Source organism: Crassostrea angulata, chromosome 1 (assembly GCF_025612915.1).
Source record: "Crassostrea angulata isolate pt1a10 chromosome 1, ASM2561291v2, whole genome shotgun sequence".
In the NCBI taxonomy this organism is placed as follows: Eukaryota; Metazoa; Mollusca; class Bivalvia; order Ostreida; family Ostreidae; genus Magallana; species Magallana angulata.
In genome coordinates, this window is record NC_069111.1 from 54430559 (window position 1) to 54553115 (window position 122557).

The 122557-nt window shown below is 33.9% G+C and overlaps 8 protein-coding genes and 1 pseudogene across 10 annotated transcripts; 4 read left to right on the forward strand and 5 right to left on the reverse strand.

Annotated features, from left to right (window-relative positions):
* The first annotated feature begins 4624 nt into the window (after positions 1–4624).
* On the forward strand, positions 4625–23174 carry LOC128168376 (uncharacterized). 2 transcript variants are annotated; one of them, XM_052834643.1, is made up of 9 exons: positions 4625–4992; positions 6967–7106; positions 14653–14777; positions 14989–15419; positions 16384–16437; positions 18671–18809; positions 19900–20015; positions 21234–21306; positions 21428–23174. In XM_052834643.1, exons 1-9 carry the CDS (start codon positions 4930–4932, stop codon positions 23071–23073), a joined length of 2787 nt encoding a protein of 928 aa, XP_052690603.1. In that variant the 5' UTR covers positions 4625–4929; the 3' UTR covers positions 23074–23174. The 2 variants fall into 2 exon arrangements, with proteins under 2 accessions (XP_052690603.1, XP_052690612.1); XM_052834652.1 differs by lacking the exons at positions 4625–4992; positions 6967–7106 and adding an exon at positions 12603–12727.
* A 4009-nt stretch (positions 23175–27183) lies between these two features.
* LOC128163028 (uncharacterized) lies at positions 27184–28752 on the reverse strand. Its single transcript, XM_052826489.1, has 2 exons — positions 28643–28752; positions 27184–28437 (listed from the first exon to the last, which is right to left on the reverse strand). The coding sequence occupies exons 1-2, from the start codon at positions 28695–28697 to the stop codon at positions 27848–27850; spliced, it is 645 nt and encodes a 214-aa protein (XP_052682449.1). The 5' UTR covers positions 28698–28752; the 3' UTR covers positions 27184–27847.
* A 10581-nt stretch (positions 28753–39333) lies between these two features.
* LOC128159717 (uncharacterized) lies at positions 39334–40453 on the reverse strand (annotated as a pseudogene).
* A 6896-nt stretch (positions 40454–47349) lies between these two features.
* On the reverse strand, positions 47350–48156 carry LOC128189765 (rRNA 2'-O-methyltransferase fibrillarin-like). Its single transcript, XM_052861515.1, has 2 exons — positions 48027–48156; positions 47350–47835 (listed from the first exon to the last, which is right to left on the reverse strand). Exons 1-2 carry the CDS (start codon positions 48079–48081, stop codon positions 47486–47488), a joined length of 405 nt encoding a protein of 134 aa, XP_052717475.1. The 5' UTR covers positions 48082–48156; the 3' UTR covers positions 47350–47485.
* A 2788-nt stretch (positions 48157–50944) lies between these two features.
* On the reverse strand, positions 50945–52110 carry LOC128189755 (uncharacterized). The gene is made up of 2 exons (XM_052861506.1): positions 51967–52110; positions 50945–51817 (listed from the first exon to the last, which is right to left on the reverse strand). Exons 1-2 carry the CDS (start codon positions 52019–52021, stop codon positions 51030–51032), a joined length of 843 nt encoding a protein of 280 aa, XP_052717466.1. The 5' UTR covers positions 52022–52110; the 3' UTR covers positions 50945–51029.
* A 602-nt stretch (positions 52111–52712) lies between these two features.
* On the forward strand, positions 52713–53551 carry LOC128175479 (uncharacterized). The gene is made up of 2 exons (XM_052841112.1): positions 52713–52869; positions 53114–53551. Exons 1-2 carry the CDS (start codon positions 52812–52814, stop codon positions 53374–53376), a joined length of 321 nt encoding a protein of 106 aa, XP_052697072.1. The 5' UTR covers positions 52713–52811; the 3' UTR covers positions 53377–53551.
* Positions 53552–53632: 81 nt separating this feature from the next.
* Positions 53633–54729, forward strand: LOC128175484 (serine protease inhibitor Cvsi-2-like). Its single transcript, XM_052841124.1, has 3 exons — positions 53633–53790; positions 54224–54334; positions 54568–54729. The coding sequence occupies exons 1-3, from the start codon at positions 53751–53753 to the stop codon at positions 54654–54656; spliced, it is 240 nt and encodes a 79-aa protein (XP_052697084.1). The 5' UTR covers positions 53633–53750; the 3' UTR covers positions 54657–54729.
* A 714-nt stretch (positions 54730–55443) lies between these two features.
* LOC128175461 (uncharacterized) lies at positions 55444–59148 on the reverse strand. 2 transcript variants are annotated; one of them, XM_052841101.1, is made up of 5 exons: positions 59085–59148; positions 57457–57646; positions 56973–57115; positions 56728–56881; positions 55444–56502 (listed from the first exon to the last, which is right to left on the reverse strand). In XM_052841101.1, exons 1-5 carry the CDS (start codon positions 59101–59103, stop codon positions 55854–55856), a joined length of 1155 nt encoding a protein of 384 aa, XP_052697061.1. In that variant the 5' UTR covers positions 59104–59148; the 3' UTR covers positions 55444–55853. The 2 variants fall into 2 exon arrangements, with proteins under 2 accessions (XP_052697061.1, XP_052697054.1); XM_052841094.1 differs by having other exon boundaries at positions 57457–57746; positions 59085–59124.
* Positions 59149–65736: 6588 nt separating this feature from the next.
* LOC128175502 (uncharacterized) lies at positions 65737–100504 on the forward strand. The gene is made up of 34 exons (XM_052841149.1): positions 65737–65854; positions 66084–66257; positions 69549–69630; positions 69821–69915; positions 70393–70578; positions 70660–70905; positions 71214–71327; positions 79174–79395; positions 81257–81378; positions 81487–81637; positions 81739–81809; positions 81916–82069; positions 82184–82353; positions 82430–82538; positions 82865–83060; positions 83159–83222; positions 83631–83845; positions 84047–84194; positions 84451–84543; positions 92115–92259; positions 93676–93849; positions 94453–94590; positions 94829–95023; positions 95715–95836; positions 96010–96163; positions 96260–96330; positions 96698–96851; positions 97065–97234; positions 97377–97485; positions 98055–98250; positions 98367–98430; positions 98590–98810; positions 99200–99344; positions 99456–100504. Exons 1-34 carry the CDS (start codon positions 65830–65832, stop codon positions 99684–99686), a joined length of 4926 nt encoding a protein of 1641 aa, XP_052697109.1. The 5' UTR covers positions 65737–65829; the 3' UTR covers positions 99687–100504.
* The last annotated feature ends 22053 nt before the right edge of the window (positions 100505–122557 follow it).

The following is a 122557-nucleotide window of genomic DNA, read 5'->3' on the forward strand; positions in this document are numbered from 1 at the left end:
TCTTTACTCCTGTTGTGTTATTTTTTTTTTATTTGTAAGTGTTGATGCGCCTTATTGTTTATTATAATGGCTGTAAATATTTCATTCATTTTAGGTTGCAATCCTGTTCAACTTAAAGTACTAAAATGAATACCAATTATGCTTTTAGTGAATAACAGTAAAAATCATTTAAAGGACTATTTTATGATGCGGATTCAATTATCTATAGTGCAGAAGTCCACATCATTTCCGGTACGAGTGATTCAGTGATTCCATAGAGAAATTCATTTAAATATCAACTCCCAAAATCACGATGTGAGACATAAATTCTTTGCAATTGTAAATTTACAAGTCGCAATTGTAAATTGTATCAACGTGTCTGGGAATTGTAAATTTTTAATATGCTATTGTAAATATTTAAAGTGTAGGGATTGGGGAATTGGGAAATCTCTCTCTCTCTCTCTCTCTCTCTCTCTCTCTCTCTCTCTCTCTCTCTCTCTCTCTCTCTCTGAGAGAGAAATATTTTCATACATGGAACCTATGCAAGTCCACGCGTTATTTCTTATTTCGTGATAGATACAAAAAAAAGTAATCGAACACTCTACTTTCAGTACGCACAATGCATTCTGTAGTAATTGTTCCTGAGATAGCGTTGTCTAAGCAAGGACTCACTGCTCAGATGTGAGTCTGAAGAGACGTCATCTTCACATACCTGCGTCATTCCAAGGACGACACCACCAGTACATGTTGATATACAAACCATTTGTTTTATAAACCTCATCACAGACGTGACTTGATAACTCGTTAATAACTGTATCAAATCAGTCCGCTGTGAAACAAAACAGGAGTGCAAAGCTATCAAGTATATAATGGCCGTATTGGCGGCCGATGCTGTTTTAAATGTAGCGTTTTTCCGTGATTGGATTTGTCCATTACATGCTGTTCCCTGGACGGTAATTGTGTCGATGAAATCCTGCAGAAAAAACAGAAAAGCGCCATCTGATTGGGTAATTTGATTCCCACAGTCGACAGAATTAATCGCACGAAGCCAGAGAGACTTTGATATCTTCGGGGCAGAATAGCTCACAGGAATTAAAAATCAAAAATCAAAACCAACTTTTCATGGAAATCATAAAACGCAAAATTCCCTAAACATTTGACCTGCTCTTAAATTCATAAATTATATTCTCAAGCAGGTCTTGCAAGAGTTAGTGCTTTATGATCAATTTTATCTGAAATTGCGTATCTATGACAGTATTTTTTGTATTTACGAATATACATGTCTACTGAACTGAGACACTGCTAGTGCTCCACTGTTGGTATTATTCACTATGTCACGTCATCCCTGGTATGGTACCGTGACATATAGAAAACATCGAAAGTTGACGCAAAGATTGTATACACATTCTCTAGTTTATATACTTGTATGCCCCCATGGCCCAAAATTGGAAATAAAAACTATTATTGGTCTATACTCCCAGTTTGACTTCATTTTATAGTAACTATATATTATTACATATGTTTAGAAAAGCATCTAGTTTCTCTCATATCATTCTATCGTTTTAAGAGGAAAACTGAATTAACTGAAAACTATGATATATATACTGGTCAGCAGCCATTAGTCAGCAGTCACATGGTTCCATCACCATGGTTCTGGGGAGCTAGAAATAATGTTTAGCTTACATACATGAACATAGTTTTCATTTGATTTATAAGACAGCAGCCCCAAACTCCCTTGATGATACTGCAATTTAGATACACAAACCCCTAAAACAGCACCAATAAAGGACGAAAGCATGTCAAAGTAAAAGAACATCATTATAAGACCAAACCCTGTTGAGGTGACGTTTTGGCCAAACCTCGGTCCAGGCTAATACGTCTTTCTTTGTGTATATAGTTTGACCTTGCAACTAGTGTGAGAATAAATTGAATTGGTCAGATTTGTATCATCGATGTTTAATCGTCGTGCACTTTACATAGCTTTGGCAAAAACAAATTGAATTGTTACATCCACACATTGGAGCGCCCTGGTGCCATTTCCTACATATTGAAATCTCATTAACAGTTTTCAGCATTTGTTTGCGTTTGAACGTATTTGGATTTCTTGAAGCATGACCTGTTAAAATACACAGGAATGTTGTTTCCAATAATGTCTGATCCACCACAGGTGTTCGTGCTATGACAACACCGTACTGGTGAACCCAGAGTTAGTATGCTCCGCCAATCCTTCTTTATTTAATTAAACATTCATCACAGATTTCAACCCCTAATTATAAACAATTCTACAAAACCGGAATTTCTGTGATATTTCATATTTAACGGGGCTTGAAGAAATGCTACTTATCAGCTGGAATTTAACATTTATTTTTCCAAAAATCCTTGTTTTGTCAGAATTTGGTAGGTGCAAAGTACGAGATGTGTAGAGTTGAACTAAGTCAACTCTTAAACCAATGTAAGATTGTACAGCAGCACTGATACAGCATATTATTGTGATGAATGACTTCCTACACTTTCACAAGTTCATTAGCACTAGCTAACGAAAACTGTTGCTCGAGAACGTCCACGCGAACACACGTATATACTGATGGAATTTTATTTTATTGTTGATTCAACAGAATATGATACAATATTTGTTGTTTTGAATTTCTGTTCATTGTCACTAATGCGACGAATCAATGAATGATTAATTAACTATCTCAGAAAGACTAGATACTAGTAAATAGGGCGAGAGAAGGACGGAATTGGTTTGTGTAATTAAAAGCTACAGCCGCACAAAACGGCTGATGATGGAAATGTCCAAATACATGACCTGGTATAAAGAAAGCGTCAGGTTTCGCTTCTCAGATTTGGGATATTATAGTAATTAAGGACAATGTTCGCAAAAATATTCACCTATAATTTATGTCATACGGAACGAGTATTGCCCGAAAAAACGGATACACCTAACCTGGTTAAAGTTCTCCTGGCGCAGCATACAACCCTAGCTAGAACCGGGTGACCTCAGGGGTTAGGGGGTGATGACAAGCGATTCCCTCTCCTCTTATTATCAACACTCCCACGAGTTTTAGAGGAATTTTATGTCTACACAACACCATATCATCGACAGAGGTACAGGTGCAACAGAGAGTACATCAACTGCGAGAAGATAAAGAGCGATAGCATACGTTTTGGTTTTTAATGTTAAAGTGCATTTTTCGATTCACTTTTGACACCCTGGTGATAATTTGTAAAATATAGTGAGCAAAACCAGCCAGACCATATTTATCATCTTTTTGTTTAAATTCAATTACTGAAATTGAAAACGATTGAATGAAATGGAGCACAAGGTTATGAATGAGTTGGTAACCGTTTGGGTGCACTTACAAGTACATGTATATGATATTTATGAAGATTGAGTAATGTTAATAGCATCGACGAGCCTTCTTCATATTTTGTATATACGTGTATAGTATGAAGTCATTCAGGAGTACAAAACCATGTACATGTATAGCCATGGAAATTCAGGTTTAGCAACCGATGAACGATAAATTTCCAGGTCGCCCCTCCTACGTTGTTTGACTGGAGGTCTACAATAAGTCGTAAAGTTCTTCTTTATATAAAGAACCACTATATCTTAAAGGGGCATGGTCACGATTTTGGTCAATTTTTCCAATTTTATTGTCAACAATGCTTTAGTAAGGCATTTTAATAAGCAACCAAAATTTGAGTGTCATTGGTTGAGTTATAAGCAAGTTACACATGTAAGCTACACAGCTTGCAATTCTTTGCAATGTAAACAAAGCTTTTGTTTATATTTTGAACGTTGGAGTGAAATTTCCAGTTTTAGACCTCAAATGAATGTGTTAAACATAAGGAACAGTTACTGTTTGTTTATGCTTTAAATGAAAAGAGAGATAGATAAATTAGCTTGAAAACGATTTTCACGGGTATATTGAACACATGCAAACAAAAACAGGGCCCGAGCCTTGTTTACATGACAAAGAATTTTTGGCCCTGTATCTTGCTTATACCATTACAATTGACTCTTACATGTCGGTTGGTCATTACAAAATTTATGCATTCTTAAAGCATTGTAAGTTATATATATAAAAAAAAAAAAACCCCATAAAATTTGACCAAAATCGTGACCATGCCCATTTAATCATGGTAAGAAAAAATGTCGAAAATCCCAGAATATGGTATAACAAAAACCAAAACTTCTTCAGAATGAATGGTGTTACAGAGAATAACGTTTGATGCAAAAACAACCCGTTGTCCGTTTATGCATATTTATATTCTATATGTAGATAAATCAATTCAAATTGTTTTATTTTTGCAAACAATATGAATTGCAAATAAAATGAAACTAATGATGATGATAGAAAACGTATAGAAGACAATAATCCCCTAAAGAAAACACCTTCCTAGGTGAACGACCATTCGATCACTTACAAAGGTGTGTGAAATATAGAATTCTTCCTGTAAAGTTTCCCGGAGAGAATATGATTTATATGTGCCAAAGACTCTCACGAGGTTTAAGAGTTTCGGATCACTTCTCAAACTTCAGCAGTTTCATCATCAATAGCGCGACCCTGTCCCGGTGCCTTAATTCTATCGATCTGGCGAACTCCTGTCAGAGAAATCATTCACTACTATTGGACAAACAGACAAGACAGAAATTCGTACTCAGCGCGTGCACGTGTGCCTTATCACAACTTGATTTTTGAGATAAGTCCGCTAAAACGGCTTATCCATCTAACCCTGTTTTTCTTTATTTCGAGGCTAACCGTCACAGTATTATACTTTTCCTTTAATATATAAACAAAAGCGGCGAAGATGGCCAAACATTGGGGGGTGATGGTAATTACTTGAGAGGATTACTGACAGTGTTGTGGAGGGGCGCCGATTCAGTCCCAATAAACTCACTGACTGTTCAATTGGAATAATTATTAACTAAGAAAATCACAAAAAATGAGCAAACGGTGGATTTCTATGGGCCGAGGAAAAGCAAGAGAGGAGGGGAGCAGCCTAAAGGTAAAAAAAATTCTCTTTTTTTTCTCACCACGGTGTGAACAGATTTTTCTTTTCTTTTTTCAATGTTTCGACAAAAAATTTAAATAAAAATTAATATAAAAATTAAACTTGTACATAGATATTATTGCAAGAAAAAATTATCCTATCTATACCGATGTTTTAATTATATAAAATGTGTGTGTTTCTATAAAAGTTTCTTCTCGAGAAGTTCTTACAAAAAAGAGGAGTTATCAGATGATAATTTATGAATAATTAGATACTTAAGTGAAAAAAAGAAGAAATTGATGTGGTGAGTGCGTTTCTGAAAATCATTGATAAGCTTCCAGCGGAAATTTGAAATTAGCTTCTACAGAACGGTGGAACGCGACAGATGTTGGCGTGTTAATTCCCGGATAGAACTTGTTGATACCAATAATCGATTCCTCAATTATTCTATGTTACCCCCACCCCCGGTCCATTTCTCGATGGAAGAAACGGGTTTAGAAGGGCAACTGTAAAATCAATTTTTGTTTTGGAAGATCGATATTTTTTTAGTACATTTGTGTTTACTTAATTTTCGAATTTAAGCATTGATTTATTTAAAATATCATTGACCAAGAAAGCCATTGCTATTACATATATATATTTTTCTTCAAGACAAGGTGTTCAAGATTTTGAGTATTTGTAATTGTTAACTCTATCTTTGTTCATAAACACTTATTATAATGTTCTAAGTAGTTGTTTATGTTGATAAGTTCCACACTTTTATTACTAGTAACTCACACTCTAACAAACTATACATTATAAAATAACAGAAATATAATTAAACGGTTTTTAACAGGAGATTGCTATTTTTCGATCTCAGTTAAAAATCTAGAATTTACAACAGTTGCCTGAAAACAGACACTTAAAAACACGTGCATTTCTCTCTCTAAAAAGTCTCGGCAGATTTTAATATAAACATTTGTAAATGTATCTAGTGTTGTCCTATTTTTTAGGTTATACGCTATTCGTTTTCATTTTTTTTTACGTGGAAGTCTCTAGAAAAAGAAAATTTATATTTGCTTGTTTATTAAACAAAAAAACCAAAAAGAAAAAAAAACCGGTGCTACAATCTGGAGCATACACCTATTGTAATGTATTTCGTATTCAAAAATTGTACACGTCGAGGCTAAATTGTATTTTATCTGGATAACCAAGCATCTGTACGCGAGTTAACGGTGAATGCAAACCAATGACGTGACGTCATTGGGTTGGATTTGCTGGTTTTGCTAAGTGGTATATTAATGGGCTGCAGTCATTTATGTCCTAGGCCTTCGTCCCGTCATTGCGCAGCTGATATTGGCTGCATTTCTTTGCCTTCTACATCCGCAGAAAGAAAGAACACTAGAGGGAAGGTCTCAATAAAATTAAGAGTCTCTAGACCCCGCTGATTAAACCTTAATGCTGTTTCCAATCCGATTAATACATCGGCTAACGAGTCACTGACAGGTCACAGTTTTGGCGCCAAGAGGGAGCTCGTGTGCAACTTCCGGTCAAGGCGCCATCTTTGACACTTAAAGAGACTAGATAAGGAAACGGGACAGTCACGTCTTCTCAAAGACAACGTGCGTTTCGAAAGCTGTACAAACAAACATTATTGTTTGTCAAAATTATAAGTAATTAATATTTAATCACCATGGTCCCAGTACCCTCGGTTTGTTTTTATAAAGTTTTCTATTTGGGTTTCTTTTCTTAGTTTCTATGTTCTTGTGGTACATGTATCTTTAAGATCTTATGTCGTTTCTTTTTCTTTTCTTTTATTAAATGGGGTGCTAGTTTCAAAGGTGATGGGTAGGGGTATTTTGGTATTTGTTTTGTGTATTTTATCAAAGTTGGCAAGGAGTGCTTCCATACACATGTTTCAGCAACAACATAGATACACGAGTTTACATCAAATTTCAAACTTGTGACGGAGTGTCACCATAGTGATGATTTTTATTTTAATGTTTTAAGAAACTGGCTGCTGGTTCCCTGACTTTTGTAAAGGCGTACTCCAGTGGTCAAGCCAGCTCCGCCATCGACGGATTGGAGGACGAACTCGAGGCTGAGATACAGCGGGAAAAACAAACTGTCGCAACTGCAGGATTCGCCAGGTGAGAGAGAGAGAGAGAGAGAGAGAGAGAGAGAGAGAGAGAGAGAGAGAGAGAGAGAGAGAGAATGGGGTCAATAAATCATGCTATGAAAGGGTTTTGCAAATTCATTTTGTCATCTTGACAACTTTGATAATTGTAGAATAGTTGGTATTTGAATATCATTAAATCGATACGTGGTGTGACAATGTATTGAAGGATCCCGTCCCTGTAGACTTAGATCTCACCCTTCTACAAGTCCGTGTAGATTATCCATACGTCATTGGCTGAGCGCCTAATAAGTAGGACACCCTATTCCAGAGTTACCATACTTGTGTAATGTTCGAGTAACATCATCATTTCTATCATACTTCAGATAGCAATTCAAACTGATTTTCACGATAGATGACAGATTTTTGCCACATTTTTGATTCACGTTGCAGTTGTATAATCAACAAATGAATAGATTATATCTGTGCTTATTTTTTTAATTTCATCTTATCGAAGAAAGAGAACAATTTGAGTTAGATTAGGGGGTCAGATATTTGTCATTTGATTTCAGAAAAAATTCAAACCCAATCATCTGATCCATAAAATAATGTTTATGGTTAACGCTTTGCCCATTTGGTGAAAGATTTTGTTCAATTAGTCAAGGAACAATTCTTAAGATTTTCTTTACCTAAACATTTTAAACAACCATCATATGTGTGTTTTAAAATCTAAAGAAAATGTTAAACTATTCATTCATATCGTAGAAAAGCACACCAAGTGTAAATATACCAATTGTAATCGTTTTACATATTAAATAAAACCTGTTTATTGGTTCCAAATCTAACAAAAAAAAACTTTTTAACAAAAACAAGGAAATTTCTGTAAAGAAATTGTATTCATCAAATAATCGTATTTCTTTTTTCGTGTTAATACAATACTTTATCGATAAAATCAGAGAAGAAAATGCATTAACTGATATTCTTTAAATACATAAAGATAACAAAATGGCGTAATAATGTAGTTTCTTCGACTTTTCGTAACATATAAATCGCACTCAAATAAATTATTCCAAACCGTTATTAAATGGGTTTAGTAGTCGATAATTTGCTCATACAATCCCAAAAATCGTGATCCTTTTATATTAGTTTTCAATAGATAGGATAATTGAAGCACACAAGATCAATTACTGGAATTTCGTGGTAATTACGAATGTTTTAAGCGTAATTGTACGCCCTTTATCATGTACCTTTTCTCGACACCTCTGTACTTCACTATCCTATGGCAGCGCCTATCTCTCCAACACGCGACCAACGCTGCACAAAAGAGAACACAGTTAGCAAAAGCAGCTTCTACGATTACCACCAGGAATGTGTTTATTTATCGAATTGGAATCTGATTTTGTACCCTCCTGTAGATTTTGATGCCAATCAGAGGTATCAGGTAGAATACGTGTCGATACGTATCGACGAGCTCCTAGCACGAACTTGTAATTGCAACAACCTGTGTATAAATATCTGTAATTAACTCCTCAGGTAAACGAATTTCGTGTAAATAAACCAAAAATGAGCTAATCTTTTTGCACCCAATCGTGAACTATTTTGTACGTAGGTATTACTGAACGTAAAGTCCAATTATGAATTAGCTATAGAAGGACTACCAACTAATACTTATACATTGTATTGACGTTGATAAAAATGCAAGACGCAAAAACAAAAAAATATAAAATAAAATACGAATTTTTCCTTTTGTCAGAGGTAAAAATGAAAAAAATAACAACCACAACAAATTATTGAATAAACCGAATTGAATAAAGTACTTATTTATAGCGAGGGATGAAAATAGAAACAGCATAGACTTATGAGGTCATGAGTATTATAAAAAGATCTCAGAACAAAACTTCTTCAATCGATCTCTCATTTTCCACTAATCTAAATTAACCCCTTCTCAGCATGATATGCGTTTCATCTAAACTGGCTCGATGAACTTAATTCATCTCAATGTCTACCAATATTCTCCAGGGACTTGTTTTTCTTCATTACAAATACAAACGTTTTATTCTCTTTCACACTCTCTTTGAAATAACAAATTTCTTTACAACCGTTGAATTGGGTTTCGCTCAAGCTTAATGATGATCGAATGCAAATTTAAGAGTGGTTCTAAAATAACCATATCAGTAGATCTACTCTTGTAAGAATCACCGCAAAAACATACAAAAAGGAGTTCTTATTCCAATGTGCCGAAATCTAAGGTATAGCCGAAAATACTTCACTAAAATGATGTATAGAAGATTCCAATTCATTCTCTCGTGTTAGTGTAGGGGAGATTTAAGACAAGAATTACTGTAAAAGTCCCATTGTATTCAAGCCAGCGAATCTACTTCGGTAGACAATTCTACAGCATAGGGGTAATGTACATAGCAAATATATACGACGTTTTCAATTAAATAGGCTATTATGTACGTTACCAAAAAATCAAATTCTATATTTCCATGTTCGTAAACATGTCATAATATACTGCCATGCATCGCAAAAAAAAAAAACAAACAAAAAACAAAAACAAAAAACAAAACATCCCCCCCAAAAAAACCCAACAGTTTGCCTAAAATAGGATCTGACTAAGATTTAAGTATATAAAAATCTTTGCAATCCGAAGACCGGTGTCCACATCCATTAACTGATAACCATGGTCGTTAGGGTGGTTAAGACGATGTTTTGTGTGGATGTTTGAGCCGTGGACCACTTGTTTTAAGAATGCCGACAGATGCTGGCAGAGGCCGACCGTGCCTGTCTGATATATGCGGAATTCTCCGTCTTATCACGTCAAAGGTTTTTCTGTTTGTTCTGCAGAAATTACCCGGATTCATGACAAACGCATATATCATCATCTGAATGGAACTTGTTGAGAATTGGGATCAATTTTACATAAGAGAATCAAAGTCTCTAAGCGATTGCAAATGCTTTGAGTATGATTCGTCAGAATCACTGCAAAACATACAGAAAATAGACTCTAGGTTATTTCACGGTGATCTTATCTTTGCGATCACTTTCACATACAAAATTAAGACACTTCGCAGAAATTATATTAGGTGTTGTTTGCTATTTCAAAGCTTTTTATCCGCAAAAACGCTAATAAAAAAGTTACATGTTAACACTATTTTCGAAAATTTCGTGAGACTCGAAAAACAAACAAATACAGTATGTCCTATATAAATACAGTACATAGATTGTATCTTTTAAAAAGAGACGCAAAGCATGTTCATATCGACTTAATTCAATTTTTATTTGGAAAAAATTTTTCGATATAAAAGGAGATTCAAAATTTATAGTAAATTTTGAATCTCCTTTTATATCGAAAGATTTTATATACATGTAGTTGATGGATCCTGAAAAATCAGATCCTGTATCTGATGTACATGAAGCAGAATTTTATCTCCAAGACTTCCAATTAGAAGCTAGTGTGGTCTGTAACAGAAAAGCAGATTTCAGGGAGTTTTTTTTAATGAACCTTGATTGACTTTTATTTTAGTTTTGTAGCCATTTTGGCATTTGACACCATGACACAGCCTCGTTATAAATATTTAAACCTCTTGAGATGAAAGTAAATAAAATCTATTGTCATTATAAAACGATGCCCAAGTTTATTTTACATTCTTAGAATCATGTTTTTAAATCTTCAAAGTATGTAATAAACTGATATTAAAATTTTCGCTATTCTAATGCATGCCTTGCCAAATCTACCGATCATCAATTGTAGCTGATTATCTGATTGGTTGTAAAAATAAAAATGCTGAAACTAATTGATCAAAATGTGATTAAAAGACCTTGTCTCGTATGTCAGATAGAAATATTGAAATGTTTTTAAAGACAAATCATAATTTTTACGATTTAATAAACAGACAATAAAAAAATTGAATGATTATATAAATAATCCTGACATATCAGTAGAAGTCAATAATGTATTATTTGGCTACTGTTGTCTATCCCTTGAAGAAAATATGTTGTGTGTTTGTTTGTTTTGTTTTTTTTTTACCAAATTCATCACTTTATTAAAAAAAAACACCAAAAGATTTCATATTGTACATTGTATTATATAACAATGTGCTTGTATGTAACCCAAACTTACATGTTAACGTAATAATATAGCTGAGCCTATTTACATTTTCCCCTTTTCTCTCCATTTTTCCATTATTTCCTTTTTTATTTTCTATCTGTAACTTGTTATTTTCATTCATTTTTTTTAATTAACACTTTTACATCTATATGAATTTATAATAATAATTTATAAAATTTTATTCTGTTAAGTCGTAAAAGATTAGTTTAAAATGTTTTTGTAAAAATACAAACACATACTATTGCTACATCGATACCTTTATCTCTAAAGGAAATATAGGCTACTTTGTCTGCTGTTTTTTCATGTTCACTGTACAGATGTATGTAATTATGTATATATTATGCACAAAATATTTCTTAAACTAATACATTTAACGTGAATGTAGAAAAAACATATAAAAAAAATTTCTGCCTCTTTCTGGCTAATGAGAGAATATTATCTGTATTTAAAAATACTAGTAGTGAACGCATTGCGGAGGAAATATATTTTATGCGTATTATTCTTGTAATTTTTTTTACCGATTGAAAGTTTATTATGTAATACATGTTATGTTTTGGCATTGAATTATTTACTTTGTTCAACGTATAAAAAAGTAAATGTTCTGGTCCCGCGTCTGGTAGTGCACGCGCAGCTATTACATAATTTTCGCGCAGGCTACAAAACTGGTCACTCCCGTAATTGATTGTAACTCTGTACCCTAAATATCTAATCTTCTTCATCTGTTTTGTTTATCCTCTATAACGGTGTTTACACGAGAAGCAATTGTTATTAAATAAACAAACTCCAAGAAAGTTTCTGTACAGTAACGTCAGCATCACGCGGCCCTCGATCGTAGACCATTCCTCGTCATTGAATTCTTTCTTGTTTTGATGTTGCGAAAACTGTAATCTAATAATTGACAGATAATTCTTATAATTGTTTTCATGCCACTCGTCTTGATTTTGAGTTTCTTTATGGTGGTGGGGGTTCTTTGTCTCAACTCTTTTGTTTTCAGTTGTTGGTGGATTCCATTTCTATTCTGATAAAAACAAATAAATGATGTTGTTAGTTTCAGCTATTTATTTGCCATGGGTTTAAAAATGAGTATGAAGTATTTCAATGGATTGAAAATAAAAGATTTCCAGTTTTATAATTATTAAATGTGGTTTTGAATTACTTTATTACAGTTTTCTTTTAATGTCGAAATCTTGGGAAATTTATTTCCTGTTTACGACTTGTTGTTTGCCCTGATAAACCACTGATGGTGAGATTTTACAAAGTAGCTCACTTCAGATTTCCCGATTTACACATTACCAGTGTGAAAACAGTTCCATTTTGCTGTTTATGTGCATGCCCAGCACGTGGTCACTATAAGAAGTGTAAACAATCGTTAATTGACTGTAAAGCATGTACAATCATTTAAAGTAAACAGACGTGAAAACAAGCTCCTGTCTACAACAAAACAATCTGGGAGAGGTATCTCCAGCTAACATTTACCTCGGCTTGAAGTATACCGCCACAGCAGAATTAATGTATTCGCCATTGATGGACAAACTGTGTATATTGTATGTATTCGCCATTGATAGACAAACTGTGTATATTGTATGACCAACGGTTGTTTTGTCTAATAGATTTTTATTTAGAAATTTTGAAAAATTGAGTTTCTCAAGCTGGATCAGTTCTCTAGAGGTCTTTGTTCTAACATTAGTTATTTGCAGTATCTACTAGTCGCTTTCTTTTTCCCTGTCGACAATATTTCAACAAATGGGAGCATTTTGAGGTGAATTCCTGATTGATGTTAGTTAATCTTCGGTTATCAGTTGATTTGAGATTAAGTGTCTAGGACACGCACTTGGTCGTGAGAAACTCGTTATTAATTGACCAAATGTCTAGACATTCATAGCCATTAGGAGAGAGAGAGAGAGAGAGAGAGAGAGAGAGAGAGAGAGAGAGAGAGAGAGAGAGAGAGAGAGAGAGAGAGAGAGAGACTTTAATATATATCTGAGTTAAACAAAGAAAAGCTGCCCTTTAATAGCAATGACAACCAAACAATATCGTCAGCCCATTTGGCCGCTGTTCGCTGCAGCTTTAATAAATATCATCCCTGTCCATTATCTTCAGACCCGCGGCCTGTCAGCCTCGGTCCCCGACTGGAGCGGTCCAAGTATGCGAGAGTTGATTGAATATGACGAAGAATCGGGCGCTAAGCCGGTTAAAAAGACCTAAAACAAATTAAGTGTACCGGCAGTCATATACTGTATGAGAGTTATTTGTCAGTTGTCTCTGCCGATCGATGACAAACGATTTGTCCCATTAATGTCACTTACTGGGTCCTCATATCAGGAGCACGGAACGACTAAGCATACGTCTTGATGGTAAAGTTCTTTTTCATTGGAAATATCGGGAACATTATGTTACTTCCAAATTAAATGAATCCATTAACACATCTTGAAAGTGTTTTTTTTTTTAATTAAAAACTTAATTCCTATTAAACTTGTAATGTCATAATAAAAATGATTCTGCAGAAATTGTTTAATTCAGTGACTGGTTTCTAAAGTCATTTGGATCAACGTTATTGCGTTGCAATGACAGAGAACTAATCGATGATTATAAGACGCTTACATACCCGGGGCTTGATAGTTCAGTGACTCCAATACAAAGTGACGACTAATCGTCTCGGGTTTTATAATTGAATGTCATCCCCCTATCTTTAAGGTCAAGTTCGGTGAAATGACCTCATGAAGTACAAGAAAATGAATGCCAAGGACATTTAGAGGTTGATGAAGAGAAATCGTCTCGGGTCTTACTAAATGTTACCCTTTGAGAGCCAATGCATATTTAATGATGTTACCACCAGTTACAAACCTCTATTATCTATAAAATTGTCATATCTTATATGCATTAAATTCATATGTGTATGTACTTATAAACAACTCAAAAAGTGTGTCCTGTTTCTAAGTCTGTCATCAGGCATGGTACTATATTCGCCTACACCTATCTTTTAGCTGTACTTTTTTTTCTTGAGACACGTTTAAGCTTCGAGATATCGTAGGGAAAATATCCGGCACATCCCTTCAAAAATACGAGTACACCTTCTAATAAGTGCCGAATTGTAGCTCCACATGAAAATTCGAGTTGAAAGACATGCATCTACACTTCTGCAACGAACCTTTTGATAACAAATGCATGGTGTTCATCGCTCCCAGTAGCATAATCAGTGTGCATGCAATTTAAAAACAGTACTCTATAGTTTTCCAAAGTGAAGAGAAATATTTAATCCATGCACTGAAAAGTACATTCGTTCTCATTCAATGGATTTTAGACAGAAGTGCATGAAAAACAAAGTCAGATTACTGGTTTCATTTTCCGGCTAAGTGATCTTTGCTGCTGCATCTTATTCATGTAATATGTGTTACTCGTTCTGACAATAATGGCTGAAAGATTTACAGACGAGGGTGTTCGATGTTAACTCTCCATTCATCTTTTACAGGTGGCGGTACAGAGGCAGCAAAGTGCTCCGTAGTAAATACGTCCTGCTGATGATTGTTCTGTTAAACATCGTGGATTGTGCCCTTGTTCTCGGTGAACTCGTCCTTGACCTTAATCACGTCAAAAGTAGGTCAACTGTCAGACATAAATAAAGTACAAACAGTGAAATGATTTCAATGAGTGCGTTAAGATATAACGGTTTGAATTCATAATAACGCACTAAAAGCATAACAAACGGCTTTGTTAAAACAAACAGCTAACCAAATATAATGTAATATCAAAATGGAAAAAGATGATATAGCCCTGTTTCAACGCAATTCACGTGTTTTACTTCTAGATATAATAACAGACACAGAGACCATGTCCCTTACATTCCAACAGAACCTGTCCTACAGGTATCCAGAGAGGTTCCGAGTAGAGGACTCCAGACTCGGTCTGCAGAGGGCCTACAACACGGTCCTCCAGGGAAAACTCACGTGGTATGCCAAGAATAACAACACCAACACCAACAACAAGACTAAGCACAGAGACGCTTCCACCCAGACCACCTCCGGGGTCCAGGGAACGGACCTATCAGACAGTAAGCCAAACCGCACGCGGGAGAGTTTGGGGAGCGTCCAAACCAAGGGCAGGACCCGAAGGTCAATTGGTGATGACCCGGGGTCAGTGGTTCCGAAAATTCAGGTCCCGGAGAACAGTCTGGAGGAGAGCCTGGCCAGCGCCTTCCACGGCCTCAGTCTATTTATAGTCGTTGTCCTACTTACTGAGGTAATGACGTCATTTGTATTGTAAGGAAAAATCTAAATCTGTTATTTCAGGAATTGAAAATGAAAAGTTAGAAAACCATACAACATATATGTATATCACAGTAAGGTTAACAACCAAATTCAGAACCTGGAATATTTATACTGTGTTACAATCTAGCATCTGTTTCAACTTAAATATCGCCTTTACAGTGAAAAGGGGAAATAAATCAAAATAGAAATGTCCAAATAAATCAGTGTTAGAAAAAATCCATAATAAAAAAGATTTATTGCAGACATAGCATATTGGCTGTGTTATTTGTTGGATACTTAGAACTTGATTGGTTATCCTGTATGCCCTGTCCGCAGAAAATGAGACTGTCAATATTGGATTTCATTAGAACAACACAGGAAAACAAGGAAAAAAACAATACACATTATTGTTATGAATCCTTATGATGTCTCTGTTGTGATCATTAGATCCAGGATTCAATCAGAATATTAGTTATAACAACCACTGAGATTTATGAAATATTCAGCATAAACTACAGTCACATATGGGAATTAACGGGCATGTCAAAATAACCACTACTCCAAATGGATTTGCGGATTTGTCATGAATAAAGTAAAAACCAATATGGTAAAATCTTTCCATTAAAGGTTGATCAAAACTGATAATACATAAAGCAGAGATGACGTGGCGACGCAGTGCTCAGAAACACACGACACTTCCTGTACAATGTTAACACTTCCGCTACTGTTTAATGGTCACTAAATGCGTTGTTTTGCAACCTTTTTGTGTAAAACCATTGAAACTGTTTACATTATGGATAAAGGTTTTCATCACAAGATGATACCGTGGCTCGATAAAGAAGCCCTACATCATCGCCTTTTACATTTGTGCACTTTTCTTTCCCATCCTTTCAGTAGCTACATTCAGCGTTGAAGTATGCTGATTTTTTTTATTCGATTTCCTTCATTCATTTCAGACGTCTCTGAAGGTCGTCTGCTTTGGCAAACATTTCTTCAACCAGAAGCTGGAGGTGAGAGAATGTCAGGATTTATTCCTGCATTTACAATGTATCTGTAATACTGTCATTATATAAAAAAATCAAAATTTGCAAGATTCCTCTGTTTACTGTTTGTTATATGGTACTAATGTTGTAAAATGTCTTCCCATTCACTGACTTTTACACGCTCTAAATCAAAGGTTAATATAGATTTATCTCATACGTGTGGTGTATCTTACCCGTGTGATAAACATTTTGCTATATCAAACGGGTGATGCTTTATCAAATACTTCCGGTCCGAACTATTTTTGACACAGCCCCTCGCTTCAACGCTTCAGTGACCTATTTTCGAAGATTTGCTAGTACTTTCAAAATAACTATATCTACTACAAAAATTGATATTAAATGGATTTTGTCAAAAATTTAGATTCAAATATGAAGGAAAACACATAACTGCGTAGCACAGGCGTCGGAACCGGGGAGGGGGGGGGCTTAGCACCCTCCCTCCCCCCCCTCCCCCACTTCTTTGCAAAGTTCAGGCACGTAGCACCAGGGGGGGGGGGGGGGGGGGGGGCCAGGTGGGGGGGGGGGGGGGGGGGGCTTTTTCTCGCAGCAACTAATTTTTTAAAATTTACATATAAAAAATTGATGTATCATGTAGTTGCCCCCCCCCCCCCCACTTTTTTTGGAGGATGTAAAAATTTGAAATGAAAATAAGGGAATTAGGATTGAAATTTGAAATTGAAGTTATATACTACGCCAGCGGCCCCCCCCCTTCCGGATTAGGATTTTTGAAGATTTTTGGAAAGTCTTATTTCCTTTTTTTTTTTTTTTTTTTTTTTTCTTTTTTTTTTTGTCAAGATGTTTTGGATGAGTCTGGCCCTCCCCCCCCCCCCCCCCCCCACTTTCAAAAACGATGCTACGTGCCTGAAGTTATACATATAGGCCGTAACCAAAAGACCCTTTTTTTCTTGTTTGTCAAGATTTTATTTATAAGTTTAGCCCATTTCCAATAATCAATTTGCTTTGTGTAGTTTATAAAACTGCAAATTACGTTAACTATCAAGGAGTTCATCTGGACGACGCGATCGCGATGAAGGTTGTGTTCATATACAAGAACTTACCGAAATAATGCGTATTAGACTTTTATTCCACAACCAGTAAGCATCCTTATTCACTATTTTCAATTTCGAATCTTTAGGCTAGGCCTAGTGTTTGTTTTATAAAACATCAACAACTGTTCCTCGTTCGAGTCAATTCAAACTAACGAGCATTCCCAACTTTGTGTATGTCAACAAACTTGATTATTCAATTCTTCTGATCAGTATTTCTATTTAATCAAGTAAATAAGCTCTAAGAAAAATTATTTAGAGCTAAAAAATTATTTCAAGGTTTATATCATCAAAACAGTTAGATTTATATCAGAAATGACGTACTAAATTGTATTGCGCAAGGTCACAATAACTGCATAACACAACGTTGCATCATCGTCTTCGATCTTTGAAAAATCAATTCGGGTCATTTAAGGGACTGTCTCAAAAGCCTCATAATATAATCAAATTGTATGAGATAAATAGAACATCTATAATTGTGTGATTTTATATTTGCTTTATCCAACTCGTTGAAATGGTTATATTCGCTCGGCAAGCCTCGCGAATATATACACCATTTCAACTCGTTGGATAAAGCAAATATAAATTCACACAATATAGATATCCTCTATTGACTATATATCCCTTACCAGCATCAATTAATATATGTAATTTGCAAACGGATTGCTAATGTTATTTACAGCCTTTGTACGTTCTCTCTGCATGCATAAACGATTTACTACACTAGAAAAACCAACATGTACTCCTCAAATGTTTTCCACAGCAAATAAAATTTGAGTCCAGAAAAAAATTCAATAAATCGTAAAATGCCCATTTACCATAAACTGGGCAGTTAAAGAGATAATAAAAATCTATCTGCATGATAAATCGCTTTAAGTACATGTATAAGACATATTTTAATTATCCAGCTGGGGCCAGATATAATATAGCGAGGTCCTTATGAAGATCGTTCATACCCTACCATTCAACCTTCCTCTTTAGATGTGCGATTCTCTGAAAAAGAATATATATACTGAAATAATACATGCAATAAACCACATCTTTGCTAACCTATTCCCGTTCTACCAGACGCTTATACGTTTTAAATCTAAAGCTATGATTCCCTTTAGCTGCTCCGCAATTTAAATGTAAGTCTCACGTTTTACATTTTGCAGGTTTTTGACGCGTGTATTGTGCTTGCCTCTTTCACCGTAGACTTTGTCTTTGTGAACGGAATGGCAGCCGATGATATTCAAGATTTTGTTTTCATCCTGGCATTTATGTTACCATGGGGAGTTATTCGAGTGGTTAATAGTAAGTATTTTGATCACGTGTCCTACTTACTCACTGATTGTTAACCAGTACAGGGTATCAGAAATTTACACCTAACTTCAAAGACTCCAATGACGTAATGTGATATCCACCACGTGACCCAGAAGTGCCTTATCAATCAAGGAGATCAAAATATCACAAAAACACGTCATCATCTGTAATACAAAGAACCGAAGACGCAAAATCGAACGACCGGAAAATTTAATCGGCAAATGTTATGTCATCGAGGCATGTGCTGAGATAATATTGATTATGATAAAAAGTATCTTAAGTGATATTTCATGCTCGCTAATATCAACCAGAATCTGAAGACATTATTTTTACTGAGGTGTTTTTATTAGATCTTATATCAATTTATACTCAGATAAATTCATCAATATAAACTAATATATTAACATATTTGTGTACTAATCAATATCAATCAAATCTTTAAAAACGTATGATTGCAAAATATTTGTTCCACACGCTTGCCAATATTTCTACTGTAATAAACGAAATTCAAAATGCATTTTTAAAATAGTTAGCTGAACCAAAAGTTCAGACCATGATCACTGGGGTCAGAGAAAGACAATTGTAAATGTAGAAATTTTGGATATATTTATGATTTCTTGTACATACATGTAGTTGCATACAAACACGTAGTTTATGGTTAGATTAGGTACTCTAAAAGTAATACTTGTTTTAATTTCTTCAGATGTTTAAGATTATTTTAGGTTTCTTTGAGAGGTGGGCTAGTAAGATATTGGTAGCGGGGTAATTGTAGGAAATGGGTCTTTATGGCCATTAAAACCGAGAAATTGTATACAGATGTCAGGATATCGGATGTAACAAGATTGAGATATGATAAATGATTATCAAAAGAGGCATCAGCACTCAAAAGAAATGTGCAATAACGGTTTTTATTCGGTTTTGTAATGATTCTTATGTAAGAAAGATGTTAGCTGCCAATTGGACATTCCAAGCACTATAAGGCTTTTCCTATCCTATCTTCCAGGACATATATGAACTTAATGTTGAATGATATTTCTTGTAATTTAACAATGTCCATAATTGTTTGATTTTTTATTCTAAGGTTTGGTGGTTGCTGTGAGGGACCATGAACACTTCCGGTTAAAACTTCTGTACACACAGAAAAAAAAAGTAGAACAAGAAAACAAACAGTTTCGTCAAGATAAAGACAAGTATTCAGTAAGTTTCACAATATGACGTGACCTTAATCACATTTTTCAAAAACAACAACATACATGTTCTATCGCTGATGAAAGCAACATAATGGTTGTTGTTTTCGCTACAACTAGTGCATAACAAAAAGTTAGAGATCTCCGTAATTATGTCGCTTTTTCTCGGTTTGCTACGTACATTGCTGTCCCTATGGTCATGTCCTAAATCCATGGCCATTGTTGTATCATTGTCGGGCCGCCCTGACAATTCCTGCTGTTTACACCCCAATCAGATCGATCATTGGAGATCAATGTTTCACACACTATGTCAGAGCTATAGGTACATTTGTGATATTCAAAGCATCACCTTGATGGCCTAGAATAACGAAAGCTCCCTTTTTCACCGTGACCTTAGGGACTCGGTATCGAAAACAATTCAGATTCACCAGCTTACTCAGTAACTGTACTGATTCTACGCTTGTTTACAATAATAAACGCGTAATCAATATTTGGAGTCTTCACTGTATATTAGTACATACAATTTGATGGGCAAAAATATGGTTAATTTGTATTTTCATTTTTCATCAAACGAAGAGATACCGGTATATTTTGCGGAAACCCCATGTTTCATCCTTGCCGCCATTGACTTGTTTTGACCCAGCTAACCCTAACTAAAAGATAACTGATGCTGTTTACCAAACCACAACATCCAACCAGAATACATTTGCCAGATTTCAGTTTATCTGAAATGTGACAGTTTTCGCGCGCCGATTGTTCCATTGACAGGCGGCTTGCACTATCGACACCGTCCATATTGTCTTGATACCAAGGAAATTGATTTCGCTTCAAACATTCTCACGATATCAAGGAAATTGATTTGACTTAAAGTCTTCTGGCCCCCCACAAAACATCCCTGGAACTTTGGTTTTTGAATATTGTTTACCTATCAATTAATTAATGCTATTAAGTGCTTTAGATATTTATTTGCTGCTTACAAGAAAGAACACTTAGGGGGGCAGCCGAGCAGTGCGCGCGGCGCCTGGGAAACCGTAGCTTCAGATCCAAGATCAGACAACCCAAGCATTACAGATAGCACTGATCTATAACTACAAATATTCACATCAATTTATACTAGGTATCAACTCAGACAGATAATAATGACTCAAACATGGCAAAAAAAGTTAATTCGAAGTTGCCGATATTAAAAATCTTTTTTCTAACAAATTGATGATTTTTTGATTACTAGGAGCAATTGGATTCAATGCGAAGGCTTTGTTTGGCGGAAGGAATAGAAGACTGGAAGATCCAACAAACCATAGGTGAGTGTGTTCCTGAAAATGAACATTCTTCATTTGTAATTTTGTTAGAAATTACTTCAGACGATTTGACTTGAAGTTTACATACATCTGTCAAATAAATTATTATAATGTTTGCTTGTAGCTCGACAGCCAATAAAATCAGGAAAAGGAATAATGGGTTCCTTTGCTAGCCTCGCTTTGGGAGCGTTAGGAGGACACAAGTCAAACGGGTCTAGTTTCTGGAATCTACTGGCGACCCCAAAATTACGACGAGGTAAATCAGAGGAATGGGAAGGAAAGACCGGGGTCCAAACCAAGGAGGATACAAGATCACTGAGGTACACGGACAGGGTCTGGACCGTGGCTGGGACCTCCGACCTTCACAAGAAAAACAAAAAAGCAAGGTCACTCTCACACCAAAGTACTGTGGACAGTGATCCGGGAACACCGACCATTATCAAGGGGAGATTGAAGGCTATCAAACGATTTCTGCGGCGTCAGGACCCGATAGACAATGCGTCATTTTCTTCCATAGACACCGCTGAGAAAGACTCCAAGTGCTCGTTGAATAACATCACACCGTCAGAAAACTCGTCCCCGCCCATCAGTTTTGAATTCGATAGCATGGACGATATTGATCATCACGTGTCATGTTCCCCAGCATGCGAGATCATAAACGAGGTTTCACGAGAAGTGAGTTACACTGACAGCCATTCTTATTGTGATCGAAGAGAAAGCACGAAGTCGTGCTCAGAGCCGAATGAAGAAGAGAGTGCGTACATGCGCAGAAACAGTAGTAAAAAGTCAATTCGAGAACCGCGCCGGGCGAGCTCGAAGAGACGTAGAGAAGGACTGAGTATGCGCCGCTGTGAGTCTAATCCAGAAGAGGACTCTGGAACCACAGTGGAGAGGATTATATATGACATTCCTGATGAATCAAAGGAAGAAACGCCAGAAACCAGTAGAAAAGTTTTATTTTATAACAATAGCGATGACCTACTGGAAAACAGAAGCACTGAAACAATCATCGCGCATTCAGACATTGAAAGTGAAACTAACAATCGGGATACTTCCGCAACACACGCATGCCCACTCAAACAAGTCAGTCATTCTGTGAGCGAAAATGTAACAAAACCAAATGAAACAGCAATTACTGATCATCATAAAAATGAAAATGCAGACGATAAAACAGAAGAGAACAAAACTGACTCTAAAGAAAAAAAGTTGTTTGAATCAAACTTTGAGAAAGTCCCGCATGTAAGCGAGACAAGCTATAAGCCAAAGTTTGACAGGAGACTTATTCCAAATGTTCCCAGAACTTTAAGCATCAAACCGTATTCAGCACTGAGAACTCCACACTCAGTGTTTTCCAAAATCAAAAGGAATGAAAACAATGCAATGTGCAATGGTCACGTACCGTCAATTAAACAATCACAGATTGTGAACAATAACAACCAAGTTATCTGTGATACCGACATTCAGACAGTCGTGAAACACAAGCTGCAACGGGGGAGGAGTGTCAATGAAGAAAACACACTTAATAAGGAGTCCTCTGAGCATAGTTTATGCAGGGTGTGTGGGAAGTGCAAAGAACCGGAAGCTCGTGGATACGACGCCACGTGTACATGTACCCAGGATATCGTGCTTCATTCCGACAGTGTTCTGTGCAAAGAAACCGGAGGTGAAATAAATCTCACCGGTGACTGCAGTTCAAAAACCGGAAATAGTTGTGACGATGTTGACGTGTGCGATAATGATGACGTTTTGCATCCTTTGTTACAACAGTAACACCACATTTGAATCGATAATGAATGTTGTTTAATGCATAATCATTTATATATATATGCAATGCATACAGGTCATTTCAAATACACTATATTAAAACTTGATTGTGTTTATGTCATGTGAACACATATGAAAAACAAAGCTCACATGCCAACAGTCAACAAATCCATACTTACAAATAAAGTTATTTTGGCAAATAAACTACAAAATGCCTGCACCAAAGTAACTGCTTACACCTTTGGTATTTCAACACGTGTTAGATGAAGTCCGTAAGCTATAATTGAATTTTAACTGATAAGTAATTAATGTAAAATTAATCAAAAACATTCTTTCATTTTCGATAAACAAGCCCGAAATAGCAAAAATGAGAGTAAGGTGGTGGACACGCTTTGGCGGATCCAAGTCAGCGTTTGTTTGCATCAAAATATATACTTGCAATGGAATGAAATTGAATGAATATGTAAAGAACGAATATATTTATTGGTAACTTATTTAGAGTATACATAGAAGTTAAGATTTGACAAATGTTGAACAAATAAAATGAGCCAATTCGTTTCTTAAATGCGCGATTTTAGTTTTAATGGATGGAACGCTTGCGAAGCACGACCTCTGGTGAGAGAGTGGGATAGAACTTTCCAGAACGGGTAACTAATTAACGTCATGGCGAAAAGTGTAAGACGAATGTATCATGCATCGCGGGCAGATACCTTGGATGGGACACCTGTAATTAATACAAAAATGTTAATGAATAAAATGAAATAATTTAAAGCGATTTTTAGTTTTGATGGAAAAGAACTTTTCAAAACCATGAAAATGGGGTGCTTCAGGAACGCGGGTTGACTAACTAACGTCATGGCGGAAAGTTAAGGGCGATTAACCATAGGGTAGATACTTTGGATCTGACGACTTTGGTTTAAAATATGCAAATAAATTTGCCTACACTGGCGGTTTTATTATTTCATACATTTTATATAATGACAGATTGGAAGTGAACCTTAGACATTAATTTGTAAACAATGACCAGATTTGTTATGCATAAAACGGGGAAGTTGATTGGGATGGGACCTCTCTCCATATTTTAAAAAAAACATTTTTTATCTGAAATTCTTATTTTGAGCAGTGATAAAAATTATAATGTAATGTGACCTAGAGAATAAAATTTAGAGATACAACGCAATAAAATAAAAAGGTTTTTTTTTCAATCCTGCAATAAAAAGAATTAAAGCCACGTATATAACATCAATATCAGTTGAGATTTTCATCCCTGTCCGCTCCTCTGAATATCCAGGCATGCAGTTAGTTTTTTATTTTTAATTCTAAAGAAAAGATTTTTTAAAAATTGGACACAATACATACAGCAAAGAACAAAAAAATATGGTTCAACATATTAACATTGTATTGTATTAATGTGTTAGTTCCCGCACTTGCGTGGGATATCACCTACTTTTAATAAAAGATACTATTCGCTATCTTTTCGAAAAAAAAAGGTAACAAATATGTCGGGCACCTATTTCATACGCTTTATGGTTATATTTAAAAAGCTGAATATGCGATTGAATGATAATCATTAAAATCAATTTAAAACAAAAATATGCCACATTTGAAAGAGAATATCTCCCATTTGCCCTTCTCCAGCGCTTTTTTCTGTTGAATGGGTACTGAAATCTTTCTTCAATGATCGGGGAAACCATGATTCATAAGCTTTTGAAAGATTTTTTTAACTAAAACACCCAAGGGTAAGAAAGAAATGATTTTATCTAAGGAGGTGAGTTTGGAAGAGGTCTAGTTGTAGGACTTATATACTGTATACGGCAAATACTAATGCATTGAAAACATTTGCAACCACGACTGACACTTCTTTTAATTAACCAATGTCCAGAATATGGCACGCCAAATTCACAAAAATGAGCTAAACATAGTTTCACAGTCGATGAACTAGGTTTATCGCATGTAAACTATAGTTTTGCGGATCGTAAACTATAGTTACCGACGTAATCTATATTTCACATCTGTAAACTATAGTTAACGCGATAATCTATGTTTCACATCTGTAAACTATAGTTAACACTGAAAACAATCATTTGCGGTTGTTTAACAAAGTTTATCTGATAAATAGGGTTTTATAATCAGTAAATTACGGTTTACAAATCTAAAGCACGCCAAATTCACATAAATTAGCAAAACATAGTTTCACAGTCAATAAACTATGTTTATCGGCTGTTTACTATAGTTTACGGATCCTAAATTATAGTTACCGACGTTAATCTATATTTCACATCTGTAAACTATGGTTTACGAATGCAAATCTATGTTTTTCTGTCTATAAATATGGTTTCACGATTTGTGAAACTATAATTAACAACTCTTAACTATAGTTTACGATTGTAAATTATAATTAACAATTGTGAAACTATATTTATCAGCAAAATCTATTGTTAACGTTTTTTACAGATAGATAAACTATGATTATCATTCGTAAATTATAGTTTACATTCGTGAAATATAGTTTCACAGATGTAAACTATAGTTAACGAATCGTTAACTATAGTTTAGGATCCGTAAACTATAGCTAACAGCTGATCAACCTAGTTTATCGACTGTGAAACTATGTTTAGCTCATTTTTGTGAATTTGGCGTGCCATACCGGAATTGTGCAAACATCGGGAAAAAATTAAATACCAGGTATAGTAAAAAGATACAGTCACTGAAAATTGTGTACTCAGTAAAACTGTATTATACATATCAAAAGTTTGGTCATAGCTAGCAAAATCATAGAAAATAAGGAGTGCAGTAGCACCCCCCTTTTTTTTAGTCAAATAACTTTCCATCAAGTTTTTGGACATATTTATATTTTTTCCTCTACCTTTGAAAAATATGAGCAATATATTTGTACTGAAGTCACTATACTTGTACAATACTTTAAATCAAGTATATGTCATCTAAAATGATCATTGATGTTGAGCAAAACATTAACCGGACATTGATTACGTCGTCTAAAAAAAGAACCGGACAAGAACACTGTGGTGATTTCCAGTGGTCTCTCTTAACTTTTTTAACATCTCGTGTGATTTCCAATTCAGTTGTCTCTCTTTGCACTGCACATTTTGCTAACAGAGAGTGCAGAACATCAATAATATGGATTTAGGGGTTTTTTAACTTACACTTTTTAATAATGGAGAACTTTTCAATAATTACTACCTGCAAAATTCAGTTTCAGATTTTTAAGTTTTAATTAGTCTACCTTCGTGGTCAAATTTCTATATCAGTATTCTGTTTATCACAACCAACGTTATTTTTAACTGCATTTTTTGCTCAAATGTCATTTTATAAGTAGCTAATTGCTTAGCATAACCAAACGTCTTAAAGTAAATAAGCAAAAATTATGAAAGTATCATATTAATTACTTCTATCATTTCGAATACAAAGAATAAACTCTGTACCTAATGTGACCGAGTGAATAATAAAGGCAAGGTTCTTTGTTCAGGATGTTTAATATGTACAAAAAGGTGATTTGTGCAAGGTGTTGGTGTACAAAATCTCCGGACCCACAGTGAAAGAAAATCAAAAGTTACCGGGTTTTATAATAATAGAAATGATCTGATTCGATAATACTAGCCAATGAGAACAACGGCCAATGGAAAAGTAAAGAAAGTGTTCACCAACTCAGTCCACCTGCGCACAAGAACTAGCGTAACTTAATTCATAATTAGATATTGTAAATTTGAAACTATATGCATATATAAATGTTGTTCTATAATAAATAATTGATTAATTTTAAATCAGCCCACACTAAAGTTCTCGTAGAAAGACTGGGAATTTTTTTTCTCACTCTGAAGTAACATTCTCACTCACTGTTATAGTGACACCACCTTTGACCTATTTACACTCTTACTTTTTCATCTATTCAGCAAATGTTCTGCAGATATTATTGCCGGCATTGAATATTGTTAAACAAGGCAGACAACTCACCTACAGTAGGATGGATAAGAAAGTGAAAATCCAGATTATCAATAACTTTATCTATATCAATAATTATATCTATAACATTAATTCTAATTCCAATATTTCCAATATTTGAGATAACCAATATCATACACAACACAATGGTCGATGTCTGAAACATGCCATATCAATAATTATATCTATAATATTAATTCTAATTTCAATATTTCCAATACTTGAGATAACCAATATCATACACAACATAATGGTCGATATTTGAAACATGCCAATACTGACATGTACATGGATATGATAATAGTCCAATGGCGTCCTTCATTAAAACACTTGTGCTGGTTGTTTTATAAAGGGGATATTTGTAGGGGTGAATCCAATTGACAATTACGATAATAAGTTATATTTTTCAACCTGTTTTAATCAGCACAACTGAAAATACATTGTAGTTGGCAAATATAGTTTCGCTATATCGTGTTATCAAAAACATGAAATCTTTCTCTATTAAGTAACACTAAATCAACATCTGTTTACACTGATTAAATATTTTGAATAATTTTGAAAGAGTCCATGATTTAGTCTTCAAGATTCGATGTAAAGCTCAACGGTTATAACTATAATATTTCAAAATGCAAATATCTTTTTATTACAAATAGGATTTCATATATAAGTATTATCCTAATAACAAACATACAGGAATATCACAGTAAAATTTCGGCAAATGAGACCGCCCTCCTAGGAGTACACAAAAGTCTGACAATGAATTATCCACACTCCAACATTGTGCTGTTCCGAGAGGGGTGAAAGTTCTACCATCAGTTAATTAGGGTCCAAATCGTCCGCCATTTTGAATACCGAACTGATCTATGTCACCGAGACCTGCACTGAAACCACCCTGTCCAAATCGCCCGCCGAACTGTTGATCTGTGAACAGTCCTCCGTTAATTTGAGAATCGATTCCACCAGGAACTAAAGGAATGGCTGAGCCAAATCTTCCTCTAGGTCCAAAAGGTCCCTTGGGTCCGAGGTCATCGCCCCAAACGCCTCCACCCCCGGGGGTCAATAGTCCACCTCCTACACAGATGTCGATGTCACAGTCTGGACATTGGATTCCATTGTATGTGAAGAACTGTGGTCTTCTGCATTCTTGTGGGATAAACTGTTGTGTCTGTAGGCAGTGTCTGGGGGGACACATTACTGGCCTTTCTGGATTCAGTCCTTTTCCTCCCGGATATACATTGTCTGTCTTGATAATTGGCTTTTTCAGTCCTTTCTTGGATCCTCCAAGGAAACCCCTCTCATGAAATCCGTCCAAAAATCCTAACTTCTTTTTTCTTATGATTCCACCGCCAAGCTTAGGCTCGTACACAATTTCTTTCTTTATCGGAATTCTTTTCTCGCCGTATCGCCTACCTAAAAAGACGAATCATTACAGAATATTTATGAAAGATTAATGTCAAAACGGTCCATAGTCTCAGACAATACCTTGCTCATTACATTTTTTCAGAAATAGCACTTTCCAGCAGTCAATGAGTACACAACCAAAACTAATACTTTGCAAATATAGCACAACTTTATTAGAGTCTTTGTCTCATTTAAGCATGACTATGAACCATACCTTCCGTGGCAGCAATGGCGACGATTAGAGCAGCAGCTAGGAGAAAACACTTCATAGTGGACAGGTAGTGTAGTAGTGTGAAGAATCCTAGTCGGACTCCAAGAATAAATACCCAATCCACGTGACGTAATCATTTCAGAAATCAAATGCATGGTCATTTCTACTGGTTCAAATCCTTATACGTAAATAGAACGACTCTTCCATATTAATACAGGTTTATTGCCTGAAACGTGCATGCACGGTAGCCGTTGTGACGTCAGCTGTTGACAGTTAAGGAGGAATTCCCTATCTTAAGATAGTGTTCGTCTTGTGAGCAAAAACTGCAACGAAGGAAGTTTTACTATAGTAATGTGTACTTTTTGGTATTGCTTTGAAGTTTTTTAATAAATTAATCATAAAACCTTTTGAGACAAAGTTCACTGCGCATTGATTATTAAATTTGCGTAAAAAATAATTGTTTAAACGTTCAACACACGCTCAGTGATCATCATATCAACAAAATTATTGATATCGAGATGAGTTAAGATTTTACCTTGAGATATAATTTACAAAATAAAGCACCTTCAACCATCAATTTTCAACTGAAACAGCCATATGAAATATCGTAAAATTTATAAACAAGTGAAAAGCTGTCAATGTGACAACAAACCGGGTTTTCTTTTATGTAAACTGTATCCATAATCTATGTCAACCCTGAATTGATAAACACTACCTACCGTATCCAGTGAAATGTAGTTCCCTATATGAAATATTTGGCAAAAAAATGACTAAGTTCAAAAGCTGGGTTTTTTAAAAAATAAATTATCAAAAATCAAAATCCTAGCAATATACACACCTCTGATATATGTACAATTGATCTGCAAAAGAACAACTTCCTATCTTAAAAACTGTAGGAGGAGTTATCTGTGCAAGAAGGGTACCCTTTTGGCAGCCGCCTGCCCGCCCGCCATTTTCACCATTTTAATAACCGGATTTTTCCGTTAGAAAAACCCGGTTAAAAATGAAGAAAATATACAATATGTGGTTTTATATACAGTAGCATTGGTGATAATTTTCATAATATTTTGGAATGTCCGTATTTTGCTAACAAAAAAGTCTTTGTACAAGAAATACAGTGAACTTTTAAATAAGCTGATCAAGTAGATGAATATATAATGTAGAAAAACTCAATTTAAAACTGATATAGAAGTTATAAGGAGGTTTTCTCTTTCTCGAACCTTTACAATATACTTTTATAATGAACTTGTGATACTTGCCTGTTTGTTGTTTATTTACAGATATATTTTAATATGTACCTTCATATATCAGTGGCCTGGTTTTGATTGAATAAAAATAAAGATGCATTTCCGTCAGTGGTAACCCAATAACTCAGTTCTTATATATACATGTACATCTATTTATGTTTAATGACGTTAAGATAGTTGGGTCAGTGTATCGGTCAGTGACGTAATGACCTTAGTTACAATGTAAGAGTAGTATTGTCATATTGGTGACAGCTCAAACACTGGTAATAATGATACGACAGGTAACTGTTCCAATATGCTTTAGAATCAATTACACCAAAGCTGATTGGTGCGGTTGTATTAATATTTCATGGAACATGTAAAAAAAAAAACAACCTTTAACTTCCCATATGTTATAAAATATTTTTTCTCGATATTTGAATAAAAGAAACATAATTATATGAAACACGTCTTTACTTAACTGAGAAGAGTACATGAATATTTAGAAAAAAACGTGTTATTTAGTCCTTTATGATAATTTGTTCTAATAAGCCATTAATGTATATAAAAAATGCTGGATTTGCCGTAAGAAAATTACATGTATTTCCATATGCCAAAATGCTTTAGATAATGAAAATAAAATGTTATTGTCTCAAAACTGCAACAGCGCGTGGATACAAATTGAATAATAGCGCCTTATGAAAATTTGTTTGCACACACCGTTGCAATTATGAGACCCATCTTTCAAATAATAATTGTTCATTGCTTTTATTTAAGGTTTTTAAAATTTATTCACTTTCCGCAGTTATGGCTAATTTTTAAAAATCTCTGCCTTATTCAACGAGTAACACGCAATTAACGAAAGAGCCACTGGAAGAGCCGAATTATGCCGACAAAAGTAGTGCACAACATTTTAAATTCTCATAACACAATTCTATTTCCCATTCTGTAATTTGATGAATTTGCTTTTGGTATACAAAAAAGTTAGATATTTAGATTCATTTAACTGTTGAAAAATATTATATCGATGAAATATTAATCAGTATATGTATAAGTTAGTCATGTTCTTCGAGAAATATTGAAGGAAGATTGAATGCATTTATACGCACCAGATTTGGTGATTGGGTCTTATAAGTTATGCGTTAATATCACTCAAATGAATGCAATTTAATAGGGGAAAAGAAAGAGATTGTAAATATTCATTTTTAAAATGTTTTCAATCAGCTATCGTTCACTAACCATTCATTTTCACTAAATTTTAAAATCTAATAAAGTATATTTGTATATCTCTCCTGGTGTTCAAAACGGGAGTTTGCATTGTGTTAGGAGAAACAAAGGGAAGTGTGTTATCAGTGTTTCTCAAGACCCCCATCATATCCGGTTTCTGGTGTTTCAGGAGAGGTAAATTTCATAAAAATGTTGAATTATGGCTCAAATCGTTTCCATTTTAAATACCGAATTGATTGAAGCCATTCATATCTCCATTGATACCACACTGACCGAATCGCGCGCGCAGTTGTAGATCAGGAACCAACCCTCCGTTTTCCTGGAATCGATTCCATTTGGGAACAAAATAAACATCTGAACCAAACCTTCCTTTTCAATCCAGACTCCAGGATGGTTCTTTGTGGTCCGAATGAACCCTTAGGTCCCAGACTTCTCCATCCCGGGGGTCAATGGTCCCCCTCCCACACATAGGTTAATGTCACAGTCCGGTCTCCTTTACGATACCCAATACCCTACCGTAGAAAAGCGGTTTAACAATTAATTGAATCCTAATTTGTGTAAATTTATATCTTATTTTTAGTATGTACCTCTCTCTGATCCCACTCTCCCAATATATCGTTTGACAGTTTGGTTCATATATAATATATACCGATACTTAAGGTGTATGAAAAGAGTTTTAGAATTGTCACCCTCTTCAAGAACGTCAGCGCTTTTTTAAAGATGATAATTCCAGGATTTCAGTCAAATAAAAAACTTTTGACTAAAAGTATATTATTCGGCGTGTTTGAAAAATGTTTCCATTTATAACAGTTAACAAACTTATTTTGCTTTTTTACGATGTTGTAAAGCAAATAATTACATGTAAAAAGTGTAATAAAATCATGAAATGGTTATTAAAACCAAATCAGCTAAACAAAAAGAAATTAAAAGGTATAAATATTGGAGAAGAATTGAAATTGTGAATGAATCCATGACTTCGTCCTCAAGTTTAGACATTTAGGAAATGTAAAGCTCATCGGATATAATAAACAAAATCAAAATCAAATATTAATCCAATTATATTTTATTACAAATAGGAATTCACATACATTAGTATAAACTTTATAAAACAACAAAAATATCACTGTTTGTAAAGTTACATAAATACAATATTTCCAGGAAATCTCCAAATCTCGAACATTCCAGTGTTCTGAAGGGGGGGGGGGGGGTTCTTGTTCGTTCTTGTAGAAAGACTGGAATTTTTTTCCTATTCTGAAGTAACATTCTCACTAACTGTTATGGTGACACCACCTTTAAACTATTTACACTCTTACTTTTTCATCTATTCAGTCAATGTTCTACAAATATTATTGCCGGTGTAATGAAGAATAATGACCCCCGTAGAATAATGACCGGGGGTCATTTTTCGACGTAGAATAATGACCCCCCTAGCTGAAGAATAATTAGATTTTTCTGAAGAAAAAAGACCCAGGGGTTATTTTTCTTCATGTTAAACATGAAGAAAAATGACCCCCATAGAAAAATGCCCCCCCCCCCTCCCCTCCCCCGTAAACATGAGTAGAAATTGGTTACACCGTATCCAAGATATGACTTTGAAATTACTTAATGTTTCACTCTGTTCAACTGATTTTGAAGTTATAACACCGAATTTGTAAATAAATCGCTGTATATAGTTTTTCATATCCGTAGCAGGCACACACAAAACACTTGTAGACATTGCCACAAATTGAATGTAAACAGTTACGTCATTTCTCTCATCGACATACGGCGGGAAATGACGCAAATAAAAAAAGATTCATACACAATGAGGATATTGTGTTATAATTAACAAACAATAATCATGAAAGAATAATTGTTGTAATAATATTAGCAATATTCATTGGTGAATGAATTGTCAATCTTAGAATGATACATGTATATATCTTTATGGAAAAAGACTAAGGGGACAGGTAACGTAGGAATATGACTTCTTCTTATTTACATTTCTTGAGGAAAGTGATTTTTAAAAATTCATTTTGCGTGAGTTTTGTTTTCTTCTACGTAATACATGAACATCAATATTCTAAACATTTGTTGTAATGTTGTGTTTCTGATCAAGAATATACTTTATTCTTTTAGAGCAAATGTGTGAAGAGTACCTGACTATAGTAGATCTTAATAGATAATAAACACTGATCGATTATAATAAGAAAAGATTGCTTCTAAAAGCGTTGATAAGAGGTTAGGGCTCATGTTAGAGGTTTATATCCCCCTTGATTTTGATCACACGATCTTTATTGTATCCAAAGTTACCAATGCTCATACAAAATACTAGTATTGATGCATTAATCATCTTGATATTAACTAAGCTTACTAAAGTATGCCGACGATAAAGTAAAATAAATTTTCTGTACGAGTACTTTCAGTACTTTGACGATTTTCCTTATTGGCCGTTAACCTCTACTAGCGTAATGGCTGCTGTCGTTGCCTACTAACTTCAGCTTGGTTATAATGCCTAACAGTGGAGTAAACTTTTCATAATTTTGGTTTCATCATTAATTCCGCGTAATGCACTTGCATACCCAGCAGTTTGTAATAGTGGAAATCCCCAATGCAAGTACATGTATAATTCATGAACAATATGAAGAATATAAACGATGCGACGGCGAAGCGCGAAGATGCGAAGACGAAAGTGCTAAGTTGCGAAGGCGAAGAAGTGATAGTACTATCGCTTCTTTGCCTTTGCAACTTCGCACTCTCGCCTTCGAATCTTCGCGGTTTCGCCTTTTTAGCTCAACGAGACGAAGTCAAGGGGAGCTTATGCTATACTCCCGGCGTCGGCGTCCGGAGTTGGTTTAAATTTTTGGTGCAGGTCCTGTATCTAAGCTTTTACTTATCCTATCTTCACCAAACTTGCTAACTTCACCTAACCTAAATGGATGGTGAGTCTTATGATACAGATGCACCTGACAGGCATGGAAGCTGAATCAGAGCCATAGGTTGGGGATGCTTGAGGTGGTAAAGGTTTTAATTGCTGTTGCCCTCTGATGATGATATCTTAGTTATTACTGGTCTTTACTTGTCCTATCTTCACCAAACTTGCTAACTTCACCTAACCTGAATGGATGGTGAGTCTTATGATACAGATGCACCTGACAGGCATGGATGCTGAATCAGAGCCATAGGTTGGGGATGCTTGAGGAGGTAATTTTTTAAATTGCTGTTGCCCTCTGATGATGATATCTTAGTTATTACTGGTCCTAACTTCACCAAACGTGCATAGATGGTGCGTCTTATGATACTGATGCACCTGACAGGCTTGAATGCTGAATCTGAGCCATAGGTTTTTGATGCTTGATGAGATTTAGTTTTTCGGAACAGGTCACATGCTTTGTAGATGATAGCTTGCATAGTTGATTTAACTATATTATAAATGAAACGCAGAGGTTGCTTTAGATGCAGAGCCTGATCTCCATTATCAAGGATGCTAAAGAAATCTCCTACCTCACTCAAACCTGCTTGATAGATAGATGTGGTTGTTGGTAAATGATATAACATGATTCCTATGATATAGTATTGTATGAAATGAAACACTATTGTTTAATAGGATACAATATAAAACCATTTGTTATATTGTAAATCGTTATATGATTCGCTATAATATTGTTTCATTTTTTAAAATATTTTATGATATGATATATCATGATATTGTTCTGTATAGTATTGTATATTATGATACAATATTATATTGCTTGATTAATTAATTATTTTATCACATGATACTATTACATATGATATTGCAATTACAATATTGCACCCTATGATATAATATTGTATATTCTATGATATTGTATCATACAGTATTGTATAATATTATATTGGTTTCTGTAATATAGAATTATATCAAATGAAATTGTATATATGATATTGTAATAATATTAAATATCGTATCGTACGATATTGTATGATATGATATTGGTTTATATGATATATTATCATATCACATGAAATTGTATTTTATGGTGTTGTAATATATATTATTGTATCATATGATTCAATATGTATAACATAATTGTAATATAAAATATTTTATTTTATCCCATGATATTGTATCATTTGATATTATACAATGTTGTATCAAATTATATTGTTTTTATATAATACAATATCATATTACTTATCAAATATGATACAAAGAGAATAATACATACCCTTTTCCATATCACAGCTTGTATCAGCCCGAGATTCCAATATCAGCCCGAGGGCCGAAGGCCCGAGGGATGATATTGGGCGAGGGCTGATACAAGCTGTGATATGGAAAAGGGTATCTATTATTATATTTATTACATACTTAGTAATAAATTTAAAAAAAAAACCATCAATTTTTTTTTGAATTGATTATTCATATTATTTGAAAAAAAGTCTGCACGTGTACATGTATTTAATAAAAATATGAGTTCTTCTTGTTTTAACATGAAGCTACAGAACGGAATTTCATCAGATTTTAAAAGTTGACTGCTTTAAAACATTTGCTAGCATTTGAAGTTTTCAACTGCACTTAAAAATGTCGACTGTAACTGAAAATATTTTATTTTTCGTCTGTAAACATGCAAAAATGCCGAAGCGAAAAAAGGCAGAGGAGTTCCGAAAGGGGTGTGATACGGATCCGTATCAGCCCTGGAGGGCTGATAACCTATATCAGCCCCGGAGGCCGATACGGATTTTGTGATGTCATCTGTATCACATATGCCAAAAACCTGTATTTATTACTAAGTATGTAATAAAGTATCATACAATACAATATCATACTATATTATACAATATAATAACACATGTTTTAATGTTATGATGTATTATTGCAATATGATATTGTTTCATATAATACTATATTGTATTATGTTTTATGATATTGTATTATTTGATCAAATACAATAATGTATAACACAATACAATGTCATATCATACGTTACAATATCATATCTCACAATTTTTGTACGGTATTTTATGGAATTATATATATATATATATTGTAAGTTTGATAGGATGCAATTTTTATTTTTATATTATTGTATTGATTAACATATGATCATATGATTATCATACACACTTTTAACAGATGATATACGATAATGTGTCAAAACAGAATTCATGAATATCCAAGATCATAAAGGATGGTTTTCATATAATATGATAAAGGTGGTCTCATAAAGGTGATGCCTTATAAAGGTGATGCCTCGTCTTGGTGAGTTTCGTAATCTGTGATTACCTATGTTTTATAATTGCGGAGCTCTCTATCGTTTAAGTGTTCCAAGGCATATTTTGGAAATTTTATTTTTATAAAATTAATAAAATTAAATTATCCAGGGGGATAGGGTCCGGACTCCCTCTCCCTTTTACTGCTTGAAATTAATAACATTGAATTTTCCTGAGGGACGGACCCCCTCTCCCCCCTCTAGATCCATGCATGTGCAAGAAGTGTCGCATTATGAAAATAAAATGTTACTGTGTTTGGGCCACGGTAAACAGACGGCTGGTAAGTGACAGAAGTCTGGAAGTGCATATGTACACATTATAGTGGACATTAAAGTTTGTGTGGAGTATATAATGATTAGGCATAGCCAGCACTGGTAATATATATGTCACATGTACACATTTATATATTTATAAACATTCATAGTAAGCGCGATGGCCTAGCGCATGCGTACCAATAATAGCCTGGATTAATCGAAAAACCTTGGCGAGTACGGTGCCTGCATTAAATTCTATGTAATCGACCGAGACTTGCTGAATGCAATCAGAAAAAGCGAAGGCGAAAGTGCGAAGATGCGAAGGCCAGAGTGCGAAGTTGGGAAGGAGCGATAGTAGTATCGCTCCTTAGCCTTCGCACCTTCGCACTTTAGGCATCACATCTTCGCACTTCGTCGTCGCATCTTCGCACTTTTGCTCCTTCGCCTTCGCACTATCGCCTTTGCAACTTCGCATCTTCGCTGTAAGGTCGGAGTGGCCCTATCGGAACACTATAGATATATGTAAATGTAATTGTCAATTAAAGGGGCATGGTCACGATTTTGGACAAATTCTATTTTTCTGTTTTCATTATTTACAATGCTTAAGGAAAGCATTTCTACTGATCAAATGAAATTTGAGGGTCAGTTGCAAAGTTATAAGCAAGATACAGGGCTCACAATTCTTTGTCATTTAAACAAGTCTCGTGCCCTGTTGTTTACATATGTTCAATATATCAGTAAAAAATCTTTTTCAAGCTGATTTGTCTATCTTCTTATTCATTTTAAGCATAAATAAACAGTTCCTTACGTTTAAGACCTTCATTATGTCTAAAATTAGAATTTTCACTTCAACATTCAAAATGTAAACAAAGGCTTTGTTTACATAGCAAAGAACTGCAAGCTCTTTAACTTGCTTATAACTCAACGAATGACACTCAAATTTTGGTTGCCTATTAAAAATGCCTTACTAAAGCATTGTGAACATTAAGATCGGAATTTTATTTTGACTAAAATCGTGACCATGCCCCTTTAAGATGACAACCATACTCCGATGCAATACGTCAATGTCTTGTTATAACGGAAGGATTTTTATTTTCTAAGCTATACCCCTTCTTTCACTTTAAGTTTATTTGAATATGAATTATAATTTCTGTTACTTTCTGTAAACTGCAGCAGTAAAAATTACAATAGTGTAAAGACTATTTCACAAATACTAAAAAATATACTGAAAAACTTTAATCTACAAGGGGGTCATTATTCTACAGGGGTCACTTTTCTATATGTGGAGTGTGCTCATTTTTATGAAAATGACACTTGTTCTTCAGGCAAAGGGGTCATTTTTCTACGTAGAATAATGACCGGGGGGTCATTTTTCTGCGAAGAATAATGACCGGGGGGTCATTATTCTACGTAGAAAAATGACCCCCGGTCATTATTCTACGGGGGTCATTATTCTTCATTACACCGGCATTGAACATTGTTAAACAAAGCCGACAACACACCCATAGTAGGATGGATAAGAAAGTGAAAATCGAGATTATCGATAACTATATCTGTATCAACAATTATATCTATAATATTAATTCTAATTTCAACATTTCCAACTCTTGAGATAACCAATATTTTACACGGCATAGTGGTCAATATTTAAAATATGCCAATATTGACATGTACATGGGTGTCATGATAATCTGGAATGGCGTCCTCCATTAAATCACTTGTGCTGGTTGTTTTATAAAGGGGATATTTGTAGGGGTGAGTCCAATTGACAATTACGATAAGAAGTAATATTTTTTCAACCTGTTTTAAACAGCCCAACTGAAAATACATTGTAGTTGGCAAATATAGTTTCACTATATCGTGTGATCAAAAACATTAAATCTTTCTCTATAAAGTATCAATAAATCAACATCTGTTTACACTGGTTAAGATTTTTAAAGAAGATGGGTGAACAAGGCGTGTTAAATGCAATTTTTTCAATAATAATTAAAAACAGTGTATATGTAATGTAACATCGGTTTGTAACCCTTAAATATTTTAAATACATTTAATAGGTTGATTTAAACTGGCGTGTACGTGTCAAAATCTCCAAATAGTGTTATTTTTATAACTTCAATGCCTTTTCTTTTATAGAATGGGTCGGAGCTCCATATGTGTGTCATAGTCTAAATGCGGTTTGATGGAATTTAAACAGATTTCCATCAACAAAAAATGTGGAGAGATGACACACTATAGTTTTAAAATGTCATTTTGTAGCCCAACAATTGAACGTTTTGGTGAAATAACCAAAGTCCGTAAATCCGTAGTCAATGTCTCATATACCATTTAAACAACGCACTTTGTTGTGTATGAAATGGCTCAGTGGTTAGAGCACCAGACAAAATAAAAGATAAAAAAAAAAAGAGCACCAGACATTAGGTAAAATAGAACTTGGGTTTTTAGGTTGTGGGTTCGATACCACCAAAACGTAAGGATTTATTTTATTTTTCTTATTTTTTTTTTAAATATTTCAAAGTAAATATATTAAAAAATTACCCTTTTGTAAACTTATATTATAACATTTCAAATATATTTAAATGAAAAAAAATGATAAATTTGAAATTGTATTTTATGACTAAACCAGATGGGCAATTGCGCCATCTTATTCCCCCATATTCTTATTGTGAAAGAGTCCATAATTTAGTCTTCAAGATTGGTTGTAAAGCTCAACGGTTATAACTATTACATTTCATAATGCAAAACAAATATAATTTCAAATATTTTTTATTACAAATAGGATTTCATATATAAGTATTATCCTAATAACAAACATACAGGAATATCACAGTAAAATTTTGGCAAATGAGACCGCCCTCCTAGGAGTACAGAAAAGTCAGACAATGAATTATCCAACATTGTGCTGTTCCGAGAGGGGTGAAAGTTCTACCATCAGTTAATTAGGGTCCAAATCGTCCGCCATTTTGAATACAACTGATCTATGTCACCAAGACCTCCAATGAAACCACCCTGTCCAAATCGCCCGCCGAACTGTTGATCTGTGAACAGTCCTCCGTTAATTTGAGAATCGATTCCACCAGGAACCAAAGGAATGTCTGAGCCAAATCTTCCTCTAGGTCCAAAAGGTCCCCTGGGTCCGAGGTCATCGCCCCAAACGCCTCCAACCCCGGGGGTTAATGGTCCACCTCCTACACAGATGTCGATGACACAGTCTGGACATTGGATTCCATTGTATGTGAAGAACTGTGGTCTTCTGCATTCTTGTGGGATGAAATGTTGTGTTTGTAGGCAGTGTCTTGGAGGACACATTACCGGCTTTTCTGGAAGCAGTCCTTTTCCTCCAGGATATACATTGTCTGTCTTGATAATTGGCTTTTTCAGTCCTTTCTTTGATCCACCAATGAATCCCCTGTTATGAAATCCGTCCAAAAATCCTGACTTCTTTTTACCTATGATTCCACCGCCAAGCTTAGGCCCATACACAATTTCTTTCTTTATCGGAATTCTTTTCTCGCCGTATCGCCTACCTAAATGGTCAAAAGACGAATCATTACAGAATATTTATGAAAAATTATTGTCAAAACGGTTCATAGATTCATACAATACCTTGCTCATTACATTTTTTCAGAAATAGAACTTTCAAACAGTCAATGAGTACACCACCAAAACCAATACTTTGCAAACATAGCACAACTTTATTAGAGACTTTGCCTCATTTAAGCATTAATATTAACATACCTTCAGTGGCAGCAATGGCGATGATTAGAGCAGCAGCTAGGAGAAAACACTTCATAGTGGACAGGTAGTGTAGTGGTGTGAAGAATCCTAGTCGAACTCCATGTTTAAATACACAATCAATGTGACGTAATCATTTCAGAAATCAAATGCATGGTCATTTCTATTGGTTCAAATCCTTATACGTAAATAGAGCGACTCTTCCATATCAGTACAGGTTTATTGCCTGAAACGTGCATGCACGGTAGCCGTTGTGACGTCAGCTGTTAACAGTTAAGGGGGATTTCCCTATCTTAAGAGAGTGTTCGTCTTGTGAGCAAAAACTGCAACGAAAGAAGTATTACTATAGTAATGTATACTTTTTGGCAGTGCTTTGAAGTTTTTTTTAATGAATTAATCATAAAACAAATTGAGACAAAGTTCACTGCGCATTGATTATTAAATTTGCGTAAAAAATAATTGTTTAAACGTTCAACACACGCTCAGTGATCATCATATCAATAAAATTATTGATATGGAGATGAGTTAAGATTTACCTTGAGATATAATTTACAAAACAAAGCACCTTCAACCATCAATTTTCAACTGAAACAGTCATATGAAATATCGCAAAATTTACAAACAAGTGAAAAGCTGTCAATGTGACAGCAAACCGGGTTTTCTTTTTATGTGAACTGTATCCATAATCCAAGTCAACCCTGATTTGATAAACACTACCTAACGTATCCAGTGAAATGAAGTACCCTATATGCAATATTTGGCCAAAAAATGACTAAGTTCAAAAGCTGGGTTTTAAAAAAAATATCAGAAATCAAAATCCTAGCAATATACACACCTCTGATATATGTACAATTGATCTGCAAAAGAACAACTTCCTATCTTAAAAACTGTATGAGGAGTTATCAGTACAATGAGGGTACCCTTGTGGCAGCCGCCTGCCCGCCCGCCATTTTCACCATTTTAATAACCGGATTTTTCCGTTAGAAAAACCCGGTTAAAAATGAAGAAAAAACACATTGTGTGATTTTATATACAGTAGCATTGGTGATGAATTTCATAATATTTTGGAATGTCTGTATTTTGCTAACACAAAAGATTTTTGTACAAGAAATACCGTGAACTTTAAATAAGCTGATCGAGTAGATAAATATATAATGTAAAAAAAAACTCAAATTAAAACTGATATAGAAATCATAAGGAGGTTTTCTCCTCCTCAAACCTTTACAATATACTTTTATAATGAACTTGTGATTCTTGCCTTTTTGTTTTTTTTTTTACAGATATATTTTAATATGTACCTTCATATATCAGTGGCGTGGTTTTGAGTAAATAAAAATAAAGAGTGGTAACCCAATAACTCAGTTTTTATATATACATGTACATCTATTTATGTTCAATGCCGTTAAGATACTTGGGACAGTGTATTCAATAGGAAACAAGGACAAGGTGTCTCGGTCAGTGACTTAATGACCTTAGTTACAATGAAAGAGTAGTAGTGTCATACTGCTGACAGCTCAGACACTGGTAATAATGATACGACAGGTAACTGTTACAATATGCTTTAGAATCAATTACATCAGAGCTGATTGGTGCGGTTGTATTAATATTTCATGGAACATGTAAAACAATGCTTTAATTTCCCATATGTAATGACATATTTTTTCTTGATATTTGAATAAAAGAAACATATTAGACACGTTTTTACAATACAACTTTACTGAGAACACATGAATATTTAGAAAAAAAAGTGTGATTTAGTCCTTTCTGATAATTTGTTTCAATAAAGTATTTAAAAAATGCTGGATTTGCCATAAGAAAATTACACGTATTTCCAAAAATGATTTACTAGATAATAAAAATAAAATATTATTGAAAAACATTTCTTCGAAATTTGTATGTTAAATTAAGCATTGAATCATTATTTTTTTTAAAGTTGAGGTCTCATAACTGCAACGGTGCGTGCATACAAATTGAATAACGCGTGACAGTGCCTTATGAAAATGTGTTTGCACACACCTTTGCATTTATGAGTCCCATCTTTCAAAAAAAATAATTCAATGCTGTTATTTACGATTTTTCAGATTGTTCTCTTTCCGCAATTATGACTAATTTTCAAAAATCTCTGCATTACTCAATGAGTAATGTGCAATTAACGGAAGAGTCATTGGAAGAGCCGAATTATGCTGACAAAAGTACTGCACAACACTTTAAATTCTAATAACACAATTCTATTTCCCATTCTGTAATTTGATGAATTTGCTTTTGTTATACGAAAAAAATAGTAAATTTAATTCATTTAACTGTTGAAAAATATTAACATCAATGAAATATTAATCAGTATATGTATAAGTCAGTCACGTTCTTCGAGAAATACTGAAGGAAGATTGAATGTATTTATACGCACAAGATTTTGTGATTTGGTCTTCTAAGTTATACGTTAATATCACTCAAATGAATGAAATTTAATAGGGGAAAAGAAAGTGATTGTAAATATTGAATTTTAAATTGTTTTCAATCAGCTATCGTTCACTGTAACCATTCATTTTGACGAAAGTTTAAAATCCAATAAAGTATACATGTAAATCTCTCCTGGTGTTCAAAGAGGGAGTTTCCATTATGTTAGGAGAAACAAAGGAAAGTGTGTTATCAATGTTTCTCAAGACCTTCATCATATCCGGTGTCCAGTGTTTCAGGAGAGGTAAATGTTATAAAATTGTTGAATTATGGCTCAAATTATTTCCATTTTAAATACCAAATTGATCAAAGCCACCCATATCTCCATTTATACCACACTGACCGAATCGCCCTCTCACTTATAGATCAGGAACCAATCCTCCGTTTTCCTGGAATCGATTCCATTGGGAACTAAATAAACATCTGAACCAAACCTTCCTTTTCAATCCAGACCCCAGGATGGTTCTTCGTGGTGCAAATGACCCCTTTCGGGGATCAATGGTCCACCTCCCACACATAGGTCAATGTCACAGTCCGGTCTCCTTTACGATATATACCCTATACCATACCGCTGAAAAGCGGTTTTACAATTAATTGAATCCTAATTGGTGTAAATTTATCTCTTTGTTTTCAAGTATGTACCTCTCTCTGACCCCACTCTCCCAGTATGTCGTTTGACAGTTTGGTTCATATATAATATATACTGATTCTTAAGGTGTCTGAAAAGAATTTTAAATTGTCACCCTCTTCGAGAACGTCAGCGCTTTTTTAAAAGATGATATTTCAAGGATTTCAGTCAAACAGAAAACTTTTGACTAAAAGTATATTATTCGGCGTGTTTGAAAAACGTTTCCATTTATAACAGTTAACAAATTTATTTTGCTTTTTTTACGATGTTGTAAAGCATATAATTACACGTAAAAAGTGTAATAAAATCATGAAATGGTTATTATAACCAAATCAGCTAAGCAAAAAGAAATTAAAAGGTATCAATATTGGAGAAGACTTGAAATTGTGAATGAATCCATGATTTCGTCGTCAAGTTTTGACATTTAGGAAATGTTAAGCTCATCGGATATAATAAACAAAATCAAAAACAAATATTAATCCAATCATATTTTATTACAAATAGGAATTCACATACATTAGTATAAACTTTTTAAAACAACAAAAATATCACTGTTTGTAAAGTTACATAAATACAATATTTCCAGGAAATCTCCAAATCTCCAACATTCCAGTGTTTTAAAGGGGGGGGGGGGTGTCAAAGTTTATTTAACTGTTAACCTTTGGTCTAAATCGTCCGAATCTAAATCGTCCCATTTGCCCTTCTACAGCGCTTTTTTCAGTTGAATGGGTATCGAAATCTTTCTTTAATGATAGGGGAAACCATGATTCGTTAGCTTTTGTAAGACTTTTTAACTATAACTCCCAAGGGTAGGAAAGATATGATTTTATTTAAAGAGGTGAGTTTGGAAGAGGTCTAGTTGTAGGACTTATATACCGTATACGACAAATACATTTGCAAACACGGCAGACACCTCTTTGAATTAACCAATGTCCAGAATTGTGCAAACATCAGGAAAAAATTAAATGTACCAAAAAGATACAATCCAACAGTCACTGGAAATTATGTCCTCGATTAAACTGAATTATACATATAAAAAGTTTGGTCATAGCTGGCAAAATCATAGAAATTTAGGAGTGCAGTAGCACCCCCCCCCCCTCCTTTGTTTTTAGTCAAGTAACTTTCCATCAAGTTTTTAGACATATTTATACATTTTCCTCTACCTTTGAAAAATATGAGCAATATATTTGTACTGTAGCCACTATACTTGTACAATACTTTAAATCAAAAATATGTCATCTAAAATGATCATTGATGTGCGCAAAACTATAACCGGACATTGATTACGTCGTCTAAAAAAAGAACCGGACAACAACGGACAAGAGCACACGAGTTATCTTAAATTAACTTGTTTAACATCTAGGGTGATTTCCAGTGGTCTCTCTTTACACTTAAATTAACTTTTTTAACATCTTGCGTGATTTTCAATTCAGTTGTCTCTCTTTGCACTGCACAGTTTGCTAACAGAGAGTGCAGAACATCAGTAATATGGATTTAGGGTTTTTTTAAACATACACTGTTTAATAATGGAGAAACTTCCAATAACCACTACCTGTTTCAGATTTTAAAGTTTTAAAGTTTTGTGGTAAAATTTCTGTTTATCACAACCAACGTTATTTTTAACTGCATTTTTTGTTCTATTGTCATTTTAAAAGTAGGTAATTGCTTAGCATAACTAAGCGTCCTAAAGTAAATAAACAAAAATTATGAAAGTATCATATTAATTACTTCTATTATTTCGAATACAAAGAATAAGCTCTGTAACTAATGTTCTTGTAGAGAGACAGGATTTTTTCTCCCACTCAGAAGTAGCATTCTAACTAACTGTTATAGTGACACCACCCTTAACCTATTTACACTCTTACTTTTTCATCTATTCAGCAAATGTTCTACAGATATTATTTCCGGCATTGAACATTGTTAAACAAGGCAGACAACTCACCCATAGTAGGATGGATAAGAAAGTGCAAAATCATAGAAATTTAGGAGTGCAGTAGCACTCCCTTTTTTTTAAGTCAAGTAACTTTCCATCAAGTTTTTGGACATATTGATATTTTTTCCTCTAGCTTTGAAAAATATGAGCTATATATTTGTACTGAGCCACTATACTTGTATAATACCTTAAATCAAATATATGTCATAAAAAATGATCATTGATGTTGCGCAAAACTATAACCAGACATTGATTACGTCGTCTAAAAAATGAACCGGACAACAACGGACTGTGGTGATTTCCAGTGGTCTCTCTTTGCACTTAAATTAACTTTTTTAACATCTCGCGTGATTTCCAAATCAGTTATCTCTCTTTGCGCTGCACATTTTGCTAACAGAGAGTGCAGAACATCAATAATATGGATTTAGGGGTTTTTTAACTTACACTTTTTAATAATGGAGAAACTTTCAATAATCACTACCTGCCAAATTCAGTTTCAGATTTTTAAGTTTTAATTAGTCTACCTTTGTGGTAAAATTTCTATATCAGTATTCTGTTTTTCACAACCAACGTTATTTTTAACTGCATTTTTTGCTCTTAGGTCATTTTAAAAGTAGCCAATTGCTTAGCATAACCAAACGTCTTAAAGTAAACAAAAATTATGAAAGTATCATAATAATTACTTCTATCATTTCGAATACAAAGAATAAACTCTGTGCCTAATGTTACCGAGTAAATAATAAAGGTAAGATTCTTTGTTCAGGATGTTTAATATGTACAAAAAGGTGATTCTTGTGCGAGGTGTTGGTGTACGAAATCGCCAGACCCACAGTGAAATCAAAATCAAAAGTTACCGGGTTTTACAATAATAGAAAATGATCTGATTCGATAATACTAGCCAATGAGAACAACGGCCAATGGAAAAGTAAAGAAAGTGTTCACCAACTCAATCCACCTGCGCACAAGAACTAGCGTAACTAAATTCATAATCAGATATTGTAAATTTGAAACTATATGATATGCATTTTAAAGTAACAAATTTTGTTCTATAATAAATAATTGATTAATTTTAAAATCTGCCTGTAGAAAGACTGGATTTTTTTTTCCCACACTCAGAAGTAACTTTCTCACTAACTGTTAGTGACACCACCTTTAACCTATTTACACTCTTACTTATTCATCTATTCAGCAAATGATCTGCAGATATTATTGCCGGCATTGAACATTGTTAAAGAAGGCAGACAACTCACCCACAGTAGGATGGATAAGAAAGTGAAAATCGAGATTATCAATAAATATATCTATATCAACAATTATATCTATAACATTAATTATAATTTCAACATTTTCAACGCTTCAGATAACCAATATTATACACGGCATAATGGTCAATATTTGAAAAATGCCAATATTGACATATACATAGATATGATAATAGTCCAATGGCGTCCTCCATTAAAACACTTGTGCTGGTTGTTTTATAAAGAGGGTGTGTGTAGGGGAGAGTCCAATTGACAATTACGATAATAAGTAATATTTTTCAACCAGTTTAAAACAGCCCAACTGAAAATACATACAGGCAAATAAAGTTTCGCTGTATCGTGTTATCAAAAACATGAAATCTTTCAATATTAAGTATCAATAAATCAATGGCCGTTTACACTGATTAAGAATTTTAAATAATTTTGAAAGATATTTCAAGGAATTCAGTCAAATAAAGAACTTTTGACTAAAATATATTATTCGGCGTGCTTGAAAAATGTTTCCATTTATAACAGTTCACAAACTTATATTGCGTTTTACGATGTTGTAAAGCATATAATTACACGTAAAAAGTGTATTAAAATCATGAAATGGTTATTATAACCAAATCAGCTATGCAAAAAGAAATTAAGAGGTATAAATATTGGAGAAGAATTGAAATTGTGAATGAATCCATGACTTCGTCGTCATGTTTTGACATTTAGGAAATGTTAAAGCTCATCGGAAATAATAAACAAAATCCTAAACAAATATTAATCCAATCATATTTTATTACAAATAGGATTTCACATACATTAGTTTAAATTTTATAAAACAACAAAGATATCACAGTTTGCAAAGTTATATAAATACAATATATCAAAATGCAAAACAAATATTATTTCTTTGACTGTTAACCTATGGTCCAAATCGTCCGCCATTTTGAAGACCAAACTGATCGAAGCCACCCAGACCTCCACTGAAACCACCCTGACCAAACCGCCCACCAAACTGTGGATCAGGAAACAGCCCTCCGTTGATCGGAGTGTTGATTCCACCAGAAACTAATGGAATGTTTGAGCCAAATCTTCCTCCGGGCCCAAAACGTCCCCTGGGTCCGAGTCCTTTATTTGATCCACCAATGAATCTCCTGTTTTGAAATCCGTCTAAGAATCCTGATTTCTTTTTACCTATGATTCCACTGCCAAGCTTAGGTCCATATACGATTTCTTTCTTTATTGGAATTCTTTTCTCGCCGTATCGTCTGCCTGGAAGGTCGAAAGAGCAGAACTTATAGAAAGTTTGTCGAAGGCAAATAATCATACATATAGATCAACGACAACATTTTAAGAGTATCATACCACAATATTCTTACCAGCATTACATTTTTCATCAATTGCGCTTTTTTGTACCTTGATTTTGTAAATTCAGTAATATGAACCATGACAATGAACCGTACCTTCAGTGGCAGCAATGGCGATTATTAGAGCAGCGGCTAGGAGAAAACACTTCATAGTGGACAGCTTGTGTGATGGTCTGAGGAATCTAAGTCTGACCCCATGTATAAATACACAGTCGACATGACGTAATCATTTCAGAAATTAAATGTACGGCATTTCTGTTGGTTAAAATCTTACTATTCCCATCTCAGAATAGTTCATGACCTGAAACGTGCATGCACGGTAGCCGCCGTGACGTCAACTGTTGACATTTTGAGGATTTTTTATAATTTTGTGTGTTATGTTAAGCAAAGCTAAGGAGCATTTCATTTATAAAACAAGACAAAGATTATTGTAACATGAGACCGAAATGACTGGATCCTTAATATATATCGATATAATTAATGGTTAATTTAACTTGTGTTGCGGGTTTAGTTAATGCTCAGGGTTTTTTTTCCATGTCAACATCATTACCTTTTATTTAGTTGTGATTTTTAATTTTGATATTGGAAATAATTTCAAAAAGTAAAAAGAATGCTTTCTTTTGATAAAAGTAAAAAGAATGCTTTCTTTTACAAAATATCTATTTATATTTTTATTAATGACGTTAAGACAATGTGGGTCATCGTATTCAGTGGTGACCAGCCAAGGACAAGGTGTCTCGGTCAGTGACTTTATGACCATTGTCACGATAAATGTGTAAATGTTGTAACATCCAATGCCTAAGAAATATTTAACTGACAATGCTAAATGACAACGTTAAAAATTAATTTTTGGAACAAAGTTATAAATCAACTATTCGCACACCGTTTGTAATTTCAAAGGAATACTCTCTATAGAAATAATCGGTTTATAATTTTATAGGAATACTCTCTTTAAAAAGACTCGGTTTAAAATTTTAAAGGAATACTCTCTTTCAAAAGACTCGGTTTATAATTTTAAAGGAATACTCTCTTTAGAAAGACACGGTTAATAATTTCAAAGGAATACTCTCTTTAGAATACTCTCTTTAGAGAGACACGGTTTATAATTTCAAAGGAATACTCTCTTAAGAATACTCTCTTTAGAGAGACACGGTTTATAATTTCAAAGGAATACTCTCTTTAAAAAGACTCGGTTTATAATTTTAATGGAATAATCTCTTTAGAAAGACACAGTTTATAATTTTATAGGAATACTCTCTTTAAAAAGACTCGGTTTAAAATTTTAAAGGAATACTCTCTTTCAAAAGACTCGGTTTATAATTTTAAAGGAATACTCTCTTTAGAAAGACACGGTTTATAATTTCAAAGGAATACTCTCTTAAGAATACTCTCTTTAGAGAGACACGGTTTATAATTTCAAAGGAATACTCTCTTTAGAAAGACACGGTTTATAATTTTATAGGAATAATCTCTTTAGAAAGACACGGTTTATAATTTTGAAGGAATAATCTCTTTAAAAAGACTCGGTTTAAAATTTTAAAGGAATACTCTCTTTAGAAAGACTCGGTTTATAATTTTAAAGGAATACTCTCTATTGAATCGTTTGCTGGTCTCCTGTATTGTGTTGTTTATTGGTCAACAGCTGAACAGCTCATAGACATATACAAGACAATTGAGATACACATGATAAATAAATACACATATAAACGGATCTTTGTATCGGTATCGCTGAATTTGGCGATTACTGGTCTGGGTGCGCCCCTACCCCCTACCCTACCTGGAACTCGATGGATGGCTAAAATATCGGCTGTTGATAGGTCGACGATCACCATCTCTTTTGTGATGCGGCACAGTATTAAAACTCTCATTACAATATTTCCTCAGAGCATTCATACATTGTAATGACAATTGTTTTTGAGTAACATGAAATTTGCCATTGTAATTCAACAGAAGTCTGAGATAATAAAAACTGTTCCCTACTTGAGTCTGTTCGCATTTATAAAACCATACATCGTCTTTCGTAAAATTACCAAATTTCTGCAAACCATTATTTTTGTTTTCTTTACATTAACCGTTAACGACTATTTCTCTGTATAATTTTCTAATGCATTCAACATTGACTTTAAGTCATAAACAGACAAAGAATGAATAACCATGTCGTTTGCGTAAAAATAAGGAGAGCTCTTATAATTCAATTGGTGAATCGCCATTACTGAAAAATTCCATTTCACAAACATTGTCACAGAGAGGAAAAAAGAAATTCGTCATTCGAGCATTACACGTATCAGTTTTATCATTATTGGTACAGTACGTGGTGAGTTATAGAAGGATTTTTGATGTAACAATTTTATTGCTGTTAGATATTACGCATTGAGTAATTTTTATTTACAAACACCAGGTATATCATAGTTTAATTTGGGGTATTCCAAATCACCTTTTATAACTTGGTTGCAAAAAAGTAAAACACAAGTTATAGGGAACAGATCTTTGTCGTAAAATATTTCTATCTTTGAAGGAGGGATTCCTATGACACCATCATTTTAATGTATAGCGGGTCTCTTCCGGGTATTTTGAACCATTAGCTGACTTAAAATATTCCGACAAAATAATAATTTAACGAATTAGTTCATCTTTTGTTTATTTTCATTAAAATCAGTTTTTAGTGGTAAAAAGTATTAAATTGTTTCGTTGTTAGTATCAATATGATTTGTATTGTATACATATTTCTATTGTTGTTTACCAACCAGTATAGTTTATATATCAAATGTCAAAAAAAGTTAAATATAAATCAAAATCATCCGTTGACTTAAAAGCAACTAACAAAAAATGTTACAGTAGATTTTCATCAATGAACTGAACTGAATCGGCGTTCCAAATAGCATCCCATCTTTTTGTTTTATAACCAACGTGTTGTTATATTAAAAACAATACCTACGCTTTATGTAACGTTTATGTTTTATTGATGTATACACTATAATGTCATACACTATAAGATCACAAGTTTAAAGCAGTAATTAGATCATCAATATTTTATTATAAAGGGATTTCATGTGCATTTTATACAAACAAGCAAATATAAATATCACAGTTTTCAATAAGTTAGACAAAACTAGACCGCCTGTTTAGAGGTAGAGTATTGTCATTCCAAGAATTCCCGAAATCCCCAACATTTCCTGTGTTCCAAGAGGGGTCAAAGTCTCCGAAACCTGCATTGAGACGATTAACAAGTCCATTTCTACCATTGTTAAATGAGGGTCCGAACTGTCCGCCATTTTGAATACCGAACTGATCGAATCCGCCCAAATCTCCATTTAAACCTCCCTGACCAAACCGCCCACCCTGACCGAACCGCCCACCGAACTGTTGATCTGGGAACAGTCCTCCGTTGATCTGAGAATCAATTCCACCGGGAACCAAAGGAATATCTGAACCAAATCTTCCCTGCCAGCCGAGATCTCCAGGGATGGTTCCTCTGGGTCCGAAAGGTCCCCTGGGTCCGAGACCATCGCCCCAGACTCCTCCACCCCCGGGGGTTAATGGTCCACCTCCCACACAGATGTCGATGTCACAGTCCGGGCATTGGATTCCATTGTGTGTGAAGAACTGTGGTCTTCTGCATTCTTGTGGAATGAATTGTTGTGTCTGTAGGCAGTGTCTGGGGGGACACACTAACGGCTTTTCCGGAAGCAGGCCCTTTTCTCCTGGTATTATTTTGCTTTCTTTGATAATTGGCTTTTCAAGTCCTTTCTTTGATCCGCCAAGGAATCCTCTTTCACGAAATCCGTCCAAAAAACCTGACTTCTTTTTTGTTATGATTCCACCGCCAATCTTAGGCCCGTGAACGATTTCTTTCTTTATAGGAATTCTTTTCTCGCCGTATCGCCTACCTAAAAAGTTGAAGGGAAAAAAATAATAGAGAATATATCGAATGCAAACCTGAATGCACATCAGTCAATATGCACAATTACGAAAACGAAAACGTCTTGATTCTTTATTGCTTTGACTTTGGTATAAGCAGCATGACTATGTAACATACCTTCAGTGGCAGCAATGGCGATGATTAGAGAGGCAGCGAAGAGAAAACACTTCATAGTGGACAGCTGGTGTACTGGTGTGAAGAATCCTAGTCGGACTCCATGTATAAATACACAATCAATGTGACGTAATCAGTGCAGGAATTAAATGCATGGTCATTTCTATTGGCTGAATATTTTTCGACGTCAAATAGAGCGAAGTCTTCTTTCTCGAAATAGGTTAATGGCCTGCACGGTAGCCACTGTGACGTCAGCAGTTGACAGTTTTGGGGAAATCCCAAACGTTGATATTCTCTGTGCTGACCACAACCTGCAAAGCAGAAACAATAGTTTGGACATGTTCTAGATGTTGATCAAAGTTTTAGATCATTGGTGATTAGAAGACCAACAGTGTGACACAATACTTTGTGTTGATCACTGGGACCGGGCATTCAACTTTTATAAACAAATAATTCATTAATCACGTGTTTCAAGATCAGCGCATGCTCTGAATTTGTCTTGTTAAAAACTTTATTTTTACTTATTTAGGTGTGTTTATTTTTGCTATAAATTTGAAAGATTTTTCCTAATATGCAATATTAAACATCTTTTTAACGTTCGGACAATTGGAAACTATATTCAATAGTTGCAAGCGAAGGACGAATTGTCTCGGTCTGTGACTTTACGACCTTGGTCTGCAGGAAATTAATTTGTCTTGTGACGTCACGTTGGCCATCATTTCTATTTATGACATTTTTTATTTTTGGCTGCGGTGTCAATGTTTTTTCAGTAATACGTAGGATAACATAAAACGTGTTGAGTTGTCCCGTATTTTTATTTCCTGCTGCATAGAATAGATCTATTGATTATGAATTACGGAGTTATTTTGATTGTCTTGACTTTAGTGTCCACAAATTTAGTACATGGTAAGTAAACGAGGTTTTTTTGGAACATGTGTTATTGTTTTATTCATTTGATCAATATTCTTCGTTACAGCAGCAACATTACATTGTTGTTTTTCACATTTAAAAAAAAAAAGTTATTGGTTTTTTTAAAAATTCGAAAAATGCTACTCTTATTTGCACAAAAACCTTCTTTTAAACTATATGAAATCGTAAATTTATGATTCAGTCAATCAAATTCTGATCCTTTACGCGGTGACATTTCTAGGTCAGAGTTACCGACCCAATGGTTACGCTGGGAGTAACTACGCCGGGGGCAGACCCAGTGGGCGCTACACTCAGGGCGGCAGGTGCCCGGCCCAGGCCTGCACCCTCCAACTGATCCCCCCGGAGTGTCGCCAGAGGCAGTTCTTTGCTTATAACGGCAGGATGTGTCCCGGATGTGACGTCGATATCTGTACCGGAGTCAACACCGGAGTGGGCGCCCAATTCAACAACTTTCCCTCAAACTCTCTACCGCTCGGATTCTAAATCACTGCCTGCTTTGCATTGCTATGACTAAACCACAGAATTCGTCAATTTCGAATCGTAATTGTAAATTTTTCGATTTCAAAAAAATACGTCTGAGTATTTAATTTCTTGATTTTCGTGTATATGTAGTTCACGACAATATCTTTTCGCGGAAATGAATAAACAGTTGACGATCTCTCTATCTTTTCCTGTTTTCTTTTTAAAAGATTAAATCGTGATGATATTCCATTTAGAGTGTATTTGGTTGTGTGTTTACGTGTGTATGTGTATCGACACATACATTATCTACACTTTGTCCAGCACACAGATAAGAACTGGGGACAACCAGTGCTCTGTTTGTACCTACACACACCGACGTATCCCGAGCAAGAAAAATGAAGACAATCTGGATTCTGGCTATTTGTTTTGCCACAGGTAATATAACTAATGTCTGATAATCAACAAAATACTTCTGATTTTTTTTAAATTCAAATTTCCTAAGATCGGATTAATTTCAAAGCCTACATTTCAAATAAATTTATAGTAATTCAGTATTATGCGGCCTGTTGTTTTTATTGCAGTATTATGCGGCCTGTTGTTTTTATTGCAGTATTATGCCGCTATCGTTTAGTCTACAGTTTACCGTATATACAAAGATTTAATTTAATGTTAAATTATGGTAATTCTGTTACAGAAACTGTAGATCTACAGTAAATTTAAAGTTTAGATGACGGTCAGCTGAATAGGTTTTAAGTTTTTAACTTGAATATCTGCCCCCCCCCCCCCCCCCGCCCCAAATGTAATTACGTACAGTGATATTTTGTAATTACGTACAGTAATATTTGATGTTTAGTCTGATTCGTTACAGTGTACAGTGAATCGTGTCAGCATGACGATGATTGTCAACTGGTTCACTGCTCAACTGGTTCCGTCAACTGTATCCACCATATATGTACCTGTACCGAAAACACCGGTCAAAGTAAGACATTTAACAAATCATTCCAAGGCTTATAAAAGACATTTAATACGTTATTTTGAATTATAGCAAAAGTTGGCATGACGTCTTTTAGTTAGTGCTTTATCGGTATAAAAAAGAATGTTGATCAGACCCCATATTTTTTGGTCCAATTAAAGACATTCGTATTCCAACATTCCGAGACTGGCTGTTTGTTGCTATTTCAGTATGTTGAATTTTCTATTTGTATTTTTCAGCGTGTACTGGGAAGGACGACTGCAGCTTCCACTGTATCCACGGTAAACCTCATTGCGTGGACGGTCTCTGTCACTGCTACGGAGATTAGAGGCAGCGTCACAACTGATAAAATCCTATAGTTGATCACAATCACATTAAATCAAAGAAATTTGTACATTAAATGTGTCCTCCTTTTACCGTTAAGAAAGGTCTAGAGGCTAAACTTGGCCGAAACTAAAGGTTACGTTGATAGATATGCGCTCTCTCTCTCTCTCTCTCTCTCTCTCTCTCTCTCTCTCTCTCTCTCTCCAAAAACCAGCGTTATGGTACTTCGGTGATACTTCAAGATTCAAGATTAATTTTAAAGGTCAATATTAATTTTATTGTTAAACTACGCAAAGGATTCTCGACATAATACGTATTTTTTTGGGCTTATGTTCTATTGTTTTTATTTTGTAAACATGTTTCTGAATTGTAAGCCGTTAATTTTATAGTTAATAGATGATACAACATGTGTACAACATATTTTTGATGAGAAGCAATATATCCGGCTTTTAAAAAGGCTCACAAAGTTTATTTTTCTATGTCTTCTTTATCAGAACTTGTCAGAAGTTGATTGTCATCAGTGATTTTTATCGTATTGGAGCTACCACGAATCTGTTTCATACAAATAAAGAACATTCCAGAGAGCCCAGTCCACCATGATTAATGTCGCAGTGATCTCGTCATTTGTTTTACCGTCATTTTCTATAACGTTCCCATTAATTAACAAGCTGATAGACCCAACAAAACATACGTATTCAGGTAATATCATACCCATACTAGTGTAGCGAAAACCATATGTATCAATACGCATATGAATTAGAAACGGTTTGTAGGAACAAAAACAATACATATTTCCCTTAGGAGGCATAACATTATTTAATTCAGACTTTAAAAAACGAAAAGAGAATATATTCAATACGTATACAAATATACATCATATTTATTGGATGGATTTCTCATGTTTACAATCTTATATATTAACTGTATGAGTCGATTTATATGACTCAGACAGGTTTAAAACCCTGTGATACAATGAGGGCGCAGACTCAAATCTCACTAAACTCCTAAAAATCAGTTCTTCCCTAACTCAAAAATCCACTACATCAGCAATACAATCCTACTCTAGTTTTATCTTCCCCCAGAGCAAATATGTGGTGGATGGGTAGAGTAGTTGAGAGTAACCAACGGGTTTTCCAAGAGGTATGGTCTAATTTCAAAATCACAGTCATTTAGACGCCATGCTAGATGAAAAATAAACTTCTTAGTACCCAAAAAGAACTACAGAAACCGTTATAATAGATAATAGTGCGATATGCTGGGCAGTGATCATTTCTCCTCCACTGGATCCATCACGTGATGCAACATTGTCTATGGAGCCACCAAACCCTGTGGGCGTGTCCCCAGAGTCCCCGGAATCTGTAGTACTTGGACCTTGTACAGAAACCTGCGCAGTAGACGTCTGAAACAAATCACGGCCTTTGGAGTCAAAAATAAATCTGGAGGTAGATTTGGTGCCCATAAATACGCTAGCGGTAGTCTGGGTATGTTTAACACTGGCCCGGGTTATTCCAAGGTCTGTGAAAATGAAACCGGGGGTTGTAAGGGCTGTTGGTGTACTAGGAATGTCTGTTACCTCCGATATAATGTCACCCCTTCTACTTTCGTTACGTTGATATATTTTCAGCTTGTTTCCTTCATTGACCAAATTTTGAATTGTGGTCATCCATTCTTGGTCCAAGGACTGCGGGGTCAGTGCATCGTCCGTCGTAGTCTCGTTTTTATCACGTGATCGGAGGAATGCAATACATTTCCCGCCAAATATTAAGTTATACGCGCCGATGTAGTCCCTGAGGTATGCCCTGCATGAAGAGACCTTTTCTCTAAAGCACGTAGCCGTGGCGGCTGAAATCCTATTAATAAAATCAAAATAAAAAGGTAGGCATAATATTTTAATGCATAAATATCTTTGTATACATTTATTCAGGCAAAGTGTAATTACATCAAATACAAATATATTGGTCCCCATGCAAGACCTTTTCAGGGATATTTTACTACTACTATATATGTTGATTTAATAACACGCTTAACTTTACTTGTATATGAATTCTATCGAGCAAGAGGAGCTTCACACTTACAGACACGATGCCTTTTGCGCGAGGTCCACCATGGACATGTTGGTGAGGTATATCTTCATCAGGGCCTTCTTAATCGGCTTGGTCAGAGAATCCACACACCTCAGGGCCCGCAACTCCTGGGCCTTCCCCATGCAGCGCAACTTCCTCCCAAACTCTGAAAAAACCAAATGGGTAGCACGGTCAAAACAATGTAACACTAAACGAATCCAAATTGTTTTTACATTTTGATCTGGCGTGGCACTTACTGCTAAGTTTCTGGCATATAGTAGAGGACGTGTGATTTGCTATGGAGGAATTGAAAATCAGAGAGAAGAACCAGTCAGAGGGGCTCCGAAGAGGATTAGATTTGGCGGAACTCTCAGCACAGGGCAGCACGGCTTCATAGACACTGAAAGCACATGGGTCACAGTTCATAAATGTATTAATTTATTATTTCTGTCAAAGGTTTATTATTAAATTAAGTAAACGGTTCTCTGAAAAAAATATCTGCGCGAATTCATGAATGAATTCATTAATTGTTGGATTGCATCTCTTCGTAGACTTTTTTCTTTAAATTCTTGAAGGAATTCCTAAAATTTACAATGTTCAGATATAAAAAAAAACAAAAAAACCGTTGTTTTTATTGATATAAAGTATTTTCTTTTTTTTATTCTTTTTTTTTTTTTGGAGAGTGGCTGATGATTTTAATGAGAGGATTCGGACCCCTGATGATGTGAGTACCCTGCCTACCTGCACCACCTGTGGACCGCTTTGGCGAAGTCGTTGTTGTAGTGGGCGGGCGAGTCTGAGACGTTGTAATAGCCCGCGTGGACCAGACAGTCCCTCAGGTTGGGGTTTGGGGAGGAGGGTGTAGACCCTGGCATCAGCACTGACCCCACAGGGACGGTAGAACGACCCCCGGCCAACAGCAAGAGGACGACTGAAACCAAGAAGTGTAAAGGCATCGACGGTGTCTCATTTCGAAGAGGGTACACAAACTTAATTTAACTCAGTTGCATAACACCTCTCGTGTTGTACTTCTAAATTAAATAGAAAAAAATATTTTCTTAAAAGCTGAAATATAAATTTAATGTTTTAGCATGTGAACATTATTGGACATAAAGCGGACGTGTTTAAAATTCTTTTTTACTATTACTGCGCATTTTAGTCAAATTGATTCACGTGTTTTGCACAATGAGATGTGTTATGTCAATTTGTACATTTTAACTATTTTACGCTTTAAAATTTTGTTTTGTTCTTTTTGTAGTATGGATGTCAGAAATGGAGATTATTTGTCGCCTGTCAGCCGTACGCTCATTCGCTAATCGTTCATTAACCCAGTGTCAGGTGGAGTGTTTTATTAATTAACAACAGGGGACAGCCATGTTTACAGAACTTTTATAATTAATTGTAATCATTATTACTTCAGCCATAAAACATTCGTAAAAATGTTCACTTCAAACACACGGTGTTGAACTGTAATAATGACTTCACTCAAAGCTTTTCTTCAGATCTTTCCAGAACATTGTCTCAAATTTATAAAGTACATGTAAAAGAAATAAAACAATACCGGATGCAATTAATTATAGATTTTAGTTATCGAGCTTTAATATGTATAATTTAAATAACATAGAATAAAAACTCCATCTATCTGTCTCTATCTCATTTTTGATCCATTATTTATAACTTTCCTTATGTCTATATTAAAAAAAAATGTGAAGTCAAAATTTGTCCTTAATCCTTAAAATATATATATATATATATATATATATATATATATATATATATATATATATATATATCTATCTATCTATCTATCTATCTATCTATCTATCTATCTATCTATCTATCTATCTATCTATCTATCTATCTATCTATCTCACAGTATGAATGATTTTTCAAATTTACTCATGAATGAGTCTTAAAACGCTCATAGACTTCTAACGCATCTACAAAGTAAGAACAAAAAGAAAGGCCCTCTGGTCACTTGTCATAATTGACCTTGAATCAAAGATGGTGGACCGGGATGAGTGATGGAGACCCCCAGGAAGGTGGTCAGTCACGGACAACGCTACACATCGCTTTATTATCCATTGTATGAATAGAATTTATGAAAAGGAATGTGTTCTTTAGAATTTAGGATTTTCACGAAAATTGTCTAATCTCATATAAAATAAGGATTATATCAGGCACAAGAATCAAAACAAAATTTGTAATAAAACTTATGTAATATGATATTAAATGAAGCTTTCCGTTATAATTTTAAAAAAGCATTGAAAATATTTTACAGAAAAAAATTCTAAAATTAAAACAATTGCACATCTAGTGCACGTGCATTGTGAAGACAGGTAACGGGAGAAAAATGACAAAAGTCTTACCTGTGATTAAGTTGTGCATTTTATGATCCAGTAGTTAACTCTGTGGCGGTCCGCCAGGTGTCGCTGTGTGTGTGTCAGTGACGCCGGGTCCCGGGTCCTGTCACCCCTCCCGCCCCTCCTCCATCTTGTTCCTTCACATCCGCTCACCTTTCCATGGGTCACGTGGTATCATTAACATTGTGAAGTTTTTTTTCTTTTTTATATCAATTACTTTTAAAACTTTCAATACTCTACAAGGATTTTGTTTGTCAAACTTAAGAGAATATTTATCTTATATGCTTATATGTGTTATTCAAAGTAATGATTTCTAAGTGGATATCATATTTAACATTTTATTTAAAGCAGATATGCAAGCAATCTTTTAAACAGGATTAGGGATCTAGCGCTGTCTGAAGTAAAAATAAAAAAATAAACAAGTTTATAAAATGTTGGCGTTTTAATAATTACAAATCTGATGTAGGTCTGTCACTAACTGATTGGTTGTTAAAGTCCATAGATGGCAAGGCGAAAGGTCAGTTTAACAAAACATTGCTCCTGTACGATACGCTATCTCGAGTACATATGGTACCGTAGAGGATCGATTTTGCAAGTTTGATTTTAATTAGATTGTGCGAAAATAAATGCCGATTATCTTCTTACTTTGGAACGAGCGTATTGTCTGTATTTGAATATATAAATGATAAAGAAACAAAAAAACAAAAAATAAGTTTCCTGTTAACTTTTATAGCCAATTAAATATATAGCTGGCAATGGCAACTTTTAAGCCTTTCGACAGAAAAACATTATTTTCTGGGCTCTGTTGAGGATTCCCGAAAAAAAATTTTAGTCCGATGCAAAACGTTTGTTTGCCGAGATTTAAATGAATATAAGGTATTTCCACGAAATTTACAAAGGACTGGGCAATGCTTGTCTTATAAGCACAAATGACAAACATAAACATTGGCTAGGAAAAGATTGCACCTTTTCCGTAATTCTGAGCATGCGTATTGGTTTCCAGAAGCCAACGTATGTCCTTGGTAGATGAAACAATAAACATTACAGCCTGAGTTTTCAGCATCATTGAGTATAATATGTTATTTTTTAGGTATGCGTTTGTTTTAAATACCTTGTGTGATTTGTGATGCTTCTTATGAAAAGAGTTTAGCTACAATGTACTCTCAATCGGGGGTTGTCTTTATTATATTGTCTCTGTGTTCTATATAAAAGGAAACGAAGGGATAGAACACTTCCACACTGTGACACGTGATGTAATTATCATTTAATATTTATTCGTTTGATGAGATATCGGCGCTTCTGATTGGTCGAAAAATTTCTTTGATACCTGCATCAATAAAATTTTCGCCGGATCTACTTTTCTCAACTGTTCTGATCTAACACTATTTATAGAACGGGAATTTCCAAAATAAACACTGTCAACAAAGTGTAAAGTTGTGTCTGTTTTATTGTCAGCAAACAAAACACAACTTTATAAACATAAAAACTTGAAAGTCTAACCTTCAAAAATAAACAAAACACAATATCTTATTCACGAAATAGAAAATTAAGCGTCTTCTCACGATTTCGTCTGCTTCAGATCAATCAACATTACTGCGAGGCTGGCTGTTCCTTTTCCAGAATAATCATAACGAACATATAGGCCCATACACTTTCACGGTAACACTGCTGTTCAAACTTGGTAACGATGATTTTTAAACTTACACAGTACCCTACATGATCGGTCATCAGAAATTCAGAATAAGCATCGTTTTGAGTACAATGCATCAACACCTTCGGCGAATTCCAAGCGGCAGATACTATAGTATACCATTTAAATACATCACTGGCTATATAGTTACCACAATGTTTACAAAAGTCGCTTATACATACTATTCTTTGTCGACATATCAACTATTTTCGTCCACGATCGCCTCTCCCTGGATGGTTACGTCCAGTTGCATTTTCCATCGATCTCACATGAAAACTAGTGTTATTACGAATTTTTCTGCACAGTGAATAATATCACAAGCTATCGCATGTATTTTCCTTTCGATTTCAATTCAGCCGGTTCAGATTTTAACTCACTATTTGTGTTTAATCCATTAAATTCAGTTCAATAGCTCTGCATCAGCTGAAGGCGCATCCATTTTGAATATTGTTGCTGTTGTTATTTTGTATTCATACGCGCCGCTTCATTTACATTATTTACATTTTTGATCAATGATACTTCACATTTTTTGATTTGAAAATGTTTTATTAAATGATAAGAAATGAAGATAATAATTTTTCTATTGATCGACGTATCAAAGAAAAAATTGACCGGAAAACTTTTTCATCAATGCGCTACGCGCATTGATGAAGTTTTCCGGTCAATTTTTTCTTTGATACGTCGATCAATAGAAAAATCATTATCTTCATTTCTTAATTCATAATAAAAAACTGCAACAATATCATTAACCCTTCGTCTTTTATCTTCTAGGGGTATTTTAAAAACCGTGTTGTCTTACAGTTAATTAGGTTCAGATGTATAGTGATCTGTGACATGTTGCGATTTTACAGCTCTTGTTTTTAAAATAATATTATAGTTAAATACCGTTAGTATATTTAAATTCTTAAAGTATTTAAACGATTTTTTTACTTTGAATAGGATGAACTTTTACTTCTGTTAATATTTCAAATTGTTCTATTCTACTCATCTTGACCATCCAAAACTGGTTTAGGTTCTCTCTGTCTGTTTCTCGTACCATATACACTTACTGGGTACCTTACACTGAGGGACAGTTATAATCGATTAAAGAAACAAGAGGCCCATGGGCCACATCGCTCACCTGAGGAACAATAGGTATGATAAAGTCAGCTTAATGGAGTCATGGACAATGTACATTAATACATGTAGATCCTGTATAAATAAAATCCATTTTTCCCCCTTGGAACTCGGATAGCCCTGATTGCTGAAAATATTTAAAAGAGCAGACTTTAATCACCGCTCCTGCACATATATAGGGACTCAACGTTATGCAGGCAGGGATGACCGCACACCTACGCAACTCAACAGGTACCAACGTTAATGCAAGCAGAGATAACGCAAGCAGGGATGACCTCACACTTGCGCCAACAGCTCAACCTAACGCAGGGAGTGCCACACACTTGCACTAGAAAGGCCAGAACACCAGCAGAGATGACCATACACTAGTGCTCCGCCGCAACCACCACCAATACAAGCAGGTATGACGGCACACTTGTATCAATGCGATACAGGGCAGAAATGACCGCACATTCTGTATCGTTGGTTAGAAAAACACAAAGACTAGAAAGAGCAGGGATGTCAACACCCTCAATTTCTCCGTATCTGTTCAAGTTTAACCCCAAACAGTCACTCGTTACAATGCAATAGACACTGTCCCTATATATGTGCCAGCCTAAAATAATTCATAGTATCTAAAAATTGGAAATCAAAAATAAACAAACTAATCCAGCCTAACCCAAAACTACTTATGCAGAACAACTTATATACATTGAATATTTATTATTGTATAAAAATAATAATCACATTAATTGGTTAACAGTGGATGCATTAATTAAAATAATCAAGAATCAATAAATCAAGGGCAGTAACCCAAAACAGTAATACAAAAAGATTCTAATGAAAAATAGCTGCCTGCTTCAATTTTATAGTCATATCACATGTTGAGTATTGCAGTTCTCAAAAAGATCCTTTACAATTGTTTATATATGGGATATTTAGCTACATCAAACTCTGAACCTTCTTGTGAGGCCGAAGAATTGTCCTGGAGCCAAAGTCTTAACAATTAAAAAGAATCATCTTGCTGATTAGTTTCTGAGAAGAAGATTTTTAAAGATTTACTCTTTATTCCAATGTAAAACTTTAACACCCCCCCCCCATGTGCCAATGTGGCCTCACCCTACCCCCAGGGGTCATGATTTTCACAACTTTGAATCTACACTACCTGAGGATACTTCCCACAAGTTTCAGCTTTCCTGGCTGATTAGTTTTTGAGAAGAAGATTTTTAAAGATTTACTCTATATATTCCTATGTAAAATTTTAACACCCCCCCCCCCCAATGTGGCCTCACCCTACCCCCAGGGATCACGATTTTCACAACTTTGAATCTACACTACCTGAGGATGCTTCCACACAAGTTTCAACTTTATAAAAAATAATCTGGCTGATTAGTTTCTGAGAAGAAGATTTTTAAAGATTTATTCTATATATTCCTTTGTAAAACTTCGACCCCCCCATTGTGGCCCCACCCTACCCCCGGGGGTCATGATTATCACAACTTTGAATCTACACTACCTGAGGATGCTTCCACACAAGTTTCAGCTTTCCTGGCTGATTAGTTTCTGAGAAGAAGATTTTTAAAGATTTACTCTATATATTCCTTTGTAAAACTTCGACCCCCCCCCCATTGTGGCCCCACCCTACCCCCGGGGGTCATGATTATCACAACTTTGAATCTACACTACCTGAGGATGCTTCCACACAAGTTTCAGCTTTCCTGGCTGATTAGTTTCTGAGAAGAAGATTTTTAAAGATTTACTCTATATATTCCAATGTAAAACTTCGACCCCCCATTGTGGCCCCACCCTACCCCCGGGGGTCATGAATTTCACAACTTTGAATCTACACTACCTGAGGATGCTTCCACACAAGTTTCAGCTTTCCTGGCTGTTTAGTTTCTGAGAAGAAGATTTTTAAAGATTTACTCTATATATTCCTATGTAAAACTTCGACCCCCCATTGTGGCCCCAACCTAACCCCAGGGGTTATGATTTTCACAACTTTGAATCTACACTACCTGAGGATGCTTCCACACAAGTTTCAGCTTTCCTGGCTTTCTGGTTCTTGAGAAGAAGATTTTTGAAAATTTCTCGAAATTTTTCATTAATTTCTAATTATCTCCCCTTGAAAACGGGTGTGGCCCTTAATTTTCACAACTTTGAATCCCCTTTGCCTAAGGATGATTTGTGCCAAGTTTGGTTGAAATTGGCCAAGTAGTTCTTGAGAAGATGTTGAAAATGTGAAAAGTTTACGGACAGACGGACGGACGGACAGACGGACGGACAGACGGACGGACAGACGGACAGACGGACGACAGACAAAATGTGATCAGAATAGCTCACTTGAGCTTTCAGCTCAGGTGAGCTAAAAAAGAAGTGAAAGATGTTTTCAAGGTTTACCCGTGGACACTTTGGAACACCTTTACACAAGTTGAATCAACACTTGACTACTTTAAAACCGTTTGCAATGCACGTATACTTTATTTCAAATGTCTTTTGATTGGAAGATAAGAGTTTTTTGCAAAGAAGTAATCGCTGGCTTTGTTGAAGTATCGATTTCAATTGTGTTTTATCTGTAAAGAAAATTGCGTTAAAATGAAGTCCTTAGAAATTTTCTTGACATTGAACTCATATATTAAAAGCCCGCAGTGCAGTAGTGAATTTTACTTATGATAACAGGTATCCAAGTTGTTCTGAGAAAAATTGTTAGTCAAGATTATCATTGACAGATCTAACTTCATACTTCCATAGATTTAGATACCCTGTAACGTAATGTTTATCACATCGACTCAACTCGACAACAAATGTGCAGGCACTTTCAGTTAGGTTAAAACATATTTGTGTGCATACTATTTCCTTTCGACTAGTAACATTCTTTTGAGTAATTTCAATAAAATACGGGATATACAGTTTTCGCTCTACTTGATATTGAGTACCTTTGTAAATTTGCTTTATTATATCAAGTTTTGAAAATTTCTTATGTGGTGTTGTCTTTTTTTATCTGATTTCTAAACGTTTGTTTTTCTCGGAAGAGCTCAACTCTCCAGTTCGGAGAGCTGTATTGAGTTGACATTGATTAATCTGTTTATCCATGTGGCTGTCACTGGGGATATGACGACAGTCTATGTCACAGGCCCTCCATGTCTGGTGTACCTACCGCTGACAGTAGCGCCATTTGTTTCTTACTGCGGTGTTACCCACTTGATCTACCGTTTCTGCACAATGACGAGATATTAATCTTACCTTCAACACTTTTATCTCGGGTACCTGTGGTTTGTTCACTTTGAACATTGCATCTCAAATAAATCAAACACTTGCACGTCTTCTTATCTGGCTATGGACTAAAGTACTTATGTATCGCACAAGAAAAACATTTTTAGGTAACAATCTTTTTGTAGAAAAACGGATATATTTGCTCAACTTTGCAGGGTTCTATGAACAAGAATTAATATAATGTTTGATAAGACTCTGATAAATCCCGAAGGGGTGTGGCCAGTCTTGCGTATAAAAGACCTGAAATTAAATTTAGAGATACAACGAAGGGAAGTGCATTTACAAGAATGCCGACATTCGTTTTATTTTTGCTGGGATGTTGCGTTCTCTTAGCGAGAGGTTTCCTACCTTCGCAAGAGAGTACTGATGGAAGACCTGATTACACCCATGCCAGCATTACACAAGCCGCCATTTATCACGCTACTTCTGACGTCATCGCCAACGTCATTAGTCCTGGAAAATACAACGCATCTGATCCCGATGGAACAATCAGAACGTTCTTTGGTAATGAACAAATTCTCTGAATAATGTTATTTTTTTTACATGTTTAAACGCATCTGAGTGTCATTGAATGAAAAAAAATCTTATTCTTAAGATCACGACGCACTCATACATTTCGCTCAGACGATAATAGATATCGTGAACAAAAACAACTTGGCTCAGAGAACTTATAGAGATGTCGCCGCCAGAACAATGAACTGTGAACAAATTGTACCAGGTAAATTGGATTTTGGTCTTCAATTTTTAACAACAATCAGAACCCTAGTGTAAAAGCCCCCTGTGACCATTTTCCTTGCTTTCTACTATATTTGGAAATTGATTGAAATTTCCAAAAGTACTTCTCCTTGTTATTATGTACATAAGATTTGATATAAAATCAGTCCAACCATCTTTAACTTTTCAACAATTCATTTTCGAATGTAATATTATTATCTATTTCTTTTAAGGACATCTGCTTCTTCAGACCCTTAGGGACAACATAATCCACCAATCACAGACCGCCAACCCGAACTGGGACGCTGTGAGAGATCTGATTGGTGAATATTTGTTTACACTGCAGGAGTTTTACAGCAACACAAACTGGGTGGAAATGTTTGGAAACCGCGTGTGCCAAGAGCTAGGTCAGTTATAACTACATGTATGTTGTTACCTATGTTGACTTTTCTCTTTTGAGAAGTGGACAGGCATAGATTTCATCCACTTCTCTTCGCAAGCCTTCATATTTTGATTCTGGAAAACGTGTAAATGTCGGAACCAAAGACGGTTTACGCTTCGACCCATGTTTCGACTCCAGTTTCCCTGAATTTTCGTAACAGACCTACTATTTCTACATTTTAAACATTAATGCATCCATATATCACAAAAAACCATCACTAACTCGCTGTCAAATCATACTAACTCGCTGTCAAATCATTTTCTCAACTTCTACATTCCGGGTTTAAATTATGAGATCACTATAGGAGGTTTAAAAAGTAGAAAATTTAGAGTCGGAAAAAACGGAAAGTATTGTTCCAATTGTAGACTTTAGATTAAAGGTATTTTTCTTATAATTTAAAGTCGTATATAGTGTGGTTTTATAATTGAAGACAAATTAACAATATAAATACGATAAAATAAGTAACTGTGTCACATAAAACAACTAAAACTCTTTATTTTAATCTTTCTTGTATGCTATATTAATCAATGTTCGTTTTAATGTTTAAAGACAGATGTAGAGCAAAATTATCACCATAAGAGATGGTTAAAAGGGAAGAAACACCACTTTATAATTTTGTAACTCAGCATTTGTTTGTACATAGTAAGATTAAGTTGTTTCAGTTACGTTTTCGAAATTAATGTCGTTAATAGGTTCCAATTTTATCCGAAACATAGACATTTAATCTGCGCTGACCTAGATAAACAATGTGATACACAAAATTTAAAGCCGAGATGTAGAAGTTGCGAAAATGATATGACAGCCGGTTAGAGTTGATTTTTTGTGATAAATGGATGCAATAATGTTTGAAATTGTTTGAAACGTAGAAATAGTAGGTCTGTAACGAAAATTCAGGGAAACTGGAGTCGAAACATGGATCGAAGCGTAAGCCGTCTTTGGTTCAGACCTTTACACGTTTTCCAGAATCAAAATATGAGGGCTTTCGAAGAGAAGTTGATATAGGCTATGCCTGTCCACTTCTCAAAAGAGAATACTATGTTGATGTCTTTTTAAAAAATCGCTTCGCAGTTTATAAAGCGTAAACTGCCCCAATGTATTTTATATCGTATAAAACTAATGAATTTTGAATTCATTGCTTGTAGTTTATTTTTCCCCTATAAATTATACATAAAAACAGTCATTTGACCTTTAAAAAATGACATCAAATTGTACAATGTAACGCCAGGCGGTTTAATACTTTAATATGACGTAGGCAACATTCTTTTATACGATATAAAGTATTTTTTGAGCCAATCGGAAAGCACGTTACAACCGGAATTAAATTATATCGGTAAAGATAATGTAAAAAGCAGTGTCACAGTGCTAATGAGATATACCACTCCAACTGTGGAACCTTTCCAACGCTGACATTTGGATGATAAAACCGCTGATCAAGGCTCAATGTTGCAATATATCCGTTAATCAAATGAGATTCTCTGTATTTTACCAGGTTGTGTAACGATGATTCATCCAATTATACATATTGGGCGTAGCTCTGACAACTATCTATATAATTTTTTCACATTTTTATACATGAAAGTTAAGGGGAAATATGCGTTGTTCCAATTCCGAATCGCAGACAAATGACCAAGTATATATCTACCAGTATACATTACTACGACCCTTTGCTCGCCTTGACCCTTAACACTGACCTTTTATTTGACCAGACATAAAATCTCTGTCTTGTTAAGAAGATTAAAGGGGTATAGTCACGATGTAGGTCAATGTTTTTTCCATTTATAATGTTTGTAATGCTTTAGTAAGGTATTTCTCATTATCAACCGAAATTTGAGTATCAGTCTACGAATTATAAGCGAGATACAGAGCTCACAATTCTTTGTTTGAAACAAAGCTCAGGTCATATGTTTGTTTACATTTTGAATGTTGACAAAAAGTTCCACGTTTAGATGTAAAACGAATGTGACAAACATTAGGTGCTGTGTATTTTTGTTCAAAACCAATTTGCAGATATAGAAAAATCAGCTTGAAAAAGAATTGAAACAGGTATATTGAACCACATCTTCCCAAGTCAAGGGTTTCTGATCCGCTGTGCTCTACATAAACCCTTGACCGGAAAGACAACACATATGCGGGTTAACGATTACGCCATCTAGTGAGAGTACTCATTTTTAAACCTTCGTGACCTTTGTTCTGACCAATCCGAGAATGCTTTATAAACAGAAACAGTATAGCAATAAGGCTGCTCCCATGAACAAAATAAAATTCGTAGAAAATATGGATTCACTCGGACTAAAAACAGATATCAGTAAGTCAAATACTTACTATTCCGTCTCAAATTTATTTGACAACGGTTCAACATTGATCAATTCACAATTAACATTATTATTGAAACAACGTTTCTTATTGGATAACGCAAACTTGTATGACACCAACCAGCGTGCGAGGTTTTTAACCCCGTCAAACTCTGCCTATTCTGTCAAGGGTTTATGTAGAGCACAGCGGATCAGAAACCCTTGACTTGGGAAGATGATTGAACCATTGAACCAATGTAACTGTACGACTGCCACTAAAATTTTGGCTGACCATTTGGAAATGCATTACCAAATCATTGTTTTAAATAACAAAATTGGGGGGGGGGGGGATTTGACCAAAATCGTGATCACACCCCTTTAAGATACAATAAAGGTTAAATGTACCTACAAATAGACAGTGAGACAGCTAGACAGACAAAGTCATACAGAAGGAACGAGCGTACCAAAGTCAACATGGCCCTTTTCTGGTGACGAATGATGAATCTGGTATTTAGGGTGATATGAAACATTTTTTATGGTTTGTTATAACTGCTGCCATGTTTGTGCCACAACAACAAATCAGTTTTCCACTTCTGCGTAGAATTCCTCAGACAATGATGTTGACAATCTATAGTGTTACTACAGCAGTTAGGTCGAAAGCAAATTGAGGGGGTGCTAGACATATAAAAGCCCCCCCCCCCCCCCCAAAAAAAAGATAGATGTGAAAGTTTTGCAAAAAAATTGGGAGGGGGGGGGAGTTAAGTCCTCCTAGCCTTTCCTGTTCTGACGCCTATGTATACATGTAGTATGTGATTCATACAAGTAACGTCATTTTTATTTATTTACTTTTTAACATTAAAAAGAATTTTTCCAGGAAGCGTTTATTATATATGTGCAGTTGTTGGCATTGGATATCTACAATGTCTTTCCTTCCATTATACTAGCATATGAATATATAATTTCAGGAATTTCGGGAGAATCTCTTCCCTATAAAGTGTCTGATTCCGACAAAGTCACTTGTACGAGCTGCAATTATACCAAAGAGGCGTAAGTTGACGATGAACTTTATCCAAGAATATGTATAAATAAACTAGATTCACTAAGCGCTAAAAATTATTTAATTAAGTTCATCATTAGAAATTATTTAATGAAGTTCATTGTAGTGTAATGTGTTCGAATGGTTGAGAAATAAATGCTACCTGTACCTATATGAGTAGTTCATCTCCTTTATCGCCAGAGTTCAGCAGAAGTCTTGTGTTGACAACATGCGCTCTGACGGACAGCTCCTGACCAGTGGATACACCAGCTACCAGAACATCAACAAACCTATAGGTAAAAACTGTACGACAGTAAAGCAAATTATTTAGTTTACATCGAAACCGATGGCTTGTTCACATTTAATCCTTGGTATTCTTCTTGTATAATTACATTTTCCAGTGTCTTTTCCTGTGATAACGCTACGTATCGATTTTGTACTATATAACTCATAAAGCCAAATTGAGGCGCCAGCGGGGTTTGCTTATTCATATTTAAATATTTAACCGTACGATGGTTTAAAATTTTATAAATATAAGAAATAAGAAATCATTCTTTGAATATTATGAGGTGATAATTTCGGTCGGGGTGTGATCAAATCTATCATAAAGCCCTTCGGGCTTTATTGATTTGATCACGCCCCGACCAAAATTATCACCTCATAATACTCAAAGAATGATTCCTTATTCCTTATATAATTCTTAATTCTGAATTTTTTTCTTATAACTAATTAAGATTGTATACTAGAAAAAATAATTCAGGTTTGATTATCAGGACAGTTTCCGCCAAACATGGGAAAGTGTAGTCATGGCGGTCCATATGATAACAGCAAGGACATTCCCGCCACAGGGGGTATAAACAAAGAAACAACCAGTCCAGAGTTATCTCCTCATTTTGACCTACATCAGCTGGCTGGGGAGGCAGCCATACAGGCGACCTACGATTTTTTTGTTGGGAACGGTAAGCAGAAATAGAAACTACGCATGTGTTTTAACTTTAACATCAAACAATCATTTTGCTATTTTTGCATTACAATTTCAGGCACAGGACTTCTATCCATTTTGGGAACTGAAACATTTAAAGAAATCATGGGTATGAACTACAAGAATCCTTGTTACAACTGCCTTTCACCGGGTTTGTCTGTAGTATTTGTTATCGATGACACGGGATCCATGAGTGTAGAAATAAATAATGCAACTGCATACAGTGTTGACATCGTTAACCAAGCTAATGCTCTAGGATCCAATGGGCCTTCGAACTTTATTCTGTCGATCTTTAATGACCCAGGTTTGTCCAAAAACTATATCTTTCTGTCATTCTCTTAAAGTTTCTTTTCTCAATGTATATTAAAAAAAATATTCGTAACTATTTTGAAATATTTCGTCTTAGCATTTGGTTTTTATACAAATATATGAGGCGTTTATCATTGATATGTTTGTTTTTAGGGGAAAAAAAGAATATTAAAGCTTCTTTATATATTTTGTAATTTTGCACTACAGTCTAATGTCGAATTGTAAATTTTAAAGTTATCCACTAGGTAAATTCGTAATTAACAATATGAAACAAAGTTCCAAATGAAAACATATTTGATACAGGCACTTCTATCCACAAAACAACTGATGGGAACCAGATGAAGAAATGGTTACAAAACATGACAGCGCACGGGGGCGGAGACTGCCCAGAAATGGCCCTCGCTGGGATAATAAATGGTGAGGCGCGGAAATGAAGTGCCATAAAGTTTACATATTGTAATATATATATATATATATATATATATATATATATATATATCAGAGAAATACACCTTATTGGAGCTCCACCTCCGCCCCAGCCTTGAACTCACGAGATCTGGAACCAATTCTCATAGCAGTGAGCGTCCACCGTTCTAACCAGTCGGCCATCCAAAAATTAGCGCGCTGGTCGCTCACTACACTGTATTCCACCTGTATCTCAAACGACCGTTTGATATATATTATATATCAAAATATATTATGATGTTGATATAAGCAAAGACAAATTATTTTAATCCCAAATTTTTTTTTTTTTTTTTTTTTTAAATTTTTTTTTATTGGGTTTTTCATTTCACAACACATGTACATATGTAACATAATACTGATTGTAACATTTTTATAAACATATTACCTAGTCTTTATACTATTTCTACTTAATAGTACAGTTTTGTATATTTCATATGAAGTGAAGCTGATTTTGAGAGAGAGAGAGAGAGAGAGATAGAGATTATGCAGGTGGATTACAATACAAGTATAGACTATGCTATACTGGAAACAAATGAAATGATATGAGGGTTCACATCAATCAAAAAAAACAAACTTATCTCTATAACTACAATTTTTCACAGATATTCTGCCAGTGGCTTTCGTATTCCTTATAATTACATCTTTTCAACAGCAAATATTTTTCAGTTAAGATTCTTTCTGTTATGACCTTTTTCAAGGCATGTATATTTGGTGTCGGATTACTTTTATATTTACATGAAAAAATATATTGCTTCACAATAAGAGCTATCAGGTTAAAAAATTTATAACTTTCTTTATTTTTGTATTTTCCAAAAAGAACTGATTGAATATCAGATGTAATCGAGATTTCAAACTGTGTAAAAATCCACTCTTCAACATCACACCACAATTCTTTTACTATATTACATTCATAAAATAAATGACCAATACTTTCTTCATCTTTTTTACAAAAGGTGCAAACAGCAGATTCTGCTTTTTTTATATTAAAAAGATATTTATTTGTAGGGACAATCCTATGAAGTATTTGATATTGCAGCCAATGTAGTTTTGATTCCTGTGTACACTTAAAAGGGAGTTCAAAAATTCTACTCCAAGAAGTTTGTGAATAGTTATAACCCTTTTCTCTCCATTTTGATATCGATGTACATATTTCTCTTTTTTTGTCTAATAGTATGTTGTACATGGGTTTACAACCTTTACAAGTATTAATAAACAATAGAATATGATTAGGGACAATTGGTCCATATTGTAATGTGTTCTGTAGGTTTGGTAAGTGTATATCTTGTGTATGTAGTCTGGTTGTAACTGCAGTTCTTAAACTTGCATACTCTATGAAATTTGTCTTTGGATTAATGTGTTTCAATTCATCAAAGTTTCTAAATGTTCCATCTATATTAAGCAGATCACTAACAAAAATAAATCCTTTATTAACATAACTTTTGATAAATATTGATTTATTGTCTATGGTGATTTGGGGATTGTGCCATATATTATCATTTATAATTTGGGGTCTACTAAGTGGCGTTTGTTCAATTATTTTTAACCAGCTGAGGAGCACTTCTTTCCAAAAAGAATTTTCTAATTTTTTACATAGAAGGTACGAATAATTAGGACCATTTCTCCATATTTCAGAGATACTAATTTTCAAAATTGATTCTAAAAGCTTTACCCATTTTGTATCAGTTTTAATTAGCCTTCTCATCCAAGAAGCTTTGAGTGCTGTGATAAAATTTCCATAATCAACCGTTTTGAGACCCCCATGATTATAATCTTGTATAATTGTACTTTTCTTTACTTTATGAACTTTACAGCCCCATAGGAAATGAAAAATATCATGTTCAAAAGTTTTTAGGTATTCAGTTTTTGGGTTGGGTAATGCTAGTATCAAATGATTTAGCTTTGGTATTATTAGTGTCTTGATTATCGTAATTCGACCAATTGGTGTTAATTTTCTTAACTTCCACTGATTTATCAATCTTCTAATTTCAGACAATTTTGGTAAATAATTTAATTCTTCCATTTCATCTAATTTAACTGAAAATTTGATACCTAGAAGCTCAAAATTTAAATTGTTCCAACTAAGTTTCCATCGTGAATGATGAAATACATCCTTTGAAAATTTTTTGCTACCAATCCAAACCATTTTTGTTTTTGTAAAATTTATTTTTAAGCCTGATACTTGTGCGAAAAAGTCTAAAACCCTAAGAATGCCATCATATGATTGTGGTGTACCATCCATTATAATTGATGTGTCGTCTGCATATTGAGATATTTTGTATTCTTCTCCATCAATAATTATACCTTTGATGTCTTTTTCATTTCTTATTAATATTCCTAAAATCTCAGCGCAGAGAAGAAAGAGATATGGAGATATTGGGTCACCTTGTCTACAGCCCCTTTCTGGATAAAAGTATTCTGAAATTATACCATTTTGAATCACACATGCCTTAATTCCGTTATAGAATGTTTTTATCCAATTTTTGAAGGAGGGTCCAAAATTAAAAAAGTCTAGTGTTTTTGAGATAAAACTCCATGAGATGGTGTCAAAAGCCTTTTCGAAATCAATTAACATTAAAAGGCCGGGTATGTTGTAATGCTCTGTATAATACATAAGGTCATATATAAGTCTTATATTTTCCCCAATAAATCTTCCCTTCAAAAATCCAGTCTGATCATTATTTATCAATTTATCTAGAATAGTTTTCATGCGTTCAGCTAAGCTTCCTGAAGCTAGCTTGTAAATAACATTTAGTAAAGTAATGGGACGCCAATTTTTCAGAAATTGTTTAGGTTTTCCAGATTTGGGAATGCATGTAATAACACCTAGTTTATTTATTTCTGAAAAGTTTCCTATTTGAAAAGAGTGGTTAATTGCTCTTGTGATAAATATTCCTAAGTCTCTCCAGAAGAATTTAAAGAACTCACTTGTAAAACCATCAGGGCCAGGACTTTTTTCATTTTTCATTTTCTTAAGGAAATTCAGAATTTCTGTATCAGTTAAAGGACCTTCAAGGGTATTTGATTCTTCTCTATTAAGTTTAGGACACTTAATTTTATTTAACTTTTCATGGAAACTTTCTTCATTTATAATTTCTCTTTTCTTATACAAGTGTTCATAAAAAGATTTAGTTTCTTTTAATATTTTCATTTGATCGAAAATAACCGACCCATCATCTTTTTCAATATTTGGTATTTGTTTACTTATGTAGTTCCTAGTCTCTAGGTTAATGAAATATTTGGACGGCTTTTCTCCCTCGTCAATCCATTTAGACTTTGACCTGATACATTGACCTTTTAATTTATTTTTTCTTATGTTGAGAAGCTCATCTTGTTTGTTTGATAATAAATCTAAGGAGTTTTCCGTGAAGTTCTGCTCAAGACATGTAATCTCATTTTCTAATTCCTTTTCTCTTTCATTGGATTTTTTTTTCTTAAAAGCAGAGTATGAAATGGATTTACCCCTTATTTCAGTAAGAAGAATATCTATAAAAAGTTGATCATCAATTATAAATTGGATATCTTCATTTCTTATATTATCTAAATTATCTATATTGTATATAGGACAAACATATTGTCTTTTTACTTCCCTAATTATTTTTTTTATAGAGTTAATATATATTGTATCAACTAATAGGGAATTGTTGAATTTCCAAAAGCCTTTCCCATTCATAAATTCATTTACTTTAAATTCAAGAATTACTGGGGAATGATCTGAACGATAGCTATTTTCAAATTTAACATGTGGTACTCTATTTGTTAGAGTGTCAGATATAAGGAAAAAATCTAATCTGGCTTGTTTTATAGGACTTTTCCTTCTCCATGTGTATCTTTTTAAATTTGCATTATTTTCCCGAAATATGTCCACAAGATTAAATGTCTCCATTAATTTCAAAACTTCTATTCTTGCTTTTGGGTTATTCAGATGTTTATAATTCATAGAGTCTAAGTCTTTATTCATTACTAAATTGAAATCACCTCCAATTATAATATGTTGTGTATTAAGATAAGAGTCAATTTTATTCTTTAATTCTGAGTAAAAATTTGGTGTATCTGAATTTGGGCCATATATATTTACCAGTAAAAGGTGCATATTTTCAACAGTAGTGTCTAATATAAGATAATTACCACTATCATCTTTATCTATGTTATGTACTTTACATTCAAAATTGTTATTTAAAAGAATTGCCACCCCTCTAGAGTTTGTTCTGAATGAGTTAAAGAAAGATTTAGTTCCCCATTGAGATTGTATCAACATTTCATCTTTTTCACTAAAATGTGTATCTTGCAAGAAATAAATATTGTGGTTTTTAATTTTAAGATTTCTGAAAACATCTTTCCTCTTATGGAAGTCATTAAGCCCTTGGCAGTTTACTGATAGTATTTTTAACTTGTTTTCTTTAAGTGCTTTGTTGTCCATTAGGATTATTTAATAATACTTTACCCCTGCAGAAGACAGTTAAAAGAGATATATAGTGTATAGAAGAGAAAAAAGTGCTATGACATAGCAAAGGTGTTGATTCGGCGCATGAATTGGTATTGTTTATCATTTGTAAACATTGGCATGCTATACAGCTGCCGATAAACCTGTATATGTTAAAGTTATGTTCAGGTAGAGTTAAAAAAAAGTTTGAAAAATAATACATTTTATGGAAACGGACAGGAAGTATCAAATACATTCCCTCCTATTTTAGTAAGAATATATTTAAGGGAGACAGGCTGCATTGTATAAAATATTATCCTATGCAAACGCTAGTGCAAATTTACAATCCTGCAACCTATCAATCTAGTAATAGTGTAAAAAAAAATAAAAAAAAGCACAGTCAATAATTAACTCGGAAAAGGAGATTGCATTTCCTACCACCTAAGGACTAGTGGCTGAATATGTAAGATTTAATAAACAAATAGAAATGGATTAAAAAAAAGGTAGAAATCATACCTCGTTAGAGCAAATCAAACCGGATGTTGGTATGTATGCGGTAAAAATAGAATAGAACCGATACAAATACTTCCGGAATACAAAACCGAATAAGCCCAGAAACCAAAAAATTTCCGGACTGTAATTTTGTTTTAAAAAAAGAAGAAAAAAAACATCAGAAGCATGGTTAGTAAATTCGGAAATACAAAAAATGAGTATCTCTATTATGAGTAAATTAATCAATTCACGGGTAGATAAAAAGTAGCTCATTAAATTCCGGAATGTTTTGAAAAATCAAAAACATGTTTCAGAAAATTAATACATGTAGATAAATACAAAAAAAAGTATATACATGAATAGATAAATACAATTTCAATCAGTTGAAGAATTAATCAATTAATCCAAAGCACGTAAAATATGATTACATCAGTGAACGGAATGTCGAAGAGAAAAACTCGCATGTAAGCATGGTAAGTACATGTATGTAGGAGTGCTTACGCACTTGCATTCAACGTCAACACATTTTGGCTAGGACGGATTTATGTTTTTCCCGGCGCTCAAGCCCGCATCAACGATATGGGTGAAGCGACGCATACCGATTTTGTTTCCGAACCATCTGGAGACCACAATCAGCGCGTTCTGGATTCCGTTGTCGTTCATGGCGCTAAGCAGAGTTCTCCCCGCCCCATGCTCGCCGTCATCTTCAGAACCCTCATGTACCATACCATCACTGCCTGCGAACCGGTAGGCGTACACATTGTGACTTGCGCTGGATATTGTTGGCAGCCTGAGTATTTCGATCAGCGACTCTTTGACCTGTTTGTACGAATTCACTGCCGTGGCGTGCGACTCGAACCGGTTTTGGTTGTCTTCAATGTGTTTGCCCTTGTTTACCGTTATCTTCACCTGGTCACCTGAGATGACTTCCTCGGCTGTTGGTCTAGTTCCTGTTTTGTCCCGATAAACATTTCCACTTTTGGTGAAAATCAGCTTGTCTCCTTTTATTTTTGTTTCTACATTTTTGGCTGAGTACTTTTTTTGGATATATCGTACAGACGTTTCCTTTTTTCGCGTATTTCTTCGGGTTGTTGGACAGCCAATCGGATATGGGATTTCTTTTCTTTTAAGACCCTCACTCTACTCATTACTTTGTCTTTGTGAGTTTTATATCCAAACTGGATACAGATGGGTCTTGGATATTTCCTCTTGTGCGTAGGGTCTTTTTCTCCCAGTCTAAAAAGGTTGAGAATATGGAACGAATCAACTTCTTCCACGCCTAGATCCAGTTCCTGCATAAAAGCATCCCTTACGGCGCTTGCCAGATTTTCGTTTGGTTTTTCATCGAGCCCACTTATTATCACATTATTTTCCATTGAACGAGATTTTAATTCAAGAATTTGTTTCTCTTGTACATTAACCCTAAATTCTAGTTTAATGACATAGTCTTTGAGGCGGCTAATCTCTCTGGACATAATTTCTTGTGAATTATTTATTTCAGTTACCGAATAAACAGTATCATTAGCTTGTTCTTGAACTAGCTCTAGACGCTCTTGAATGCCATCTCGACCCTGGACTTCTTTTGCGAGTTCGTCCATTTGACGACCTTGACTGTCTAGTCTCAACATGAAATTTGCAAGAGTGTTTTGAATATTGGATATGCCTGACATAATTTCATTAAGTTGGTATCCTTCTGGACCGCCGTTTTCTTTTCCATCAGTGGAATCCATACTGTCCCGTAGTGCTCTCTTTTTTGTGCTTATGTTATTGTTTTGTAGGTTAGACATTGGAATGTTAGTATGAGTTTAACTCACCGCGCCTTGGCCGGACAAAGGAACCTTCAGTTTGTTGAAAAATTAAACTCCAGAGGTTTTGTTTATCACAAAATCACCATAGAATCACCACATAGTCATTAGATAAATCTCTCAACATGATTTTCACTTCTTTTGGTTCGATTAATGCATTAAAATTTGGTTTTTTCGGCAGAAGTAGGCACCCCTCTAAAGAAATCCCGACCGCCTTACATGACGAGCATGCGCAAAAAACAATTTAATCCCAAATTTCGTGTATAAACTTATGCACAGAAGCAAAAATGCTTTTATCAATATGTAACAGGCACGTAGCATCGTTTTTGAAAGTGGGGGGGGGGGGGGCCAGACTCATCCAAAAAATCTTGACAAGCAAAAAAAGGGAAATTTAAAGTTTTCCAAAAATCTTCAAAATCCTTATTCCCGGGGGGGGGGGGGGGGGGGGGGGGGGGGTAGACTCAACTATACTTCCAAAAAATTTTTTTCCCTACCAAAATTTTTTTCCCTCCAAATCATGAAATTCCTAATCCGTGGGGGGGGGGGGGGGGGGGGGGGGGTAACTTCAACTTGAATTTGACTACTCATTTCCTACTTTTCATACCAATTTTTTACTAACTTCCGAAAAAGTGGGGGGCCAACTCCATTATAATTCATTTTTATATATGTAAATTTTAAAAAATTTGTTGCTGCGACAAAAAGTGGGGGGGCCAGGCCCCCCCTGCCCCCCCCCCCTGATGCTACGTGCCTGTGTAAAGGTAGGTTTTCATTACCATATAAAAGTAAATATATTTGTTAATCGGGCTAGTGCAGTGTTGAATAAATGTGTTGGGTAACTGTAGATATTGTAAAGGGAAGGATACATGAACCATGACATGTAAGATCCCCTATCCTGAAGGATGCTGATAAAGTGATGCAATTTTCAGAAACAGATCTGTGTTACTATTGTACTACTTATCATAATCAGTACTTGGTTAGATATTTCAGTGTTATATATGGAGAAAATACATTTTTAATTAATAACAACAAATCTTAATTTTTAAAAGTTACTCTGAATTGATTGATGAAGTATTCTTTATAGCACTGAAAATAGCAAACCCAGGATCTTGTGTGTTTTTCTTCACCGATGCTGACGCAAAAGACCCAGAGAGAATGAATGAAGTTATAACCTTGACCAACGCCAAACACTTGAAACTAGTCTACTTCCTGCGAGGGGATTGTGGTGGTGAAAGACGAAGACGTCGGTCGGAATTCACGGTTCAAAACCCTAAGTGTATTCTAAACGACAACTCGAGAAAAGCGGGTTTGTTGTTTTGTTTCTCCTACACAGACTTTCAATGTCATACTCCAAGATTTTACAAATTTAGTGTTAATCAACAAAATTAACAGACTTGATAATTTTAAAAAATATCAAACTGTTAAGATCACAATATATCCGTATGAAAAGCAAAATAAAAGAGAACTTACTGAGAAAGATGTATTATGCCCTTCTATATAATGTAGTTTTGCCCTCTTTTGAATTTAGACAAAATATATCTTTCAAAAAAAATATATATGAAGAGCATTTTTAAGCAAACTGGATAGGCACTGATCTTAGCTATTTTGACCACTTGTGTGGGTTCTAGAATCGGACACATTGCACCGTACCTTTTGTGCTGTGAAGTACCAGGTTAATTCATCCTTTTAGGAGTACTTCTCCCAATACCCCACAACCATTCTTCTAGATATTTCCTACCGTATTACTAACTTTTACCTGCGCTCCTTTTTTTGTTCTTTCTCTTCTTCTTCTTCTCCGGAATTCTTTCAGCGCTTCATTGCATAACGTTGGATCATTCTACGCGACAAAAGGGATACACAGCGCTTCGTGAGAGAGTTCATTTTAGTCTCCTTTAATATAACAATACTTATTAAGCGTCAACACAGTAAATAATATACAATTATTGCTGTTTTTAGGTCAATACGATGATTTAGCTACCCAAGAAGTACACTATTCACCGAGTCGTAAATGATTCAGCGACGAATTAATAAAAAAATTGAAATTGAGTATTTTCAAGATTTAGTTAGGAGCCATAGCCGAAAAAGTTCATAAAAGTTACATATCATTGAACTATCTATTTTTAGTCCAATTTATAGACAATCAAATGTTATATTGACCACCTAAGTTACGTTCAGGTGAATTTAAAATTTTATTTTTCTAGATATGAGCCAATCAGAGAGCTAGGAGATAATCAATCATATAATAATGAATATTTCAAGAATAAATATATATGTATAAATTATCCGATCTGAATGTTACTTTGATTACTATAAAATTTGATTGACTTAAATTGTATGATTTCCTGAAAGTTGATAACTTTGAAAGTTTGATCAAGAACACATACTTTTATTCTTATCGTTATAAACATCTAATAATTTCAGTACATACTATAAATTTATTGGATGATAGTGATGGGGATGTAAAGATTTGTTCCCCTAAGAAAAATCATACTTTGCGAGAGAGCATCGCCCGAGCAAAATTTGATTTTTCTTTGGGAATAATTCTTCATATTTCCCGAACATTTATGCACGTATAGTACAGAGCAACATAGCATTGTACAAAACACGTTGAGCTCTATGAGTTTTTCACCTTTGAGAAAGCAAAAACGATGTAAATGTTTGATTTCCTATGTTATTTTTTTCTCTTTTCTTTCATAAATTGAAATCCTAGATTGATGGGCTGCTTTTCTGATTGCAGAAAAATTAAAAACATGAAATATTTAATCTTAAGTTTAGCTGTTTACATCGTATGATCATTTCAATTATTTTGATAAAATCCCGAGGTTTCCGAAAGGTAGAATATGATATTTATTTCCAAGGTAATACGACGTTTTGTTCGCCCTGTCACATGACTTTTTAGACCAATCACATCATAAATGGGATTTTCTCCTCAGATAAAACGAAATATTGTATTGATTGCAAACAATACACTATTGAGCATTAAATCCTGTATGCAAATAGAAATCCTGCTATCAAATCAAGCATATATCAAGTAGATTATAGTAGACTTAATATATTTCTTTATGGAACATTTTATGCAAAGATTGAAAATTAAAGAAGAACATAAAAGTTGTTTATAAATTGCCTAACGTGATATTAAATATGCATGCAATGCTAAAATATCTCAGGGCGGTTTCGAAGATCATCGGCAGGATTTGACCTTTTTCGCAATATAGCGGCAGCTACTGGGGGACAAATTGTCCACACCTCTTCTTCCTCTCTAGGGGGAATTCTGGGATCTTTTGTAAAGGTATGCACTCCTTTAACAATTCATTGTAATTTTCATTCAATAGAATCATATTATAATGATTATACAACCTGATAGAAAAAGAAGTATTCTGAATAATTTGTTTTATAGAACAATATGGGAGCATCAACATTAAAAATAACGTCCTTTGAAATGTCTGCATCTACACACTCGATTTCCGTGGATTCTGATCTTTCACTACTGACGGTTACTATTGAAGGTCTGTCGTCTGCAACTTTTGTCTCCTTGGTTCGGCCAGATGGTAAACATTATCTTCTGAAAATACAAGAACCAATATTAAACCAAGTAATATCTATAGTTTGACCTACTGCTGAGATATAAACGTTTTGACATCTTTTTAAGGTTCCTACCAGCAATATAGTGGAACAGCTTCTATAGATGAAATAGGAAGCACTACCGTTATATCAGTTCAGGTTAATATCATTCAACGTCCATTATGTTAAGGTTTTAAATTTGATATCTTGTTATCAGAATTTATTTCATATTAAATATCACGTTTAAGAGTATAGTTATTTCTAGAACCCCCCTGCAGGTGAATGGAATCTGCACAAAAGTGAATTAGGAACGTGGAAAGTGAGAGTAGGCGGAAGTGGAAACATTGACTTTACGTACAAGTTTATGGAGGACGTGCGCGGCACCAAGTATCCCATCATCGGAACCAGTCCCATCACAGGTGTGAATCGTTTATCGCAAAAGGATTTTGTTTTGCTTGTTAAAGCTATTCTTGAATTATTAAGCTTGTTCTCTATCACAAAGCAAAAATGTTATAATTTTATTTGCATGACAGGATCTAAACTCCTCATCAGCATCAGTGTCACGGGCTTGTCCCCCTCAGCAAGGGTCACAAATATCATTCTTAAAAAACCTAACGGTGTCATTCTTACCAAACTTCCGGTTTCTGATACATCAAGCGAAAGCAATCGTGTCCTATATGCTTATTATGACGTCACACCCGAGGTTTGAATTTAAGTATATCTTTACGAATGGAATTCAAGAATATTGGATATTTTAATAATTTACTAAATATTTACAGGAGTTTTTTGTTAGCATCAATGGAAGCATTGACACAAACATCTTCACCCGGGAGAAGTCAGATATAGTCAAACCTGTAACAGGGGAGATAACCTTCACCTCTAAGCCAGGTAATCAAACATCAAATGAATATTCAAGGTGGTGATACTGTGGATGGTAATGCTAGAATGCTCCTAATCCAAAACTTTGCATTATTTAAAAATTTCAATCATTACTTCAATTTTAAGTAACATCAGCATTTTTTTTGGAATGTACGCATCGTAAATTTTTGCAAAGCTACGAAAGCAATTCTAATACACGTTTCTCCGTTTTTGCTATGTTAAGTCTCCTGAAAAGTCTCACACAACTTTTCTATTCTCGATGTGATCTACACATTTTGTATCTTTTTATTTAATGTATCTTCCAGTTTTGTTACCAATGTACTGTTTTACTATAGAAAACCTTATTCTTGGAGAAACTTCAGTGATAGATGTCGCCGTGAAAAATACAGGAAGTACATCACAAACCTACCAATTGACAGCCACCTCCGTCCCCAGTGGATTTCCCACGCAGCGTTCTTACTCCGTAACAGTGGGCCCTAGGAGTAGTAAAGAAATACGTCTAACACTGAAACCTAACAACGTCTCTGTTGCGTAAGACCAATAAAACGATATTGTTGGGTTTCAATATCATTTTAGTGCTCAGTATGTGTGAGTTTTTACCACCCTCTAAAGCTAAAATTGTGTTTCAGGACTTTATCAGTGAAGCTCACGTTAGGGGGACAGACTCTACAGACCATCTCACGGACACTGATTGTACGGTGACAAGTATTTATCTCCAGCAAACACAGTTTAGAATGTACAAACGATTTATTCAAATTAAAATTTTGTTGAAATGTGATCCAAAATTTTTAAAGCAGTGAATAACTTAACAGCATTAAAAGGTTTTAAAGACACGTACCGAGTAAAATCAACAAATATACAATGTTCATGTAATCTTCACAATCTCTGGTACAAAGCTAAAACTTGTAATGACATAATATCTTTTTGATTTACTATTTTTCATGAAAAATATTGTTATGAACCGGTTTCTACGACTGTTGACCTGTTAAGTATGCTGAATAAATATTGGTTATACAAACATTTAAAATCATAACCACAAAACCTAAGTTTTACCTGAATGTACAAAGGATGTTGTATATTGGACACCTGTTATTAATTAAGGTTGTAGATGTACCGCCACCAAAATTCAACGAAGTGAATCGAACCTCCAACTGCCGACAGGAAATGTTAAACTACTATAACTGCAAGAAACAAAACTGGACTTTGGTTTTAGATGTCGCTTTTAGAGCCAGCCTCAGCCAGTTATATGTTACACCGACTACTGTACAGTTTAAGTACGCACGGAATTCACCGTCTGTTTATGTAACAACCTTAAGGTATTTGATTCATATTTGCTTTCAGTATATTAACTTTAAATATATTTAATTTTAACAAATGAAAATGCAAATTATCATAATGATTTGTATCTCTTAATACATTAGATATCATAAGGAATGCTCAAAGGCTGCATTTTCAAAAAAAAAAAAAAAAACGATACACAAAAAAACTCTAAACACAAACCACCCTCTTTGTTTTAGTGGCACCTGCTGTACTTACCAATCTCAACTGACGGCCATCGACACACGTGGAAATATAAAAACAAAAACGATTGATTTCTTGGGAGGAAATGTTTTCAACACAACAGTTGAAAACTTCGATATCTTGACTAAACCAATTCCAATGAAGGTAAAGAAGACAGACCATGTGTAAAGAACATTATGTCTGGAAAGCACTTTTTCCCCTCATTCGGTCAAAACATCAGCATAGATATTCAAAGTAGACATTTTAGAATTTGAAATAGCCAGAACATATTGCTGATTGTTGGAAAGAAAAAATTATGTATCCCATGTATTTGTTGATTTATTTTGTTGAGAAATGCTTTGATAGTTGTGCTGCAAATAAATGTAGAATAAACTGAAGTCCTGTTTTGTTTTCTATACAGACCGATAAAAAACACGAGTCCCTGGTACATTACATAAAGGTTCTGACGCTCGCTGGTGCAGGAACCATGGTGCTTGCTCTCGTAGTTGCCATAGTAATAGCATCTGTTTACATTAAACACAAAGAAAGAAATTCAACAAAAAATAAGCATGAAAAGACCCCCATAACGGTGTCTCTGGCGTCACTAAATCAGATACGAAAGAACAGAAGAATAGTGTCGGCATTGGATTTCTAATCTGTTAACATCTTTACAGAGATTGTGAATAAAAAAAACCACACACACCTGCATGAGTTACTGTAAATACTGACCAATATAACCTTCCTTGAGATTCTTTTAAAATAACTTGATTTAAAAAAATATTTGTAAATTCAAACTATGAATACCTTTAGTCATTGTGTTTCTTTATTATTTTTGCTTATATGATTTATATTTATTTATTCTGCTTATATAATTTTTTTTTGCAGACTCAATAAGAAACGTCTTACGAGACATTAATTTTAAAAAAAAAGTATCAGTTGAATCATGAGTTAGTTTGGTTTAGTTAAAAAATAAATAACTACATACATGTCGTACTGATGTCAGTTTGTTCAAAGAATATTCTTTTTTAATAAACTCATGGAATTGTTCTCACCTAAATACATAAAATGGAGATTTTTAAAAAAGTAAATATAGATTTTAAGGGGTGGTAAAACCATTTTATTCGCAAAACTCGATTCAAAGTATACAGCTATGTTTACACGTTAAAAACGCAGATTAAGTTTAAACAAGCTACGTACAAATTGTTATTATGTGAGTCTAATTAATCAGGGCCCTAGACTGCGTTTTACGAAAGAACTTTCAACCAAATTAATAAATGTACATGTACATGATCATGAAATATCTTAGACTTGTGTTTACGTTATTCATAAAAAGATTGGGATATCAAATATACAAATAGCCACAAGACAGGGAAATATTTCATGAGTATGAATTGAATTGTATGCAATTGATATTATCATTTTTATATTAATAGTCCTTACCTTAGTCCGAATTTTAGGGAGGCTTAAAATAATGGGGCCATGTTTGCAACCACATGCTATAAAATATCTCTACAGGTGTCGATTTGCTACAGAAAAATTGTGATTGTTCGTTCGTTTTTCAAATAGAAATTGCTATAACTTTATTTGCCTCTACTATTGTTTACAATTTTACCAAACAAATCAAGCAACATTTCGGTTAGGGTTAGAAAACCTCTGAGATAATCCTAAGGTTGAAATATATACGACTTTTGTGCAAAAAAAATCCAAAACGAAAGATATATTTTTTCATTAGATTAATCTAGATGTTAAAGATAATGAATAAATAAGATGTAAAGATAATGAATAAATATCTTTTTTACATCTCGTACATTACCTTTGTAATTAAACAACCATCCCAATACATAGCTGTGACCGTAATAGAAACAAGTCCTAGTTGCCATAAACGAACCAATTACATCTGTATCGGTCTCCTATGGTACGCTATAAAAGTAGAACAAATTTAAAAATATAAACATTATGATCATTGTAATACATAAGTAACCGTTGTCATTAGATGCACTGATCGTTGCTCATTAATAAGTTTGAATAGTATAGTGGAAAGTGCAAATACATTATATCCTATTTTTATCATTTATATTGCTACTGACAATTATATCATTACATTGATAAAATAGCCTGTTCCTTAAAACTTAGAAATTGATTTCTGCAACATTGAAATTGAGATGCCAAACCTATCTTCTGAAAGAAGAAATCGTAAAAATATAAGCATATCCATATATAAAAAATAGTTATTCAAAAACAAATTCAATTTTCATTTATGCTCATAGTTTTATTGATATATTTATAAAGTCGAGAATCTCTAGTTTACTGAAACATATCTTATAAAAATTAACCCATACCAGCTTTCTCGAAGCAAGCAACGCAGATGAACACTATTACAAAACGAATTATCTCCGCCTCAGAGTTGGACAAGTCATTGCCAGCTTCACATGTTCATGTTCCAATTGTTTTTAAGAAGTTTTGGCAAAATGCTCGTGAACAATCTAAATCCGAGCCCTCTCTAAAGTGCTTAGACTTGTTGATGCCTGGTATGAACGGGTATATATCTATTATAATAATGTTAGCTCGTACGATGAACATTGCGGCCTGCATCATAAATATGACTTTTTGATCCATTAGTATGTTCATACGGAAATAAAAGTTTCTGCTCTTCAGTATGATCAAAAGTTAAGAAGCAGTTAACGAAAATCTCACACACCCCTCTTCCCCGAATTAACTGACTTAACAGAGTCTTGAAGATTTTATCGAAATCAGAAAGGACCGTCTACTTATCAAATATACGAAAACTGAGCCAGTACGAAAATCAGATGAATCCATAATATCTAAGCATACTACAATATTTTTGCTATGTTCTATGTTTCTTGTGATAAATCCGTTCGCAATGCCCAAGAAAACGAAATACAGTTTTTAGAAACTGTGATGATTATCATTTATTTCCCATCTTTCAATTGCAAAGCTTTGATTTGCATTTGCCTTTGATCATTTTCACAGCGAAATATAAAAAAACAGCAGAAAAATAACCAAGTAGCAATTGCTGTATAAATTAGCCGTCACATATTGATACCATGTTGTAAACTAAACAAAGTATTCTTTGATTATGATAAGATTTTTTTTAATTGCTCTCTTAAACTAAAACCACAATCAATGCATTGTATATGAATTGCCTTGGCCAAAGTTTTCGACTGTCAACTAATGTTTACCTTTAAGGAACGTGTTATGTTCAACAACATAATCTTTAAGACATTCAGCTCCATAAAAAAAGGGCTACAAGTCTTTGTTTCTGTTGCATAAAGAGTTTGTCTTTATAGTGATCAATGCCCTTGTATACTTGTTTTTATCTTGGCATTAAGCTGAATTTATATGGAAAAATAGGAACAAATCTTTAAATCGCTATGTTAAACATTTCTTCAGACTTTGTCCTACTGTAGAAAGTTATCTGAATTTTATTGATCTATGGAGAAGATATTTTGGAGTGGTAAAGGAAGTACCTGTCGTTATCAAAGGTTGCACCTCACATTTGCAAAGTGGATAGAATCAAATTCTAAAAAAGATCTTTAGTTGTGCAATAGGCAAATAAATCAATCAACTTTAATCCTTGTGCTGGCTCAGCGAAGGAGAGCATCCATATAAAGGAACAACTCGATTAAAATATCTTTTCTATTTTCAAATTTTAATGAATGGAACGTGAAATTCGTGGATATAATTATGAAAGGAAGACTAAAAGTAGCAATTTTTTGTGTTTTGGTTGGTCATTTGCATTCGTTTATACCCTCAAATGAAAATACTTATGGCCAATCTGACCACACTTACGCCAGCATCACACGGACTGCCATTTATATTGCTACAGCTGACGTCATAAACCACGTCATCGATCTGGAGATACATAATTTATCTGCTGCTATTGAGACAGTCATCGAATACTTTAGTAAGTGTTACAGTTTCTTATATAGGTGGGGTTTTTTCTATAACTATGAGGATATTTTAGAGCCGGTTAAGTCATATTATTATTCAAATTTAGAATTGTTTTCATTCTTTTAAACAATTTAACAAAAATAAAAGTATTAAGCAATTTGACCAATGGTTTCTGTTATTCGGTATCTTTAGCATTAAGCATTCTTGTCCCACAATATGATATAACGACTTACGTTTTCATATATTTTAACGGTTGCTACAAAATGGGATCTTAGATTTATAAATGGATCATTAGAACTTCATAGTGCTTAATTATGGTGGTGAATCTTCCGGTTTGTAGTACTGATCTTGAGTTGTGCTATTTGCGAATGACTTTACGAACTGTCTCTCGGCCTATTACATAAATCTTCAGTTTCTCTTTTAAACCGCAAAAGTTATGTAAGATTGAAGAGTTTGATCCTTTCCATTGCGTTTTAAACAAATAATGCCTTTAAAGGGACTTTGACACGATTTGAAATAAAATTTTCCAATTTTATTTTTACATTGTTAATGTTTATAATGATAAATATACAAGTTTATAATGCTATGTCAAAATTTGAAAGTCAAATATCAAGTTATAAGCAAGATACAGTGTTCATAATTCTTTGTTTTGTAAAAAAAAAAAAAGCTCGAATATTGTCATTTTTTACATATGTGTTGTATTGGTGTAAGTTTCAATGAAATGTATGTTTCTTTTGTTGATAATGGTAGTTATGAAGATACTGAATTAGTTTAAATTGTTTTTTGCATGTCATTGTTTCTAAGAGATGGTAATTCTCTACCTTACATATTTTGTAAACAACTATAAGACTCGAGCTTTGTTTAAACCAATGTTTACCTCTGTATCTCGCTTGTTACTTGACTTTAACATTCAATAGTTTAGTCAATCACTTAAAATGCACCAGTTAAAGCAATATGAGCTGTATTTTTTAGAATTTCATTTTGTTTTAAAAATCTGCTAGTATGCTAAGTCTGCATGTAACTTAAACTTTTATGATAAATAAGATTTGGAAAAATCATAAATTTCTGTCAGTAGTAAGATTTCTCTTCTAAGGAATATATAGCAGTTCAATTTTTGTACAGGACGACAATAAATCAATTTTGCTTATATTAAGGCTTCTTGACGTCTTTTCCCACAAAATAAGGCTAACAGAAATTTTAAAATCATGATAATTTTTGTCATTTTAGTAGAACATAATATTTTCGTAAAAAAAAAAATTTCAGCATGAAAATTGCAGCTCATGTGCTTTAAACATTTCATACATAAAAAATAAAAATAAAATTTTTGATCTGAAATCGTGTCCAAGTCCCTTTAAAAATACACTGTAGTTCATTGCTCGTCACTAACTGCACAGCGAATGTCAGTTAATGAAATAAATCCTATAAGGATTTTCCTCCAAGTTACCAGAACGCACCTTTCTTACATATATACATGTTAAAAATGCACAGTCATGTAATGCACCAATATATTCGAATATCATGGAATGATTTATACGTAAAATGACTGGAAACAAATTTACCATCCACCAGTAACCCTTTTCAAATATTATTCTGTCACTTCATTAGTAACAAATTGGATATTGAATTGTACACAGCATGCATTGGAACTCGGCATTGCAGTTTATTTTTTGCTTATAATTAATGGGAACAGAAGATGTTGTCATTCCCCTGTAAAACAGTTACCAACAACTCTATAAAAAAAGTCCAGCATTTTGACTGGTAGACTGGAACTGTTGAATTGCAACTGTTAGAAATCGACTGTTAAAGAAGATTGTTGACCGGTTACATCATAGTATTACATAAATGATAATCCTTCAATTCAATTAATAAACGTGATAAATTCCCTTACCATGTATCCACTCCCGTGTTATTTGAAGCCTGGAATACAATTTGATTTTTTAGCTCACCTGAGCCAAAGGCTCAAGTGAGCTTTTCTGATCACAATTTGTCCGTTGTCTGTCGTCGTTGTCGTTGTCGTCGTCGTCGTCGTTGTAAACTTTTCACATTTTCATCTTCTTCTCAAGAACCACTGGGCTGATTTCAACCAAATTTGGCACAAAGCACCACTAGGTGAAGGGGATTCAAGTTTGTTCAAATGAAGGGCCACGCCCTTTTTAAAGGGGAGATAATTGAGAATTATTGAAAATTTGTTGGTATTTTTCAAAAATCTTCTTCTCAAAAACTATGAGGCCGGTAAAGCTTAAACTTGTGTGGAGGCATCATCAGGTAGTGTAGATTCAAATTTGTTCAAATCATGGTCCCCGGGGGTAGGGTGGGGCCACAATTGGGGGATCAAGTTTTACATAAGAATATATAGAGAAAATCTTTAAAAATTTTCTTCTCAAAAACTATCAGGCCAGAAAGATTCAAATTAAAATGGAAGCATCTTCATGTAATGTAAATTCAAGTTTGTTCAAATCATGGTCCCCGGGGGTAGGGTGGGGCCACAATTGGGGGATCAAGTTATACATAGGAATATATAGAGAAAATCTTTTAAAAAATTTCTTTTAAAAACTATTAGGCCAGAAAAGCTTAAATTAAAATGGAAGCATCCTCAGGAAGTGTTGATTCATGTTTGTTAAAATCATGGTCCCCGGGGGTAGGGTGGGGCCACAATTGGGTGATCAAGTTTTACATAGGAATATATAGAGAAAATCTTTAAAAATTTTCTTCTCAAAAACTATTAGGCCAGAAAAGCTCAATTTGGAGTGGAAGCATCCTCATGTAATGTAGATTCAAGTTTGTTCAAATCATGGTCCCCGGGGGTAGGGTGGGGCCACAATTGGGGGATCAAGTTTTACATATGAATATATAGAGAAAAATCTAAAAAATTTTCTTCTCAAAAACTATTTGGCCAGAAAAGCCCAACTTTGAGTGGAGGCATCATCAGGTAGTGTAGATTCAAGTTTGTTCAAATCATGGACCCCGGGGGTAGGGTGGGGCCACAATTGGGGGATCAAGTTTTACATAGGAATATATAGAGAAAATATTTAAAAATCTTCTTCTCAAAAACTATTAGGCCAGAAAAGCTCAAATTAAAATGGAAGCATCCTCAGGAAGTGTTGATTCAAGTTTGTTCAAATTATGGTCCCCGGGGGTAGGGTGGGGCCACAATTGGGGGATCAAGTTTTACATAAGAATATATAGAGAAAATCTTTAAAAATTTTCTTCTCAAAAACTATTAGGCCAGAAAAGCTAAAATTTGAGTGGAAGCATCCTCATGTAATGTAGATTCAAGTTTGTTCAAATCATGGTCCCCGGGGGTAGGGTGGGGCCACAATTGGGGGATCAAGTTTTACATAGGAATATATAGAGAAAAATCTTTAAAAATTTTCTTCTCAAAAACTATTTGGCCAGAAAAGCTCAACTTTGAGTCGAGGCATCATCAGGTAGTGTAGATTCAAGTTTGTTCAAATCATGGTCCCCGGGGGTAGGGTGGGGCCACAATTGGGGGATCAAGTTTTACATAGGAATATATAGAGAAAATCTTTAAAAATCTTCTTCTCAAAAACTATTTGGCCAGAAAAGCTCAAATTAAAATGGAAGCATCCTCAGGAAGTGTTGATTCAAGTTTGTTCAAATCATGGTCCCCGGGGGTAGGGTGAGGTCACAATTAGGGGATCAAGTTTTACAATCCTTAAAAATATTCTGCGAAAGTTTTCGGTCCAAAACTCAGTACTTAGTGTGAAAGCACAGGTTATGAGATTAAAGGTAGATTTAAGTTTGATGAAACCATGATTCCCTAGAGAATAGTGGGGCCACGAAATGGGGAGGGGGGGGGGGGTAATAGGAATAGAGAAAAATCTTCTTACAGGTACAACAACAAAAGGGGCTTTACTAAAAAATAAGAGGTGGATAAAAATTGGCAGATTTTCAGTTTTTTTTAGCAAGATCTACTGTACTCAGTTGTCAAGATATTTTGATACTGTAATGCTAATTTGATCAGAATTCAGGCAATTGTTGCTCAGGTGAGCGATGTGGCCCCTGGACCTCTTGTTTTATCAATTACTGGTTTGTTGTTGGGTTTTTTTCTTGATTTCAAATAATGATGCTGTTTTTCATTCATTGTATGACTCTTAAAGTGAATTAGAAATAAATTTGTTTATGGTTTGGTAATTTATTTATTTTTTTAAGATGTTATTATTTTGGCTAGATAGGGATGGCAGAATGGTCCACTTTCTCCAGACTGTTGAAGATATCATCAATAAGGTCGCTCAGACCCAGAGGTATCACTATGATGACTCAACAAGAACCATGAGCTGTAACCAAATCGAAGCAGGTTCAATGCAGCACATTATATTCGTAATGTTTTTGAGTATTATTCGTCATACGACATATTTTACTGAATATCTTGTGGTTCAAATAAAGCTTGTGAGTTAGTAGCCATTAAAAGGTAAAAATTAACGTAAATGAAGATGTCGAGAAGTTTTTTTTATTTTCGGTTCTTTGTGATACATATTATTTATAACTTTTAAATGTTTACATGTTTTGAAGTAAAATTTTGCATGACTGACATTTCCAGAAGAATTTTGTATATTTGATAAAAAAAAATATCTATAAGACGTGTCAATTTTTTTTCTTCAAATTTTACCTTCCAATTGTGTCTGAGGTATTTTATATGATGAACTAAAATTTAATGTCAATTGTCAAGTCGTCTAGTTATAGAGATACAGGGCACACACGTCTTTGTAATGTAAACAAAGCCAGTGCATACATAAGATGTATACACAGGAATATCATTCATTTCCTTCGGTTTAATTTATTTTTATTATACTACACAATTACTATTCATACTGTTTAACAGTCACATATTGTAACAGATAAATTAAAATAGTTATACATGTTTTTCAAATAACAATTTTTGTTAATGTATAAATTAAAAATACCAAATATCTTTTGCAAATGCTGGTGTAATTTGTACATTGAGTTTAACTGATTTTTCCTTATATGCTTTAATTTTTAATCCAACTTGATTATAAAGCAATGATAAACACCTCAGGTTAATCAATTATCTTTAGCCCTCCATATCTGTTGTGATCTGTTGTGATATTGTATAGTTATTTATTTTATGTATTTTACATCCTCATAGAAACAGTTTAAATCGTTTTCATTGTTTTTAGATTAACTGGTTGCCAGTTAAGTTAACTTAGTATAGGACTGTTTAAATTTGATAAAAAGAGTGATTTTAATATGTCAATTCTACTTATTTGTCTCAGTCTTCCCTTTTAATATCAACTAACTTTGGAGTATAATTTAATTCCATCAAATATGTGTATTCAAGATTAACAAAAACAGCACCAAATATTGCATTATTCAATCTAGTTCCTTGTATGATGAAAGACATTTTTAAAGACATTTTTGCTTACAGTCTTCACCATTTTTCCTTAAGATATTTTGCTGCCAATTCATACCATTTTTGTTTTCCATAAATTTTTATCTCTGCAATTTTGTCATAAATCTAGTTAAATAGTTTCTAGTTTGTAAAGGTTTATTTGTTATGAATAGTTTATTTTCTATATTTATAAACCTAGATGTCAATTTTAGAAAATGGAACAAGCCATGTTTTCAAAGAATTGCAAGCTCTGTATCTCGCTTTTTACTTGACCATTGGCATAAACATTTGACATACTATTTGAAATACATTAGTTCAGCATATTCAACATTAAGATTAAAAAAACGTTTTACTTTTCTTAAGGACACCTGCTTCTGCAGTCTCTTAGAGACGAGATAATTAACCAATCACAGACCGCCAACCCGAACTGGGACGCCGTGAGAGATCTGATTGGACAATATCTCTTCACATTGCAGGAGTTTTACAGCAATACAAACTGGGTGGAAATATTTGGGAACCAAATCTGCCAAGACCTAGGTTAAATTAAACCACAACACAATATAGATGATGCATTTAGGGATATAAATTTTAAAAAACCATAGAATTATTTACATTTAAATCAAACATTAATTTCGTTTCCTTTTCTTCTTTTTACTTTTAAGGCATATCTAACAAATCTCTGAGGTTAAATGTGTCCTCTGAAATGCAAGTATTCATTCTTGTAAAATATTGACAATTTTTTACAGTCAATTTTGTAGACATTTTAAAATAAATTCTAAAATTCTAGGTAACAGTTCTTTATATGGACATTACTGTTAAAATTACGATCAACTATTCAAGATAATAATACGAAAAGCAAGTCTTACATATTGTCCTTTAACTATCAAGTATTTGTAGAACTTTCTAAAACACTTAATACGTACACGTACTTGTATTTTTTCTGCAAGGGTTCTGCAAACACCTAGAAAAAATGGGATAAAATCCGAACTAATGAAGTTGGCAAGCGGTAAGCCTTATTATTCACTAAATATTGGCTTTCTGAATGTTGTAGTCATATTCAGCATTAATCCATTTTCAAAACATTCAGTCAGTAGTTCTTACAGTGACCGAATAGTGTATACAATATAATCTGTCTTGCAGATGAATGTTACTTAGATCCTCGGAAAAAACAAGAAGTAAACAAAGAAACGTCCAGACCCGAGAATACACTTGACCATCTTCAACAACAGGCGATGGAGGCAGCTACACGGGCTTCTGTGGAATTTCTGATTGGGGAGGGTATATAATTAATACCAAGACCAAAAACGTCTTTATTCTGAAAATTCTTTTGATGTTAACGTGTCTGGTGATATTTACCTGTTACCTTTTATTTTGATTTTGGTATTATAATATAATATATATTTTGTTTTATATTTTCTGTTATCTATTCATTACTAATGATAACATTTTTTCATTGTTCATTAAGAAAGAACGTGAGTTTTATCAATCAACTCGTTTTATCTCTACTTTAATGTAGGTACCGGTTTATTACATATAATTGGAATTGACAAATTCAAAGAACTCCTTGGTATGACCTTGAAGAAGCCGTGTTACAACTGTCTTACCCAGGGTCTATCTGTAATTCTTGTCATGGATGGGGCGGGGTCAGTGAGTAGAGAAACAAGGGCGACAACTCGGAGCAACATTGATGCTAATCAACATGAATCCAATGGTTCGTCATATTACTTTCTTTTTCTCACCCCAGTAACAGTGATTAATTGACCGCTTCATGAAATTACTACCATTAGGAGAGTTACATACATACAGTTATTTTAATCATTATTATTTCTGTTTATTTATAGTTGAAGATAGAAAAATCTTAGAATCATTGAATGACACCATTGTGATGATGTTGTCTGGAGATATGTCATCAAAGATCGGACAGGTTCCTTCAATATTGACATTTAATGACTTGATAAATGGTAAATTTGTAACTTTTCTGTTATACAATATATATTAGAATAATAATGAAATGGTGGCTTTTTCTCGTAAATGTTTGTATAATTCAAACCTGGTTAAACACTGAACGATTGTAAACGTTTATTTGGCTTTTTAATATAGTATATGTAATTTTTATAGCTCTAAAGAAAGCACAGACCGGGTCATGTCTGCTTGTTCTCTCTAGCCCTGACACAGAGGCTTCCATACACACACAGAGAGAGGAAGAATTCATTGATTTGATCAGAAGAAAGAAGAGTGCGGTTGTAGTATTCCGACAAACACCGATGATATCTTCAAGTAATACCAATACCTGATAATGAAAAAAATCATTGTCTGTAATAATTAAAAACCTGTCTAAATTTACATCACATTACTCATATTTTATGAAAACTTATTACTTTTTTGTCATTCTCTAAACCCAGAGCGAATGAGGCGCGGTTCAGGAGGACTTGATTTCTTTGATAAGATAGCGTCAGCCACTGGCGGCCTTATTGTACATACCACCTCTACATCTCTCGGCACCATCCTGGGGTCTTTTGTAGCGGTAAGAACAAGCAATGTCAATGAAAATACATGCATGGATGTTAAATTCATTGTCCAAATCAAATATACAATACGTATGTAAAAATATTATTATAACCGTTCTTCTAAATTCACCAATAAATGAGAAATTTATGTTGTGCCACAGGGAGACAATTATGGGGGTTCTCTTTGCAGAACAATATGGGTGTAGCTGGTTTAGAAGTGGACTCGTTTACGATGAGTTCAGGGACAGAACACACGTGGTCAGTGGATGAGGACCTGTCCCTCCTGACTGTCAGAATAGAGGGCGTGTCCTCAACCTCAATGTTAACCCTAGACCGACCAGACGGTAACCGAGCAAACACGCCATGCGATGTTACAACTTTTTAAGTAGCTTCCACGGATTCATATGAAATTTATTTGATTATTTTTATATGTTTGATAGGCAGCACACAGGCCTTCTCTGGTTCTGCCTCTGTAGATGTTATTGGAAGTACGACTGTTTTATCAATACAAGTTAGTACTCTTTTATCAAAGAAAAAATATACTTTTACTTCAATTTTAAAAAGTTTGCTTGCAACTCAAGTAAACAATTCACTAACTCTTGCTGAAAATAATCATAAAATTTTTATTACACTTGTACTTTGTAACGCTAAATTATGAATTCAATACATCAATACTCATATAAAACCCCATATGATTAGTTGTTATAATGATTTATTATGTTCTATCCTTTTTTTTCTTAAACCTCATTTGTATACATTAAGAATTGTTTAACCGATATCGTTTAGATATAACATTTATTGTCGCCGTATTTGACAGTCATTTTCATTTTAATTTATTTCACATTGTGTGAAACGTTAAAACTTTTGGCCATTTTTAGAAACCTCCAGCGGGAAAGTGGACATTGCACAAAATGGAATCGGGAATTTGGAAAGTGAAAGTAGGCGGAAGTGGAAACATTGACTTTACGTACAAGTTCATGGAGGACGTGCACGGCATCAAGTATCCCATCACCGGAACCAGTCCCATCACAGGTTCGTACTTTTTTTCTTTTTAAGTTCATCTAATTTAGCGCTTTCCTGATATTTAAACAGGTTTATGTTAAAAACTTGTCTTCGATGGCTGGTAATAGTTCACAATATAATATTGTTTATTCTATAAGCCTTTTGAATTTATCTACATATACGAAAATTTTGTAAGAATTGGCACATATTTCTCATCGATTTGACAATTTTGTCTGTATCAAGGAACCACAGTCCTCCTCAGCGTTACAGTTACCGGACTTCCGGTTGCTGCTCGAGTCTTGCATATCATCCTAAAGACACTGGACGGCGCCATTCTTAAAGTTCTCCCTGTCAAAGACAACTATAGTGACGCAAGTCGCGTGCTTTACGCTGAGTATAATGTGACATCTGAGGTAAATACATGTATATCAGTACCCAGTTTTATAAGACCGTTTATTGTAAATATTTTTTTATTTATTAATGATTGAGTTTTTATCAAAGTCTGATCATTGCATAAAGACCTTTAGCTTTTAAATTGAACTAAATTAATTCCAGGAGTTTTTGGTCAGTATAAATGGAAGTCTACACTCTCAAACTTTTACTCGTGAGAAATCTGAAGCTGTGACCCCTGTCACCGGGAGCGTTGAGTTCTCATCTAAACCAGGTACGGACGGAACGGAAATCTATAAAGCACAATGGCACCCTGCTAAAATTGTTTTTGACATTTTTTGCCAAGAAGCTCGGCCGAGTTAAACTAAATTACTTCTATTGAAAGAACGATATCAGTATACCTTACCAACAAACTCATGCCACATTTTAATGTCAGCTTTCTGTATTGTCAAGTGGTCGACTATTCTCAAATTGACGGACATGTTTATCTTGTTTCTCGGAGACAGAAGTCTTGGTTCTTCTGAAGTAGACGAAAACCAATCGACAATTATCTAAAAAAATTTTCAAACAGATGACATATAAGTGGTTTGCATTACTAGAGAGCCGGTCTTCGATCTCTTTCAGAAAAAGCATGATTTTTTTTCTGTTGCAACGTAAAGGACTTATTGTTTTGTTTGATTTAAAAACGATTCTTTAGGATTTTTGAGATCATGAACCCTGAGACGACTTCTTTCATACTATTTTGTTATGCTTTTAAATTTAAGCTTCGATCTTTAAATTGAAACTCATAACAATTTATTAATGAAATTGTCTTAATAAGCTGCATATGATTTTGTTATTCAGAAAAGCTGGTTCTGGGAAAAACATCAGTGATAGAAGTTAATGTAACAAACACCGGAAGTGCGAGGCGTGTATTTCAAGTGACAAAGACATCCACCCCTGCGGGATTTGTGACAGGGTCATCTCTTCCCGTGTCTGTGGCTGCTCATGCCTTTAAGATCGTTAATATCCCAGTCACTGCAAAGTCCTTGACCTTAGCGTAAGAAAAAAAAAAGTTTAAAGGAATGCATCTTTAATGATTGTTAAAATTTGTTTATTAAGTATCTACAATAGACAATTAATTATATTATTGCTATATAATTATATTGCTTCTAGATATCTGACAGTCAAGTTGAATTTAGGAGGGACAACCCTTCAGACCATAAAACGAACACTACAGGTCATTATACAAAAGATATTAAAGTTGTGTGTTTTGAATTTTAAAGGCATTTTTTGTCTGTAATTAATGTTACTATCTCGGGAAACCTTTTAAACTAAGACTTTCTCGTTGAAATAAGAGGTTTTCATTATTTCTTGTTAGTCTCCCGAATATTTTTAGGTTGCAGATGTGGCACCACCGGAAATGAGCACAATAAACAAGACTAACAATTGTGAAAAAGCCTCGATGAATTACTTTAATTGTTCGTTGCAAAAATGGACCACAGAAATGGACATTGAATTCCATGTAAACATGAGTAGGATGTATGCGACACCACGTGACCTGGCGTTTACCTTTACTCTGAGTTCAACCTCTCCTGATATATACACAGCTATTCTTAGGTAGCTTGAATATTGAAATTTGAGATTCAAATGACTATAAAATCTCAGATCTAGCAATAAATTTTGGTCTAAGTGGAGCAATATAAATAGAGAGAGACAGAGAGGGAGACAGAGATAGAGAGAGAATTCTAAATTGTATATTAATAACGTGAAACGCCTTTTTCCATTTTAGAAAAAGACAAAAATTACTACGAATGTTTTGAAATATATAGATAACACTTTACAAAGTTATTTTGAGATGAAGTTCTTGATGTAGTTGTATCCATGGGGTCACACTTTATGACATTGGTGTTTTTTTTTCTCCACCAAGCAGTGCGTACTATATACAAGTAGATCTATTATGGTCAGGGAAACATTGACTGTTACTAAAAAATTTTTATGTTATTCAGCGGGACGTGCTGTGTTTATCGCTCCACCGTGACGGCCATTGATATGCGAGGAAACATGAAGACTTGGCCAGTGGACTTTTCGGGGGGAAAAACCTTCAATACCACCGTGGAAAATTTTGATCGCCTTGTCAAATCGGTCGATAAGGCGAGTAAACCTTACACGACACAAGTGGAACAATCCACACTCTATAACACAATTCAAGATTGTTTTGAGATTTACTGATATAGTCAGTAAATTAGAGTGTTTATTTTACAGGAGAAGATCTCGTCCGTTTCCAATAAAAGCTTTCTGTACGGTGTGATTGGCGGGGGGATCGGTGGTCTAGTGGTAGTAGCCGCCATTGTAGCAGTGTTAGTGTACATGAATAGAGCTCATGGGAAGGCCCCGAAGGATGATGGGATAGACTCTCTGTCAGCATCATGCTTTGAAGCTTCATTCAAGTATGCTGACCGGAGTAGTCGGACATCCTTTATGAAGAGGACTTGATAATTGACTAATAAGTCATAACTGTACAGTTAAAAAAAGATAACAATGAATCAGGTTTATGTTATGCTAACACTTATAAAATATTTTTACATATCAAATTTTTTCATTGTACAAAATATAATCTGATACCCAATGATGTAAACCTTTACAGTGCACATAGAGGACAGCTTCATTTCAATTTTATTTACTTATTTATTTAAATGGATAGCTAATGGTTACACTAATATATAATTTTAAAAAAAACCACTATAACAAATTGTAATAACCTAACAATACTTATCAAAAAGTACCAATTGTAACTAGCTTTTCTCTTTTTATAAAATAACATTCATACTGGTATATGTTTTTGTATTGCACAATGGTTGATTTGAAAATGAATTGAGTATACTAACTTTTGATGATGTTAGATGTAAACTGTTAAAGCTATATATGCCGTTTTTAACGCAAATTTTGCAATGGAGGAAAATAGACCCGAATTTTGTCATTATGATGACCATATTTGAAATTATTCAAATTTATTTCTTATGCATATTCATCAACGATTCACAGATGTGTAGGTTAGCGTATGTGTGCGGGGGAAACAGCATTGGGGAAAATGCATGCAAGCAAGTTTATTTCCAAAATTCAATTGTATGAAAAATATCTTTATGGCACTGACAAAAAAGTAATTACTTCATAACTTTACTTACGAATGGGTAAATGTTAATGATATCAATGAATATATGGACCACCTATTTCACACTCAAAAAATAGTATATACATTGTAAATTTTGTAGGGACTGTATCTCAAAACTTTTATTATGTCTCTGTATGCAAAATTCAATAAATTTAAAGTATGATTTTACAACATAAAGAGTAAAGTCAAAAATAAGGAAAGAAAAAAGACATCATTTGAATGTTGTACCGGTAATTAAACTGTATCGGTGGTTGTCACATTCTTATTCTCAAATCATTATACTAAAAATTAATTAAAAAATTGAATCATAGAATTTTTAATTTACACATACTTTTTATGTTAAGTGTCTTTATAAAAAAAAAATGGTAGTAAGAATTATTTTTCAAAGATCGTTTACGTGGTCCAAAATATAACGCACTTTGAAAAAATTCAAAGTGCGTTATCTTTTCAAAGTGCTTTGCCACAAATGTCTTCATGGAATCATGTTTGTGATCGTTGTAGCACAGTTCCTTTCTAAAATACATTGGCCAGGAATATGTTTTAGCGATACAAGAGAAGAGTCTGCTATCTTCATAAGATTTAGAATCGGGCCATACATGTTTGACTTTAATTATTGTTTTTTGAAACGTGTTCTTGTTAAAGCAAAAGTCACGAAACCCTGATTCAATACTTGCGATGGTATTTCGATATCTTATTATTATTCTCCGTTTCCTCGGTCAGTACGTAGTCTAAAACATATGGTTTGTAACCTGTTAATTTTGTTTCCAGAATGATTATATGCATCTCAAATGTCTGCTAGCCATAATTTCAGCCACAGCGATTACGATCATAATTACCGACATTAACCATTGCTTAAAGTTCCCTTATGTGATATCGATATGATTGTTTCATAATGCACCATTAATCAGCATTTATTTTTGATATTTCCCCTGCAAGTCAAAAAAGGGGCACTAATGATAAACAATAAAAGGTTAAAAATATATGCAGTATCATCCCCCAAAGGTTATGTTCCACAAATAAATTAGAAAGTTTTTCAATGCTTTTAATAAATCTCTATTGTTACACTGTCATAGTATCCTTGAAGCATACGTATTATAAAAAGAAAAATGCTCTGTGTACTCTTAGATGGTGAAACTCAATAGCATGTGTTTGTCCGCTATGAATTATATGTACTAGTACTTTTGACCCTCTGGAATTCTCCTGTTTTCACTTGAATTCATGACTGATTATTATTGGTCTAGATTTCATCCATGTGTCATATGTTATTTAATTGATTTTTAAATAATAAATGTTGGGCTATTTCAATTAATAGAGAGAAAAATAGAGGCCCTGCAACACAATTTGTTACAACGGTTTATAAATTTCAATTAAGCATTCGAGTCGCTATAAAAAATGAAATAATTACAAAACAAAATCTCATTATAAATTGGGATTTGATTTTTATAGGGGCATGGTTATGTTTTTGGTCAAAAATCATTTTTCAAATTTTAATGTTTACAATGGTTCCGTAAGGCATTTTTGACATACAACCAAAATTTGAGTGTCATTTGTTCAGTTATAAGCGGGTTCGGAATTCTTTGCTATGTAAACAAAGCTCTTGTTTACACTTTGAATGTTGAGTTGAAATTCCAGGTTTAGACCCTAAAATGAATGTGTTAAACGTTAGAAACTGTTTCTCTATGCTTAAAATGATAAAGTAGATAGACAAATCAGCTTGAGAAAGATTTTTTACTGGTAAATTTGACGTATGTAAACAAAAAACAGGGCACGAGCCTTGTTTACATGACAAAGAATTGTTAGTCCTATATCTAGCTTATAATTCTACTACTGACTCTCAAATTTCATTTGATCATTAGAAATACATTCCTAAAGCATTGTTAATAATAAAAACAGAAAATAGAATTTGACAAAAATCGTGACCATGCCCCTTTCAGTATTTTTAGGTGTCAATAGCGCAACTGAGAAAAAATGTCTTCTTAAATCAACAAAAAGCACAGAAAGCTAAAAGTATGAGAGAAAAAAATTAAACAAGGTCGTAGAAGAAGCTCTACAATCAACGGACATTTGAAACCAATTAACAGCAACAACATATGACAAAAGTTCCAATGAAGAAGCATCACAACAAAGATAACAGTCTGAATGCTTGGTATGTAAGAGGAAGACAATGTGATCCAGATTCGTCATGCAGTTTATAAAATTACTATATAGACAAAAGTATTTTCTTAACAATTTGATGCATGGCTAATAGTATAGTTTTTCATTTTTAAAATGTTTTTTTCGAGACGAAATTAAATGTTTTTAAATACATGTTTATTTTTTGTATTGTGTAAGAGCTCTAAAGATATTCTTCCTCAGGCGACCCGCAAAATCCCCTGCATTGTAAAATTGCTCGAATTACTATATTCTGAAGTCTGTTTTGTTAGAGTGTTTAAATAGAATTATCTTAAAAGGTTACAAATGATAGAAAACTTTTAAGCACAATTCAAATCACGTTTATGTGAAAAATTACCTAGATTTAAAAAAAAATGGTTATGGTTCCTCGATATTCGGAAATTTTATTTAATGGATCGATAGAAATTCTTCTTTGAAATAGCATTCCACAAAACAGAGATATTGATTTTTTTTAATTGACATTTATTCATTGTATTTTCATCAACACTTTTAAGATATATACAGGTTTTACAATGATTTCTTTTCCTTTCACCACCCATTCATACATGTACACACATCCACATCAGTAAAGTAATATGCTTTAAAATTTACACAGGTAAATGGAATAACTTGATCAATTACTGCTCTTGATACTATATATATATATATATATATATATATATATATATATATATATATATATATATATATATATATATATATATATATATATATATATATATATATATATAACACTACTAGTTTTGTTCAAAAATATTTTTCCACAGCGGCCACTGGTTATCAAAAATTAACAATTTTGAATTGTGTATTGCTACACACCTTTCAATGTAACATTTCATTCTTAAATGACTTAGAAGGCCACACAAATTTGGAATTCTACTTTGCAACAAGCATGAAAGAATATACTGTTTGCAACATAATATTATAAAATTTATTACCTTGTTATTTACATTTAATGGAGTCTCGCTTAAAATAATATTAGTAACATTAAAACCGGCTCTATTAGAGGTTGTTGTTTATATATGCAAGCTAAAATTTCTCCACAGATATAATATTTTTTCACACATAACAAACATATGCAGCATAGTTTCTATTTCATTGCCACAAAATCTACAACAGTCATCGGTTTTAATTTTGATTTTTAAGGTAGTAACATACAGGAAGAATCCTAAGAAGGAATCTGTATTGTAACCATTGTAATGAAGAATCCATAGTAATTTTAAAACAAATTTTAAACACATATTGTATACATATTTTGATTTTTTTTTTAAATTTTGAAACCTTTCATCCGACGTTGAACCAGGTACTGTATAACCCCCCCCCCCCTGCCGTTTTTACCCGATCCAGGAGGGCTACTTGACGGTCGGCCACATTCGCAGATAAGATAATATAAAACATGTTTTGTTTGTAGTATGTGGAAGGGAAGTTTATTTAAGGTCAACAGAGTTTGGTGAAATGAACTGTTTCTATTGGTTGGTTACCTGTAAGGAATAAGTCAAGGTAACCCCCTACAACTATTTATCTGGTCACAAATAGGACGGAAAACAGGTATTTCCTTTAGATGAATTTCAAATCAGGTCATCATCATTATTGATCCATGAATATTAGAGATAAATACATGAACTTTGTACGGTCTGAATGTAACTATGTAGAAATGTACGAAAAGAGAACAAATCAAAATTTTATGTTATTAGCACTATTTGACATAAAACCATAAAATAATTTTTACCCTAAAAACACTTAACTCTTTTTTGTTTTCAATATTGCAAAATATTATACAAATATTGACTGGGGTTGAGGGCAACATTGATTATATTAGCCCCCGAGGGACGAAATATTGCCCGACGCGAAGCGGAGGGCAATATTTTCGTCCCAAGGGGGCTAATATAATCAATGTTGCCCTAAAACACAGTCAACATTTGTTTTGTTATATGAAGAAACAAACCAAAATTTAAGAAAGTAATTGAAAACAGATGCCCGTAATTTTCTCAGCTCAACAAAGAATTCACGAATTCAAATTTGTACAAAGTTCATTTCCAAAATATCCTCAGCATCAAACGGTCACTGTTGATATTCCGCTGACCGGATGAATGAAAATACAGATGTTCTACCTGATTTTACTTCACAGTAATTCGCAAATCCTTATATCCGTTATGATAGCAAACCGTCGCATTGCGCGTCCGTTGTTTACTTGCCTTGACTGACTGTCTATTATGACGTCACCTTGTTTTGGAGTCGCGAAGAGTTATTTACGTCATCGTTTACGAATCAACAAATCAGAGGCGATTATTTGAAATAGAGGGAATGTTCTCTAGATATTATTCCTAGCCAGTCAATATCAAAAAAATATTGACCGGTCAATATTTTTCGGACGAGCTAATATTACAGTTATTGACTATTTGTCTATATAGAGTTATATAGTGAGAATATACTACTGAATATAACAAATACATATATATATATATAAGTTTCCCTCTATATATTATTATCGGAATGAACCATGGCATCAAATACAAAATTTAATTTTTACAATATAAAATAAATAAAATTAAAATTAACATAAAGAAAAATGTTACAGTTTCTTCACCTTATTGATATTTTGACCTTTTTGACATATAAAACGCTATTTTTGTTCATTACCAATTCAACATGTAATGAAATTATTTTAAAGTCTCAAACCTTTTCTCAAATTATGATAAACTTGTCAGAAAAATCCTAAAATTTCAGAAAATAAAACAAAACAAAATAAAAGTATGGGTATATGATGTAAAATTCGAGATATGGCATTAATTGAGCTGATTTTAGGCAAAACTTGGGTTACATTTTTCCTTGACTTTTATGATATACATATGAGTTAAATTTGCCAATATGTTTCGATAGAGATATTGAAAAATTGTAAAATTGTGGTTTTTCGCATCAAAATGAAGATATCCTAATGCACAAACTATCTGAAAATTTTGTTTGCACTGAAAATAAGGAAGCTAAAGTGACGTAATCTAAAACAACTGAGGTTTAAAAAATGTTCATGTTCTTCTTAAAAACCTTCCGCCACAAAATATAGACCCACACTGAACTCTGTAAATATGTGATTTTTGCTTTGCTATTTCATTTAAGATAGTTTAATTGGCATTATAGAATTTGAATTTATGAGTAGAATCAATATATGATGCATAATTTCTAAAATAGTGGTGACCCAAAATGGCAACCCAAAACAGAGGAACGATCCTCTTTTTAAGAGTTATTTTATAACTGTGTGCTTAAAAAAGTATTTTAGCATTTTCCATTGACACTTTCCAGAAAAAAAGTATCCTTAAATCATTCATACTTATTTTTCCTTTCTTGTGACTGTACAGCCACAGCAGAGGACGAACCCGATTTAAAAGCTCCAACAGCTAGGGCTGGTTAATGACCAAATAAGGAAAATATCTGTTTAAGCATGTAACTCCCCATTTAATAAAGAAATACAACGTGCGATACCAAACTGAGTACATATATTCAAGCACAAACATGAGAAATAAGTTGGAAATGAGCATTTTTCAGGGAGGGGGGGTCTTCAGAAAATCAATTAAATGAATCATGAATTTGATCAACCCAATAAATGCAGTTATCTAGATTCTGAGTTTTGACAATTCATGCTTTAAAAAACTTAAGCTTAAGGTAGTCCTATACTCGGCACTAAATGGGCTAAATCATTAAAAGCTTAGCTTTAAATGATAAATATACATTCTAGCAATACATATACAAAAGAAAATATGTATGTTTACATGCTAGTTTGTTTGTTATCACCTCTCAGACGTGTGTACCCCCTTGCGAAAATTATTGACAATTATGAAATATGCCAGACGTCCGTTTTTCCTAAAAATAATTACCAATTTTGGGAAAACTAGAACTGAACATACAAAATAGAGTATAAATATATATGTAAGCCATATCTCATCAATAATTTTGCGCAAATTTTTGTAAGCAAGTACGCTTGATGGACCTGATGTATCAAAATAGAATACAAAAAATGCAATGTTAGTATCGCGTTTGGTAAATTTTTTACTATTTTATGGACTCAAACTTAAATTCATGGTGTTTATTCTATAGATTGACATCTTAGAAAAAAGATTTGGTAAAATAAATTATATGTTGACGGATTACTTTTCACGCTATAAGCTCTAAACCAAGTAGACCCTGGCGAAAAAATCCGTAAAAATCACATTTTGCTACAGTTTTCTGCCTAGATCTGTCAGCAATGTAAGATATCATTTAAACATTAATTAATTGACGATTGATTAAATTCGAAATAGCTTCTGTCTAAATTTAAACCGGTTTTAGTAAAAGGAAAAGAAAAACTCGGGGGGGGGGGTGAAAACATAGAAGATATAAGCATACCTGAGATCCTGGTTAATCAGAAACTTCGTTTTTCATTTTACTTTAACAGAATCGAGTTTCTCAACATTAATCATTTCTATCTCTCATAGAATACATATATTACCGTTCTAATTGCTTATTATTGCCATTGTTTACAACAGCGATGTAGAGCAAAATCAATACCGGGTATCAAAAACGCTTTGTAAAAGTCGAACCAATATTGTAAAATCCGTATTATGACGTAGTGCGATACTCGGACTACTTTAAAATGTTCTACACTTAAATTTTAATAAAAAAAATACCAAAATAAGACGAAAGGTTTTATGATAAAAGAATTTGGTAAAATTGATGATAATGACGTCATGAATATAGAAGAAACATGTTGGCGAAAGTTATTGAGAAGCAGACAAAAGTGTCTCTTATCAAACCCTTAATAAAAACTTTACCATTCAGGCACATCCTCGTAAAATTGTTCTTGTCATGTGAATTTTAAATGAGCAATTTTAATCTAAGCCAGTCTATAAGTTGTTTTCTCACCTATCGCTTTATTTAACCACAGTCACGTGGAGAGCACGAACATTCTTTGCACATTCTGTACAGAACTTATAAAATCACTGTTGCAAGCATAGCTTACAATAAGTTTTCTTTCAAATAAAAAAAAATCCCAAAATTTACATTTACGAATAATAACAAAATGTTTTTGTAAATTTGGATAATTTGATATACATGTACATTAAAGATTCTTTTTAACCGACATTTTTAAGTGTTCAATTAAAATTTAAATAACTAGAGTTCATACATGTGGTTAGTTTATACATTAATGGAATAACCTTGGCATTCAAATGTGTAACTTGTGCACTTATCTCAAGCTTCCAATGTTAGAAATACGTCGATCTATAAACGTTCAAATCGATTGCAAGAGGTTAAAGGTTGTGTGCTATAGTTCAGACTTAAATGCTATGTGCTTTCAGCGATTGATTGTTCAAATCGTGAAAAACGAAGTTTTGGTTAAATTATTTTAAAAAGCAATGTTATCTAACCATTCCGTAGAAAGAACAAATCCATGCTTATTTCTCCTTTTTTCTCTTTATTTTGAAAACGATTTTTTGGCACACCTTTCATAAATTTAATCAAAGCTGTTAGAATCAGTGCATTTTGTGGCCTGTTTCAAATCGAATTCCTTTTTATTGAATTCATCTATCAAAGTCTTTGTATCTGATACACAGTAATTGTTACATTTCTTTACATAACGATTATTGCTACGATTCTCAAACCAAGTCGTGAACGGACTCTCACTTTTACAAAACACTCGAACTTTCAGATAAATTTCAATATTTCATTCCATTAGAGGTGCCACAACAAATTGCATAGGTTGAGATAAACCGACGGCAATAGAACAGAGTTAAGAAACCTTTGGTACAGGTGATAAATGTAGCTGATGGCTTCGTTTCCGTGTGATACCTGGGAGTTGGACACACATTTATTCTGCAGTTTTTCATTTACAGTGTGTACGACTTCTATACTAATCTTGTTTGGCACCAGGCAGTATATTTATAATTATTCTCGTACAGGAGATTAAGAAAATATTATTCTGACACGTTATTTGAAATATGATTGAAATTTCCTCATTTTGTAAATATGGAATGTGGCGGTTCGTAACTTTTTATAGGACTGATTCTGTAATACCGTCTCAAAAGATTTTCCTTGAAATTTAGATCATTCGTATTGTACATTTACTGATGAGGCCTGACGGCATACAAAATAGATAAGTATATTCCGTCGATGTATATGGCCATAAAGCAGACAACAATTATTATCTAAAGTAACAACACAGTCTTACAATGTAGATACAAGATGAATCGAAATGCGCAGATAAATTATGTAATCTGCCTTTTTCACCAAAAAAATTTGTATCACTTATACTTTAAGTTGACCCTAACAAACATTTTAAAACAAAGCACCTGTATCAAAAATCAATTATCATGATTATTATGATGAAGGTAATGAGATTTTTTTCCATTCGAGTATTGAGAAGATATAATTGCCTCTCCTAGAACGTCTTAGTCGGAACCATATTTATCTATATAGCATGTTTATAAAGTAAGGAATTGTGTGAGACTAATTTAATGGTGATGAAGTTTTAAAAGTTTGAAGTTTAAAATATTAACACAAAATTTTATTAGAATTTATCCGCCAACAACTTCAAATATATCCCCCAAAAAATTCAGTTTTGAGACCTTTTCATTTGTCTCTCATTTCGGTACTTCGTGACCTAATAAACTCCCACTGATTTTACAGGAGGGGGGGGGGGGTACCTGAGAGTTATCCGTATTATTGCCGATAAGATAATATAAAACATGTTTTGTTTGTAGTATGTAGAAGTTTACTCAAGGTTAACAAAGTTTGGTGAGATGGGGTGTTTTTATTGGCTTGTTATCTGTAAGGAATAATTCAAGGTAACCCCCTACAAGTAAATACATGTATCAGGTTACAAATAGGAAAGAAGACAAGGGTATTCCCCGTGATAAATGTCAAAATCAGGCCATCATCTATATCGATTCGTAAATAATTATTAATTACACGATCTTTGTACGATCTGAATATATAACTTTGTCGAATTGTATGGGAAGTATGAGAGAAGAGAACAATCAGAACTTTATATTAGAAGCATTTACTTAGATATACATTAGCTAAAATTATTTTGTCCCCAAAACACTGGAACTCGTTTTTTTTTGTCAAAATTGCATGAAATTAAATTGCACTTGTTATAAAACGCTGGGAGGCCGATCAAACCAAAGTATCATTTAAACGAAATTACCAAAATGAGAACATATTTTAAAAGAAACCTGACAGATAAGTTGGAACTTGGGGGGGGGGGGGGGGGGGGGGTCCAGATATTCCATTAGAAAATTTATTGATATTCAATGATATTGAATGAAATCGATCAACCAAATAAATGCAGTCATTTGGGTTTCGACAATTCCTGCTTTAAAAATCTTAGGCTCGCTCAGAATTTTCTTAATGCAGATGAGATCTTATTCATAAAATACAATATTATGACAAAAGGTTTTTATAAATAAAAGTTAAAACTCTTATACATTACGTTATACATGTGGGAGAAACATTTTTTGCCGTTAATTATTGAGAAGTAAGCAAAACTGTCTTCCAATTTTCTCATCAGGCGCATTTTCGTGGAATAGTCCTGTCATGTGATTTAAAGAAGATCTCTATTTTACGTACGTATAATTATTTTTCTTACATATTACTTTTATTAGTTTACCAATGCCTCGTGAAAACTACGAATATTCTATTTACAGTTAGAACAGAATCACTGTTGCTATTATGCCTCACAATATGTTTTCTTTAAAATACAATTACACCAAAAATCAACATTTATTAATATTAAATTAAACAAAAACTTTCCGGAAAGAACTATATGCGTATATATGATATGAGTCAAAATTGCCCCCCCCCCCCCCCCACACTCATAATTCGCATTTTTTAAAATGTTTAAGATACATTCAATGTTATGTTATTTTTTAAAAGAGTTGATAAAAAATATATTTTTCACTTATTTATGTGATTTATTTGTTATTTCAGTGACGTCAGGAGTGACGCTATTTTTTATAATTTTACCAAAATCAGTCAAAAATTGACATTTTCTTATCTTATTTTGAATGGGAAACATAGAGCTACACTTTGAACAATGAAGATATTTATGTTCCTTATTAGTCTTGGATAGATACCTCTCTGATGAATTTTTTTGTTTGCTCAAGCATGCACTCAATGTTTTCTGGAAGAAAAACTGCTCGAAAACAAGCCGTTTTAGGCAAAATATGCGAAAGTGGCGGGAAAAGGTAAACTTTATGATGTCATATTTCTAAACTGTTGGCATTTGAATCAAAATGAAAATTATGAAAAATCTTCACATGCAAAGAAAACAAAAAAATACTGTGAAATGATGATGTTCAATTTAGGGGGCCATTTTAGGCTCAAATCATATAAAGTCAGTTGGATAATATGTTTTACTTTATAAAAACCTTTTTACTCGGCATTTTCAATTGTTTAATTTGATTCATATACCAAGGTTTCATACATGTGGTTGGTTCAAACACCAACAGAATAACTTTAACAATTCAAATTCGTAATCTACTCACTTATAGCAATCTTTAAATGTGAGAAACACCTCGATGAATAAATGTTTAATCGATTGCAAGAGGTTAAATGTTCTATGCTGTCGTTCAGACTTACGTACTAAGTTTTCTAGTATTAATGGTTTATTTAGAAAATTTAATGTGCCAAGTGTTTGGTTGAAATATCCTCATGAAGCAATGTTATCTAACTGTTTAGTAGAATGAACAAATCCCTGTTAATTTCTCCTCTTTGAGTTTTACCTTTATTTTGAATCTGTTCTTCGAGTACGATTGTCATAAATTAAAATCAAAGCTCTTATATATGTGTTTTTGTAACGTGTTTTAAGTCGAGTTTCTTTTTATTGAAAACATCTATCAAAGTACTTCTATCTAATGTTACGTCTCTTTACATACTGATTATTGCTAAGATTCTAAAAAACAAGTCATTAACGGACTCTCACATTTACAAAACACTCGAACTTTCAGATAAATTTCAATATTTCATTCCATTAGAGGTGCAACAACAAAATGAATAGGGTGAGATAAACCGACGGCAATAGAACGGAGTTAAGGAACCTTTGATTCTGGTGATAAATCTAGCTGATGGCTTCGTTTCCGTGCGACACCTGGGGGTTGATATACATTTATTCTGCATTTTTTCATTTGCAGTGTGTACGACTTTGATTTAAATCTTGTTTAGCACCGGACAGGATATCTACAACAAACAGCACATTGTCATACAGGTATTTAAAATATGTGTGACAACATTTCCTGCATCTGAAAGTCGGTTAAGTAGTGGAGTGATTTGCGTTTCTGTAATGTCATCTAAAGATTTTTAAAACTTGAATCAATTTAATTTACTGTAAATACTTTATAGCATATAGTTATATGAGAATGATTCGTCCATTTATATGATCAAGAAGCATATAGCAAGTTATATTTATATTTTTTAACATTAAAAACACATGCGAAAATAGAAAATGAGTCTAAATGCGTATATGAATTGCTTATTTAAATACACTGTGTCATCTGATTATCTCGTAAGAGCACAAGGTATCAGATATAATTTAAGTAGATGTTTACAAAAATTAAAGAAAACAAAGCAAGAATCAATTATTAATTCAAACGTCATAATTATTACTAGTAGTTCAACTGTTACTCATAATAAGTTAAATGTGTGACACTATGATAAATGCAGTTTACTTCTTTTCAAATATATCATTCTGATCATAAAGATATTATTTTCACTTAAACATTTAAATTGGCACCATATTTATTCTACTGTATGGCATTTTTGTTAGAATAAGATAAACGTGTGAGTGAAGTTTAGTTGTAATCAGATTCTTTCTCTTTTTAATTCAACTCCTTTAAAAAAAACTACGATAAATCGTATTAAAATTGTCCGCCTATTACTTCAAATATATCAAATTTCATATGACGTTTCCTTACAGGTGTACTGTTAGGTGTTCGCTAACGATTGCAACATAAAACAAATTCATATCTCTAGGACGGCTTTAAATGGAACAACAGAGAGGTCAAATCATCAGGGGTGGGAAGGATTCATATATAAGTCGTAGCTATGCTTTTACACACACTTATTTTCTCAATGTAAGAGGCGGCAGACGTTAACACTTATAGTAAAGTCCTTTAATTCTGAGTGTGGATGACAATTTTGTCAGCATAAGATTATGGTGAACATGGCCCCATATATGGCCTTTGTGATAACTTGTGCATTCATATCGATGTGGAACTTGTCTATTACCGGTGCATTTCCTGGTTATTTCAAATTAGCTGACGAAAATAATTCTAATCGAACAAATTTGTATTGTCCAGATAATTGTAACGATCGTGAGCATCCTGACAACTGTTGTGCTTGCAGAGCGAAACCGCTGTGGGAGTTAGACAATGCCATTTCAAGGTATCACACCGGTAATTGTTTTCACTATATAACACTATAGAGGGGAAAAAATTCTTAAAAATCAGTTTGTATTTTTCATGACAAAATATTCGGAGGAAATGTTATTTGTTACCTATCTCATCAGCTAACACCATAAAAAGGGCAAGCGATACTGCATTTTCTCAAAATATCTAGCTCCAAACAGGTCTACCCTCAAAACCACGTGTTTTCCATTTGTATGTAAACAGACTGCACACTCCCCAGGAAGCTGCTGCATGAGCCCTGAAAGAAGTAGTCCCTGTGAAAAAAAATCATCACCTAACAAAATACATGAAATATCCTACTCAGTGGTACAAAAAATTTTAAAACTGAGTAAAGGAAAATGTAAAAATGCAGTCAAGGAAAAAAATAATTCTGAAGTATATATGGAACTACAATTGACTAAGTTCATTTTGATTGGCTGATTACCGGTGTGATACCTTGAAGAGACTCTAAAGATGTCAGATCCCTTTCAAATTTGCACCTGAGAATTCCCAATCAACTGTCACCAAATCCCTAAAACCCTGTCCCCAAGCTCCCAATATTTCACTAGGTATTGAGGATTTATCTCCCTTACTCAGACTGAAGAAAATAGCACAGATGAAACACATTTGGAGCCTCACACCATGCATGACCTGAAGCCAATTTTCATCCTTAAAACAACAAGATACAAAATCATCTTGGTACCAAATCAGAGCATATACATTTTTCTTTACATCAAAATAAAAATATTCCATTAGAGTCACTTCATTATGCAATCATTGCATAACAAAGAAGAAATTTACCCCTATTGTTCACACATTTCATAACAATATTGTGAATTATCAGGTCAAAAATGAAATCTGTATCTGGTAAATTTATATATCAGGTAAAGCCTGTTTACTTGTCTACACACTGCCATACTCACTTTTATCTAAAAGCAGCATGGTAACACAGGACAGCCCAAATGATATCAGCATGTAATGGAGCTCAGATCTGCTCTGACAACCATAAATCTTGCTTTGATGATAAGAAATGTAAAAGAAACAACTGGGATGCAACTTCATTCTGTGATTTATGTAACATTCTATCTGTAGAGCAAAAGTAGCCATGAAATTTCAATTGGACACACTTAATTATACCCCTCATCAGGCCATCCCTATAGAATTTGAAGAGAATTACTGATCAATGATGATTGACACATGTTAGATAATTTACAGCAAGAGCAATAAGCATATACATGAAGTAATTCAATAAGGCAATGCATTTCTGATGCATATTTACAAGAGAAATCACATAAGTGCATGCCATATCACAATACTAAAAAAAGAATCATACCAACCCCCATAGTTGTGGATAAGGGTGGGGCATCTATATTGTACCCATACATGTTACATGATATGATTTCATTCAAATTTTGATTTTCATTACTTAGAATAGGACAGGTGTGCTGAGGTTACCATATAAAAAATAGTAATATCTCCTTCTAAACATTTTAACAATGACTAATGTTTCAATATCTTAGGTCATTCAAACATAAATATCAGTATTTGTATTTTGTAAATAAGAATCTCCCCTTAAAATGTGGGAAGAAACTGATTTTCTGGCTATAATGCATAAAAACATTTTCTGGTAAACTGAAATTCATCAGTTTTAAAGGATGAAAACCATGAAAAGCTCCTAGATTCAATCATGATGATATTATATATACTTGACTCATAATGACCTTCTCAACTAAATGCATGAAACCTCTTTTCTACACAAAATATGCATCTGTGTGATCTTGTAAATGGTGTTAAAGCATGTTTTTGCCTTAAACTATTACAAATGGGTAATTCAGTGTAAAATAAACATAAACTTAGCACATATTTGCCCAAATCCCTTAATTCCTTCAATCAGGACTATGTAGGAAATGAAATTAAAACTCACATAAGGTGAGCAGAAATCAAAGAAATTAAAGTTTTTGTCAAAATAATCCTTCGATAGACTGTTCATGTTCTTCTTCGCAATGTTTCGCACTTGTCGCTTAATTCTGAGACTTGCACGTAAACTCAAAATTGGTCATTCGATGAAAAACTAGTCGCTGCGTGCTCTTACGACAAAGTCTGAGGGCATCAAATATGACTGCGACAACTGATCTGCACACTTTTACAGCATCTAGAACACAGAAACCAATATTCTAAGCTCCAGTGACTTCAAATCATCCATTTTTAAAGGTTTTTATTATTATATATTAAAAATTACATGTTTTCCACACCAAAAATCATCATTTTTCATATTTTTTTCATTACAAAATTTTAAAAGCATTTTTCTATCTTCAGACTACAGAAACTAATTTCTGTTAACAAGATTTGACATAAAATACTGAAAACTGGCACCTGCATGCATTTTTTCAATTTGACACACTGCCCTTCAAGGTATCACACCGGTAATTGTTTTCACTATATAACACTATAGAGGGGAAAAAATTCTTAAAAATCAGTTTGTATTTTTCATGACAAAATATTCGGAGGAAATGTTATTTGTTACCTATCTCATCAGCTAACACCATAAAAAGGGCAAGCGATACTGCATTTTCTCAAAATATCTAGCTCCAAACAGGTCTACCCTCAAAACCACGTGTTTTCCATTTGTATGTAAACAGACTGCACACTCCCCAGGAAGCTGCTGCATGAGCCCTGAAAGAAGTAGTCCCTGTGAAAAAAAATCATCACCTAACAAAATACATGAAATATCCTACTCAGTGGTACAAAAAATTTTAAAACTGAGTAAAGGAAAATGTAAAAATGCAGTCAAGGAAAAAAATAATTCTGAAGTATATATGGAACTACAATTGACTAAGTTCATTTTGATTGGCTGATTACCGGTGTGATACCTATAGACAACTTAAACCTTGAATACGTAAACAGAAGGGGCTATGCAGTGATATATTCAGATCAAGCCGGCAAAATAAGGAATTCACAATTTCTAAAAATCAAACATTCAAATGGATTTTTGGCATTTTTGCCAAAAAATTTGTGTTCTTTTCGTTACATTGTTGAAATAGAGTTTCCACACAACCTCCTTACTAGTGTTGGTAACTTGTCTTGTTTGCTAAGTTTGGATACACTAGATATGTCCTACAATCGCATCACCTATGTCTCCAATGAAACTTTTACAGGCTTGTCTCAACTGAGGAATGTTGATTTATCCCATAACCTGATCAGGAGAATTGAACCTTATACGGTGCTACAAGAGTCTCTGGAACTATTTACCATTGATTTCAGTCATAATCAACTCCGAGACCTGGACTGTACAAATATTGTACTCGATAAATCCTTTTGTAAACTCAAGTACGATAACAATAAAATCGAGGAAATTGTAAATGAAAATTCGTTTAGGATCGACAAAAACAAAACATACGGAGATGGGGGCTATGTTGACATAAGAAAAAACAACATCAAGAAATTTCTCAATTTTACTGATTTGGGAGTGAGTGATCTAACACTTTTAGGAAAGTTTTTTAACTTTGCTTTTGATCTGCGAGAATCCCCCTTGAGTTGTGATTGTACCATGGAACCATACCTCCAAAAAGCCAGAGCTTGGATAAACAAAATGTGGAAAGATTATTTTGATATTAAATGTACCTCCCCTCCAAGCCTTGCGGGCAAGACCATCAGAGAAGTAGTGGCTAGAAATAAGACGGGCCTTGACGATTTGCAGTGTGACATTTCCAGTCCTACTAACGGCTGTCCCACAGCATGCAAGTGTTACAGACAACCTAGCCAGGACAGAACAGTAGTAGACTGTAACTCGGCCGGTCTTACTCATCTTCCCAAACATATGCCACCATTCAACGATCTTCAAGTATTTTTGAACAATAACTCTATAAAGGAGATTGGGTTTGTAAGCTATCTTCAAAGAATTACCCATCTTGATCTGTCCGGTAATATGGTCGAAAAAATAACGGAAAAAGCAGCACAGGCTATAAACAACAACATAAGCATCGTGCTTCAGGGTAATAATCTGAAGTCGATCCCGACCTCTTTTAAAAGTAAAGACCCGTGTAAGCTTCATTTGGGATACGTATACATTCCCTGTAACTGTCAAACCCAATGGGTTCCGAACTGGTTAGCTGTACGAAAACTAGACACTTGCGCAAATCTATCAAACATCTTTTGTGAGACCAGTGCGGGTAATACGCCTGCGTTTGACTTTGATTTCAAAAGTCTTGACTGCAACCCAAACAATTCTCTCAGAGATATCGTTTTGTCTGTGGCAGGAGCTGCACTTTTATGTATCGTTGCTTTGGCCCTCTGTTACAACTACCGCTATGAAATCTATCTTCTACGTAATAATCCCACAAAACCCCGGAAAAATAACCTTCAGTATAAAAATGATGTGTACATTACTGTGCATGAAGATGATCAAGCGCAGGTAATATGGGCACTGAAAATTCTAATTCCATATTTGGGAAACAGGGGATACAGTGTATACTTTCCCCCGACAGACGGTATTATTGGTAATATACGAGAGGAAGAAATAATAAACCAAGTCGGGAAAAGTCGCAATTATATCGTGCTTCTGACAGGGAAGTTCACGGAAAACGGTTGTGACGAAATGTGGCAAGGGATGGAATGGCGGTACATATGGAACAGCTTCAAAAGCCAGCCTAATTTAAAAAATATTGTTATCATAAATTATGCCCAGCTACGTCCCTATGACTTTGAGATAAGCCCAATCAGGGCATTTCTCGCACTTAACTTTTGCATTGATTTTGCAAACCGAAAGCACATGATGTTAAAAAACATATGCTTGCGTCTAGGTAACCCCAACAAATTTGTTGTATCAAATGAAATGAAATTACCAACATCAACCCTAAAACCCCGGGCACCGATGAATACCGTATTCCCTGTCGGTGCAGAAAGGCGATTAACAAACTCGACCAGTGTTCCAAACAAATACTTTGACGAAAACAAAGTTTTTTTCTCCGAAGATAGTTACTCAGATATTGAGAGTAATAAAACAACAGATAAACAAACGGGTTTTCATTCTCTCAGCAACTACAGAACTCCACGCTCTATCAATATTTCCATTTAAAAGGACATCAACTTCGGATGATATTTTACCAGTTATTATTTCTAATTTTAAACTAATTAATGAAGGCAAGTATTTTTAAAGGTTATCATGTATTAGTAGGGGGTTCGATGTTAATATTTAATGTGTGATTTATTCATGATTTTTTTATTGTTTTAAACTCTGACTCGGGTAGCTTAAATTATTTATTAAATCTCAGGTGGTAAGATCCTTGGCGATTAGGTCTTGATATTTATTGTTTTTGTTTGTATAGAAAGTTATAAATCTCATATGTACAACAATGATGTGTTTTGAGGTGTTTTTTTTTCCAATAAATTAATACACAATTTTTAAACTGGTAAAAGTAACATCAGAAATGGTATTTTTTTATTATATTACTCAATACTAGAAAGAAAAAAGTAACAATCGAAAACCACAACAAAAAAAGCAAAACCAAAGAAACTTAATATTTGGCGTGTTTAGCGTCTCGTTTTTAAATATTGATCTTTCATTTACGTCACCAAATATCTTTATAACATTTTTATTAAATAAACAAGATACAGAATACGTAGTTCAAAGCATATTCTTCCTAGTAGCCTAGTTATCTGAATCTAATCTGAATTTTCGATCAATGAAACAACCACTTTGAAAAGTTTTTGAAATGCACACATGATTTTAACCTAAGCTTTTTATTGGTCAGATATGTCAAATTTTGATCAGATATTGGTCAGAATCTACGTTTGATAATGGAAACTAGGGGGGGGGGGGACTGACCAATCGTTGAAAGAAAATAATGGTAAGTAGACATGATCTTCTTGTGCACAGCAACAAGTAGCGCTTCAGTTTAATTCTCGGTTAGCTTAAGCATTACCTTTACTAAGGTATTGGTTTGATACAAAAATATAAATGACTATTCTATCCTTAACTTTTCTGGAGTATTGATCTAAATATCTCAATATCTACACAATGAATTGGGTTAAGAGTTTTCCCATCTAAGTCTACGCCTGCTTTTAAGATAAGGGCAATTTGAAGTACATTAAAGTCCAATACATTTTTCTGTACATTTCATAAGATTGTGTGTGTGTGGGGGGGGGGGGGGGGGGGGGGGTCGGGTTCTCGTAGAGGAGGAGGATTAATGTTTAATTTTTGGTGGGGTTTTGTTGGACTATTTTTGGTGGGTTTTTTTTGGTGTTTTTTTTTTTTTGGTTATGTATTTTAAAAGTTTTAATGATGGATTAATAAATACATCATTCCTCTTGATTAACATTTTTTGATTTAATTTAAATCAATTGGTTTTAATAAAAACGATTAAGATTTTATAAATATCATCTATCTGCCAAGATGGGAAGGGGGGTAATGGGCTGATTTCATTCTAAAGTATTAATCATGTTTGGGCGTTGAGGTTTTTGTAACATTAGAACAAATCCTTTAAATGGCATTATGGGGAAAATATGACCGGAGCTTGTGCAGCGGAATGAATGATAAGGCACTCAAGTCTAAATTAATAATTTATCCAATGAAAATTCCCTGATTCCTTCTCCTTTGGAAAATTTCTGCATTTCAGTATTTGACAATACAAACCTAAACATGTACTAAATATGCATATCAGTACCTCCCTGAATTGCTGTTTTGATGTTCGATCATTTACTTAGATAATTTTGTGCCGATAAAACGTAGGTAACTTGGCACTGAAAGTTCTTTAACCATGTTTGGTAGTCTGAGAAATAAACGGTACCAACTGAAACGTAAAAGAGGAGGAAGTGATAAGTAAATACGGTCATAATGTCAATTTTATAAAGTAGAAAGATGACATGTGCTCAACGTTGAAATATGCCTATATAGGACAACCTCGGTAGGCAACCTAATTTAAAAATCAAAGTACTGAAGAACTGGCGGGAGTTGATTTTGTCGATGTTTATTTATTTTAAAATCAATGATATGTTATTTTGCATGACAAGTACATGTATACGTAGTTTCTAATTTGAATTACGCATATTTTTATAATATGAATTTTTGAACTTTTTCGACTAGAATGTCGAGAAACCTCCATATGAATCATGTTAAATAATATTTAAAGATAAAATTAATTCAATCAAACAATGTATCAGTGGTAGAAATATTTCTCGAAAATTGTATGGATCCAAGCAATATTGAACTCTAGTCTCGTTCAACTAATTGCAAACGCTCGGCTGACACCGTAAATCTCCGACAAGGGTTTACGGAGACAGCCGAGCGTCGAGTTGAACGAGACTATATTGAACTCTGGCGTAGGAATACACACGACTACAAAAAATATTTAAATTGTTCGTCCCATTCAAAATCTGACTATTTTTAAGGTATTTGTAAATAAGTTTCCTTGAAAACAATGCTTTAGCATACATTACATCGAATTCATCAATTATTTTCAAGAACTAAGTCTTGTCAGGAGCAATGATTTGTGCTGAGGTCCAAACACTGTTTCACTTTCGGTTTGTCCGCGTGACTGCATAGGAGAGTTGATTTAAAATCAACTCCCAAAAAAAACTTCTTTATCATAGTTACTCTGGGTCTTCATTTTCTACATAGATTTTGTAAACCGATAAATGCTGTTAAACAATAGTTATTTGTACTTGGGTAGGCCTTGTGCGTAAGTCCTCTGAAATTTTCAAAACCGGTACAGAGGACATGTATGAGATATTTTGTGCGGGTTATGATATTGGTAAAAGAAAGAAGAAGCAGAGACTAGTTTCTTACTTCTTATTAACTTCATAATTACGACAGTTATTAATATTTCTGTCTAAAAGGATCGACATCAACTTTGTACGACAAACTTGTGATTATCAATTGTAAAACAAAAGTTTCCTTTGTTTTGGAATCATAATAGATAAAGGAATCACAGAGTAATTGACTTTTGTTTGTTTCATTAAAAAGAAACAATGTTTTTTTTTATAAAAAAGGCCGTAAATAACGGTGTTTTGTATGATCAGAGTAATTGCTGTTTGTTTGTTTCATGAAATAACAATATTTTTGGAAAGGATTTTAAAGTTGTTTGGCATGAAAAAAAGAAGATATTGTTGTCTCAAACTATCTTATGTTTTATCCTCCAAACCGTATTCGGCCTACACCCATTATGTACCTATACGACAGAGCAGTACCGCTGTACGTATCGGCAGTACTGGGAGTGGCAGGTTCGATGCTGGGTCACCGGGTAAGGTTTAACATTAATCCCTTAACAGTTGAAACAATATCGTCAAAAATACCAAAATGTATATTATGAAACAGCAGTTTCATTTAAGTTCTATTTTCAACTGATACCTACCCCAATATGAGAGTCACAGACGTCGTATTTTAATATAAATGTTGATTTGGCTGATTAGTTGTCGGGAGTTTTCTGTTAAAAGAAATAATGAGACTGAGACAAACCAGTATTCTAGGGTTTATATTACTCTCAATATAATGTCCAATATAATGTCCATGATCCAAGGCTTAATAACAACATGGAAATAGCACTCTAGTACCAGCATCATATAGCTCATCAGTAGATGAGCTATATGACGTTCTTGTTTTAATATAATGGCACCAATATAGATGTCTAACTTAGTTTTTTGACATTAGGTAGGTTTACTGTTCAATTTCACGTAAGTAAAGGGACGTAAAAGGCTTTGGATATTTGCTCCATTTTTAATCAAAGTCAGTTTGTTTGTATCATTAGAAAACAATTGTAAAAAAAGTTGTATAATTGTTAAAATAGTGTGGTTTAATGCAAAAGATAAAGTCAAACCACAGAACAAAAGACATAAAATTGGCTAGGTTGCCCATAAAAATCATACAAACATTGACATGCTAAAGTCAACAAATACAAAAGTCGTCCCTCAGCCTCAATAATATTTGAAATTTATAAATCATAGAAATAATACAGTAAATCTCGGTTATAGCGAAGTTCTAGGTACCAGTGGATTTACTTAGTTATATCCGTAATTCGTTATATGCATATAGCGATTTTGTATTAATAACTATACCGATTTCACAATATACATAATTTCCTTCCTTAAACTACAACGTTTTCTCTAATTGAAAAGGCTTAGAATGAATAAACATTCCTTTGAAACCTTTAATAATCGGATTGTAAATTATGTTATATGAAAATAAATTCATTTAAACTATCATGTTAAATGGCAAACTTTTAAAACTGTAAAGAAATTAGTTGAAAAAGTTTCTAATTTCGTCATATATGACCTCTACGAGTCTTAAAACCAGTTCACTGTAGCTGTAAATTCGTTAATCCGAACAGTAAAATTTTGCAAAAACATGTTAAGAATTATACCGGGAACTCCAAAAAATCCGTTATATCCAAAAATTTGCTATATACGTGTTCGCACTAAACGCGTTTTACTGTACAACACATATATGTATTGAAAAGAAAGAGCTTTGCGCATGGGTTTATTTCTTTATCAAATACATCTAATGAATGTTAACGTCTGAAAGATATACATTTGTACATGTTCTAATATTTGATATTTCAGGTAAACACATATTAATTGACAGCCCTCTCCCACACACATGATATTGCTGTTCGTTTTGAATT

Coding starts and splice junctions, on each gene's coding strand:
- LOC128168376 (XM_052834643.1), top strand. CDS start 4,930: ATGAGCAAACGGTGGATTTCTATGGGCCGAGGAAAAGCAAGAGAGGAG. Junction 4,993..6,966: donor AGGAGGGGAGCAGCCTAAAG/GTAAAAAAAATT, acceptor TAATGTTTTAAG/AAACTGGCTGCTGGTTCCCT. Junction 16,438..18,670: donor TCTTCAACCAGAAGCTGGAG/GTGAGAGAATGT, acceptor TACATTTTGCAG/GTTTTTGACGCGTGTATTGT.
- LOC128175484 (XM_052841124.1), top strand. CDS start 53,751: ATGAAGACAATCTGGATTCTGGCTATTTGTTTTGCCACAG. Junction 53,791..54,223: donor GGCTATTTGTTTTGCCACAG/GTAATATAACTA, acceptor GATTCGTTACAG/TGTACAGTGAATCGTGTCAG. Junction 54,335..54,567: donor TACCGAAAACACCGGTCAAA/GTAAGACATTTA, acceptor TGTATTTTTCAG/CGTGTACTGGGAAGGACGAC.
- LOC128163028 (XM_052826489.1), bottom strand. CDS start 28,697: ATGAAGTGTTTTCTCCTAGCTGCTGCTCTAATCGTCGCCATTGCTGCC. Junction 28,438..28,642: donor CGCCATTGCTGCCACGGAAG/GTATGGTTCATA, acceptor TCGTCTTTTTAG/GTAGGCGATACGGCGAGAAA.
- LOC128175461 (XM_052841094.1), bottom strand. CDS start 57,671: ATGCCTTTACACTTCTTGGTTTCAGTCGTCCTCTTGCTGTTGGCCGGG. Junction 57,116..57,456: donor GCGGTCCACAGGTGGTGCAG/GTAGGCAGGGTA, acceptor ATGTGCTTTCAG/TGTCTATGAAGCCGTGCTGC. Junction 56,882..56,972: donor TATATGCCAGAAACTTAGCA/GTAAGTGCCACG, acceptor TGGTTTTTTCAG/AGTTTGGGAGGAAGTTGCGC.
- LOC128189765 (XM_052861515.1), bottom strand. CDS start 48,081: ATGAAGTGTTTTCTCCTAGCCGCTGCTCTAATAATCGCCATTGCTGCC. Junction 47,836..48,026: donor CGCCATTGCTGCCACTGAAG/GTACGGTTCATT, acceptor TCGACCTTCCAG/GCAGACGATACGGCGAGAAA.
- LOC128175479 (XM_052841112.1), top strand. CDS start 52,812: ATGAATTACGGAGTTATTTTGATTGTCTTGACTTTAGTGTCCACAAAT. Junction 52,870..53,113: donor GTCCACAAATTTAGTACATG/GTAAGTAAACGA, acceptor TGACATTTCTAG/GTCAGAGTTACCGACCCAAT.
- LOC128175502 (XM_052841149.1), top strand. CDS start 65,830: ATGAACTGTGAACAAATTGTACCAG. Junction 84,544..92,114: donor TTGCTCTCGTAGTTGCCATA/GTAATAGCATCT, acceptor TATTTTTTTAAG/ATGTTATTATTTTGGCTAGA. Junction 95,837..96,009: donor TCCTGGGGTCTTTTGTAGCG/GTAAGAACAAGC, acceptor TTCTCTTTGCAG/AACAATATGGGTGTAGCTGG.
- LOC128189755 (XM_052861506.1), bottom strand. CDS start 52,021: ATGAAGTGTTTTCTCTTCGCTGCCTCTCTAATCATCGCCATTGCTGCC. Junction 51,818..51,966: donor CGCCATTGCTGCCACTGAAG/GTATGTTACATA, acceptor TCAACTTTTTAG/GTAGGCGATACGGCGAGAAA.